Source organism: Rhinopithecus roxellana, chromosome 9, assembly GCF_007565055.1.
Source record: "Rhinopithecus roxellana isolate Shanxi Qingling chromosome 9, ASM756505v1, whole genome shotgun sequence".
Classification (NCBI taxonomy): Eukaryota; Metazoa; Chordata; class Mammalia; order Primates; family Cercopithecidae; genus Rhinopithecus; species Rhinopithecus roxellana.
In genome coordinates this window covers 32,626,312-32,754,158 of record NC_044557.1, presented here as the reverse complement: position 1 = coordinate 32,754,158, position 127,847 = coordinate 32,626,312, and the positions used below count along the sequence as shown (strand labels likewise).

The window sequence follows — 127,847 nt, the reverse complement described above, 5'->3', positions numbered from 1 at the left end:
TCTTTTTTTTTTTTTTTTGAGATAGAGTCTCACTCTGTTGCCCAGGCTAGAGTGCAGTGGCGTGATCTCAGCTCACTGCAATTTCCACCTCCCTGATTCAAGCGAGTCTCCTGCCTCAGCCTCCCAAGCAGCTGAGACTACAGGCGCACGCCACCACACCCAGCTAATTTTTGTATTTTTAGTAGAGACAGAGTTTCCCCATATTGGCCAGGCTGGTCTCAAACTCCTGACCTCAGGTGATCTGCCCACCTTGGCCTCCCAAAGTGCTGGGATTGTAGGCATGAGCCACCATGCCTGGCCTACTCCTTTATTTTCTTAATAAACTTGCTTTTACTTTACTCTGTGGACTCACCCTGAATTCTTTCTTGCACGAGATCCAAGAACCCTGTCTTGGAGTCTGGATCTGGCCCCTTTCCTATAACATTCATTCCTCCTTACCATTAGCATGCTCAGTGATCGTATTGCTGGGGTTTTGTTGTTTGTTCCCATTTGAAGTTGTTGTTTAAGGATCCTAATTCTAGTTTGTAGATGCATTCGAAAGGGTCTTCTCTATTGCTTTTTCTCCCAAATTTTTAATCTTAATTGAGTTTGTCTGTGTGCATTTGCATGAGGAACTAAACTGTTGTTTTCATATGTTAATGAGAGACTGAGGTTTCTTAGCCCTGAAGAGAAGGGGCATTTTGCTCCTCCCAGCTGAAAGGCTCCCTTGGGTAACTGGGGGCCCCATGGGAGTGTCTGGGAGGTTGACCACCCCATGATGTGCAGTGGCCCTGCAAGGGAATCCCCAACAAAAATAAATTTAAAAATGGCTCATCTGGGTAACTCATGTAAGGGCTAATCATCTGGTATTTTGAGCCCTCTCTGAGGTCACAGACCTCTGGAGGGACAAACTGAGACATGTAAAAGGGCGGAAACTACTCAGCGGTGACACACTGTGGAGTCCTGCCCACAAACAGCACATGTTGATCCACAACACAAAAACTGTAGACCATAGCTCAGTTCCTCCTTTAAAAAAAAGAAAGAAAGAAAGAAAGAAAGAAAGAAAGAAAGAAAGAAAGAAAGAAAAAAAAGTGGGAGACAATCTAAGAATGAGGAGAAAACAAGGAGAATGACCCCCTTTTGGGCAGTCCGTAGGTTTTATGGCACCTCTACTTGCCAAAGTTTATGTAAAACGGAAATAATATGGTCTTTGTGCACATTTACATTAAGGAAAAAAGAGCCCTTGGCTGGGTGAGGTGGCTCACCCCTGTAATCCAAGCACTTTAGGAGGCCAAGGTGGGGTGGATCACCTGAGGTCAGGAGTTCAAGACCACCCTGGCCAACATAGCAAAACCCCATCTCTACTAAAAATACAAAAATTATCTGAGCATGGTGGCTCATGCCTGTAATCCCGGCTACTCAGGAGGTGAGGAAAGACAATCTCTTGAACCTTGGAGGTGGAGGTTGCATTGAGCTGAGACCATGCCACTGCACTGCAGCCTGCACAAGAGTGAGATTCCATCTAAAAAAAAAAAAAAAAAAAAAAAAAGGAAGAGCCCTAAAGAGCCCTAAGTATCCGGTCTATCCCCTGTGACCTGCATGAATACATCCAGATGGCCTGAAGCAAGTGAAGAATCACAAAAGAAGTGAAAATGGCCAGTTCCTGCCTTAACTGACAACATTCCACCATTGTGATTTGTTCCTGCCCCACCTTAACTGAGCATTAACCTTGTGAAATGTTCCTTCTCCTGGCTCAGAGGCTCCCCAACTGAGCACCTTGTGACCCCTGCCCCTGCCCGCAAGAGAAAACCCCCTTTGACTGTAATTTTCCACTACCCACCCAAATCCTACAAAATGGCCCCACACCATCTCCCTTCACTGACTCTCTTTTTGGACTCAGCCCACCTGCACCCAGGTGATTAAAAAGTTTTATTGCTCACACAAAGCCTGTTTGGTGATCTCTTCACACAACTGGCAAACTAGAGAGTTTTAAGACCTCATTTTCTCAATTTGTTTCTTTTTTGCCTGCTCTAAATCTGCTTATTTTTCTTTTCCTTTTGTTTTGTGCGTACCACCGTGCACAGCTAATTTTTGTATTTTTAGTAGAGACAGGTTTTCACCATGTTGACCAGGCTAGTCTCAATCTCCTGACCTCGTGATCCACCCACCTTGGCCTCCCAAAATGCTAGGATTACAGGCATGAGCCACTGTGCCCGGCCCTATTTTTCTATTAAGATAAAAACCATTGTTTAGATCCAACAAGTTCTTTTTGCAAGCTGGTAATTTGTAATTATCTTATGGCTAAAAGTTCTGAAGTAAAAGCTATAGGATCTGTGTGTGTGTGTATTTTTTTTTTTTTTTTTTTTTTTTTTTTTTTTTTTTTTTTTTTTTTTTTTTTGAGAAGGAGTCTCGCTCTGTCACCTGGGCTGGAGTGCAGTGGCCAGATCTCAGCTCACTGCAAACTCCGCCTCCCGGGTTTACGCCATTCTCCTGCCTCAGCCTCCCGAGTAGCTGGGACTACAGGCGCCCGCCACCTCGCCCGGCTAGTTTTTTGTATTTTTTTAGTAGAGACGGGGTTTCACCGTGTTAGCCAGGATGGTCTCGATCTCCTGACCTCGTGATCCGCCCGCCTCGGCCTCCCAAAGTGCTGGGATTACAGGCTTGAGCCACCGCGCCCGGCCGTGTGTGTGTATTTTTAAAAGACCTTTAAAATTTCTATAAATTTGTGTTTAATTGGCAATTAGATCCATTTTAATTTCCCTCTAGCACAGGCAACTTTTCTCTCTGCACCTTGTAATGTAAATTTTGGTATTTGACTTTCACCTGAGTTGCTTCTTTTAATATGCAAATTTAAGGCTATATAGTTGACAACTGCCCAGGGTTGTAAAACAGGTTATCAGTAATCTGAAATTCTAAGAATGGAAGTAAAGGGTTTTTATGAATCCATCATTCTTTCAGCATGCCTATCTATTTATATGTTGTGTACACAATGTTTCACTACTAAAAATATGTAAAAGAGCTCTAATTAATTGCTTAAAAATAAAAGTGCTTAAATCAGATACTAAAAAGGAAAAGACTAGTCAAATACTTTTCCAAGTTTGTGTAACTTAAGTAAAATCTTTAACAAATAAACTAGCTTTAAAATTTATATTTTAAAATCTATATTAAAAGTAATATTAGAAATGTCTTAAGAATTGCCAGCGTACTTTTTTGTTGGCATTCATTAATCAAGCAAGCTGTCTCTCTTTGGCTGCTACCATCCATGTAAGACATGAATTGCTCCTCCTCACCTTCCACCATAATTGTGAGGCATCCCCAGTCATGTGGAACCTCTTTCTTTTGTAAATTGCCCAGTCTTGGGTATGTCTTTATCAGCAGCATGAAAATGGACTAATACATTGGTTATTTTCCAATACATATATAGTAGGAAAACATTCTTGCTAAAGCAAAACAAAACAAAACTGTGCCCTTATTAAAAAAAAGTGAACAACTTTTGTCCAATTCAAAGCTTATTTAAAGGTTATATATAAAACAAGATAAAAGGAACCAGATAATAAAAGAGGTATTTTTTCGTTGTTGTTGAGGTAAGAAAGCTTAAAGATAAATACTTTTATATGAGAAGGAATCTTGTATGGTAAATTTAGTCCTAGAATAAAATTACTGGTTGTTTAAGAAGGAGGGATGTTCAGGACAAACCAGAAAGTCTGAGCATGTCATGAACAGTCGGTGTAAGTCGCAGTAAGAGGATTTATATTAAAAAAAATCCAAAACTTTAATATGATCAAGTTATCATATTAAGTTTTGGTTTGCTTAGGAAGATAGAAACAGATAAAAAATTTAAGGTTATTCCATCCATGTATCTTCCTGTATGTGTTTTTAAAGTCCTTGTGACATTGAGTTACAGGGCTTTGACTCCTGGATCTGAAAAGGACACAAAGTCATGCTGAATCTTAAACACTAATAGCAGTTAAAGCCTCATCTTCGGGCCCCATAGAAGATGGCAAACAAAATAAACTGCATTCCTGAGACACAGGAGAAGAAATTAAAACTATTCAACTCCTCAAGTCCCAGGGACTATCATGGAAGAGGCGGGCACATATGATTGTAAGGGCCAATTTTGAAAGATAAAGTAAGTTCAGTTTCTCTATAAATTAATCATTAATATCAAAGTCTCACTGATGGAAGACCAGCATATGGGCCCCTGTGAGTGTTAAGGTTTTCTTGAAGCATTCACCAACTCCTTAATAAAGGTTAGAAATGTTATAAAAGACTTATGGAAGCTATATCTTATGGTCAAAATTAAAATTTTATAGATTGTTTATAAAATTTTGGAAAACAAATTTAATTGTCTTCATGCTGTTTTTAATACTGTTTGGAAAATGAACTCTCCTCTCTCAAAAAATAAAATTTTTCACCTTTTAAAAAAAATCTTTGAGTTATCCCTTTGGTTAAATGAATGACTTATTTTACAATGACCTGTGATCTTATTTTGTGATATTGAATGTTTGAAACCTTTGATATTTGACAAACTTTCCTAAATCAAATTATAAATTATGTTTTTGTTTCTGACCTAATTAATCCTTTAAGATATTAGGTTCCCTAAAGTCCAAAAAAAAAAAAAACAAAAACAAAAACAAACAAACAAAAAACAAACCATAATTTCTCTTATTTGGCACAAAAATTATACAGGAAGCATTGTGAAATATGAAATGGTGATGTGTTTTCTTTGGGCATATGGTATAACTATGTTGTTGGTATATGTTCCAAAATTATGGGAAACTCCTATAATTCTGATATAACTCAGTGTATGTTATCAGTAATAATCATAATTGCTATGTTAAAATTATTGTGTGCCAACAAATGTTTTTGTCAATTGTGTCTTTGACTACAGTTGCCCTAAAACTTTTTGTCATCCATGGACAATTGTTGTCTAGTTTTGGTCCTTTTTAGAAGGAGGTTTTATAATCAGCTGTACAATAGGTGCTCTTGAATGCAGGTTTCTGATAACTTTGGAGACAGTAACATCAGAATAGAGATGAAATTTTCAGGACTCGTGGAGACCTAAAAAGTTCATGAATATCAAGCAGAACAGGAATTAACTGCATGGACTAAACTAATCTTTTTGACTTTTGCTTAAAATGTTTGCTTATCCTTTGTCTTATTTTTCAGAGTCTCACAACTTTTCTTTTGAGCTATTGATGGCTTTAACAATTTACTATACTCCCATGAACAAAATTTGGAGCATATTTGTTGCTCTCTACCTGATTTCTCCAGTATTTGGAAACTATTTGTGAGTATTCTTAAATTATGGCAATACAGTTATTTGCATAAGTGCAATAAGAATCTGTTTTCTTTTGTAACAGGACACAACTGGAGAAACTGGTTATTTTGCCAAGGCTTTGACTGGAATGATGTACTTTCCTTTGAGGAATCAGACTTATGGAGCCAATAAAGCCTTTGGAAAAACTGGCCTCATATTTTGGGTACACAGTCCCTGTACAGGGTTTCTGACCTGTGGTTAGTAAAGAATGTCATTTACAGACAGGTCTAGAAGCCCCAGGTTTATCTTGGAACCTCAAGAGAAGAGGAAATTCACCCAACTCAAAGATATTTGATGGCACAAATCCATGGCTGGGTTCAGCTTTAGAAAGTCTTATCTGAGATTCCCTTTAGGGAATAAACTTCCATCAAAGCCAATTTGTCTCTCACCTACCAGTGACCTGGAAGCCCCCAGGGGTCAGGATGGAGGGGGTGGGGTGTTGTGAGGATTTCCTGTGGCTGTGTCACAGGCACGTCCTCAACCTTGGCAAAATAAACTTTCTAAATTAACTGAGACCTGTCTCAGATTTTCTGGGTTCACAGGAATTTTGTGGAGGGAATTTTTACACTTTTAAGAGGTTTGCAATAGAGCAGTGTTTTCCCATAGAAATATAATGCAAGGCATATGCAACTGTAAATTTTCTTGTAGCCAGATAAAAAAAAGTAAAAAGAAATGGAATAAATTGATTTTAGTAATACACTTTGTATAACACCATTTATCAATATGTAATCAATATAAAAAATTAATGGAATAGTTTACCTTCTTTTTTTCTGTACTAAGTTTCTGAAATCCAGTGTGTTTCTTACATTTGCCAACATGTTCCAATTTGGACTAGCCATGTTTCAAATATCCCATAAAGACATGTGGCTCCTGGTGACTGTCCTACTGGACAGCACAGATCTAGGTCCACGGTCCTAAACTTTAGCCTCCCCAGAGCTTCTGATTCCCTGGGTCTGGAATGGAGCCCAGGAATTTGCATTTCTAACAATTTCTCAGGTGATGCCTATGCTGCTCGTCCAAGGACCACAGTTAGAAAACCCCTGGTTTAGACAAACAAAATGCTTCTTTTTACAATGGATATACACTTTTGATGTTTCTTATTCATTATTGTGAAACAATGGTCTTTGTGCAGTGAAGCTGAGACTTTCTGGATAGACTCCAAATGATCCTGATTTTCTCAGTCTTCATGCAATGTTTCCTCCACATCATTATCTCATTATTGGGCTCCTAATGTTTATTTGCATTTTTCTTTTTTAGGGGAAGAAAGGGTGTGATATATTTCCTCACCCATCGTGAGGGTCACTGCCCATACTCCTGTAACAAAAGACAGACAGGTAAATGAGAGAAAAGTGTAACAAATTTATCAAAGTTTTATATGACACGTGAGCTTTCAGAATGAAGCCCCAAAGACCTGGGGAAAACTCTATTTTTATGCTTGGGTTTGATGAAGAATGGGCAATGGTGTAGAAATGTGACTGGACAAAAGGGTATGACCTAATGGGAACAGACTGATGGGGAAACCCAGCAAAGCCTGTCTGTTCCAAGTCTTCTTGGCCTCTCTATGTAGCATTTCTTTCTCCTGGGTATGGGGCAGGACCTCTCTGGAATGAGTATCTTCTAGGGAGAAGACAGAGAGAGTGCCCTTTCTAGGTTTTATGGCTTCCTTTGGGGGATAGGGGTTCTAGTTTCTATGTGCCCCCTTGGGGAAGAGGAATTCTGGTTTCTACGACCCTTTTTTTGGGGGAGAAAGAAGGACAGGAGACAAAAGGACAGGAGGTCAGAGAGAAGCATTCCTTTGGAGGCTGCTTATGAGGCCTCTCAATCTCCTTTAGTTCAATGTACTCAGCAGGCCAAAGCATCATATCTTGGGGTACTGTTTTCTGAGTCCCACTGCTTTCAACAAAGGTGCTTTTACAAATTTTACTGAGTGTATATAAATATTAATGTAAGAATAAATCAAAGGTGGTGTTTCAGATTCTTGTGTTACTATAAAGGACATTTTGTGATAGGACACAATTTCCCAATGTGTTAGATCTCAGAGGCATACATATCCTTACATTTTCCTTTTGCAGTGTATCCACTGGCTACTGAACTCATGAATGTATCTAAATCTTTCTTGAAACTATACCTTTGTCAACATGTGACGTAATTTTTCTAAACGTATTAATTGCATAAAGTAGAACTTTTCATGTTTCTTAAAATTGCATCTTTTAATCTCCAAGAGGAGCTTTCTTAATTTTATTATTCCAGGATTTGGTAAACACATCTATATCTAATGTACAGACACTGCTAATTTGCCAACTAGAATGTGCCTGGATATCTCCTTGGAAACTTTAATTAGGGTCTGATTTCATTGATGTTTATCCATTGGATTTATCTAGCTATCTCCACAAGGGATTACTTTTCCAACTTACGCCATGAAAACTCACATTTTTTTGCACAAATTGGTTTGGTCCCGTAACAATCATCTGTTAGTACCAAAGCAGTTATGAAAAGAAAAAAAAGAGGGTGGGGGTGGAATTGCATTTCAGTCTGTTGGAAAAGGAGACAGGCCTGGATATTCTTGGAAGCCAACAAGACAAAAGTTTCTTTTCAATAGATGCAAAGAAAGACAGTTCTTTATTTTTGTGTAACCAAGAAACAAAAGTTTCCCGTTGGTAAGATGTTCTGGAATGCAGCAGGGGCCATTTTCTCACAGTCATCCCCAAGGCACAAGGTTTCTATCAACCCCAAATACAGACGGGCTTGGATGTGTGTGTGAGTCAGGAACACAAGGTCTTCATCAGGCTTCCCTTACAGAGGGGAAGATTATCCAAGCTGGAGCAGTTCCCAAGGAGGACAAAATTAATGGTTTAAAAATATAACATATAAACAGTTTCAAAATGTAAATTAAAAATTTATGATGATGCTTTCCATAAAAAATAATGAATTCAGATCTTTTGTGGTTTAGAGATGGTCTGTAAGAATAGGACTTTGGACTTCAAAATGTGTAGCATATGAAACAATATATTTCAGTTATTTTTTTTGCCTGAAAACCTTTTTTTTTTTTTCTTTGAGACAGAGTCTCACTCTGTCACCCAGGCTGGAGTGCAGTGGTGCAATCTTGACTCACTGCAACCTCCACCTCATGGGTTAAAGCAATTCTCCTTCCTCAGCTTCCCAAGTAACTGAGACTACAGGTGTGCGCCACCACAACAAGATAATTTTTGTATTTTTAGTAGAGACAGGGTTTTGCCATGTTGGCCAGGCTGGTCTGAAACTCCTGACCTCAAGGGATCCGCCTGCTGCGGCCTCCAAAGTGCTGGGATCACAGGTGTGAGCCACTGTGCCCGACCCTGAAAGCTTTCTAAATGATTCTTGGTAGACCCAGAATTTTCATTTTAGAGAGTCAAACATATGGAGTTTCCCAAACATTTGTTATCAGTTATTTTTTTAAATAGTAAGATCTAGTTATGTGAATTAGTCAATAAGCATTTGCTGAGTGCCTACTATGGGCCTGACTCTTACTAGGTCTTGGGGATTTAAAGATGAATAAAGTGTAGTCGCTGTCTTTGGGGAGCGTATACTCAAGTGCCAGAGAAAGACATATAAGCAATGATTATGAAGTGAATTTTTCAAGAATACCAAATGCTTTGTAAAGTGCGGGAATCAGGGAAGGCTTCATAAGGAGAAATAATTTGAGCAGTGTTTTGTAGGCAATGAGGAATGAAGGTAAGCTGAGGAGGGGAAGAATAGGAAGAGGAGTGAAAAGTGTCCTGCATTTGGGCTGAGGGAACAACATTCTAATTCACATAATTAAAAATAAACAGTTTATCTGGGGACCAGCAAGTTTCTGGCATTGGTTATTATAAGATGTTGGTTCAATCAACTGAGGTAGATCCTGGGTAGAGGGCATGGAAGTTTTGAGAGCATGGGATCTGGGGATGAAAAGAGTCTCAAGGGAGGAAGACAGGTTGGGAGGCAATTGCAATAGTCAAGAATAGAAATGATGAGGTCGAATGAGCTAGCATCCTCATTCTCTACTCAGTATATCAGCAGGGACCTGAAACATTTTGAATGTCAAATTCATTTAAAAATATATTTTAGCTAGTCAGCAATCAACTGGCAGCTATTTATTGATTGTTCATCATGTTCCTGGAGTCACAACATTCTGTGATTGTAGTAATGGAAGTCACCCATCATTGAAGCTAGACATTTTGTGCATATTCTAATTTTACCACTTACTGTTTCTGTCATGTTGGGAAAGTTACATAGACTCTCTGAGCCTCAGTTTCCTAATCTCTAAAATGGAGATAATGACATTTACATCACAGAGTTGTTCTGAGGGTTAAGTGAGTAAATAAGCCCAGCAGTACCTGGTGCTGATGTGCTCACCCCTGCACCTGCCCTAACCCCTTGCCATGCCTGGGTGTGAAGTGTGGTTTTTCTATGACTGTTTATAGGCTTTTCATTGAATTTATTTAAATAACCTTTAAAATTCTGTGGCATCTCTGGGGAAATGGGAAACATATGTGGGATGGTTTAGTTGAGGTTTGCTCTATCTAGTTCGTTGATTTCCAGCCCAGTGACTCTTAGCCCTATTATATATTGACATCCTTTGGAAGAGCTTTTAAAAATTATGATTCTTCGCTCTCACCACCTCCCACAGTTTAGAATCACTTCTAATTCATTTAAAGAAATTCTTCTTAAGAGCACACTGATTTGGGGCCATTGTGTTAATTTTTCACAGAGACTACAGTCACTGATCTCAGAAAATCTGAGTGAGGTCCACAAGATGCCCTTTCATAATCTGTGTTAAATTTGCAGGATCATGTTGAAAATTTGGAATAGCATTTAACTTGCCATTAGACTGTTCCCTCAATAGCTTTTAGCCTAAGTCAGGTTCATTGTGAGAGGTTTCTTTTCTGGGTCATAAAATGAGCTAAATTTTTTTTTTTTTTGACAGAAATCACACACTACAATTATTTAATTTCGTTCACTTGCAATGACTTTAAGAGTTGGTATTGATTAGCTCCTGACCTCAGGTTATCCACCAGCCTCGGCCTCCCAAAGTGCTGGGATTACAGGCGTGAGCCACAACGCCCGGCTGAGATCACACCATTGCACTCCAGCATGGATGACAGAGCAAGACTCCATCTCAAAAAAAAAAAAAAAAAAAAAAAAAAGAATTAGTATAGATTAAAATACTCTGTATTTCTGGGCAAGACACAGCTCTGTAGATGTTAGTAAAACATGAGACTGTTAGAAAAACAGATAGTCAAACTACTATCGTTATTGCTGGAAGTATTTGGATTTTTCTTTATGTTATAAACATCTAGGGTAGCTCCACAAATTATAAGAGAACTCTTATGGAGTCGCAGTGAAGAGTATCCAAGAAAGTGTATTGTCAGAATAAGCCTTGGAAACCCAGAGAGCATCAATTAGAAAAGGAAAGAAAACTTTGCCAAAATTCAAGGCTGGGAATTTCTAGTTAGAGAAATACTGAATGGTTCTACAGAGAGTGGAAAAAATGTTAAGCATCAAAAAGAGACCTGAACCTGGTCTTTGTAGGGTCCAGCCCTACGGGGCTTAGCGGGTGTTCTCCCTGTGTGCGGAGATGACAGATTGTAATAAATAAAGACACAAGACAAAGAGGTAAAGAGAAAACAGCTGGGCCTGGGGGACCACTACCATCAAGAAGCAGAGACCGGTAGTGGCCCCGAACGGCTGGGCATGCTGATATTTATTGCGTACAAGACAAGGCGGGCAGGGTAAGGAGGGTGAATCTTCTAAGTGATTGATAAGGTCAAGGAAGTCACATGATCGTAGAACAGGAGGCCCTTCCCTTTGAGGTAGCCGAAGCAGAGAGAGAAGGCAGCATACGTCAGTGTTTTCTTCTATGCACTTATCAAAAAGATCAAAGACTTTAAGACTTTCACTATTTCTTCTGCCACTATCTACTAAGAACTTCAAAGAGGAACCAGGAGTACGGAAGGAACGTGAAAGTGGACAAGGAGCGTGACCACTGAAGCACAGCACCACAGGGAGAGGTTTAGGTCTCGGATGACTGCAGGCAGGCCTGGATAATATCCAGCCTCCCACAAGAAGCTGGTGGAACAGAGTGTTATCTGACTCCTCCAAGGAAGGGAGATTCCCTTTTACAGTCTGCTAAGTAACGGATGCCTTCCCAGGCACTGGCATTACCGCTTGACCAAGGAGCCCTCAAGAAGCCCTTATGCGGGCATGACAGAAGTGTCACCTCTTGCTTTCTTGGTCACGTCTCACAATGTCCCTTTAGCACCTGACCCTATACCCGCTGGTTATTCCTTGGTTATATTAGTAATGCAACAAAGAGAAATATTAAAAGCTAATGATTAATAATGTCTATACTAATGATTGAAAATGTCCATGATCATCTCTATATCTAATTTGTTTTATGATTATTCTTATTCTAACTATTTTCTTTATTATACTGAAGCAGTTTGTGCCTTCAGTCTCTTGCCTTGGCTCCTGGGTAATCCTCCACCCATAGGTCTTGGCTTTCTACCGGGGTGTAAACTTGGGAAAATCACATGACTTTACTGAGCACTGCCTTTAAAATTAAGGTATCTTCAAGACCTCTTCTGTCAGTAAAAGTCATGATAGACATTTAAAGTAGGCAAAAGAGATGCTTGGGTGTTCTTTCAATAGGAAGTTGGGCATTGTCCAAGGGACCCTCCCAAGGTACTGTGATTCTTTCGGGGCTGTGAATCACTGATTGTCTTTGATCTATTTTGCAACTCTGTAGACATAGACAGAAAGGGTGCCTTCAAGTCATTAGAGTTTATAACTTTACTGAGTATCTACTACAGGCAGGAACCTACTAGATCTTGGGAATGCAAAGATAAATGATATGGGTTTCTGATCAGCTCCTACCCTAAAAGAGACACATTAATATTGAGTCTTCCTGCACTTATTCCCCTGCCATCCCCCTTCCTATCCAGGAAAAGGGAATGGATCAAAGAAGGAACATTATGCAAAAAGGCATGGTGGGCATGAAAAGAACCTTGGATATTTTGTAGTTAATAAGTCTTGTGTGGTTGGAGTTTTGAGTTACTTATAAAGACCAAATTTGATAAGGTTAAGTGGCAAGATTTGGCTATCGTTTTTTAAGGTCCTTGTGTTCTGTACTCAGGGGAGGGGATCTTACATGCTGCATGCAGCAGGAAGTCAGCAGGGATTTTTCAGCAGGAAAGAGACATGATGTGAACTCTACCATTGATATCAAAGATGAGCAACAGAGGATGGAGTGTGGGCGCACTCATCCAGGTGAGAGTGGATAGATTTTTAACTATGGCAGTAACTGTGAGGATAACAAGAAAAGGTAGGGGTTGAGCAACATGTTTTGAAATGGAATTAACAGGGTTGAATTAGAGAGAAACACTGGAGTTGTGAGAGAAAGAAGTACAGGCTGTTTCCATGCTTTCCAGACTGGATGAATGGTAGCTTCCCTAGCTGCAACAAAGAACATAAGAAAAGTAAGGAGGGAAGGCAAGTGGGGTGAGTTGGCAATGAGTTTAGTTTTAGACATGTGATTTGAGCAGCAACTTAGTTGTGAAACTAATTTGCGTTTGCATAATTATTTACAATGTTCAGGAACCCTCATATATATTTGACAGTTGTGAGTTGATGAAAGTGCTAATGTCTTAGTGCATGAATGTGGATGAAGCAACACGTGTTCAGTTCTCAGAATAAAGGCACACAGGTTGTTTTTTGATTTACAGTCAGGGCTTCTGTATATTAGGCTTTCCTTGTTGATGGCTCTGTTTGAAACCCAAAAGCTCCCCATCTATGAGACCTTTTCCAATGGTTATATATGATTTCTAAAGCCTGTTTCTCATGGTTATAACCTTGAGGCATTTCGAGTGTGGCTATACTATTTTCAAAGTTCTATGTTCCTGGAGCACAAAGACCAATTCTATTTATCATGGTATCCCAAGCCTTTAGGACAGTGTCTTTCAGAGTACCTAATCAATAAATATCATCTGGATGAATGGATGTATGATTGAGCATGCTGAAGTCAGTAAAGCTTGGGTAGAGCAGTATAGTTGTAGTATTGACAGATTGCCCAGAAGAACCCCAGAACTTAAGTGTTTGTATTCTCATTGTGTTCTTCATTGTGCAGAAAGCTCACATCTCAAAAGATCTTCTTGCCTTCTTCCTATGACCTCAGCCCTGTGATGGACCCGCTGATTACCTCTGTCACTCTTGAAATGTAAATATCATCCCCTATTTATGTGATCATGGGTTAAGGAGGCTTATAGATAACTAGTCCTGAACGCATGTGGGTGTCTAAAACCAGACTACCTTGATGTCAAGTACCTGGAGCTACTGCTGATTACCAGCAGGTCCTGTTTTTATCTGCAGTCTCTAAGGGATATAGATATGTTACTAGGGCACTCAATATGTTTGAAATCCTTAAGTGACAAATGATTCTTGTATTGTCTTACACACTTTGAGCAATCTCACAAATGTATAAATCATCATGACATTCCTGAGTATGAATACAATAACAATATATGAACAGTACTCAAACTAATGATAATAAAAATTTTTTTTTCTTTTTTTTCTTTTTTTTTTTTTTTAAATTTATTTATTTATTTATTTATTTTTATTATACTAGGGTACATGTGCATAACGTGCAGGTTTGTTACATATGTATACTTATGCCATGTTGGTGTGCTGCACCCATCAACTCGTCAGCACCCATCAATTCATCATTTATATCATGTATAACTCCCCAATGCAATCCCTCCCTCCTCCCCCCTCCCCCCTCCCCATGATAGGCCCCAGTGCGTGATGTTCCCCTTCCCGAGTCCAAGTGATCTCATTGTTCAGTTCCCACCTATGAGTGAGAACATGCGGTGTTTGGTTTTCTCTTCTTGTGATAGTTTGCTAAGAATGATGGTTTCCAGCTGCATCCATGTTCCTACAAAGGACGCAAACTCATCCTTTTTTATGGCTGCATAGTATTCCATGGTGTATATGTGCCACATTTTCTTAATCCAGTCTGTCACAGATGGACATTTGGGTTGATTCCAAGTCTTTGCTATTGTGAATAGTGCCGCAATAAACATACGTGTACATGTGTCTTTGTAGTAGACTAATTTATAATCCTTTGGGTATATACCCAGTAGTGGGATGGCTGGGTCATATGGTACATCTAGTTCTAGATCCTTGAGGAATTGCCATACTGTTTTCCATAATGGTTGAACTAGTTTACAATCCCACCAACAGTGTAAAAGTGTTCCTATTTCTCCACATCCTCTCCAACACCTGTTGTTTCCTGACTTCTTAATGATTGCCATTCTAACTGGTGTGAGATGGTATCTCATTGTGGTTTTGATTTGCATTTCTCTGATGGCGAGTGATGATGAGCATTTTTTCATGTGTCTGTTGGCTGTATGAATATCTTCTTTTGAGAAATGTCTGTTCATATCCTTTGCCCACTTTTTGATGGGGTTGTTTGTTTTTTTCTTGTATATTTGTTTGAGTTCTTTGTAGATTCTGGATATTAGCCCTTTGTCAGATGAGTAGGTTGCAAAAATTTTCTCCCATTCTGTAGGTTGCCTGTTCACTCTGATGGTAGTTTCTTTTGCTGTGCAAAAGCTCTTTAGTTTAATTAGATCCCATTTGTCAATTTTTGCTTTTGCTGCCATTGCTTTTGGTGTTTTCGACATGAAGTCCTTGCCCATGCCTATGTCCTGAATGGTACTACCTAGATTTTCTTCTAGGGTTTTTATGGTATTAGGTCTAACATTTAAGTCTCTAATCCATCTTGAATTAATCTTCGTATAAGGGGTAAGGAAAGGATCCAGTTTCAGCTTTCTACTTATGGCTAGCCAATTTTCCCAGCACCATTTATTAAATAGGGAATCCTTTCCCCATTTCTTGTTTCTCTCAGGTTTGTCAAAGATCAGATGGCTGTAGATGTGCGGTATTATTTCTGAGGACTCTGTTCTGTTCCATTGGTCTATATCTCTGTTTTGGTACCAGTACCATGCTGTTTTGGTTACTGTAGCCTTGTAGTATAGTTTGAAGTCAGGTAGCGTGACGCCTCCAGCTTTGTCCTTTTGACTTAGGATTGTCTTGGCAATGCGGGCTCTTTTTTGGTTCCATATGAACTTTAAAGCAGTTTTTTCCAATTCTGTGAAGAAAGTCATTGGTAGCTTGATGGGGATGGCATTGAATCTATAAATAACCTTGGGCAGTAGGGCCATTTTCACGATATTGATTCTTCCTATCCATGAGCATGGTATGTTCTTCCATTTGTTTGTGTCCTCTTTGATTTCACTGAGCAGTGGTTTGTAGTTCTCCTTGAAGAGGTCCTTTACATCCCTTGTAAGCTGGATTCCTAGGTATTTTATTCTCTTTGAAGCAATTGTGAATGGAAGTTCATTCCTGATTTGGCTCTCTGCTTGTCTGTTACTGGTGTATAAGAATGCTTGTGATTTTTGCACATTAATTTTGTATCCTGAGACTTTGCTGAAGTTGCTTATCAGCTTAAGGAGATTTTGGGCTGAGACGATGGGGTTTTCTAAATATACAATCATATCATCTGCAAAAAGGGACAATTTGACTTCTTCTTTTCCTAACTGGATACGCTTGATTTCTTTCTCTTGCCTGATTGCCCTAGCCAGAACTTCCAACACTATGTTGAATAGGAGTGGTGAGAGAGGGCATCCCTGTCTTGTGCCAGTTTTCAAAGGGAATTTTTCCAGTTTTTGCCCATTCAGTATGATATTAGCTGTGGGTTTGTCATAAATAGCTCTTATTATTTTGAGGTACGTTCCATCAATACCGAATTTATTGAGCGTTTTTAGCATGAAGGGCTGTTGAATTTTGTCAAAAGCCTTTTCTGCATCTATTGAGACAATCATGTGGTTCTTGTCTTTGGTTCTGTTTATATGCTGGATTACGTTTATTGATTTGCGAATGTTGAACCAGCCTTGCATCCCAGGGATGAAGCCCACTTGATCATGGTGGATAAGCTTTTTGATGTGCTGCTGAATCCGGTTTGCCAGTGTTTTATTGAGAATTTTTGCATCAATGTTCATCAGGGATATTGGTCTAAAATTCTCTTTTTTTATTGTGTCTCTGCCAGGCTTTGGTATCAGGATGATGTTGGCCTCATAAAATGAGTTAGGGAGGATTCCCTCTTTTTCTATTGATTGGAATAGTTTCAGAAGGAATGGTACCAGCTCCTCCTTGTACCTCTGGTAGAATTCAGCTGTGAATCCATCTGGTCCTGGACTTTTTTTGGTGGGTAGGCTATTAATTGTTGCCTCAATTTCAGAGCCTGCTATTGGTCTATTCAGGGATTCAACTTCTTCCTGGTTTAGCCTTGGAAGAGTGTAAGTGTCCAGGAAATTATCCATTTCTTCTAGATTTTCTAGTTGATTTGCGTAGAGGCGTTTATAGTATTCTCTGATGGTAGTTTGTATTTCTGTGGGGTCAGTGGTGATATCCCCTTTATCATTTTTTATTGCATCTATTTGATTCCTCTCTCTTTTCTTCTTTATTAGCCTTGCTAGCGGTCTGCCAATTTTGTTGATCTTTTCAAAAAACCAACTCCTGGATTCATTGATTTTTTGGAGGGTTTTTTGTGTCTCTATCTCCTTCAGTTCGGCTCTGATCTTAGTTATTTCTTGCCTTCTGCTAGCTTTTGAATGTGTTTGCTCTTGCCTCTCTAGTTCTTTTAATTGTGATGTTAGAGTGTCCATTTTAGATCTTTCCTGCTTTCTCTTGTGGGCATTTAGTGCTATAAATTTCCCTCTACACACTGCTTTAAATGTGTCCCAGAGATTCTGGTATGTTGTATCTTTGTTCTCATTGGTTTCAAAGAACATCTTTATTTCCGCTTTCATTTCGTTATGTACCCAGTAGTCATTCAGGAGCAGGTTGTTCAGTTTCCATGTAGTTGAGCGGTTTTGATTGAGTTTCTTAGTCCTGAGTTCTAGTTTGATTGCACTGTGGTCTGAGAGACAGTTTGTTATAATTTCTGTTCTTGTACATTTGCTGAGGAGTGCTTTACTTCCAATTATGTGGTCAATTTTGGAATAAGTGCAATGTGGTGCTGAGAAGAATGTATATTCTGTTGATTTGGGGTGGAGAGTTCTATAGATGTCTATTAGGTCCGCTTGGTGCAGAGATGAGTTCAATTCCTGGATATCCTTGTTAACTTTCTGTCTCGTTGATCTGTCTAATGTTGACAGTGGAGTGTTGAAGTCTCCCATTATTATTGTATGGCAGTCTAAGTCTCTTTGTAAGTCTCTAAGGACTTGCTTTATGAATCTGGGTGCTCCTGTATTGGGTGCATATATATTTAGGAGAGTTAGCTCTTCCTGTTGAATTGATCCCTTTACCATTATGTAATGGCCTTCTTTGTCTCTTTTGATCTTTGATGGTTTAAAGTCTGTTTTATCAGAGACAAGGATTGCAACCCCTGCTTTTTTTTGTTCTCCATTTGCTTAGTAGATCTTCCTCCATCCCTTTATTTTGAGCCTATGTATGTCTCTGCATGTGAGATGGGTCTCCTGAATACAGCAGACTGATGGGTCTTGACTCTTTATCCAGTTTGCCAGTCTGTGTCTTTTAATTGGAGCATTTAGTCCATTAACATTTAAGGTTAATATTGTTATGTGTGAACTTGATCCTGCCATTATGATATTAACTGGTTATTTTGCTCGTTAGTTGATGCAGTTTCTTCCTAGCCTCGATGGTCTTTACATTTTGGCATGTTTTTGCGATGGCTGGTACCGGTTGTTCCTTTCCATGTTTAGGGCTTCCTTCAGGGTCTCTTGTAAGGCAGGCCTGGTGGTGACAAAATCTCTAAGCATTTGCTTATCTGTAAAGGATTTTATTTCTCCTTCACTGATGAAACTTAGTTTGGCTGGATATGAAATTCTGGGTTGAAAATTCTTTTCTTTAAGAACGTTGAATATTGGCCCCCACTCTCTTCTGGCTTGTAGAGTTTCTGCCGAGAGATCTGCTGTTAGTCTGATGGGCTTCCCTTTGTGGGTAACCCGACCTTTCTCTCTGGCTGCCCTTAAGATTTTTTCCTTCATTTCAACTTTGGTGAATCTGGCAATTATGTGTCTTGGAGTTGCTCTTCTGGAGGAGTATCTTTGTGGCGTTCTCTGTATTTCCTGAATTTGAATGTTGGCCTGCCCTACTAGGTTGGGGAAGTTCTCCTGGATGATATCCTGAAGAGTGTTTTCCAACTTGGTTCCATTTTCCCCCTCACTTTCAGGCACCCCAATCAGACGTAGATTTGGTCTTTTTACGTAATCCCATACTTCTTGCAGGCTTTGCTCATTTCTTTTTCTTCTTTTTTCTTTTGGTTTCTCTTCTCGCTTCATTTCATTCATTTGATCTTCAATCGCTGATACTCTTTCTTCCAGTTGATCGAGTCGGTTACTGAAGCTTGTGCATTTGTCACGTATTTCTCGTGTCATGGTTTTCATCTCTGTCATTTCGTTTATGATCTTCTCTGCATTAATTAGTCTAGCTGTCAATTCTTCCACTCTTTTTTCAAGATTTTTAGTTTCTTTGCGCTGGGTACGTAATTCCTCCTTTAGCTCTGAGAAGTTTGATGGACTGAAGCCTTCTTCTCTCCTCTCGTCCAAGTCATTCTCTGACCAGCTTTGATCCGTTGCTGGCGATGGGCTGCATTCCTTTGCAGGGGGAGATGCGCTCTTATTTTTTGAATTTCCAGCTTTTCTGCCCTGCTTCTTCCCCATCTTTGTGGTTTTATCTGTCTCTGGTCTTTGATGGTGGTGACGTACTGATGGGGTTTTGGTATAGGTGTCCTTCCTGTTTGATAGTTTTCCTTCTGACAGTCAGAAGGACTGTCTGTTGGTCTGTTGGAGATTGCTTGAGGTCCACTCCAGACCCTGTTTGCCTGGGTATCAGCAGCAGAGGTTGCCAAAGATAGAATATTGCTGAACAGTGAGTGTACCTGTCTGATTCTTCCTTTGGAAGTTTCCTCTCAGGGGTGTACTCCACCCTGTGAGGTGTGGGGTGTCAGACTGCCCCTAGTGGGGGATTTCTCCCAGCTAGGCTACTCAGGGGTCAGGGACACACCTGAGCAGGCAGTCTGTCCGTTCTCAGATCTCAGCCTCCGCGTTGGGAGATCCACGGCTCTCCCCAAAGCTGTCAGACCGAGTCGTTCGCGTCTGCACCGGCTCCCGCTACTTCCCCTGTTGGTCTTCAGCTGTGCGCTGTCCCCAGAGGTGGAGACTACAGAGACAGGCAGGCTTCCTTGAGCTGCTGTGAGCTCCACCCAGTTCGAGCTTCCCAGCGGCTTTGTTTACCTACTTAAGCCTCAGCAATGGCGGGCGCCCCTCCCCCAGCCTCGCTGCTGCCTTGCGGATAGATCGCGGCAGACTGCTGTGTTAGCAGTGAGGGAGGCTTCGTGGGCGTGGGACCCTCCCGGCCAGGTGTGGGATATGTTCTCCTGGTGTGCCTGTATGCTTACAGCGCAGTATTGGGGTGGGAGTTACCCGATTTTCCAGGTGTTGTGTGTCTCAGTTCCCCTGGCTAGGAAAACGGATCCCCTTCCCCCTTGCGCTTCCAGGTGAGGCGATGCCTCGCCCTGCTTCAGCTCTCGCTGGTCAGGCTGCAGCAGCTGACCAGCACCGATTGTCCGGCACTCCCTAGTGAGATGACCCCAGTACCTCAGTTGAAAATGCAGAAATCACTGGTCTTCTGTGTAGCTCGCGCTGGGAGTTGGAGACTGGAGCTGTTCCTATTCGGCCATCTTGCTCCGCCCCCATGATAATAAAAATTAACTCAAACATGAAATTATCTAATGTACAGATAATATACGCCAACCATTTCTTATAATAGCTATAAAAATAATAATTACATTATCTTAGTACTTATAACATGCCAGAGACAGTCAGTTTTGCTATAATGTAACACACACTCCCAAAAACTACTGCACTATGCAAAATTGGCAATAACAATCACAGGGTTTATGGGGAAAATGGGTTTAGAGGCACAGCAGTCAAAAACCTCACTAGTTACACATTAAAAACAACAACAAAAAAGGAACATAATAAAATGGCAGTAGTTTGTTACACATGTTCGATGGTTAAGAAAGGCATAAATGCTGAAATAAGTATCGATTTTAACTTGGAAAAGAACTGATGCTTGCCTGTGGAAGTGAGTATCACAAGCTGTACCTTGTGAGTTACTGTGAAGGTATAGAAGGAGGGTTAGCTAAAATGTGACGGGAAGTTGTAGCACCTGATGAGGATGGGGGATGGCTCACAGCACACAGTCAACTGAGGTAGTTGGTAGGTTTTTGAGATGTGTTCATGTGTGCATTTTGTGCATTCTCTGCATGACCCAGTTCAACTGGCTGCAGTTCACTATGTTTCCAGCAAATGAAGGTGGCATCAACAAGCATGGAAGTCTCATTGTGCTCAAATTGTTCCCTAATATATCAATCTCATTAGAACAAATTTGCATTTTCAAAACAAGCATTCCAGTAGAACTGATTGTTCTAGTTCAAGTGCTTTATCTATATTAATTCGTGTAATCCTCCCAACAGTTATTTTGGTTTGGTACTATTATGGCCCTCATTTAATTGATGAGGAAATTAAGACAAAGAGAGGTTAAATAACTTGATCAAGATAAAAACTAAGTGACAAAACCAGTGTGCTACTCTGCCTTCCAACATATTGTATTATGCTAATGACATTAATACACTTAATAAGATAAGTGTTTCTCCCAGACTTTTGAAGTTAGATTTATTTTGGAGAGGTTCACTTTAAGTAATTCTTAATATCTGATAATTATCTTGCTTAAATCTCTGATGTAGTTTTAGCACATTTTTCTATTGTTATCTCCACTGTCAAGGTGGGAAATATCAAGCTATCATGTCGTGTTAATGCCCCTTAAATAACTGAGGACCAGTTGAAAGCAGTGTAGTCAGTCTTGTTTAGTGCTCAGCATGTACTCAGCACCAAGCTTGACTGTCTCTTTCATCATTGATAATTATGCTAAAAGTTACATTCAGTGAAGTCTAATCAATGGGGTTCCAATCATAATGTAAACATGCTGTGCTCCATTAGCATTAGAAATGTTTATTGCCTTGTGTATTTCATTAGTGTCCCTGGTTCCTCCTCATTACACAAACTCTTTATGGAATAGAAATATTTAACATAAAACATCTCGAATGCTTTCTGTTTTTGAGGAGTAGCTTTTTAGATTGCTGAGTAGGCACTTAACCATTCATATCCCATGAGTTGGTTGCACATGTGAATGGATGAATAACTAATGACACTTTGAATGGGAGTTTTGGCACAATAGTGAGTAAAAACTGACTGTGAGGTGCCAGGTGGGAAATGGTTATGGATCTCTGGCTTTAGAGCTGGTTAGACCTAGGTTCAAATCTTATCTCCTCCATTTGTTAGCTGTGTGATCATGGGAAAAACACTTCTCTGGGTTTCAATTTCATCTATAAATACCTTTGTGGTATTATTGTGAATTAATTAGCTAAATTATGTTACACGCATAATATATAATAGGTAATTGGTAAATCAACCCCCTATAAGAGAGGACTCTGCAACCTATCAACAGACTCAATTCCTGGGTTGTTGGTCTGAGCGGTACAAGCCTGAGGTTGAAGGTAAGTGGTGGACAGGTGAGACTCAAGGCAGCAAAGCTAGCGAATGGGCTAAAACTGGCAGGGGCTGCAAGGACTGGCAGGGAGAGGCCAGACTTGTAGCATGCAGAGATCAACTAAGGTGTGCTGGACAGGAGGGCTAGATTAGGAACAAATCTCTCCAACATGGGATTCCAGCCACTGATTCTCTTTTCTGTACCTGTGCATAAAATGTACAACACAGGATGGTCTCAATCGCCTGACCTCGTGATTCACCTGCCTTGACCTCCCAAAGTGCTGGGATTACAGGAATGACCAACATGGTGAAACCCCATCTCTACTAAAATACAAAAAAATTAGCCAGGCGTGGTGGCGTGCACCTATAGTCTTGGGAGGTTGAGGCAGGAGAATCACTTGAACCCAGGAGGCAGAGGTTGCAGTGAGCCAAGCTTGCACCACTGCACTCCAGCCTGGCGACACAGAGTGAGACTCTGTCTCAAAAAAAAAAAAAAAAAAAAAAAAAAGGATGTACAACACAAACAGTGATCCTTAATGTAAGCTATGGACTTCGGTTAATAATAATGTATAAATATTTGTTATATCAGTTGTAACAAATGTATCACACTAATGTTAATAATAGGGGAAATGGGTGAGGTGAGGGGGTGTATGAGAACTCTACTTTCCATTCAATTTTTCTTTAATAAGAAGCTGCTCAAAAAAAAGAAAGTTGGCTGGGCACAGTGGCTCATGCCTGTAATCCCAGCACTTTGGGAGGCCGAGGCGGGTGGATTACTTGAGATCAGGAGTTCTAGACCAGTCTGGCCAACATTGTGAAACCTGTCTCTACTAAAAATATAAAAATTAGCTGGGTGTGGTGGCGGGTGCCTGTAATCCCAGCTACTCGGGAGGCTGAGACAGGAGAATCGCTTGAATCCAGGAGTCAGAGGTTACAGTGAGCCAAGATCACACCCAACGTGGGTGACAGGGCAAGACTCTGTCTAAAAAGAAAAAAAAAAAAAAAAAAAAAGAATAAGAAACTCTGCCAGTTAAAAACAAAAAGTTTTCTCTTGTAGTTTTCCAACCTAGCTTCCTTTATTCCTCCTTTCTGGACCCTTCTAACTATAGCAGCCAAGACTTGTCCAACATATCTCATGGTTTACCCAGGAAGGATGCAATTGGACTGCAGTGTGCTCGTGAGTTGGTGTTTGATTCCCAACAGCATCTGGCAGAGATGGAGCGCACTGGCTGAATTCACCCTCTCTGAAGGCAGTAGGGTTTGGTGGCCAGGAACCCAGATTCTGGAGTGAGACAGACCTCTTAGACCACTCACTGCCTCTACCTGTGGTGGTGGACACATCTAAACCCCATTTTCTCATCTGAATACAGCATGAGATTATTGAGCCTCTTATGAGAATTAAAGAGAATAATCTGTGGGAAGTGTGTGGCATAATATCTGGTTCATAGTAAGTGTTGCTTCCTTTATTTATGCTGCGTAATAAGCCACTCCAAAGCTTAGTGACTTAAAACACTGATTTATTATTTCTCATGATTCTGTGGGCCAGAAATTCAGGCAGTACTCTGATGGACATTTTATCTGATCCACATAGTGTCAGCTGCATTCAGCTAGTGGCTAAACTGGGTTGGAAGATCTGAGAGAGCTTTACTCACGTGACTGTGCCTCCACGTTCCTCCACATGTCTTCTCACTCCCTGTGGCTGGCTTAGGTTGGGTTTCCTCACAGTATAGTGATCTCAGGATTTCTTACATGTTGATTGATTTTTGCGAGCAAAGAGAAATTGTCCAGCCCTCTTAAAGGCTCAGCCCCAAACTGGCATAGTGTCACTCTACGACAGTCCAATGGAGATGAAACAAGTCATAAAACCAGCTGTGATTCCACTTCAAGGGGAAATAGTCACCCCTGTAAATGGGAGGAACAGCACATGCCTACTGAGGGCAGGAAATACGGCAGCCATCTTTGGAGGTGACCACAGCACTCAAGTTTTTATTTTCCTGTGCTTTGATTTGCTGTCTTGCCTATCAGGCATAGCAGCATCTTTGACAGCCAACAGCATGCTGTAGGGCAGAGTGAGCTGTGGGAACTAAGGTATAGATGTGACCTTGAGGCTATTCTAACTTGGCACCTTCTCTTAAAGTCAACAAGGTCCAACACATTTTCTCTTAAAGTCAACAAGGGTCCAATACATTTTCAGTATTGCCGTTCTGCCAACAACAGGCACTGACTTAAGCATTCCATCTGCTTTGTATTTTATCTCATGTCATTATTGTTTTGAAACATGTTTTAAAAAAACACTAAAACAAACATAGACATACGATTTCAATATGTTGTTTTCCCTTTTATTAATACCATGGAAAAAAGAAAATTAACTTTATCAAAAGAGTGAACCCACACTGGCTTCTATATGTGAGCTTTTGTTCTTTGTTTTTATTGGAATGCCTTTCTTTTTTTCCTTCTTTTTTCTTATCAGTCTACATCATGCTTTGAGGAATGTGTTTTTTTTACCTCCTCCCCTTCCCTTTCTGAGGGTAAAGCAGCACTTACTTATCTTCCAAGGCCCAGCTTCCATGTCACTTCCTTTATGAAGCCCCTATTGACACATCTGCCGTGAGGTAAACTTGATCACTCCCCTTTTTTGTGGCTCTACTGTGCCTTGAAAGCTTCCACCTTAGTAACCACAATTTTTATTGCACTAATATATTTATCCAGGCTAATCAGGTCACTGTATGGTTGATGGCACAGGGAAACAAATTCCTAAGTGCCTACCATGTGCTACATGGGGGCACACAAAGCAGCATCGTTGTTCACACCTGGAGTATTATTTGCTCACATACCACCCACTCAAACTCTACCCTTTCCTTTAGTTTGCCTCAAATGCCATCTTTTCCAAGAAACTTTTCTGAATCATTCCCATTAGTATGAAAATCCCATCTTCTTTAAATGTAGTGGTACCTGCATTTCTATTTAACATATTTCTTGCATTATCATTATTTACTTGTATCATAGTTATAATTATTTACTTGTATTACAGTTATAATAATTAAAATTATTTACTCCTCCTCCCACAGAGAACTGTGAATTTCTTGAGCGCAGAAGCAGTATTTTATTCTTTTTTTTTTTTTGGTTCTCGTGCAGTGTCTAGTGCCTTACTCTTTGGGAGTTCATTGTTTAGAGGAGAAGGTCATAAAATACATATTAAAATATAATCTTAATTTCAGGTTTAGAGATCTATACAGGGCATCATGAAAGCACTAAGAAGAGGTAACTTTAACCTCTGTGGCTTAAACACATAAGGGGTTTTGTTTGGCAGAAGGTGCCCTAGAGCTTTTGGTGACTTAGGAGTCACCAATGTAATAACATTGTAATAACATCTTAAACATTCCTATATCAGCATAAGTCATTTTGGTGCTGAATTGATGTAGGGCCTCAGGCATAACTGGTATGGTCTGAGAGAGGGGAAGAGAGCTGCGGTCCATGTTTCCTAGAGAAGATAGGGATTTTCTATGGATAAGGGCTTTCTCATTCTGCCATGAAGTTGTCAGGGCCCTAGGGCGTCTAAGAAATTTGCGAGGTGAAGATAAGGGCACACTCGGTACTAGACTGGTTTCTTTGCAGGCCAGAGAGGTACTTTTTTTTTTCTTTGAAGAAAAAGATAAAGGCAAACACAGCATTTGAGCAAATAAAAATTACCCTTGAACTTACCTTTACCTGATGGGCTACTATGTCTGCTTTTGATAACGCCGAAATCTTTCTTCTAGGAAATGGCGCATGCCACCTGTACTCATATTTAATTGGTCAAAGAAGTCACATGGTCAAGCAGTGAAAGGGCAGCAAATGATAGAGACAATGATGTCATCTCCAATGACTACATGGAGCCCTAGTCATTTGTTTCTGAAGATAAAAGACCAAGAAGAGGTCAAACAAAAAGGAGGCTTGTAAATGTATCTTTAAGCAGGTGAAATAAAAGATTAATCAGTTGAAAAAGGTAATTTAAAAGGAAGAATTAAATTTTTTTATCAACAAAGTTTGAAATCTTCAGAAATCAAAATATATATAATGAAGAAAATTTTGCTGTCTTTTCTGACAGAAGAAAAACTAGACATAAGGAATTAAACAACCATAGGAAAAAGTGCCTTACTTGAGACGTAAGCCTAGATAAGTCATATTTTTAGTGTACCCGAATTGGTTTTGGCAGTCACAGATGGTGTTTAAGGGAGCAAATAGATCCGCAATGAGCACTTGCATGATTTGGCATCATTATTCACACCTGGAATGTTATTTGCTCACATACTGCCCACCCAAACTCTACCCATTTCCTCTAGTTTGCCCCAAATGCCATCTTGTCCAAGAAACTTTTCTAAATCATTCCCATTAGTATGAAAATTCCATCTTCCTTAGATGTAGTGGTACCTGCATTTCTATTTAACATATTAATATTGCATATTGCCTTGTATTATAGTTATTTACTCCTCTCCTCCCCCCAGGGAACTATGAGTTCCTTGAGAGCAGAAAAGTATTTCATTTTTATTTTTGGTTCTCCCACAGTGCCTAGTGCAGAACAGGGCACATGAAGGAACCCAATTCATTGCTGTTGAAGTTTATGAATTACAGTTTGTATAGGAGCCATGTGACATGCATATGTTAGTTGTACCCTTGAGGTGATCCCAGAGCATAAGGTGCACATGAGAGGAGGTCATATTTATGACTATAGGGCCTAGACTCACTGACACAATAAGAAAGCTTTGGTGCGGTAGACAAGCAGTGAGGAAAGATAGGAGAGGGCTGTCTAGGTTCCGGACTCTGGGAAGCGACCTAGTACTTCGGTTCCTCTGACATCTAGATTAGTTTGTCCCTTTTAGATATTTCCATTTATATTCTCTTAGTATCAAATGGTAGTTAGTTATATAGGTCTTAGTTTTAATAAATTGTTCTACTAATATAATTTGGCCTTAGTTATGCAAGCACTAAAAGTGAGCAATATAAAGTTAATTTAAGGGATCAAATATAATATTAGGCTGAAAGCCTATTAAAAATCATAGAGGACTATATGGAGGACTTATATTCATAATACAGAGTATGAATATTTTTAGATTCTCTGGTATTGGATTTAGATTTGCTTGTTCTATTTTGTAAAACAAAGAATTGGCCTATGTCTTTGATCTGTGTGTCTAGATTTTTTTTTAGTGACAGACACCTTATAATAACTAGAAATAGAAATTCCATCTTTGGTGGTAATATAGTGCAGGGACCTGAGAAGAGAAGGTCTTAAGGTGCTGTTAATTAGCAAAAATCTGAACCCCATAGTCTCAAAGCAATTAAGGCTATTAATTGAATATTTGGATGCTCAGAGGATTGGCTCATATGTGGCTGGACAGGGAACCCTAGGCTTGCATACAGGAGTTACATTCTACAAATAATCCTGAACAATTCAGAAAGAGCAAATATAGGCCAGTGTATGTTTGTCTAGTAGTCAATTGCATATTTGAATAGTAATACATTGCTGTTTATATGCAAAATTGTCTTTTTACTGTAAAGTAAACACTAGCAATTCAATCGTTCAGCCTATGTTTTGTAAATATGGCACACTATTGATTCACAGAAAATTCCGTTTTTACCATGGTGATTGTACCATCCTCTGGTTTGATAAACATCTCTATGATTCACCTGAAACTTTAAACACAGTTGGTGGTCACACAATGGCTACAATGTCACACTTAGGCACATTTGGGGGACAGAGGAGAAAGGCCATTGCTGATGAGCTCAGAGTGGCAGTGCTTTTATTATCCAAGTCCTTCATAGCCTTTGTATGGTCTTCCTTAGCTGTGGCATTTGATTAACATGTGAACATACTTTTAAAAAGAAAATTAAATAGAAGATTATAAAAAAGTTTTCAAGAAAGGAAAAATAAATGTTCCTTTTAGGAGACCTGCAGTGAAAAGTAGTTAATATTTTCGATAGAGCTTATTATTTTTAATAGCTCTGGCTTTGGGGTAGGTTTCTGCTTCTGCCAGACCCAGGCTTGCAAAGATGCAAACGAGTGTCCACTAAAGAACACCCAGAATGCAGTGAGCCAAGAATGAATTTAGTTTCTCACACTGGTTCAGTCCTTTGCACAGTTAAGGAAAAGAGAAATTATATGAATGCTTAAAATCCACGGGTTATCCTCCAAGCTAATGTTGGCCAGTAGCTTTCCATCTATTTGGTTAAACCTTCCAGAAAGTGGCAGAATTGAGTGAGTTGAGGGTTCCCCCAACTTCTTTCCATCTCAGTGTACTTTCTGGAGCAGTCTGTAATAGCTTTTTTTTTAAACGCTATGAGGTGATTTTTTAAAAAGTGGAGGTGCTTAGCAGGCAGTAAAGGATATGAGCACAGAACCTAAACATTCCCAAACAGATCATTTCCATCCTTATTTGAGGAATTATGCATTCATAAGGTTGGTGTGATTTAGGAACAGGCCATTCAAACTGCAAATAGACATCTTCATGAATGACCAGAGCATATAAAAAACAAATTGTACTTAAGGTCCTAACCCGATTTTATTGTGCACATATATCTTCTAAAAATGTGGAGTTAACTTACTTAGGGGTTACTGACCAGGGCTTCCAAAAGGCGCAGGAACAGAGGGCTGAAGTCACTAGTGTGGGAAGCACGTTTAAGAGTAACAATGCCACCTCTTTGGATCAGAAGAGTTCCTGTTTGTTATGCAATGTGTGCACTTCATTATTTACACAATTTCACTAGGTGACTGGGAGCTGTGCACACAGCCAGGTGAGCCTGCAGCAGCGCCCCAGACTCTGACACCGAACACCCTCTGTCTACTGCCTTCTGCTAGCCCTGCCTTTGAAATAATACCCTTTTCTGAAAAAAAAAAAAAAAAAAAAAAAAGGAAATCCCTAAATCATATCTTACTTCTCTAGATTACAACCATTTTTTTTTTTTTTCCTTAAACGCTTTTAGGAATTAATAGAACTTTCTTGGAAAAATTTCCATACTCGTTTCCACTATGCTGAAAGGACGATTTAAAAAGTAAATACTCAGGAAATACTAAGATTCCGCTGGAGAGCCTCTTTTTACCGTGTTATGGGGTCTCCCAGCCCTCTCCTTTCTCCTACCCATGGCAGCCCATCTCTCTCCTCCAGGACCCCTTCTTTTTGGTATCCTGGAGTACGGATGAAACTCAATAGGTGAGCAGCCTCTGGGCCAGGCCAGGCACACAGGTGTCCCGAGGGCTGACCTTGGGAGACTTGCGGGCTTCTGGAAGGAAGGTGTGGGAGGCCGGGCAGGAGTCGCCGCTGCGAGGAAGCGCCAGGGGCGACCCCGGGGGAAGGGCGAACGGGGATCCGTCGACGTTTCCGTGACTAGGGACTGGTCGCCCAAGGCCCATTCTAACTGTCGGCTCCCTGGCCCCCGCGGCCACAGAGAGAAGGGGGCGGATCCTCGCGTGCCAGACACGCCCCGGCCGGGTATAAAATTCGCCAGGCACTCGCTCCCCAGGCCACCGCGGCTCCCTCGCTCCGCTGGGGCCTCCGGACGCGCTCCCAGCGCGGGTCTCTGGAACACTCGGGCCGAACGCAAGCCCGCTTGCACTCACACTGCAGTTCACACCCGCAGGCGCGCTCGCACCCACATTGCGGCTCACGCGCGCTCACACTCCCCCACGCGCGCTCCACTCCCTCTCCAGCCCCTAGCCCCGCGAAGGCGCAGGCACCGCCGCAGAGAGCGCCGAGGGGCCCCGCGGCCTTCCCATGGCGGACCTGAGCTTCATCGAAGATACGGTCGCCTTCCCCGAGAAGGAAGAGGATGAGGAGGAAGAGGAGGAGGGTGTGGAGTGGGGCTACGAGGAAGGTAAGCGGCCACGAGTCGGGGTGTCCGGAGTCCCGCGGCGGCGTCAGTGTCTCGCCGAGCGCGGGACTCGAGTCCTGCTGCTGCCGCGCGCTCCGAGCACCTCCACGTCCCCTCTTTCCCACGGGGGTCTCTGCCACTTTCCCACTCCCCTGGCGCGTTTCGGGCTTGAGGCGTTCCAGGGAGGCGTGCTCGCCGCCTGCCTTCTCCCGCCGCCTTAGCTGTGGCCCGGGAGCCTTCCGCAGGGCTGGCGTTCGCACCTGCTGCGGTCCGGAGGGCGGGCTAGCTTCCAAGCCCTGGCTGTACCTTTTATGTCTTCTGAGTAGTCAAGAAGAGCAGCGGTACATTTTACTTAACACCTGAGGAAGACAGTGTTAGTGTTAAGAATTCTTTTTTGACTTGAAGACTTTGGGGAGAAAGTGTTTCTGCCTCTGGTCTTTTCGTGAATCCTGCTAGTAACGCTCGTCTTTCTAAAATACGTCGTAAATTTCAGACTGAGTAATTGGGTTTGTCGAGAAGCGGTTGACTCTGAAAAACTAGAGTTTCCTAGATTTATTAAAGACCTAGGGCTCCTATTAGAGCCAACCAGTAGTGCTGATGTTTACTGCACATGTTGAAACCAATATAGAATACATAATTTTAATTATAAAAAATTTGGAAAGAGTATGGGAATATATATGTACATAGATATATACGTATGCACACTTTAAAATACTGCACTTGCATTTCTGATAAGGGGCGTCTATTTACTAGCATGAGAGTTAGGGTTTTTGACTGTCACAAAGTATGTGACAGCTATTTCCCAAGTACTGAATGTAATTGAACTAATGAGCAGAAGAAATTGTTCTGGTATTCTTTTTTTCTAATCACTTAAAGATGACCCACATTTCCTAGAGTCATAAATTATTATGTCTTGTTGACAAATACAAATAGAATATTTTGTTAGTCCGGGATTTTGTATATGGTATTTGATAATATCAGATCATTCAAGTAATGCATGCAAAAGCAGAATTACCATATTTCATCTGTATAGTGATGGTATCATTACTCTCTTCATAATATCAAGGATTCTAAGTGTTTAGTTTTTACATGTTAAATTTTACTGTAACTTGTTTTTTAACCTGTTTTTAATGTATTTCATTTTGTTCTTAGGTGTTGAGTGGGGTCTGGTGTTTCCTGATGCTAATGGGGAATACCAGTCACCTATTAACCTAAACTCAAGAGAGGCTAGGTATGACCCCTCACTGCTGGATGTCCGCCTTTCCCCAAATTATGTGGTCTGCCGAGACTGTGAAGTCACCAATGATGGACATACCATTCAGGTTATCCTGAAGTCAAAATCAGGTATTTTAGAAAATATGTTTGTGTGGTCTTTTAAACTAGAAGTCAGCATGGAGTTATCGAACTGTGATTTAACTTGCACAATTTAAAAAGTACAACTGACATATCTCTATTTTCAGGATACCTTTATATTATAATATAAAGCATTTTTGGGAATTACCTTCTGAAACAATTTTGAAAGGATAAAAGGGTGAAATTATGAAGATTATCAGTCGGTTGTTCTGCGTCTTACGATGTTACTGGAACAACATTGGTTTGATCACCTTATACCTTGTGAAATATGAGGACAGGTACATGCGCGTGCACTGATCTACATTTTGTCCAACATTGTTGGTTAGCTTAAATCACTTAGATAATCATAATTCTGTTTTGCTACTTTATGAAACCAAAGATTAGGATTTATTGACATAATGTGGCTTCAGGGTAGACTTCTCAGGTTAATTTTCTCTACTGTATTAATTTGCCGAAAATAATTTTAACTAGTAACAGTAAAAAAACCCTTTAAACTCAGTCAGAGATTTAAATGGTAAACAAACCTCTTGCTTTTATTTATTTATTTATTTAAGTTCCATCCCGTGAAACCTTCCCTACCCCTTGCAAACCTATTTGAGATGGATCTGAAATGTTCTGTGGAAAAGGTGTTAGGTAATTACCAAGGAAATCAGTTTTTGGCTTTATTGTAGGAAAGAGGAAATCAGATTTTTAAAAAATGTAGCATTAATAGCATGCATTTCATAGTGAGTAATAACTATATTTTTCTTTCGGGAAAAATTAAAGTATGTTGAAATATTAGGATGTGCTTGATAAATAGAGAGTGTGCTCAAACATTAATTCCAAGTCAATAAAGTTGATACCTCAAACCATAAAATCTTTAGGTTTGTTATTAATCAAGGCAGCTGTTGATTTTCAACTATGGATTTATTTTATTCATTGTAAATGTTTCTAAGCTTTAATTTAGAATCCATGAGATAGTCATAGATTCATGTCGTCTCCCTTGCTGTTGTGAATTTAGTCAGCATGTGAGCATTGCCCAAAAGAGTTTCTGGGCTTTATATGTACTTAGAGTCAGTTTAAGATGTAAATTTCAACTTTAATTACAATTTTTTGGGGGTATGCTTTTAGCTTTGATGGGACATTACGTATTTTTTTGAAAGGATATTGTAAAATTATTGAATGCTGGCTGTTCTGGCATATAGAAAGCAATTTAAAGAAGTACGTGTGTGTGGATATGTTGAGATGCTTTGAACTTCTGGAAATGAATGTTTATGTATCTACAAAACAAAAATACATTTCATGTCAGGTGCCATGATGAATATTGGTTGCATATAAATGGATGACAGTTCTTGAGGATTTGTAGCCTAGTGAAAACCCAGTTCTTTAAAGTGCTAGTGTACACATGATGTGGCAAGTGTTACAAAGGGTTGTGGGAGCAGAGAGGAATGACTAAGCACATGTACTCCACTGCATCTGTGTGTGACTAGTCTTGCTCTGAGATCAAATTCACTTCATCAAGTTGAATTTACCATTTTCTTCTGCTACCTTCTCAAACACTCACAATTTTCTTTAATCTTCTGCCTCACTCTAAAATAGAGACTGTGGACCAACATCTGGGCCCTCTCACCATGAAGTGTGTTTCTTCCTCACTTAGCATTTTGTGCTTTTCTCTTCCTCCTTTCACCCCTGCCTGCTGAAGAACTGTCTGCATTTCTGTCTAGGCCTGATTTGGACACTCATGATCCAGAGCCCTTTTTTCCTGCCTCCCTGGAGACCTTCCTCTTTCAGATTCCCCTTCTCCTCTCTGTCATGGTAATAATTTCCTCCATATTGTTCCTTCCCTTCTAATATTTCTGCAAACTCAAGAAAAGTAACCAAAATACCATGTCTTGAGTAGTTGCTTTTTCCCCTAGGATATTTAAGCTCCTCAGAGGAATCGTTTGTAAGCTCTAAATACCCTGTCATTCACTTATTTAAATAATATTTTATCTTTATTGAAATAGAATATAAATAAAATAGTTAAATAGGCCGGGTGTGATGGCTCACACCTGTAATCCTAGCACATTGGGAGGCCGAGGTGGGCAGATCACTGGAGATTAGGAGTTCAACACCACCCTGACCAACATGGTGAAACCCCACCTCTACTAAAAATACAAAAAAGAATAAAAAAATAAAAAATAATTTAAAAAAGCTGCTTCCGGGGCTGAGGCAGGAGAATCGCTTGAACCTGGGAGGCGGAGGTTGCAGTGAGCCGAGATTGCGCCATTGCACTCTAGCCTGGGTGACAAAAGCAAAACTGTGTCTCAAAAAAAAAAAAAGTTGAATAATACTCTTTCTGCCTGTGGTTATACCCTACTGTTCCTCACCTACAGTTGCTGTTCCCTAGTGACAACTACTTTGAAACTTTCTAGCTGTTTCTTTTGTGGTTACCTCCAAGAATGTAAGAATATAATAATGCTGTTATGCTTTGATACGTAAGCTATGTGTGAACTCTCTACTATGGAAGATGAGGCCAATTTTCCTTCTTTCTTTCTTTTTTTTTTTTTTGAGACAGAGTCTCGCTCTGTCACCCAGGCTGGAGTGCAATGGTGTAATCTTGACTCACTGCAATCTCCGCCTCCTGGGTTCAATTGATTCTCTTGCCTCAGCCTCCTAAGTAGCTGGAATTACAGGCGCCTGCCACCACACCCAGATAATTTTTTTTGTATTTTTAGTAGAGACGGGGTTTCACCATGTTGGTCAGGGTGGTCTCGAACTCCTGACCTCAGGTGATCCGCCCACCTCGGCCTCCCAAAGTGCTGGGATTACAGGTGTGAGCCACAGCGCTTGGACGAGGCCAGTTTTCTTATTGCCCTCTTTCTTATGATTTCACTTTCATTATCACAGTGTACTTAAATTAATTTAAAAAATCTGTTTAGATTTAAGGGGTACAAGTGCAGTTTTGTTTCTTGGATATATTGCATAGTGGTGGAGTCTGGGCTTTTAATGTAACTGTCACCCAAATAGTGTACGGTAATTTCTCATGCCTCATTCCCCTGGAGTCTACTTAAATTCATTTTCATTTAAATTAAAACTCAGTTTTAATTTAAATTTTTTATTATTTTATAATATATAATAATAAATTGTATAATATATAATAATAAATTGTATAATAAATTTTTTATTATTACAACTGCAACTATTGTTTCCAGCTGAGATTATATTTTGTCTCACTTGTTAAACAATGTTTTGTATTTTCCTGGAGTTAATGCATTTTTGTTAATTGAATTTTTTATCTGTCAGTAATTAATTTCCAAACTCTCAGACATATGACAGATCTTCTCTTAGGACATTTGCCTGCATCAGGTTGTCTTCCCTCCCTTGATCCTCCTCGTCCTTTCTTTTTCCCTGTGGAGGTTGCTTTTCCTTTCTGCTCTCCAGGCCTCTCTTACAGCCTCTTCCTGCAGCTCCATGGACCTCACACCTGGGAGGTCCCCTCATTTGTCTCCTGTGTTAGATCGGATGTTTCCTGGATGCCGTGGAAGTCCCCTCATTTGTCTCCTGTATTAGATTGAATGTTTCTGGAATGCTGTGCCATCCTCTTTTTTGAGTTGCTCCCTCATCTCAGGGAATTTCTTGGTTTATTCGCTTCTACAGTTCATGTTCCAGGAACTTCCTGTGAAAAGGAGCAAGTGAGGGCTACATGCTTGGATGCCTAGGTGTCTATAAGTGTCTTTATTATACTTCACACTTGATTGGAGTTAGGCTGGAGTAGCAGTCTGGGTTAGAAGTATTCTTGATGTCGTTTGATGTTTGACATCATGATTACATTGCTTCCAGCTTCCAGCGTTGCGGTTGAAAGATCTCGCGCCATTCTGCTTCTCAACCTCCTCTGTGTATCTTTTCTCTTTTTTCCTTTCTGGAACCTTTTACAGTGTTTTCTTTACTGCTGTTGTTTTGAAGTGTTACAACCATATGCCTTGGTGGGATTGTTTCTGCACTATATGCTGGGCACTTGGTAGGATTTTTCAGTCAAGATAATTGTGTCTTTTATTTACCAGAAATTTTCTTGTATTTCTCATATTATTTCATTGATAAATTTTGTATTTTCGTTTTTTCCTCTTCTTTCGTAACTCCCACTTTCTTCTTCCTGTTCTCTTCTACTTTCTAGTAGATTTCCGCAATTTTTAATCGTTTAGTCTTTTGATTGACTCTTACTTTTTGCTTTCTTGTTTTTAATTTCAAAACATTGAACTTATGCTGCAATTAAAAACCTTTTTTTAAAAAAAACAACATCCAGTATTTATTTCATGAATTTATGATCTTTCTTCATTCTTTTCTATATTGCTTCTTTTCTATCCCTGCCTGTCTCTGTTTACTCTGGGTTTCTTTTTCTATTTATATTGGTATCCCTCTTTTATTTCGGAGGTTCTCCTCAAATGCCAGTGATCTTTGGCTCTTTGTTCATATTTAAGAATGAGTCTAGGAAGCAGATCAGAAGCTCTGTGCACCTGGGCAGGGGTTGAGGGCTGTTGGGGTTCACAGTACCATGATCAAGAAAGGACCTGGCCGTGTTGTTGGAAGAGTCTTTGTAGCTTATATCAGTTTAACTGGAATATGCTTGTTTCCTGTTTGTGTTTTTGTTTTGGGGTTGGGAATGGCTTAAGTTGGCCACCAGCTTTCTGGTTGTTGGCACAGACAGGAGACTATCACCATTTAGCAAGTCCACATTTCCTTCATCTTCTGCCAGGGATCTCATCATCATGCCTGACCATGCATGATGAAGTTTAACTGCTCCTTTTAAAAACTTTAAATCGGTTTTTCTGTTTTCAGTTTCCTACTCTGCACTGCCACATTCAGAAGTATCTCTACTGCTCCCACCTCCTGAGTCCTTTCTGATGTCTTAGTCTGTTTGGCTACTATACTAAAATACTGTGGAGTTACGGGTAATTTATAAATAATAGAAATTTATTTCTCCTGGTTCTGGAGACTCAGAAGTCCAAGATCGAGGTGCTGACAGATTTGGTGTCTGGTGAGGGGTCTTCCTCTGCTCTGCACATGGTGCTTCGGTGCTATGTCCTCACATGGTGTGAGGCAGAAGGGTCAAACAGGCTCCCTGGAGCCCTTTTATAAGAGCCTCATCCCATTCTTAGAGCAGAGCCCTCATCCCATTTACCCGATCACCTCCTGGACATCTTATACTGTTGCATTGGGTATTCAATTTCAACATGGATTTTGGAGGGGGATGCAGGCATTCAAACCATAGCATCTGGGTTCTGTGGTAGGAATTGCCTGCCTCTTGTGGCCTTCTTCCTGTAGTTACTTAGCTTTTAGCTTTCTCTGTTTTGCTGAATCACTCATTACCTTTCAGTCTGCTTTCCAGCACCACCCCCCACCGCCACCCAATTTTTTGGGCATTCCTCTTTTGCTCTTGTTCTCCAGTCTTGTTGATGTTGCTCCGGCAAGTTGTGCCCTTTCCATGTAGTGAGAATTAAGGAGGGAGGGCGGATAAATGTTTGAGTGCAATCTTCCTTGTCTAACTGGAGGTACTCCCTGCAAATACAGCATGCTGTCTTCTTAAATTAAAAAAAAAAAAATCCACACAAGAAGCACAGTTCTTTTTAGAAATTAAAGCTGACTTCATACCACCACTGTGCTAAAACCTCAGCCCTCCCTGAGGCTGTCTTTGACCTGGGTTATTTTGTTTTATTTTTTTATTTTTGCTCTGTTTGCATTAACAAATCATAAAGAATGGCCAAAAAGGTTTAAAACAGTTGTATAATTTAAATGCTTAGACTTACCAAACATAATCGTCATGACATTGTTCCTGTATATATAATCCCATCTGGAGTTACTGCCTTAATATAAATGTAAGGCTTTTCAGGGACGTGAGCCCCTGGCCCCATCCCTCTCTGCTGGAACTTCTCAAGCCAAGGTCACTGATGAACTCATCATCCCCTAAATCCAATGGGCATTTTTTATTCTTACAGGACTTTAACTTTGCTGCATTGGAAATGGAAATTTTGGAAGTTCTCTCTCCTGTTAGTCTCTGGGCCACACAGTTGCCTGACACTTCTTCCTAATTTTGACTGCCTTTTTTCTGCTGGTGCTTCATGTTCCACTGTGCTTCAGTAACAGGGTTTCTTAAGGTTTCCTCCTGAACCATCTTCTCTTGCATGTACCCCATGAGCAGTGCGTCTGCAGAGACTGCGTGCTGCTTTGTTCGTCTTCTGTGTTCCATAAGATAGCAAAGGAGCTTAGAAAAGGGGCTGCAGCGACAGGCTCTCGGAGTGGCATGGGCCAGTGCAGCCTCCCATCTCAGACCCCCTGGCAAGTGGGTGGGCAGCTTGAATAGCTCAGGGAAGGAAATCCGTTTCTCACAAGAAAACCCATTTTGCTTTTGAGCAATTCCAAAATTCAGAAAGTTCTATTTTCTCAGCCATTGTTTCTCTTTTAGGTCTCTGGACCTACTTAGAACAAATATAATTATACTTCCACATTGACATCCTTTCAAATACTACAGTGATAACATGCAGTTGCCATTTTTCTTTTCAGACATTCTTAGTTCTTTCAGCTGTTGCTCACATGACAGTCTTTCGTTCCTCAATACTTATTTTATTGAAACTTTACTATGGGAGTTATAGACTCAGTTGTCTTTTAGACCCAGGCATATATAATACTATACATGAGAGCAACCAGGAGAGCAAGAGATTGTAAATAGCTACTGACCCTCTGCTTCATCTGCAGTGTCAGCAGACAAGACAGTAGGGGCTGGTGGGGACTGCAGGAACTGGCAAGCTGCAGAGAGCAGGCCTAGTTTGCCAGATGTTTAATCTGTTAGGAGAAGCTGGAGATGTGCACCTGTGAACTCAACGTACATGTTCACTGGTTTCATCTGGTCTGCAGGGTGCGGTTGGTAATCTTTGTTTCATCTTTTGCAAATAGTTACATGCTTTGGATAAGGTAAGTATAAATCAGATCCAAAGCCTGCCCTCAAGGAGGATACAATGGTAGGTCATAGAATATATTATAGCTATACAGGGAGAGATTATTTTTGGTGGAAATTTTTAGGGAAGGATTTGTGGAGGAAAGAGCATTTGAAATAATCCTTGAAGGATGAATAGCATTTGTATATGGGGAGCCTGGGGTGTGTGGGAAGAAGGGACAGCTTGCAAAAAGGACACAGATATAGGAAGTTCTAGAGGTTGTACAAGGAAAGGCTAATCCTTCAGTATGTCTGGAAGAGAAAATTTTGTTCATGATAAAAGTGGTTAACAGGAAGTAGAATAGAGAGGGTATTTTGGAGCAAATTCATGAGGGACCCTGCACAGAGAAGAGTAGAACCTTTCTTTTTTTTTTGTAGGATAAAGTCATAATTAGAACATTGCTTTAAGAAAATCAAGCTGGCAGCACTTAATGAGATGGGATCTGGGAGAGAGTGTGAGCCAGTTTGAAGGTTAGTACAAAAGACTCAACCAAAACCACAGGTACTGGAGTCAGTGGAAAAGAAGGGGAAGACACAGGAGTGATCTCTGCAATGCAGTCTAGAGAATGTCATGGGTTGGTTATGTGGGGCAAGGGAGTGGAGGAGATCAGTGGAGAGAGATGGCTGGGATGGAGCCCCCAGTTTCAGATCCTGTCACTATTCTTCTACCTCTACTCTGGGCAAATTTCAAGGTAGCAGAGTCCCTCCCTCCTGACACGGAGTCGAAGCAAGCATTGCATTCCAGGGTGATCTGACCAGACTATTGGTTCTGATATCTCCTGTAGTATGGAGAATTTTATTAATGCTGCCACATGTATCATTTAGCTTCTCAGCAGGACAAATGGGTCACTGTCAGGAATCTTAACATTTAAGGTACACAGGCAAATTAAAATTAAACATCTTTGCAGTGGTATAAAGAGGATTGTAAGCATAAAAATTAATTACAGATTTCAGCCCGGTGCAGTGGCTCACACCTGTAATCCCAGCACTTTGGGAGGCTGAGGCGGGCAGATCACGAGGTCAGGAGATAGAGACTATCCTTGCTAACACGGTGAAACCCCGTCTCTATAAAAATACAAAAAATTAGCCGAGCATGGTGTCAGGCGCCTATAGTCCCAGCTACTGGGGAGGCTGAGGCAGGAGAATGGCGTGAACCCGGGAGGTGGAGCCTGGAGTGAGCCGAGATCGTGCCACTGCACTCCAGCCTGGGTGACAGAGTGAGACTCTGTCTCAAAAAAAAAAATAAATAAATAAATAAAAAAAAATAAAATAAAAACAAATAAATAAAAAATAAAATAATAATAATAATAATTACAGATTTCTAGCTTGAGTGGTTTGATACTTAAGTAGTGAGAAAATGTGTGAGACTGCCTACACCACTTGTGCAGTAGTGTCACTCCAGCTGACTACAAGCAATGTCTTAAGGGTAATGACATTTTTAATGGACCATCATTATGGGAGAAATTGCTAATCAAGACAGGTCATTTGTGCCCTTCACTGTTACTTATTATAGAAACTTTAATTAGAATATTTTACTTCTGGGTCTCTTATAATTCTCAATACTAATTTTAGGATAGATGGTGATGATTATTAATCCTACTTTTCCCCCCCAAACATGACAACTTTTTACAGTGTTTCTTAGCAACCTTGCTGATTTAAAGATGAAATTGTCAAAAATATCTTAAAAATTATTTTCACTGAAGAAGAGGCTCCGTATTTTTTGTTTACATGAAATGTCAGGGCTGACTTTCTTTTTCCTTCTTTCTTTTCTTTTCTCTTTTCTTTGTTTTTTTTTTTTGACAAGGTCTCATTCTGTTGCCCAGGCTGGAGTACAATTATAGCTCACTGCAGCCTCCAAGTCCCAGGCTCAAGCAATCTGCCCATCTCAGCCTTTCTGGTAGCTGAGACTACAGGCCTGCCACCATGCCCAGATAATTTTTAAATTTTTGGTAGAGGCAGGGGTCTTGCTATGTTACCCAGGCTGGCCATGAACTCCTGGATTCAAGTGATCCTCTTGCATTGGTTTCCCTTAGAACTGGGATTACAGGTGTGAGCTACTGTACCTGGCTGGACTAACTACTCTATTTATTATTGGATAACTTCGGTTCATTTGAATTACCTGGTTAGTTGGTGTCATCTGCATCACTTTGCATGTGCTTCACTTTGCCTGGCCTGCTCTCCGTGCTATTGTTATGATCTTTACCCTTAAGAACTGAAGATATTTAATAGAGCTATAGGTTAAAAGCCAAGGACAGTTTAAAAATATTGAAAAATTTTTGCTTTTAAGGCCTCAAATGTTAAAAAAAGAGCTAAATATTACTATTTTGGGGAAGTTTTAGAGATAAAATTGGAATTTCTTAAAAGTTACTCTGAGGTTATAAAGTCTTTAAACCCATTACGAATGAACCCTTTGGGGCTGGGCATGGTGACTCATGCCTATAATCCCAGCACTTTGGGAGGCCAAGGCAGGTGGCTCACTTGAGGTCAGGAGTTCAAGACCAGTCTGGCCAACATGGTGAAACCCTGTCTCTACTAAAAATACAAAAATTAGCCAGGCGTGGTGGTACACACCTATAATCTCTGCTACTAAGGAGACTGAGGCAGGAGAATCACTTGAACCTGGGAGGCGGAGGTTGCAGTGAGCTGAGATCATACCACTGCACTCCAGCCTGGATGACAGAGCAAGACTCCATCTCAAAAATAAATAAATAAATAAATAAATAAATAAATAAATAAATAAGAATGAATCCTTTGGATCCTTCAGGTGGTGTACCAGGGACCCACTGGTGTGGGGCTTCCTCTGTGCTGGAGGTATGGCTCTGTATGCTTCTCTGTCTCCCGGCCTCACCTTCTATGATTGGGCATGATAGCAGCTTTCTAACTGGTTAGGCTTACCGTTTGTTATTCTGTCATCTGCAGATAATGCACGAATAATACTTCAAATTGCAAAAATGACCATGTTAGTCCCCTGATTAAAAGCCCTCGATGGTTCCGGACAGGAGAGACCCCCGCTTCTAAGCATAGGCTGCACGTCTCCTCCTCATGCCTGCCTTGACTGTTGCTAACTTTTGATTTTATTCCCTTGAACACACTTAAACTGCTTCATGTCTCAGACTATTTCTTAGGCTCTTTGCTCTACTCTGCATGCACTTTTCACCTGTTAGCTTATTCAAGACTCAGCTGAACTGGTATCTTCTTGGGAACATCTTCCCTGACTTTATGATTCATGCTTGTTACTGGCTTGTCCCTTGCTGGATGCCCTCCTGCTACTCTTTCCTGCTCTTAATATGTTCTATTTAGACTATTCAGTTTACTCTTTCAACCACTGAGACTGCCCAGTCAACACCAAGGCTGGATCGTCCTCGCTTTGTACACTCAGTGGTCAGCACAGGGCCAGGCGTCGAGTTGATCTCAAAACTTAGCATTGAAGTCAAATGAAAAGAGAAGGAATAAGGCTTGAGTGCTAGCCTTTGAATTATCTGGTAAATTGGTTTTCAGCAAAGGATTATAGAAGCTTAGATAGATTTAGATAAATGTATATACATCACATCTTTATAGGGTTTTCAAATCTTACAGAAACTTTCTCAGGGAGCTCTTGTTTATGTCTTATAAATGTAATTGCCAAGCATATTAAAGAGCATTAAAGAAAATGGAGGCAATGGCATCAGTTTATTTTATATTCTTTTTATAAGTTCCTTTTCTAAAAATATTCAGCATGTCATCAGTAGGAATTTCATGGTTTTTCATTGTAACTTTATTGAACCAGCTGACATCATAACTAATAAACCTGCCGTGTAGTGACCCAATATCACTCAGCAAAATTTGATTTTGATAAATGTAGGAAAAGGCTACCCCTTCTGAGATGATTTGTTTCTTTATTTAAAAAAATGTAAGCAGTAAAAAGGAAGAATAATACTGGAAGAGGATGTTACCAGATGGATAAAACAGAGCTGCTATTTATTTTTAGTCCATAAACACAATCATTCTTGGGGGATGAACAGGTAATGCTCTTACCTGGCACCTCATAATACCCTGAATTCAGAGTTTTGTCATTTTTTATGGCATTGTGTGGCTATGTGACTTTAAGGTGGTTTAACTTTGGATTATTCATCTGCAGCAACAGTGAAAAGTACCCAGAGCCTGGTTCCTGGCTGACAGCCACCTCTTTGTCACCTCTCCCTGGAGAACCAGGCTGGGGCAAAACGCTTCCCTTCTCAGTGTTCCTTTCATACCATAGAATATAACTACTTTATTGTAATTGTATTGAGTATCATGACATGACAGTTAATAAACCTGCGATGTAGTAACCAGATAGGACTCAGAAAAAATACAATCTTGAAAAATATATGAATTTACACTTCAGCATGATAGAATGTAAGATCTACAAGGCCAGGGAAGTTTGTCTGTTTTGTCAAAATCAATGTATTGTAAATACTTAATACAGTACCTGGTACAATGTAGTAGATGATCAAAAAGATACCTGTTGGAAGGATGAGTAAACTTCCCTGGATTTTGAAGTTCTCCCTATCAAAACATGGGTCTATGCAGTTTGAATTTCCACAGTGTTTCACTTAAACTGTCTCCAAGTTTAAGTGAAAGGCTTCATTGCTGTTAAGGAAGTTTTGAGCATTGGTCATGCAGGGAGTGTGTTTTTGAAGCGTGGATCTCTTTATGGTCCCCTGAAATCACTGTCAAGACTAGCTACAAGCTGTATCATTCATTTCCATATGACAGTACTAGTAGACTGCTGTTTACTAGTAGAACTAGTAAACTGCTCTGTAACAGAACAGTTTTAGAAATACCATGTGCCTTTGCGTGTGTGTGTGTGTGTGTGTGTGTTCTGAGGGTATGTGATAAAGGGGTTTTGGGGAAGGAGCTTTAAAAATCCTCTTTCCCATTTCACATGTGCTTCATTTCATGACGCTCCTCTTTCTTATTCCTTAGCCATGTGGAGCTGAGCCTTTTCTAGGACAGTTTTATCGCTTTGTTTTAGAAGTGGTGTTATAGAGCTCACCCGCTGAGGCCTTGGGTCCCACTGTTGCTGGGGGTGGCGAGGGGTGTATTTTCTCATTCTCTTTTTCCTTTTTGGTGTGAGAGCTGGGGTACACAGTGGGTAGACTCCTAGTCTCAGTCCTGGTTTTTCTTAAGACCAAATTTGGACAGCCAAGAGAAAGGAATGAGTTGTGAAGTTATTTAGAAAACATTTCATATGTTCTTAAATCCACAGAATGGATGTTTACTGGAGAGGAAGGTGAAGTGAGCTTGCACTGTGGTTCTGAGTATCTACAAACCTTTCTGATCCATGTATTAAAAGTTTTTAGATTATTCTGGGAAATAGGATGAGGTGCAGTTCTCCAAGGAGCAGCTTCAGTTTATAAATCTAGGCTTAGATAAGTCATTGTTTTTTAGTTCATGCTCACAGATACTGACATTTGGGTTTCCCTATCCCTGCCTCACCCCTGGAATGTGGGTCAGAAGATTCGAGTTCCAGGTCCTGTCCTGGAGCCTGCTAGGAGGCTGACTGTGGCAGGTTACACTTAGCCCCTCTCATCCCACTTTTCTGCCCTGTCTGTGGGGTTGATGATAACACTATCCCCTTGGATTTGTTGTGTGACGTAAGTCAGACCAGTTTTGAGGACAAACACTAAAATCTAAAATCATGCATGACAGTGTGATCCTAAAGGCCATGAATCTCACTTCCCTTCTCCTTGATGTGAAGTGTATCCACTCAAAAAATTAAAGTTAGTTCTTGCTCTGGATGTTGCTTGTCTTTGTTGTTTGAGCTGGTAGAGAGCTTGGGAGCAGATTTGTGGGGCACCTTTATCAAGGACTCCATGACCTCCATTGTGTCTGATAGCCTCATTTCTCCATCTATTTTCTGCCTCTTTCTTTGCTTCCCCTTGTTCTTTTTCCTAATTTATGCTGTCTGACTGTATTGTATGTACCTTGACATAAGCAGCCTTAAATCCTTTTTGGAACAAGTCATTAAATGAAGAACCAACCAAACAAGTAAATATTGTTGCACCAATTTGCTTTCTTCTCCTTTGAGTTTTAGGATAAGGATGAATGACAGAACTCTTTCTCAAGAGAGGTGTGGAATCTGTTATGTCCTCCTCAGAGGCAACCCAAGTGTGAAGGATGATCTGTTTCAAAAAGTCTATTTCTAGGAAAGGGAAGGTGTTGAATTTTGTTAGCTAAATAACCTAAAATTCTTAGCTGATACTGTTCAGAATTGGGAGTTGCTAGAGGAAAAATGCCCTGAGTTAAACAACTTTTATTTGTATTGAAATTGACCATTTGTTTGTAGGAAACTTTATTTCAAGTTTGTACGTATGCTGTCAGGGAGTTTTTAACTAAAGAATTTTATTGTTTTAAGACAGGTTCTCATGCAAATGTATTTTTCATTATCCTTTAGTGTGCCATTGTTGGGGACAAAGGTCTTGATCATATCCAACAATAAGAAAAAGAGACATTATCTTGTGGGACTGATGTTAACATTTTGAGTATTGTTAATATTTTGAGTATTGTTAATATTTTATTGCAGTTTTATTTTGTGTCATTTGTGGTAATGAATGTCCATCAGCTATTAAAGTGCAATTTCATTATCGATTGACTTAATGCTAATCAATCCTCTTCATGGATAATTTTGTTAGTCCACAATTGTTCTCTAAATTGGAAGCCTCCTACTACAAGTGGATGATCTGCAAATGTGGTTTAATTTATTTAGACGTCTACAGAATATTGGTCAGTCTGAGAGTTAAACCATATTTTTTGTCTCTTGATCAGTGCTAAGCTTAAATCTCTAAGAGAGGAATTTGTTTTCCTTGTCTACTTCTAGACTTAAAACACATAGGAAATTAAAATATACATATCATTACGAGTTTTTCAGAGGTTTTGAACTTCTACTATGTCTGAATGGCCAAGACAAGAATTTCAGCCAAGCCTAGATAGTTTAAATTCACCTCACAGTTGTGGTAAATTTCTCATTTTGGCTTTGTGAATTTAATCTGTAGAACCCGTGAGAGCATTTTGGTGAAAAAAAAAAAGTCTCTAATGTTTATAATGCTGAGGTAAATGTGTGATGTAATTCAGTAACATATTTTCTTTTTCAGTTCTTTCGGGAGGACCATTGCCTCAAGGGCATGAATTTGAACTGTATGAAGTGAGATTTCACTGGGGAAGAGAAAACCAGCGTGGTTCTGAGCACACGGTTAATTTCAAAGCTTTTCCCATGGAGGTAAGAGGAACGAATCATCTTGTAAAAATCTTGTTTTCTGAATAAAGTATTCAGTGATTTACTGAAAATGATTTAGTTTAAAAGTAGATGCATAGCTCTTGAATTTTATCAGTTTATACTAAAATTTTAAAAATGCTTTAATGCAACAGAAGCCTAGGGCAGCACATGAAGCTTCCCATCTACTCTTGTGGCTTGGCATGTGCCATGAGCATGTGGCCAGAAAGGCAATCTACAGTATTCAATTTGACCCTAGTGTTACTATTCTTGTAAAAATTCTGCCTCTGCAAATTCACTTTTGTGGATGCTATGAATGGGTGATGAGCTGAAGACAAACAACCATTGGAGAAACCCCAACAGTAATGGAAAGTCTAGGTTAGCTAGTTTAAAATTGGTGGATTGGTTTTATTCACCCCAAGCCACTGGGGGAGGGAGGGAGAAAAAGAGATTTTTCGAGAGTGATTCTTTTGTCCAAAGAATTCTTCCCCGACTTACATTCTTAGTTAACTCCTGCTCTTTCTTTGATAGCCGTTTGAAATCTTATGTCTTCTGTGGGACTTTTCTCTAGTTTCTTCTCTAGGCAGAATTCATCTGTCTCTCTATGCTCCCTGTATGCTTGATAGGGCACTGCCATGGCGCTGGCCCCATGGGCTGTACCATTTAGTCTTCACAGCGTCTTTCTCATTGCCTGTGAGCTCCTGAGGAACCGAGCTCCCTCTTGCCCCCCTTTTACTCCCATCGTTTGCCCACCTTCAGGCACAGTGGAGACAGACAGTCCACACTGGTGAAAGTGAGGGGATGTTGGATTCAGTGCAGGTCTTGATGATATTTCTAGAAGGAACCTCAGTTTACCCCAGAAAATAGCCCTTTGGTGTCATGTAAGAGTATGTTTTGGGGGCTGCTGGTCTTCCAGTCTTTTCTCTGACATTCCCAACTGTGCATGTGCTTAATATTAAATATAAAATTGTTCATGACCAGACATGATATCCAGTGCCACTTCAGAGGCTGGAAATCATGGCTGTATAATTTTATGTCAGTGATACATGTATGTTAGAAGATACTGTTGAAGTATTTTGCAGCATTACTTTAATTATAATAAAAAAATCTCTGGAAGCTCAGGATATCTCTTTCATTATAAATAAAAGACGTGAACTTTAGAAGTGAAATGTTCCATGTTTTAAGACTGGAGAGAAAAAACCCAAACCAGCATATTGAAGAGTGGAGGAGGTGTGCAGTGGTGTGGACAGTAAGGAGAAGCACTTTCTCAAAGGCCTTGATGGGGAAGGCCCTCAGAGCTTACCTGTCTAGGAGCTGTTTGCTCAGTGCCTATAGATATCCTCTCCTTTCTACTGCCTGTGACACTTCTGTGTCACCTCTGGCTCCTGTCCCATCCTCAGCCAACCTGACAAGGAAAAATTCACACCAGAATGCATCAAAAAGGAAAGAAGACACAAAACAATTCACAACAGTTAACCCCACTGGGTCGTGTGTCACAAAGTGAGGGGCAGGATCACCCTGGACTGTCAAGGTCTTTGCCCTGCCTCCTTTGGGCTTGAAAGGCCATTTCTTCATTTCATCTCAGCCCTCAAAGACAGACTCTAGTAACAAAAGTTCTGGGGAGAGGTAGCTGTAAATGGGGAGGCAAGAACTTCTGGTTGAGAATTCCATAGCTCTGCTCGTGACACGAAGAAGTTAAAAGCTGTGGGAAGCATAATTAGCAAGCTGCGCTCTTTGCTCTGTACTCAGCATTTCTGGACCGAATATCCAGACTGGTTCGGTTACTTGATGGCGTTTCAACAGCTCGGTCCATTAAACACAGGTAATGGTTTGTTTTGAATGAAGATTAAATCCTGGTAGTGAGGCTTTGTTTCTGCAGAAATATTTGTATTTCTGTATTTAATATCCTAAATACATTTGTATTTGTATTTAGGATAATGGAATTGCTGACTATGATTTTTCCAAAATACGTGGCGAATAATATTTATATTCTTTTTTAATCCCAGATTATCCCTGATCCAATTCCAGAGAAAACACTTGTATCAGTCATCCAGTGTTCACTTAGTGCTCTATCCTGTTGAGTGCGTAAATGCTATGGTTATGCAGAACTAGGAGGAGATCTCTGCAAGCCAGGATTGTTTATTGATTTATTTTTGTGGAGACTGTGAAAACTGAGGTGGGTTCTGAGGAGAGTGCTCTTGTGTTATGGTGAAAGAGAGGAGAGAGAGTTTCCATGTGGAAGAATGTCCTGGGAGTGGAGATGAGTTGGCTCATACAGAGTTAGGTATGAGTTGGCTCATACAGGGGACTACAGGTCCCCTGGTTCTGAACTGCCACCAAGGGCCACCTCAAGCACAGGGACGTGGCCAACCGCACAGTGTAGAGTAAGACCAGGTACACTTTTGGGAACGTGTTTTTTTTTCGTGTGTGTGTGTGTGTGTTTTTAAAGGTCACTTTCCGTATTTTACTTACATTTTAAGACTTTTTTTTTTTTTTCTCAAAATCATATATCCATGCACCTTTTTCTTTTTTGTTGATTTCATTGAAAATTAAATGGCTGGCTTGTTAAACAGACAGACACTGTAAGCAAATACTCTGTTTGTTACATGGAACACACAGGAGTGACTTTTTTTTTTTTTTTTTTTTTGAGGGGGAGTCTTGCCCTGTCACCCAGGCTAGAGTGCAATGGCACAGTCTCGGCTCACTGCAGCCTCTGCCTCCCAGTTTCAGGCCATTCTGTGCCTCAGCCTCCATCGTAGCTGGGATAATAGGTGCATGCCACCACGCATTGTCTACTAAAAATACAAACATTTTTGTATTTTTAGTAAAGAAGGGGTTTCACCATGTTGACAAGGCTGGTCTCGAACTCCTGACCTCGGGTGATCCGCCCGTCTCAGCCTCCCATAGTGCTGGGATTACTGGCGTGAGCCACCTCGCCTGGCCAGGAACAGCTTTTAATAGAAATCCATCGAGCTGTCTTCCCTCACCGTTTAGAAATTATAAATATAACAACAGCCCTAAAGAGATTTTTGATACTCCCAGTAGTCAGCACTGACACGGTTTCAAAAATTAACACAGTTTGGGACTTTAAACGGTTTAAACTGCAGCTCTACACTAAACAAGATGTATTTATGTTTTTCCTTCTTGACACCTGTAGGTTTCAGAAACACATATCTTTCCACAGCCATCTGACACTGCTTATCATGCTCTCATCTGGTAAATCTGAATTCTATTGTGAATACTCCAGGTTTATACTTAAATGACAGTGCCTTATAACAAGAGAATGATATAATCATGCTGCATTTTTCCTCCTGTTACCTGAAAGGGTCTCACTATGTTGCCCAAGGTACATTTGAGCTGGTCTCAAGGGACCCTCCTGCCTCAGCTTCCTGAGTAGCTGGGACTATCCGTGTGTGCCACTGCACCCAGCGGTGCTGGAATCCTTTTCCGTAATGTGTGCATGTTTTGCATTGTGATATTCAGTCAAGACAGTAATGTGAGTAGAAGATTATTGATTTAAGACAAGTTTGAGTTCAACTAAAATTAATTATTGTGTGTTTGTTCTGGTGGCTGTGGAAGCTCCTTATTTTCTTTGAACTTTGTTAGATGTCTTAGCTTGTGAAGTCCAACTTTAATGCTATATGATTTTCTTTTTTTTTTGCCATTTTGCTAACACACTGGTTAGCAAAATGCATTCACTCTGTGCATTCATCATTCCACTGGAACTGTTTATTCCCTTCACATTAACTTCTGTTACAGATTTAAGGCTCCTGGGTATTTAGGCTCACAGGTTCACATTCTACATTCAGGCTGTATATTCTATGTGTGTCATTTGTCTGTGGACACTGCCATCTTTGCTGCTTCAAAGTAGCCTAACTCTGTGGTCTGTGTAATTTTTGGTAAATTATGGTGAATTTTTATACATGAATAGCTACTCTCATAATTCCAGGGGAAGAGAGCTTCTCAGGCATTTAGATTTTTTCTGGATCAATACAATTTACAAAAAAGTGGGGCTGGGCGTGGTGGTTCACACCTGTAATCCCAGCACTTTGGGAGGCTGAGGCGAGCGGATCACGAGGTCGGGAGATCGAGACCATTAACATGGTGGAACCCTGTCTTTACTAAAAATGCAAAAAATTAGCCAGGCGTGGTTGTGGGCGCCTGTAGTCCCAGCTGCTTGGGAGGCTGAGGCAGGAGAATGGCGTGAACCCGAGAGGCGGAGCTTGCAGTGAGCCGAGATCGCACCACTGTGCTCCAGCCCAGGCGAAAGTGATGGGGAGACCCACAGTGTGTCAAGTTTTAATTTTTCCAATTAAGAACATTGATGTCTGCTGTCTTCATCATTTTATAAAGAGAGGATCTTTAATAGCCAAATGTAGGAAGGATGTGATCTCAAAATAAGTCATGGACCCATAAATTGAATAGATTTAGGTTTTTAAAAATGTACATTATTTCAATTTTTCTTGCATCACTACAGATGAATGATAATTTTGTCAGGGATAGGCACTGATCCTGCCCACAGACTAGCAAGAGATCGTGTATAGTGAGCCTGACTTTCTTGCCTTTCGGGCCTAAAAGCCTATGATTGAAGAGTGAATTGCCAAGAAGGAGGTCTAGCCATATTGTATGCTGGACCCTTATCTTTCTTTATATTGTATTTAAAGAGTAGCTGCTGCTCTGTGTACTCTGAAGGGACTTAGTGACGATTGTGCCACCTACCAGCTATTGATGGAAAGTTGGGTGCATTAGATAAATAGAAAAAAAAATTCATTGTACAGAGCAGGATGCTTTAATTGTGAAAGAGTCCAGGCCTTGGTTGCAAAATAGGCCAACAAAAATATTCTGAAGACTTTATCTCATAATATAGCACTAATCCTTAAACTACATTTGCCCCCTGTACCAGGTCACCAGATAGCCCACATTTCTTCTTCTCTTTCCAGGCGGCACATGGTAGCATCTAGTATTTAGTGTTCTCATAGTAAAAATGAATGGTCTTTAAGATTGCTGCTCCCCAAGTCATCTGCATGTCCACCTTACAGAAAGATTTATTTTTATTCATGTATTTTGCTATTCTAAGGAGATCCCAGGAATAGTTTGCCTGGTTAATAGTGAAATTATGACCTTTCAAGTTATTTCACTTTCAGGAACATCTCAAATAGAGCTTCATGTTTATTGAACCTTTTCTAAAATAGGGGTTTCCATTGATTTTCCAAGGAAATGTAATGGAATGACTTTAGTTTGAGAGTGAACATTCTGAAGATTGGATACAAGATGTATCACTAAAGAAATACAGATTTAAAAGGAACTTTCACGGTCATCTAGTCCAAACTCCTATCTAGCATAGAAGAAATCTAAGAATTCAAAAGATTAAATTGCACAGGATCATTTGTAGGAAACCATATGTATGGCCTGGATGAAGAAGAGTATCATCTGGTTAATGAAATATTCCATGTAAGGATTATCCTCTACTGGTGCTCTTTTTGCTTATGGTTTAGTTGCAGAGAGACAACACAATGGGCTTTGTCCTTGCACCTCCTACCAATATAAGGAGCTTTGATGTCTGTAAGCACCCCACATTCAGAGGGGAACTGCTTTCACCTTCTACAGGAGGGTGGTAGTGAGGCTGTGGCACCCTGCCCCTGTCTTACAGGCTGTGAAGTTAGAGTGGCTTTGTGACAGCAGAAGAGGGGTGTGTGTTGCAAAGGTCGAATCCCTGCCACCTCCAAGAGTGGTGTTGAGGGAGTGATGGATTTAGCCCACTCCTGCCCACTTTACAGAGGTGTTCACTGAGGTCTGTGGAGGGGGGAGGTTAGCTCAGGGCCACAACCTCAGAAATGGCCTATGAACTGACTTCTGCTCTGGGCGGTGCTTTTTTTCGCCTTCCACCGCCAGTTATTACCAGGAAAATCAACTCTAGTTTGAGATTTTATTTTGCAGCTGTAGTTAATACTTTGGATTGAGGTTGCTTTGGGAGTAAAAAGAAAGGTTTGTAATAAGAGGAGTTAGGACTGACACTAAAGGAAATAATTTGAAATTTGAATGTTCAGCTTTTCTGGCAAGTCTTATTATTTTGGTCGACCAGAAAAAAGGAACAACTTGTCTCTAAATGTAATAATTATTACGATGATGATTATTTGGTATCCTGGAATCTCCCATAGAGCTAGCAGATTGAGCCTGTGTATAAACAGATGAAGGCGTTAGAGCCTTGTGCAGTGGCCTCTCCAGAAGTCATGATTGCAGAATCTCCCTCTCACATCTTGGCAAAAAAAAAAAAAAAAAAAAGCAAACAAATTTCATGTTTCCTGAATTCTAATGAACACTTGCATTTTTACTTCATAAAAATCATGGTTTCTGCTTTGATTCAGCATATTTGTTTTTACATTTCATGGAGAAACCTCACAGTTTACTGAGTAGAAAATAAATTACAATGTTGAACAAACAGAAATGTTCTTTTAGCTGTATTCCCACTCAGAAGTGAATAAGGCCAACTTGACCTTTGAGAAGCCAGTTGAAAGCTACCTTTGATTTTATACTTGTTAGTATTTCTTTTAGTAGTTCATTCTTTGCCATTGTTTGAGGATGTACAAAAGGTTGTTTTGGCAAACTAAATTTGCTAAAAAGCATTTATGTTATAGCTGATTTTATGATAGAAGGCAACTTTGTAGAAAAACTAAAAATTAGTTCCTATAAATGAGTATAATATGTAATTAATGTATGGGTAAGGTTATAGGTACTGCAGGTAGAAAATATTTTCAATTGGGTTCTGACAGATCTAAATTCTGCAGTAAAATACATTTCCTGTCAATATGTTTTCAGATAATAAGTACCCTCTGATTTGAATATATAGTCCATAACCGGGTGGCCATCTAAATCACTCATATCCCTCCATTCATTCTTTTATTTGTCCATCCATCCATCCATCCATCCATCCATCCATCCATCCATCCATCCAAAGTATGTCATGTTCAGGCCCTGGACTAAGTGCTAAGGAGACAGCTATGAGTACAATAGACAACTCAGGGAGTTTTTCATACAGTGGGAAAGTTCGAATGCAGTTTGTGATTTTTCTCCTACTTGCTTTTTTTCTAAATGGGTGAGTCTTTAGGACAGAGGTCCTCAAGTCCTGGGCCATGGACTGGTACCTGGCCTATTAGGAACCTGACTGCGCAGCAGGAGGTGAGTAGTGGGCCAGTGAGCCTTACCTCCTGAGTCCACCTCCTGTTGGATCAGCAGTGGCATTAAATTTTCATAGGAGCACGAACCCTAATGTAAACTGTGCATGCGAGGGATCTACGTTGCACACTCCTGATGAGAATCTAATGTCTGATGATCTGTTACTGTCTCCCATCACCCCCAGATGGGACCATCTAGTTGCAGGAAAACAAGCTCAGGCTCCCACTGATTCTACGTTACGGTGAGTTGTATAATTATTTATTTATATATTACAATGTAATAATAATAGAAATAAAGTGCACAATAAATGTAATGTGCTTGAATCATCCCAAAACCATCCCCTGCCCCCAGTCTGTGGAAAAACTGTCTTCCATGAAACTGGTCCCTGGTGCCAAAATGGTTGGGCATTGCTGCTTTAGAAGATGCAGTAGTCCCTGCTTCACTGTGGAGAATACATTTCAAGACCCCCAGTAGGTGCTTGAAACTGTAGCTAGTACCAAACCTATGTATATTAATACTTCGTTTTTTCCTGTACATACATATCTGTGATAAAGTTTAATTTATATATTAGGCACAGTAGGAGATTAACAAGAACCAATAATAAAATAGAACAATTATAACAATATGCCAACATCACTACTTTTACACTTTAGTACCATTATTAAGTAAAATAAGGATTACTTGAACATGAGCACTGCAGTACCATGACAGTGAATCTGATCTCCGAGAAGACTCTTAACTGGCTGATGGGCAGGGAGCGTGCACAGTGTGGAGATGCTGGACGGAGGAAGGATTCACACCTTGGGTGAGATGTAGCTGCATGATGTGCGATTTCATCACACTACTCAGAATTTAAAACATATGAACTGTTTATTTCTGCAATTTTCCATTTAATATTTTTGGACCACAGTTAACTGAAACCACAGAAAGCAAAATTGTGTTTTTGTAACATTGAAAAGACCTCACTCCCCTAACCTGTCTCTGCAGTATGCAAATTTAGGTCATCAAAAGCTCATTAGAGGAAGATTTTGAAGACATTTCTTTGAATACAAATGTATTGTTTGAGATGTGAATACATCTGCAGTAAAATACATTTCCTGTCAATATGTTTTCAGATAATAAGTACCCTCTGATTTGAATATATAGTCCATAATTGGGTAGCCATCTGAATAACTCATATCTGTCCATTCATTCTTTTATTTGTCCATCCATCCATCCATCCATCCATCCATCCATCCATCCATCCATCCAAAGTATGTCATGTTCAGTCCCTGGACTAAGTGCTGAGGAAACAGCTATGAGTACAATAGACAACTCAGGGAGTTTTTCATACAGTGGGGGAGTTCGAATGCAGTTTGTGATTTTTCTCCTACTTGCTTTTTTTCTGAATGGGCGAGTCTTTAGAACAGGGGTCCTCAAGTCCTGGGCCATGGACTGGTACCTGGCCTGTTAGTTGGCACACAAAATATTCACCAACTACTGTGTGAAAAGCATTGTGCTAGATATAACCGGTCTTGGGTCATTATAGGCTAGGCTAACTTCTGTAACCCATCAAAATGAGAATCAGTGAGACACAGTAGGAAAATGTTCTTGATGGGGAAGAGTTAAGAAAGGTGTAGGTTCTGAAAAGTCACTAGAGAACCTGGGACCCCTGTGGCTTCCTCCCTGAGGACTCTGTGGCAGTGTGGGAGGAAGTCTGAATGATGTAGTTGGCGAATTCGGGCTCCAAAGTTGAAAAAAACCTAGATTTACATCTAACCTCTGCAATCTCAGGCCAGCTAGTAAACCTCTTCCAACCTGTCTGTAAAACTCATTTATGAAAAAGGGCTAGACATTAGTTCAGAGGTCAGCGAAGAGTAAACCCTGCTTTGTTTCTTATTTTTAGGAAGAGACGGGGAACATCAAAGGTGGGATTGTGATTGTGTTGATAAAAATCTTCTCAAAACATCTTGAGGGAGATGCAAAAAGCTTTTTGTGCTGGACGCAGTGGCTCACGCCTTTAATCCCAGCACTTTGGGAGGCTGAAGCAGGCAGATTACCTGAGGTCAGGAGTTCGAGACCAGCCTGGCCAAAATGGCAAAATCCTGTCTCTGCTAAAAATACAAAAATTAGCTGGGCATGGTGGCGGGCGCCTGTAGTCCCAGCTACTGGAGACTAAGGCATGAAAATCACTTGAACTAGGAAGTGGAGGTTGCAGTGAGCCGAGATTGCACCACTGCACTCCAGGCTGGGTGACAGAGCAAGACTCTATGTCTGAAAAAAAAAAAAAAAAAAAAAAGGGCAGAGTATGAATGGAGAAAATAATGTAAAGTCTTCTTTTTTCTTTAAAACTTCTTCCCTGTTTAGTTGAATATATTGTATTTTTTTTATAAGTCTAACCAAAGGACATTTCCAGGTCATTTTTCCTGACACACTTTTTTATTATGATGATTATGCATGCATATCCAGTAAAATTTAATATTATCACTGTATTTTGCAAGGAAAATAAATATTGCCTTGAGAAGGATAATTGGGCAACAGTATGATAAAACTTCTAGTTGAGTCAAATGATAGGAGATTTTAACTCTGTAAGTTTTTAACCTGTATAGAAACCATATGTTTTGCTTTTGTTGTTTTTTCTGGTATTTAAGATTGACAGCTTAAAATGGTGCAGGGATGTTAGTAAGATAATTGCGCCCTTGCTACTGCTTTGCTGTACTTGAATACATTTTCTCTTTTAGCTTTGTAGGGCTCCACACAACAAAAATTCATTACGGAAGCCTAGAACAACATACTGTGAGTCCTCCGAGACACTGGATCTTTTTGTGACATAGTTCCCTAGGCAGCAGCCTACTCTGGCAATGTAAATTCTTAGTCAGGGAGAGTGGCATTTTGCTTGCAGTTCACCATGACGTTTGTTTTCTGACTGTTTAACCTCAATTCCTTCATTAGTACATAAGGATAATAAAATTCTACCTACCCTTATACAACTCAGGAAGAGACTGTAAAAATTAATAGTTTAGGCCTAGTGTGGTGGCTCATGCCTGTAATCCAAGCACTTTGGGAGGCTGAGGTGGGCGGATCACCTGAGGTCAGGAGTTCAAAACCAGCCCTACCAACATGGTGAAACCCTGTCTCTACTAAAAGATGCAAAAAACTAGCCAGGTGTATAGGCACGTGCCTATAATCCCAACTACTAGGGAAGCCGAGGCAGAAGATTTGCTTGAACCTGGGAGGCAGAGGTTGCAGTCGCCCGAGATCGTGCCATTGTACTCCAGCTTGGACAACAAGAACGAAACTCTGTCTCAAAAAAACAAAACAAAACAAAAAATTAATAGTGTAATGTTGGAAGCACCTTGGACTGAATTTCTCATGTAGTGGTGAAAAATGTTTAATAAAAGCCGATATTCACTTGAAGTGCTTTCTAAAAACATTTTAAGAGCAGTATTAGGTATATTGGATGTAATGTTATACTGTAGGGGAATATAGTTTTGTTCTTTAAGAAACTGAAATGAATAGAAGAACTTGAGTTTAAGTTGTTGAAATATAAACATTAAGTATAGAAAGAAGACATTTATTCTAAGGCCTGACAAATGAAAGGTAGACCCTTTTTCATCAATTAATGTCTTCACTTGGGAACCCAAAGGCAAGTAAATTCTCTAAACTCAGCTTAATGAATCACTTAAACCTCTGGATGAGAGTTTATTCAGTGCAACCAATTTATTTGGCTCCAGAGTTAATGCATTTTCCGGGAATATTCCTTGGGAACTATAAATTGGTGAGTTCTCAGAGGAGATCCAATAGAGAGATCCCTTCTCCCTAGCCTGAGTTCTGAACAAATTGGGAAAGAAGGTATTCTTAGAGTCATCAGATGAAGAACAAAACATCACCTCTATTGTGGCCAAAACGATACTGGAGACATAGCTTAATTCCAGAGAAGAGTGTCTGCCCAGAATTAGGCAGGGGTGGGGAAGGTAGGGCGGTGGGGGGCGGGGGGTGTTCCAGGTAGGATTTATGAGTCTGCTCCCTAACAGTAGCTCAGATTTCACAACAGTTAAAACAGAAAAAAGGAGGAGGAGTTGGCTGAAGGAGCGGAGAGGAGAGCCAGCTTTGTTCAGGGAAAACTCCTCCTTATAGAAACCAGGAATAGGGAAGTAGCATTCCGGTTAGTAAGACTGACGACTCTCAAATTCTCCCACTTACCCTTTAAAGCTCATTGGCACTGGACACTAGCAAGAATCTTGGACAAAGCGCTGAGAATCAGTAAAGGAAAGGTTGTTTCCTTTCACTGCAGGTTTGTTCATTTTAGCCATCTGGGATTATGTACACCCCTTTTTGCTTGCTACATTGTATTTAAGAGTAACATAGTTGTCTGCTTTCTAAAAGGATTTAGGAGTAGAGTTTGGTAAAGAGGGATTTTGAATCATCCAGGGCTTATTCGTTTTTTTCTTTTCTAATTTACTTGGGTGGCTTTTTGTGCAATTTACCATCTTGGCCTGAGCTGATCACCGTTTGAACCATGGGTATAACTGAGGGTGGTTTATGGATGATTCACTTTTCAAAGACTGTGACCCTGGTCCAGGGCTTAACTCACTAATCCTCTTTCAAATTTGGGTTGTACAGCACTGGAAATATTTTGCAGTGATTTCTAAAAACAAGTATCACTTATCCAACTTGTTATGGAGAACAAATATTACAGATTTTTATCAGTGGGCATTGTTCCTAATCAGCTTACCAGCCCTGACGTGGTTTGTTTAACTGTGTTCCCGATCTTGCTGTTTTCTGTTCTAGCTGATCTAGAGCCTGACTGTATTAAAGGGGTCTACCTACAGGCAGTGGCATGGGTCATAGCGGAATCAAGGCTGTACCGTTGGCCATGGTCTGTCACCTTCTCCTCATCTGAGCTGCGATGGGATGTTCTGTGGTAACTCTTTGTCTTCCACGGGCTGTTTACTGAGTTTTGAGCCTGTTAGGGAGGGAGATGGTAGAGTGGCATATACCATTCAGCAAACAAGTGTTTAAGTGCCTGTATTTAAAGCCAAACCCTGTGAGAAATATAGAATGTAAAAAAACCCAGCATTTGTGTTTAATGATTCTACGGTCTGGTTTAGAGAGGTAGAAGTAAGACAGAAACATGGGAAAAGATAACGACTAAAGGTTAAGTGACAATGTAAGTCAGTTCAAAACACACTCAGGAAGCCACTGCTGTGTGTTTGCCACCGTGACTGGTGCTGAGGGTATGAGCGTGAGAGATAATCTGGGCCAGCAGTTCACATTCCCATGGTGTGGCAGGCCTATTCAAAAGCTACTGTGGCTGCTATATATGAAAAAAGCTCTAGGGAATGGGATATAAAGAACACAGATCAGAGAACAACTGATTTTTACTGGGCTCAGAGAATACTCTAGAAAGGAATGAATGTTGGAGCTGGGCCTCGGTGACTGAGTAGGAGTTCACTGGGTAAACAAGGCTGGGGAGTCCCATTTCAGAATGGGAAAGTAGCATGAGGCAGGGCAGAAATGCTGGGCTCCTCACGGTGTGTGGGAAAGGGCACTAGAGGGCTTTGATGACAGAGTAGAAGTTCGCTGGGTAAACAATTCTGGGGAGTCCATTTCAGGATGGGAAAGTAGCATGAGGCAGAGCAGAAATGCTGGGCTTCTCACGCTGTGTGGGAAAGGGCACTAGAGGTAATCCCAGAGGGTTCTGGAGTCAAGTTGAGGAGGGCCTAACTCCTTCCTGAGAGTGAGATGCTACCTTCATGAGGCAACCGAGAACTACTAGCACTTTTAAGCAGGTAGATGATGTCAGCGAGTGGACTAGGGTGGTGGAAGGCGAATAGGAAAAAAAAGATGTGGATGGCAAAAGAAGAGGGTGTGAGAGATGCCATTGAGGATAAAAGGATTCGGCTTGAGGAGAGTTCAGAAAAAGCCAAAAGGATGCTGAGAAATGAAACTTGAGAAATGGAATATTATTGGAATGAAATTATTGGAATAATCATGGTACACTTAATAGGAAAAAATGGGAGTTGGAAAGTGAGGTACCATTATGAAGGAAACTGATGAATTTTAACTATTTTAACAATAGTGTCACTTTTGTTACTATCCATATTGCTTTTATTTTTATTTATTTTTTTGAAATAGGGTCGTACTCTATCACTCAGACTGGAGTGCAGTGAAGTGATCTTGGCTCACTGCAGCCTCCACCTGTTGGGGTGAAGCCATCCTCAGACATCAGTCTCCTGAGTAGCTGGGACTATAGGTGCGTGCCACTATGCATGGCTAATTTTTTTTATTTTTGTGTAGAGATGGGATTTTGCCATGTTGCCCAGACTGGTCTCAAACTCCTGACCTCAAGTGACATGCCTCCCTCAGCCTCCCAAAGTGCTGGGATTATAGGTGTGTACCACCACCGTGGGCCATGTTGCTTTTAATTCCATCCACTTTCAAGTTAGTTAAAGAACCATATAGGTTGAGTATCCCTTATTTGCAATGCTTGGGACCAGAAGTGTTTTGGATTTTGAATGTTTTTTTTCAGAGTTTGGAATATTTGCAATATATTCATATATTCACTAGTTCAGCATCCCAAATCTGAATATCTGGACTCTAGAAAGCTTCCAAATCTGAAACTTTTTAGTACCAACATGATACTCAAAAGAAATGCTCACCGGAATATTTTGGATAGAGATTTTTGGATTGGGGATGCTCAACCTGTAGTAGTTGGGGTCACAGTTCCTTGAAAAGTTATAGAGATGTCCTTAGCTCTAGGGAGGGTGAGGAGATCACAATGTTTGAAGCTATACTATACCTTATATAATTTGAGTCCTACTCAGAACAGTGCTGATCTCCTGTCCCACAACAGAAGAGTGAGTTAAACTAAGGATTAGTAAATTTTAGCTTTTATTTATTGCTAATTGGAGTTGGTTTGTATTCTCAAGGAAAAGAATTCAGCTTTGGAATTTCTATCCCCATTTAAAGTCCGATGGTCTTAACGTATTGATTTTCACAGGGTAATATATGCCTCTGCCTGAGTTTCTTAGGCAACACCAGCAGAACTTCCCCTTTTGGGATGTCTTTTTGAGGGACTTTGTCTTGATATCTGTACTCCTTGGAATCGCTAAAGCTTGCTGTTGTCAATTGATGATCCTGAAATCTCTCCCTTTCTGTCACACCGTTCTCGTTGTTCATGCTATTTTTCAATGTAGATGTACATATCCCATCAGTGCACCTGGGGACTCTTATAACTTTCTATATCTTTATAAATTTTTAAAAATATAATATAAAGATAAGGAATATTGAGTATGAAACCCACAAATGAAGATGCATCAAATTACATGGATATTTTACATTTACCCGTATCTAAATTTGAAGAGACTTAACTTTGACATTGATGTGATAGCCAGTATTGTCTAAGCACTACATAATTCTAATTTAGACTATTAGGATTTGTCCTACTGGCATTACTGATGTGAAGGGAGCTAAAAAGCCTTGGGACAACTAGACTTTTGTTTCTTGATTCCATTTAAATTTGAGCCTTCCTTGTAGGAAGAATTATACTTGATTGCTCTAGTCTAATTTCAGAAGCATTTTGAATGCGTTTTTGAATAATTATTGAGTTTTATGGCGGGCGGGGGTATTGGGCAAAGATTTGAAAAATGGCAGATGACTTTGCCCTTCTCTTCTAACCTTCTTCTTTGGGGTATGGACAAAGATAGGAGGTATGAAATTGGGCTGACCAAATACGATATTATTTTTCAGAATAATATTCGGTGAGCATGTACACAGTGTTTAGGCAGGAACTGAGATTTTGAGCATGAGGCTCAGGAGACCCATGTGTTGTTAAATGACGTGGCAGTGCCAGGAGGGGAAGGGAATTGGGAGAAAGTTGTCCAAGTCAAATATGGTCATGCTGAATGTGTGAGTGGTTGAGGTTTTTATGTAATTAAACTCAAAGCTAAATTCTAGGAATTTTATATTTGAAAGTTTGACTTGTAATAGAATTTTAGTTCCTGGCATATAGTGGGCTATACATAAGGTGGGCAAAAGAATAAAGCTTCTAGGCATAGTGACAGGTGTTGAGGATGTAAAGAGGGCAGAGACGTCCTTCTCCCACCTAGGGAACTTTGCCTTTGCTGTGTCCTGTGTCTCGAAGATTTCCTCCTCCTACCTTGCCCCCAGATAGCCACATGGCTTGCTTCTTTAGCATCTTTATATCTCTGTTCAAATTCCAGATAATCTGTGAGGCCAACCTAAACCTTCCTTAATCTACTTGGAACCTGTGTCAGCCTTCTCTAATTTGTTTTTCTCCATAGCATTTTATAGTAATTTAATGGCATATAAATATAGATAGAGCTATTATTACATATATAATATATATGTATAAAATTAAATATAACTGTTTTATAAGTCTGTTTTGGCTGGAGTTTGGAGAATCTAGAAATTTGTTAGAGATAAATTTAGAATGGTAGGTTGGGGACAAAGAATGGAAGCTCTTGAATGAAGTTGGTCAGATGTATGATGTCCATGTGTTATTTGACCAAGAGCAGTGGAGCATCACTGTTCAACATTGCACAGTTATGAAATTTATTTTATTCACTAAATATTTATTGAGCACCTTCTGTGTATGCTCTAGGCAGTTTTAGGTATTAGGATAACACATTAGTGAAAAAATATGCAGAAACCACTTCCCTTGCAAACTTTTCCTTCTAATGAAGTGAAATGTAATCAATTACTTTGGTCATAAGAGGTTGATGCCCTTTAGGAAATCATGACTAAAAATCAGATGTGATGTTCAGATAACCTGAAATGGGATGATGGCCTTGACAAAAAGAAAAAGAACGAGTGTTAGAACCAGCTTGGGGAGAGAAGAATGTTGAGAGCTTACTGAGCTTTGATAGTTTGTTTGGAGATCAGGGAAAAGAGGAGCTTTTGGTTCCTCTAAGATTTGAGTCTTGGTAACTGAAAGGATGGCAGAGCTCCTAAGGGTTGTCAGAAGTGGGGACTGTTTTGTTGAGAAACTGTGGTATATAATTTGATATGTTTTGAATTTGACAGTTGCCATTTATCTTGTGGAAATGCCCAGGAAAGGGCTGGAAAAGTGCATCTGTAACTCAGAAGAGAGGTCAGAGAATGGGATTTATTGCAGTAGCTGATATTTACTTATTTATCTATTTAAAAATAGTCTAGCTCTAAGTAAATGAGTTAATAGAAGAACACACAGTATCTGTTCTTTGTTCAATGTCATGGGGTAACAGTTGCAATTTTAATTTGGTATCCTATCATCAATGCTTATAGGTGTCACAGGAATATGTAATATTTCTGAGCAAGTCTAATCATGCAGCACTCCACCAAAGGGAAATTATATTTCTGATGCTAGGTAATGGGTATTTTATGCCCCCACTTTGCATATTATGATTGTAGCTAAAATAGTAGCATATGTTGTACTTAGCCACATCAATAATCAATCCATTCTTGAAACTTATTAAGCTACTCACAATAATAAACTACTACTAATAAGATCTGCTGCTTGATTATTAGGAAATATTGATGTGAATATAAAAGATTTGAGATTACGTTTAGACTCTTAAAATTGCTTTAGTTGATAATACATTTTATGGTCATTCATAGCAGTTTATATTCTTCATGTCTTTATTTTTGGGGATACTATAAAATGATACAGAAAATACCTTTTAGATTTTCCTGTGTGAAAAATCTCTATATCAGAGCACAAAGCTCAATTTACTTATCCTTAGACACAATTTTATTTTTAAGAAATATTACATTTCTGTCAGAAGCCAACATTTGGATTGTAATGAAAATGCACAATGAAAATGTTATTTTATTTATTTATCTTTGCTATGCATACACCTAAAGGAATTGATATAAGTAACCAATGGAGTGTTTTTGCTCAGCATCCTATTTCTCCGTTGTATGAGTGCATTGGTTTTAGGTAAACAATGGAAGACACAACTAAGAAATAATAGGAAATATTTCCTCTCACATTACAGGAACTACTGAATGGCGGTGCCACTGTTGGTTTATGTGGCCAATCAGCCATATTTCCACGGGCCAATTTCTTTCTGTTTTTCTGCTAAGCTATTTCAGCATTTTAGCTTTTCCTCTTTGCTTTGTTTACTCATGATTGCCAGATGGCTACATTACCTCTAAGCATCAGAGTCTCACAAATTAATGGTTAAAGGTAAGGGAGGGATTTTACTCTCTTGCATTAAAAAAATAGCTTTATTGAGATATAATTTACCATAACAGTTATTCATTTAAAGTAAGCTAGTCATTGGGCCAAATCTTGAATAAACTCCCATTCACAATTGCTACAAAGAGAAAAAAATAGCTGGGAATATGGCTAACAAGGGAAGTGAAGGACCTCTTCAAGGAGAACTACAAACCACTGCTCAAGGAAATAAGAGAGGACACAAACAAATGGAAAAACACTCCATGTTCATGGATTGGAAGAATCAATATCATGAAAATGGCTATACTGCCCAAAGTAATTTATAGATTAAATGCTATTCCCATTAAACTACCATTGACATTCTTCTCAGAATTAGAAAAAACTACTTTAAATTTCATATGGAACCAAAAAAGAGCCCATATAGACAAGACAATTCTAAGCCAAAAGAAAAAAGCTGGAGACATCACGCTACCTGACTTCAAACCGTACTACAAGACTACAGTAATCAAAACAGTATGGTACTGGTACCAAAACAGACATATAGATTGATGGAGCAGAACAGAGATCTCAGAAACAACACCACACATCTACAGCCACCTTACCTTTGACACATCTGACGAAGACAAGCAATAGGGAAAGGATTCCCTGTTTAATAAATGGTGCTGGGAAAACTGGCTAGCCATATGCAGAAAACTGAAACTGGACCCCTTCCTTAAACTTTATACAAAAATTAGCTCAAGATGGATTAAAGGCTTAAATGTAAAACTGAAAACAATAAAATCCATAGAAGAAAACCTAGGCAGTACCATTCAGAACATAGGCAAGGGCAAAGATTTCATGACGAAAACACCAAAAGCAATTGCAACAAAAGCAAAAATTGACAAATGCTATCTAATTAAACTAAAGAGCTTCTGTACAGGAAAAGAAACCATCATCAGAGTGAACAGGCAGCCTACAGAAATGGGAGAACATTTGTGAAATCTACCCATCTGACAAAGGTCTAATATCCACAATCTACAAGGAACTTTGTTGGGGTCCGCGTGTTTCCTAAACAAAGGAATGAACACACAAGATAACACAAGACAAGACAAACATGGCGCCCGCCTCGAATGGCATGCTCTGCTTTATTTTATACAGTCGTTTGTGGAATGTTGCCAAGTCACAAGACACATTGTTGTTTTTCTGACCTTTCCCTGACTTTCTGGATTTTCAAGATGTTTACACATAAACAAGCCCCCAGGGTCTGCTGTTAGCAGCTGGCTCCTTTGTCCTCCCTGTTTGCAGGGAAGGAACACCCTGCTTCGTTTGCAAGAGCAGGACTTATTGGGAACGTCTCGTTTGCGAGCACGTAGTCCTCTACAAACTTAAACAAATTTACAAGATAAAAAAAATCAAAAAGTGGGCAAAGTATATGAACAGACACTTCTCAAAAGAAGACAGTTTTCTGACCAACAAACATATGAAAAAAAACTTGACAGCACTGATCATTAGAGAAAAGCAAATCAAAAACATAATGAGATACCATCTCACATCAGTCAGAATGGCAATTATTAAAAAGTCAAGAAACAATTGATGTTGGCGAGGCTGTGGAGAAACAGGAATGCTTTTATACTGTTGGTGGGAATGTAAATTAGTTCAACCACTGTGGAAGACAGTGTGGCGATTCCTCAAGGATATAGAACCAGAAATACCATTTGACATGGCAGTCCCATTACTGGGTATATACCTAAAGGAATATAAATCATTCGACTATCAAGATACATGCACATATATGTTTATTACAGCATTATTCACAATGGCAAAGACATGAAACCAACCCAAATGCCCATCAATGAAAGACTGGATAAAGAAAATGTGGTACATATACACCATGGAACACTATGCAACCATAAAAAAGAGTGAGAACATGTCCTCTGCAGGGACATGGATGAAGCTAGAAACCATTATTCTCAGCAAACTAACACAGGAACAGAAAACCAAACACCACATGTTCTCACTCATAAGTGGAAGTTGAATGATGAGAACACATGGACACAGGGAGGGGAACAACACACACTGTTGGGGGGTGGAGAGGAAGGGGAGGGAGAGCATTAGAACAGATATCTAATGCATTTGGGGCTTAAAACCTAGATTATGGGTTGATAGGTGCAGCAAACCACCATGGCATATATATACCTATGTAACAATCCTGCACATTCTGCGTATGTATCCGGTAACTTAGAAGAAAAAAGAAAATATGCCGTGAAGTGATCACTGTAAAGTGGTTATTATTTTTACACAGAAACAATGTTTTTATTGCACATTCTATCCTTTTAAAGGCTGAACAGGAAATTAATCAAAAATATCGAATAGTTTTATCTAAAAGCAAAGATAATGACTGTACCTCTGTAATAACTTTACATAGTAAAATTTTCTTCTGAGTTACACTATGTACAGCAAAGATGGTGCTTGGCATTTTTAAGAGGCATTTCTCAGTAAGTACATATACATATACAAATAAAGTTTTTAAATTGATATTATTTCTATCACAAATGTGTGGCTGGACACAGTGGCTCACATCTGCAATCCCAGCATTTTGGGAGGCCAGAGCAGGTGGATCACTTGAGGAGTTCGAGACCAGCCTGAGCAACATGGCAAAACCCATCTCTACTAAAAGTACAAAAAAAAAAAAAAAAAATTAGCCAGACATGGTGGCGCACACCTGTAATCCCAGCTACTCAGGTGCCTGAGGCACGAGAATCTCTTGAACCTGAGATGCGGAGGTTACAGTGAGCCGAGATCATGCCAGTGCATTCCGGCCTGAGCAACAGAGTAAGACTGTCTCAAAACAAAACAAAGCAAACCCAAAACCCCCCAGAAATGAGTTATTCATAATAAAAACTTTGAGAAAAAATAATTTTGTTTTTGTTATTTGAATTTACATAGGTTTTTGAGAATGCTTTGGATGGCTAGGATGATAAAGGCATTGAGCAGTACAGTGTTTGTATTTGTTAGGCACCTGTGACTGTGCAGACCAGGGGAATGAGCAGTGCTGGGAAGTCAAGTCTCTAGTCAGTCTTGGAGAAAGAGGCTCACAGTTAGGTAAGATTGGGTTTAAGGGAAGTCCTCATTGCCTAACTGGAGCTCCCATATCTGCTCTCAGCATTTAAAAGCACTTTGACCATTGAAGATTGTTCACTTTGGATTATGTTCAAAATGTAATAATCTTGTTTTAAAAATCCCACTCCCTCCTGACCCAGCCCAGTCAGTATGAGCTGTACTGAACTGAAGTGCATTTCCATGTAAACATAGGTAAAATTTCCTATCTGAATTGTTGCGCTTTTTTGGTTCACACCCATTGATGCCTTTCCTGTTCCTAATTGACCTTTTTACAAAACTCACAAGCTGTTTTGGTACAAGTTCCACCTCAGTCAAGGAAAGTGATACTTCACCTTGTTACAACATTGAAAGGGAACTTGGGCTCGGTATTTCAGGTCACTAGTGTGTTAAAAGTCAGTTTTCTAGAATGTCCTTTAAAATAAGTTGATTGCCTATAGCACTGTTATTGTATTAACAGGAGAGTCTTACACAAATCTCAGCGAAGCTTAATTCCCTTTAATTAACACTGGAAATAATGTGGTTTATGATGAGTTTGCTAAAGAATGGTTCTTTGTGCAACTCCCTTGTGCAACAAGTGAGTTGGATTAGTTTGTTATGATTTTAAAGTAAATTACAAAACTTATATAAATAAGGAAGTACTTTGGGGGAAAAGCATAGGTGTAGATTTTCACAGGGCTGTTTGTCTTTCAGATTAGGGCAGTTTCATTTAGTTGTAGAGCAAGAAAAATTCCTCCACTTCAGAGAATTTTTTTTTGTAGAATTCTGGTTATATGTGTCTCTATGTATATATTTGTTTTTTTTTAGCGTGTCAAAATTTACTTTTCTCACAGTAGTTTGAAGATATAGGGTGTTTATATTGTTGGAAAGTTTTGTGTTCTTTGCATTTTCTTATGGCCGTGGAGTTAATACAAGATGCATTGTATCATAATCCCCAGGGAATGGTGGGAATGCTTATGAAGACTCTCTGTTTGCCAGACACATGCCATATCTTATTTCATCATTAAAATATTCCTTAGAAATAGATGTTATATCTGTTTTTCAGCTGAATAATCAGGTCATGAGACATTAGTTGCTCAAGGTCACTTAGGTAATGACTGAGACTTGGACCAACTACCATTCTCTTCCCTATACACTGTATGCCTTCCCCTATTTCTAATAAACAGGTTCTGATTTTGGCTTTAGATAATTGCTTTTCAAAAAGTGAAAGACCCTGAGTAAGCAGTGTTAACAGACAAGTACCTTTCCAGGTGTAGTGGGAATTAAAATAGAGTGATTTTAAAAAACATTTTCAGATAAATGCATTTTATTGTAAATTGTAGTATTTTGAATTGTAATTGGATTTAAAAAATACTCTTTTTGAAAACTAGGTTATTAGACAATCTATTAGCTATGTAAAGTTGGAATGTGCAAATTGACAGTGGTATTTCACAGAGAAATGAAAGAGAAATGAAATAGTGCTGAATTTTAAACCCAATTAAAATTGCTGTATGTGCATGCTTATTACTAAAAAGACCTTATTACTCTAATCTCACCAACACACCTGAAATAGTTAATACATAATAAACCAAATTTGCCATACTTACCAAGATTGTAAAATGATATATTCATTTAGTGAGTGCATTGCATGTGAAGGAGGATGAACTATACCCCGTGCACAGTAAGGAGCACCTGAGGAGCAGGCTTGCAGTGTATAATTGCAGGGTAGAGAATGAATCGAAGCCAGCTTTGGAGGCATGGAGACAGTTAAGAGATGGGCATAAGTCTAGCAATAGATTATGGATCTTGAAATGAAGGCACTGGTGATGGGAATCAGCCAAGTGGATGCATTTGGGAGATTTTTCGAGAGGTGAGAATAGCAAGACATAGCGCTTGGTTGTTTGTAAGGGAAGAGGATAATGGAAGAGATTTCTGGCTTGGGTTCCATCACCAGAGGTGGGAAATGAAGACAAAGACACAGTCCGAGGGGTGGTGGAGGGAACTCAGCTGTTAAATGCTAACTTTAAAATATCCCACAGGAGATATTTCACTGGGCAGTTTAATAAAGGGATATAGTCTCAGGACAGAGATTTTGATTTAAAATGCTGATTTTGGAGTCATGAGCATTCAGGTGAGGATTGACAACATGTGAGTAGGTAAGAACAGCCATCAAGAACATGCTCAGAGAGAAGAGATGTTAGGGTGGAACCCTGTCATGGGGAGAGAACCAGTAACGGAACCTGCAATGGAACTACTGTCAAAGAAGAAGGAGACCAGGAGAGTGTGGCACTGCGAAACCCATGGGAAGAGGCAGTGTGAGAAGTACAGGCAAGGCTATCAGCTGCTGCAGAGCAGGTGATCTGGTCTCCCAGGCCAAAAACGTGATTTAGTGGGAAACGTGGTGAGCAGTTTCACTAAACTGATGGGACGCGAGACAGATTTCAGTAGATTGCAGAGGAAATGGGCAGGGAGGAGGTGGTGATGGGAGTGGAGATAAGTTTTTGAAACAGTTTGCTGTAAAGATAAAGTAAGAGGATATGTGAGGTCAAGCGATTTTTTTTTAAGAGGAGAAAAATCTATGCATATTTAACTAGTGTTAAGAAGGAGCTAAGGAGAGAGAGGATAAAGGCTCAGAAAAGAGCTGGTGGGTAAAAACCCTTGAGTGGTGGTGGCGGAAAGGAGCAGATGTTTACTCTTGGAAAAGAGGCGGCGGGAGGAAAGACTGGCAGGAGGTCCCGGCAGGAAGCAGAGACAGTTCCTTCTGACGGTTTTACCTTTTCTGGGAGGCAGGTGACCTTGGCGTTAGAATATTAATGATGTGTATGCAGGGATGCTGACTGGTGGGCCTTTGGGCTGGATTTAAGGACAGCTCCAGCTGGCACTGTGTTTCGTAAATTGTGGAGTTTAAACACGTGGAGGCATGGCCCCAATGATTCAGTTTTTCGCAGCTCTGCTGTCCTCACTTCTGGAGACATTTGAGGTTGCGTCTGTGGCGGTGATCTGGCCTTCTATAATGGAACGCATTATTAGTTTTCTTTAAACTGTAAGAAAGCAAGTGGGTGAGTTCAGGCGGCATAACGAGAAGATAGCCCTGCTGAAAGTAAGTGACCATACTTGTGTTTTCCAAAGTGGGACGCTAGACCTTTCAGCACTGCCGACCTTTCTGTCATCACCTCCTGCTTCTCTGACTCGGATTCTGCTCTGGCCAGCGCTTACTCTGTATTTTCTAAAACCTTTCCAGAGACTATTCCTTGCCCTTGTAGGAGCATCACACGATAGACAGTCTGGTCTCCCTTTTACAGAGGAGACTCAGCTCAGGTAGCTTTCCCAGGAGCTGGAGTGAGAGTGCTCACTAACACCAGGTGTGCGGCTGATGTGCCAGCAGTGTCTTGGGTTGCAGACTCTCGCTTCCTTTCCCTGGTTTTTCTTGTCTCTGCAGAGAATGTTGCCATTCTTCCATGCTTTGTGTGAATACTCACACTGTGCATTCTACCCCGCTCAGTCTTCTCCACCCCTCCCTCTTGGGATCAGAGGTGGCATAGGTGGTGGAGCCACACTCCCTGTGTCCACAGTTTGGCTGTGTCACTTGTTTGCTGTGTAATCCTGGACAGGTTACTGTGCCTCCATTTCCTTCTTGTTAAACTGGGGTGTTGATGATGGTCATAGAATCTACCATTATAAAGATGCTAATGAGGATGGAATGAAGTAATATTTGTAAAGAACAGTGCTTGGCAGAAAATGTAACATCAGTGCCTATTAAATCAACAAAAATACCCACAGCATCCTTTAACATTTTTATTGTGCACTAATTGTTTTCACTCATCCTTTTCTTCTATTGGGCTACAAATTTCATATTTTTATTTATTTACACCCTGGATTCTTTTATAACAAGATTTGAGGTCTTTGCATTTCCAGTGTCAGAAGCAGTGAACACAAACCCTAGATACTGTCGGTACTCAATAAATGTTGAGATGAATGCTGCCATTATTTCAGAACTCGTTCATTATCGTGGCTCTCATTCAGGGATGAGCAGGGAGAGGATTGCAGCCATTAGTCACTGATTCACTGTATCGAATGAACAGATCCAATCTATAAATGACTTCCATTCTATAACAAGACCCATTGACAGTCTCTTTGCTTTCTTTATTTTACAAAATAGTAAATGAAGTAGGGAAGTTATAACAATTTAATTGCAGCTATAGCCTACAATTCAGGATTTTATTTTGTTTTGTTTTGTTTTGTTTTTTAAGAAAATAAAATGTAGGATATTTCCTGGAAATGAAGAAACCAGTGTTAAAGAATCAGTTTTAATTGCTTCTGATTTTACATTAAGTATAAAACATAAAAATGATGCAGTTTTTCTTTCTTTGATGCATGACTGTGCCAACAAGCTTTTCCCAACCTTTTGTAGTGAATTTCAATAAAGGAAGCTTCATTTCTGGGAGAGGAGTCCAATGGTGTTATGATGCCCTGTTCCTAAGGCAGCAGGAAATCAGTCAGTATTTAAAGAGGCAGTCATTCTGCTTTGAAATAAGATCTTCTTTTTATAAATTACATAGCACCAGTGCCTTTTAAATGGAAGATTCTGAATCCTAAGAACACTGTAAATACCTTTTGATATTAATGTCTTCATGGGGGAAGTTGGTCTGAAGCCCTCTGTCACATTCTCCTATCTTTCTTCTACCTATCTGTGTAAGACAAGACATAGTTAGGTTTCGGCAGACATAACAAGTAGGTGATAGCTAGAGATAGAATTTCAAATAATTTATGTTCCATTCCATGCTTTACAGTATTTTGTCACTGTTATATCTGTCTATACCTTGAATGTCCTTCTCTGAATAATAGCTGCATAATATATTGACAATGATGACTTAAAGCGTAACAGCGTCTGAAAATAATACACACTAAACCTTGATTTATCTGCTGATGAATGGGCTGCTTAATGTAATTATGAGTGGATCTAGAGAGAGATGGTGCTTTCTCTGTTAACTATTTTTCAGTTATTTAATGACCTATTTTGTGACTCAAATGTTTCACTTCCCATTTCCTTTTCCCCCTTTTTCCTTTTTTTTCCAGTGCTTACTATCTTCTTTCTTTCAATTTCCAGTATCATAAGAACAGCTGAGATATAACCCTTGTTTTTTTCTTTTTCAAAATTTTATAGCCCCCTCTGAGTGCTCTGAGAAGGGCTGTTTTGAGTGTGGTAGAGTATGGGTGGATGAAATACTTGGCTTCTGAAACTCAGAATCTATTGGGACCTGCTACCGTTTTCTGTAGTTGGATTTTTTGGGGGCTGAGGAAGGCAATTAAGCAAAATCAAGATACAGAAATGAACATCTGTGCTTGATGATTTTTTCCCTCTGTGAAGCTATACTCTATAGCGTCTTAGCTCAGAGGAAAGTTCTTAACCTCTATACATTGGGTAGAAAGTGGTTTTCAGGTCCAGTTGCATCTGAGTTCATGGGCTGCATTGAATGTTTATTATTTGTCAAAACTTAACAGCAACCTGTTATTTCTCTCCAGTTTTACTTTTAACCATTAAGAAAATAGATAGGAATATTAAAAAGTCAAAGGTGAACTTTGCTCCCTCTCAAACAGTGATTTCAGCTGACTTCTAATGTTTGTTTTCTGATAATCCTGCCCACCTTATAGGCTGATTGGCCTTGCTCCACTTGTTTTATCCTGATGTCTCTGTGTTCTGCCTTTTTGCCTTTCACTGGAAACTGCCATCTCAGTAACCTAAAAAAGATTAAGTCCAAAGTCTCTTTCTGTCCTCATTTTTCCTTGTTTCTTTGCAGCTGTCATAGCTTTGCTGCTAGTATCTCATTGACACTATTGATGCCCACACTGTCTTCTAGAAAGTCTGTTCTCTTTTAATGGCACTTCGGAATTTTCTGAGTTCCCCCCTGCGTATTTGATAGTCCCTCTTTCATTATCTCACCATTTTCCAAAGCTCAGTCTTTGGCCCCCCATCAGTTTCTCTCAAGACTTGATCCATGTATTAGTCTGTTTTCATGCTGCTGATAAAGACATAGCCAACACTGGGTAATTTATAAAGAAAAAGAGGTTTAATGGACTCCCAGTTCCACGTGGCTGAGGAGGCCTCACAATCGTAGTGGAAGGTGAAAGGCACATCTTACATGGCAGCAGGCAAGAGAGAGAATGAGAGCCAAGTGAAAGGAGAAACACCTTGTAAAACCATCAGATCTTGTGAGATTTGTTCACTACTACAAGGACAGTATGGGGGGAATTGCCCCCAAGATTTGATTATCTTCCACAGAGTCCCTCCCACGACATGTGAGAATTACGGAAGCTGCAATTCGGAATGAGATTTGGGTGGGTACACAGCCAAACCATATTAGTACATGAGTGAACCAACTGTACAAGGTCACATTTCTCCAGGGCAGGCTTGTCCAACCCATGGCTCGTGGGCCACATGCAGCCCAGGATGGCTTTGAATGCGGCCCAACACAAATTTGTAAATTTTCTTAAAACTTTATGAGATTTTCTTGCAATTTGTTTTTTCTCATCAGCTATTATTAGTGTTAGTATATTTTATGTGTGGCCTAAGAAATTCTTCTTCTTCCATTGTGGCCCAGGGAAGCCAAAAGATTGAACACTCCTGCTCTAGGGGTATCTGCTCCCTCTACCTTTAGCCCTTTCTCAAGGCAGCAGGAGTTCTGCATCTCTCACTAATGGGGCACTAGTTTGATGGTTCTGAAGTGGTTGTACACTCATATCTAAAACTGAATTCAGTTGTGGCTCACACCTATAATGCCAGCTCCTCTGGAGGCTGAGGTGGATCGTCTGAGCCCAGGAGTTCATGGCTGCGGTGAGCTGTGATTTTATCACTGCACTGTAGCCTGGATGAGAGCAAGACCCCATCTCTTGCAAAAACCAAACCCTCAAAACACCCCTGAATTTATCTCCCTTTCGATAAAATGATTCTGGTGAAAATCCCGGTTTTCTCCCCTCTTTCTCTTCCTTTTTCTTCCTGTCTGTTGGTTGAAGTTATCCGTCTCTGTCTCCCTTCCCACTGTCCCCCCTCCTCCCTGCACCCTTTATTTCTGCATCTCCAGCCTCCATCTTTCTGTCAAATGCCCATCTGTGCCTAGGAGGACAGGTAGGATTCTGGTGGGTATCAGGGCAGATTGGGGAAAGGCATTCCAGGTGAGAGGGCATAAGCAGAATGGGGAGGCTGTTGTGAGGAGTCAGTGTCATGCTTGGTTTGAGCGTGTGGGGAGAGTTAGGGTGGGGAAGGATGTGGTTTGAGAAATGTAAGCCTGATATGGATAGGAAATAAAGGAAATCAGAGATTTTCAACAGAGGAAATGTGGTGAAAGTTGTGTTAAAAGAGATTAGTTGGGCTTTGTAATGTAAATACCAGGGCCCAGGAGAGGTCTAGATGAGCTCTGGAGATAAAGGCTCAGGGGTCCCAGGTCTCAAACCTGGCAAGCGGGGTGGGAGGGGGACTTCTATGAAGAGTGTGTGGGTGGGAAGCTCCTTTGAAGAAAGTCAATGTCAGTTGTAGAAATGTTCATGTTGAGGTGGCAAGAAGACATCTGAAAGGAAAGGTCCCTGCATTTGCAGTTAGGAGATGTCACAGAATTTGTATGAGCGCCCAGGGCTGGGGAAAAGGAAATTTGTGAGTCATAATTGCCTTTTCAGTGTTTACTACTTTTTCCATTCCTCATGATTCATTCTTTGGTACTTTACTGCCATCGTGTTATTTATGCTAATAATAAATCTCATTTATCGTGAAGATAGCTTTCTGTTAAGCCGCCATGAAATCTTCAAACTTATTTTTCTCAGTGACAAATGATGATAAGGCTGTGGCATGTCACAGTTTCATAACTTTGGACAAATTTATCTATTCTGTGAGTTAAGTACATTAAGATGAACGTTTTGAACATTTCACAGGTGCTAATGGTAAGGCAGCATAATCAGTTGGGGGAATATGAAGTTTTGAGTCCTGTAGCAAAAGCTTGGTCCAAGATTTTCCCTGAAGCTGTAAAAGGATGCTTTATGGTTGTTTTCCTGTGGTCTGATTTTTTAACAGAAGACATAGTGGTCATCATGCTGCCAGAGTAATAATGGATCTTGGCTGTTTTATGTCTTTGTAATCCTGCCTCCTTTTGATGGGGTGGGGGGAAGAGTTATAAGGAGTGAGGAAGGACTCAGCTTTGATTGTTACAGAAAACCACTTTCTTCTACCCTGATGTGCCCAAGCATAGGAGGAGGCCAAACCTTTTGCCTTTTGAGGGAGAATGGCTAAAGGGAGCCTCGAGGCAGATTCTTTCGGTAGGAGGAATTCTGCTATTGTTGTTGGTAGCCATAGTAGGCTTTGGGTTCAGGCTGCAAGAGGCAGCCCCTCAGCCACCTGCTGTGCAGTGTGTTTACCAGGCAGAGCAGGTCCAGGTTCTTGCAGGCCTATGGGGCAGGGTACTGTCTGGGGTCATCTTTAGTCCAGTGGACCCTTGAGGAGTAAGTGACCCTATGCAGTAGCCCATCTATCTCTAAACAACAGATGCAGTGCTAATGCCGCCAACCCTTGCTCTCCTTAGAAATGGTAAGTGGCATTTACATACTTGGTTTATACTATAATCCAGTTGGCTGCTCTTCATTGTCAAAATCCATCATCCTGCTTCCCTTCCTTTGCTGGCTATATATAACTAATGCTAATAACAGTAAAACATGATAAGAATATAGGAAAAATAGTACTATGGGAAGATAAAGGCGTGAATAATCCAAGCTTTTAAGATACAGTCTACTGTGTTACAGAGAGACTGATGCTGAAAGAAGTTAGTGACTAGTGAAGTTCACAGAGCTAAAGTTGTAGAACTGAAACAAGAATCTTAAGACGAGATTCCTAGCTGAGGTCTTTTATGAGAGCACATTGCCTCTCAGAATTTATCAATGGAGTTGGAGAAGTGCACAGGGTTGCTGCCTCTGTATCCTGCCCTCTCCATAGACCAGACACACCCCAGAGCATATCCGGGCTCTTAGGCTTTGAAGTGAGTCTTGTGAGTCCTCTCTGCTGATAATAGCTGTCTACTTGGACTTTAATAAGACAGTTCATAAGATGTACTGCGGGCTGTTTCATTATTTCCTGAGCCATATCTGTAGTATCATATGCTTTTCCATTCAAACCTGTTTGTCTCCAGATGTCTTTAGCCACTGCATTAGAACAAACTTTGGAGCATGTATCCATAATATGTGTATATTTGTTAATAAATTATATTCATGTACTGATATGTATTTATATTATATATTTTATGAAGCATAGAAAAAGTTGAAATAAAAAACCATTCAATAAAAATAAATATAAGTAGAAGTTATAATATGTTATTTCTGATCATCAGAGGATTGTTTAGTCACTTCATCCCCCTTCCCCAAGGGGACCATGTTTTGTCTTAGAAGAATAAATCCCAAATGTTGTCATGGCTAAATGTTAGGGTCATTTTTCTTTATTCCCATTGGCATTAGTCATCATCAGATTTAAACTTCTATTGGTTACCATACTTTTTTTTTTTGTTTGCATGATCCGTATTAGGGTTCTCCAGAGAAACAGGGAGAGGGAGAAAGAGAGAGAAACAGAGGGAGAAAGAAGCGATTGGGATTTAATTTAAGGGATTGGTTCATGTGGTTGTGGGGGCTGGCAAATCTGAAATCTGCAAGGTAGGCTGAAAGCTGGAAATTCATCTAAGAGTTGATGTTGCAGCTTGAGTTTGAAGGCTGGAAACTCAGGCCAATTTTTATCCAGAGCTCTGGAGGCAGAATTTCTTCTCCCTTGGGGGACCTCAGTCTGTGCTCTTAAGCGCTTTAACTGATTGTATGGCAGAGGCCTGCTCATATAGTGGAGGGCATTCAGCTTTACTCAAAGTCTGTTGATTTAAATGTCAATCACATCTAAAGAGCACCTTCACTGCAACATCTCTACTGGTGTTTGATCAAACAGTTGGGCACCGTAGCCTAGCCAGGTTGACACATAAAATTAACTGTCCTGCATTCCTGTCATCATTTTTTAGCTGGGACTTTTGTGGTATCCTCCTAGCTTATATTCCAGCTTTCAATGTCTGCTACTTCCAATCCAGCCCCTGTACTATCAAAAAGACCTTTGAAAGAAAGAGGTTATTATGGGGGAGTTTGATTCCAGACTGCATACATAATATTCATTGAAATAATATATTGGTTTAGTGTTTTCCAGAATACAGCTATGATAACATTTAAAACTCTGTGCAGTCTGACCCCTCTAGCTCTCTAGCCTCAACTGTTGTCATTGCCAGACTTATGTACCCTCTAGCTACCCACCAAGGTACCGTTAGTCCTTTAAATGCACTTATAATTTTCCTGCCTCTGTGGCTTTGCTTTGTGAAACAGAACCAGCACTAATTAATATAAGGTACAATATGATAATATTATTGGAATAAAGAAGGGGGCAGTGGCAGAACAGATGTCGATGTGAATAATTCAAGCTTTTCAGATTTGAAAAGACTTTCTTAAGGTGAGCAGAAAGCAAAGGGTGAGATAGCTGGTATCATGGGCAGAATTGTGGCCCTGCCAAATTCATGTTGAAATGCCAATTCCTAGCACATCAGACTGGCCATATTTGGACATACGGTCACTGCAGAAATAAATAGGTTAAAAGGAAGTCATTAGGCAGGCCCTTATCCACTATGACTGGTGTCCTTACAAGAAGAGGAAATTTGGACAAGACTCCTAGAGAGGCAAGACCATGTGAAGACAAAGGGAAAAGGTGGCCATCTATAAGCCAAGGAGACAGTGCTCAAAAGGAACCAGCCCTGCCCACACCTTGATCTCAGACTTCCACCCTCCAGAAATGTGAGAACATAAATATTTAAGCCACCCAGTCAGTGCCACCTTGTGATGACAACCTTAGCAGACTCATACAGATGGAAAGGAAAGGCGTGTGGGGAGCAGAGTGAGCTAACTTGAGAGGCAACGCAGGTGCAGAGTGCTTGCCTGTGGGCCACGCATCTAGGTTACCACTACTAGGTTACAGCCGAAGGTTGGCTGAGTTCCAGAACGGGGTGGACATTTGCCTGGTACTTGAGTTAGCTGACCTCTACTGGTGTAGAAAGGGCGTCTGTCGTGATTTGTTTGGTCTGAAAATGAGAGAAAGGACCTTTAAGAGAAGGTTTATCAGAAGCAGGACAGAGCTTTGTTTTTTAAAGCTTGGGTCCCTTGTTATTGTGAAGGGAGAATCTCTCCTGCCCTGGAACCGCCAAGACTCAGGTGATTATTGAAGACACAGAAGGTAGAGTGAAGGATGCGTGGGAGAGCTGCTGTTGCTGCTTTCATTTTGTGTTATTTTGCTAGACATGCGGGGGTCATAGCAACCTTCTGTTATCCTTGTTAGCTTGGGTTGACTGAAGTGCCAACATTTCTCTTAATTTTTGTCTTTTGTTAAAAAGAATATTTTTTAGAGCAGTTTAACATTTATAGGAAAATTATAAAGACAGTACAGAAATTCCCATGTACTCCAACCCAGTTTCTTCTATTAGTAACATTTTACATTAGCATGGTTACATTTGTTACAATTAATGGACCAATACTGATATGTTACTAATCCATATTTTATTTAGGTTTCCTTAGTGTTTACCTAATGTCCTTCTTCTGTTCTGGGATCTCACCTATGACACCATATTGCATTTAGTTCTCATGTCTTCTTAGACTTCTTTTGGCTGTGACATTTTTCTCAGGCTTTCCTTATTTCTGATGACCTTGACAGTTCTGAGGAGTACTTACTGGTGAGGTATTTTGTGGAGTGTCTGTCACTGAGATTTGTCTGATGTTTTTCTTGTGGCTAGATTGGGTTATGGGTCATTGAGAGAAAACATAGCAGTAAAGTGCCATTTTCTTCACATATAAGGATACATACACCCTATCAACATGACTAATCACTGTTGATGTTGACTTTGATCATATAGTGTTTATTAGGTTTATCTACTGTAAAGTCACTATTTTTATCCCCGTTCCATACTTTACTGTTTGAAACAAAGTCATCACCCACGGTGCACACTTAAGGAGTGGGGACCCTTAGCTTTTTAAACACACAAAAAATGTGCAGCAACTTTTGAAGGGCAGGTGTGAGTGATGATGTTGCTGAATTGTGGGGAGTAGGGAAAAAGAAAAACCCATGCTTTTGTGGTTTATTAATGTTTTGTTTAAAAAAAGTCCCAAAATATTGCTGTGAGAAGTAAGAAAAATGTCAGTTGGAATTTTGCAATTTGTGGAATAAAAATTTATTTTAACCTTGGGCCTAGACCTGCTTTGTTGGTGGTTTAATTAAGGCAATCAGTTCTTACCTCTACCACTAGGACTCCTATGCTGTTGTTGCAGCCAGAGAAGGGAAAATTAAAATTGTCTTTTATTATTGAGAGATTATAGAACATGGTTTTCTTAAAAGCAGTGCCTTTCAGTTGCATTTACTGGATAGTCACAGTCTCTGTGGGTTTTTCACAGCCTCACAGCCTGACCTGGCTGAGTGAGCCATGGGGCAGTCTTTTCCTAGTTACCTGTTCTATTATTGATAGAGGATTTCATTACCTCCCTCTAGTGGTCAGTTTTATAATATCAGATTCTACTTGGATTAATTCAGCAGTGGTCCAATTTGTGGCCATCTTTATGATAGTTTTCTTGAATATATATATATTTTTTTTCTGAGACGGAGTCTTGCTCTGCCGCCCAGGCTGGAGTGCAGTGGCTGGTTCTCAGCTCACTGCAAGCTCCGCCTCCCGGGTTTACGCCATTCTCCTGCCTCAGCCTCCCGAGTAGCTGGGACTACAGGCGCCCACCACCTCGCCCGGCTAGTTTTTTTGTATTTTTTAGTAGAGACGGGGTTTCACCGTATTAGCCAGGATGGTCTCGATCTCCTGACCTCGTGATCCGCCCGTCTCGGCCTCCCAAAGTGCTGGGATTACAGGCTTGAGCCACCGCGCCCGGCCTCTTGAATATTTTAATATAAATGCTAAAATAAATAGTGGTTGAATTTTAAGTATGTCTTTTGGTATTAGAACTAATTTTAAAATGAGGCAATGTTGTAAGGCGGTAATTATAACTTGATGAAAAGCTGTAGTGATGAAGGTAACATTTACCTACCTACTATTATACTAAGCAGTATTTAGTATACTAAATACTTCGTATACTAAAGGTTTACCTACCTACTATTAGACTAAGAGCCTCAGTGGACATTTGGTTTTTAATCAGGAATTGACTTTGGCTTCTTGCAAGTGTTTTATCAGTGCTGTAGGAGCAAGTGCTTATTCTAGATAAGCTTGAAAGCTGCAAAGCTTTATGAGGCTAGGAGTGAGGGAGGCCTCTGAGCATTGTTTGTCATTTCTTCACAGATAAAATTTTATCTCCAGTGCAGGAAATAGCCTTCTTTTAGAGATTTACATCAGCATTTATTATTTTACCATGGCTTTAAATATGCAGCTTTTTTGTTTTTTTTTTTTTTTCCAGGATGCTATCTCTGGATATTCTTAGAAAGTTAAAATAATTTACTAGAACTACAGACTGGCTTTGTACATTTCCTGATGGAAATACTGGGTGATGTAGGATTTGATGATGCAGGTATTCATCCTTTGAATCAGTTCTAGTGTTTGTGCCCAGACTAGGAGTTTTGTTCCATGGAGATTCAAAAGGATGACATCCCAGGAAAGGTAACTGAATCCATGTGAAGTCTGTGAGTCCCTTTAGTCATCTTCCTCCTCATCAGGACGAAAACTGGACTTAAGAGGCAGCGATCCACTAAGCACTGCTTCTGCTCAGAAATAAGGAAGGAATTCATACAGAGAACTCGTATTAAGCCAGTAGTTTATTTGTGTCTACTTGTGATCCTCTTGCTGTGTGTGATACCATATAGAAATCGTAAAGAAATGGCTATATCTTTGCTTTTATGACTAGAAGTAGCACATTAAATGATGTGGTCTGTCTGTTGCCACTCACCCAGCTCCATCTGATCCACTGGAACTCCACTCTCTTTGGCAGCATTGACGAGGCTGTGGGGAAGCCGCACGGGATCGCCATCATTGCTCTGTTTGTTCAGGTAAACTCTCTGCTGTGATTATCGTATTGTTTAGAGATGCTAATCTCTAAATCATTTTGTAAAATACTTTTTATTCTCAATTTTATTGCTTAGAGATGAAATTACACACCTACAGAGAACACTTGATAAAAATAGAAAACTTGATCCTTGTGGTTCATCAGAATTCAGCCATATTCGTTGGTAGAAAATAGTTCCTTTATTTAAAGTTAGAAATTTTCTTCAGAGAAGCATTCAGGATCTTTGGAGAAATGATTGAGAAAATGACTCCTGAAGGTAGATTTTATTTTATGAAAAAGGTTTTCAGAAAATGTCTTTAGACCTTGGTTTACAGAAAAATCTTAAAAAAAAAAAAAAAAAACCTTTGCAGATATAGTCAATATAACGTTTAGATTTGAGCACTGTGGTAGGCAAAGGATAGTATATAAATTTACCTAAACATATGAAAGCAGGTCTTGTGCTTTCAGAGGTGAAAACTTAATTCAGTTTTTAAGGTGAATCTTCTAAATTTTGTCTTAATACCTATTTGACATCGTAAAAGATTTAGAGGTGAAAGATTACTTGGAAATTTTAGCTTTAAAGCTGCCATTAGGACCAGAAACCAGAGTTCCCGCTCTGCGTGGCTCTGGGCTGCCTGTTGGATAACCTGGGATTAGAGCATGTTAGCACAGTGTTCTTCAAAAACTTAATTTTCCAAAGAGAGTTCGATAATGGGCCCTTTTAAACTTGTTTTTTTATGGCATGTATATCACAAATTAATTACAAATATTTTTAATACATATCTCCTAGATGTTTCTTTATTGATGTTTGAAGGTAGCCATCCAGTTTAGGCTCTTAATATTTTAAAATCAGCATCTTGCAAATATGACACATCGTAGAAATTTAAAGGAAATCCTTACATTTTTCAGTGAGTCCTCTTACTATTTATTTCACAGCTTTGTCACAGGTGGGACCTACATTCCTTGTGTTTTATAACTGCATTATATAACTAGAAAGAAATCATAAAATATTAATAAAAAAGTTTTCATTATAGAAATATATTTTGATAATTTTTAGTATATTGAAGTAATAATTATGAAAGACTACTCTTATAACCCAAAAAAGTTAAAGTATCCAAATCTGAGAAATTCAGACAGTAGAAGGTACTAAAAGTGAGAATAAAAAATGGTAAAATAAAAATAAGAATGCAAATAACCATATAGTCATACATAGAAGGGAAAGGAACATTTCAGTTTCATCTTTGGAATTGGTACTCAAATTTTTGTGGATGGAATTAGGTGTGATAACTTAGTATTTTCACTTCCTGATTCTTACCATGTAACAGGTGACCTGGATTTGTAGAGCCCTGGACTGAAAACCCAGCCCCTTAGAACTAATGCGAAAATTTCCAAGAACAAGCTGCATTATTGCAGGCAAGGGAAAGCCTGGAGAGCAAGCACACTTTTTCTAACTTTTCATAAGTTTCTGTGAGGAAAAATTCAGGTTATCTGTGTGCAAATTCTCAGGAGAGAGTAAAATTGCAAAACTGAGAGCAAAATTTCAGGAAGGAGGGAAGGAGAGGGGAAGGGAAGGATGGGCTGAAATCCATCCAGGGAGTCTGGCCCTCGGGCTGGAGGAAAGAAATTTGGTGGGAGGGAAGTCGGAGGCATTGAGTAGACTTTCCTTCCAAGAAGTTTGGCCAAAGAAAGGAAGGAAGGACAGATGGGGCAATAACTAGCTCTGATGTCCAGTGAATCTTTTGAGATTTGAGATCTGCCTATAGTTTTTGTTTTTGTTTTTTTTTCCCTGAGCAATAAGAGCTATTGCAGAGATAGAGATTAAAAATGCTGGAAAGAGAGGGTGTCACTGATGTGGAAAAGTCCTGGAGGAGGCAAGAGGGCATGGGATGGAGAGCTTATGCAGTGGACTAATCTCAGATAGGAGCAGACCCACCCCTTCTCCAAAATAGAGGGCCAGGAGGAAAGGGTGGGCACACATGGGGCCGATTTGTAGGTGGAGAAAGGCAGGACATTAAGGGAGTTCATGCCTGATGACCTTCATTATCTCTGAGACACACAAAGCATAACTATTTATAGAACAAAGAAAACGTGGGTGTGGGATTGAGTCTTGAAATAGACCAGAAGGGGATGATAATAGACTTGGCAGTCACTGAGGGATTGGACACCTTTGGGATTGGACACTCCAGATCATACAGGACAGGGTATGATGGGTTGTTCTTTATCCAGGTAAAGGAGTAGAGAGTTCTAGTAAGTTGTTGTGTTGATCCATCACAGAGCAGATGATTTAGGAGGTAAAAGGATCAAAGAATGGAGAGTGGTTGGAGAGACATCATTCTGTCTAACCAGTCCCACACCATGTCTAGGCAGGACGGGGAAGGAGAAGAAGCCACAGGGACCTCCCAGCCTTGGCTCCTGGTGATCAGTGAAGGGGAGAAAGGAAAGAGCAGGAGAGCTGGATGACCCAGGGCATCTGGTCAGAGAGGCTAGTCTTTCAGGATTGAAGTTTTCGGAATGAGAGCACGGGGTTGGTTTGCTGAGGTGGAATGGGGCAGAAGGCCACAGACTGAAGGGTGAAGAGACTTAGGCCAGGGAGGGGCCTCCACCCCTGGATGCTGAAGCTGTCCAGGGTGGTAGCAGGAAGTGATGCCTGGGAGAGATTGTCTAGTGGGTCAGTAAGGGAGAAAGAAGGAGGCCTTGATAGCCTTAGAGGGTGGTTCCCTCGGGAGGATGACTTGAGCACGTGGGTCAGAGAGTTCCACAGTGAAGGGAGCAAGAGTGACTGGATCCCAGTCTGTCTCCCTGGGGGACTGCATGGCGTCTACTCAAAGGGCCTGCAAAAGAGCCATGCCCTTGGGCAGACCCAAGGGGTACAGGTAGATCAGGAAGTGGTGGGAGATGTTGGCAGAAATGCAGAGTTGTTCTGTTCTAGAGAGTGCAGTGGAAGATAAGGAGAGATTGAGTTAGAAGTGAAAAAATCAGGTGGTTCAGGGCTGAGATGCCAGGCAAAGAGAACGGACCAAGGTGGTTTGCATTTCCAGTGGTGGTGAAAGAAGGCAAAGGTGAGAGCTGAGATATGAGTTGTTCTCAAGGTTCCTAGTGGGCTCTTCGTACCAGGTTGTGTTATCTGAACAGTTGCTTACACGGTTTTAGCAGTTGGGGTGTGGAGATTATCATCAGTACTTGCTTTTTGCTGGTCATCATTTCTTCATACAAAAATTTGGCAAGGAAGGAAAAGAAAGAGATAGCATAATAACAGAGTTTATAGAATTTGCAAGATATAAAGTTTTGCCCATAAAGTAGAGTCTTTATGGGCAAATAGTAGAGTCTATAGACAGAAGGAGTTAGTAATAGTTCTTAAGTGCTACTGTATGGAAAAACTATATTTGATGCTCTAGGGCATCCAGATTAAGAATAATAATGGACATTAAGTGAATTATGATGACCCAAACCTGTTCTACAGTTTTTGTTTGATTTAATCTTATCTACAAACCTATCATTTTTATCCTCCTCAGCAAATAGCTGAAGAAGTGGAATGATGTAGAGGTTAAGTACACTTGCTTAAGGCCACACAGCTAAGAGGTGGCAGAGTCAGGATTGGAATCCAGGCAGTCCATTGCAAAGTGAGCCTGCTCCTGAGCTGCCACATTGAGTGGCCTTAGTGTTCATATGTGGACTCTTCAAAGAGTTTACACCCCGACAGGAGATGCCTGAGATGAAAGCAGACACCAAGTGCAGATGTAGGCCTCCCAGTGCTATAGCAAGGTTAAACCAGTAAGACAAAGAGAGGTCCGTTTCTCCTGAAGAATGGATAATGATTTCTGCCTAAAAATTCAGGCTGCTGTACCCACAGGTACATATGCATTAGGTTTTAATTTTTTGTTTGTTTGTTTTTAACTTTAGAAAATTTACTTTCTGTTTTTAGAGCCTATCTCAGGAATAATTGTAGACTCTTGGAAAGTAGTTCACGTCTTGATTGTTTAGAGCTGACTGGCCTACCTTAGGTGGAGCATTTCTTGTATCTCTCCTGTCCCTTTGGATGCTCTTTCATCTGCATGTTTTGCAGTTGGTTAACATTGGGAGAAACAGAGAATGTGAACATATCGACAGCTACTCTTGCTTCTCTTAGGTCATTCTCCAAATATCTATGTAGAAGGAGAAAAGCTGACAAAAGCAGTGATTGTTTATTTGAGGTTCTAAATGACCTCCATTACTCTCCTCCATTATCATGGACCATTGGAAATTGGTCAGATTTCACTTAAAGGTTTTAAAGCCAAAGTCAAGAATATTAAGTGTTAGAATTTTTTTGTCTCAATTTTTTTGGGAGCATTTTATACACTAATAATATATGGTGATATGTTTTTAAAAATAAGGCTATAAAAAGCACATTCTTATTTATTTAAAAATAGGTAGTTATAAAATTGTGTCTAGTAGTAATCAAAAAGGGTCTTGATTTTGGTGAATTTAACATACAAAATCACATACCTGCTTTTCTAAGTTAATATAATTTTTCAGTATTGTTAAAATCTTTATAGCAATGATCTATAGATGCCAGAGTTAAACATGGAAGGGTTTGAACATGTACTGAGTAGTTTTAATTCAAAAATATCCTTGATATTTTTATGTAACAGTATTTTATAATTTGATATATTATATGTAGCAAAATGAGTGATTCCTATACACAGTAAGAAGAATTTAGAATGATAGAATGAGTTCTTGGACATTTACGTATCTAATACTTTATTATACTAGCTTCATTACAACTTTTTTTTTTTATTTTTTTTATTTTTTGAGACGGAGTCTCGCTCTGTCGCCCAGGCTGGAGTGCAGTGGCCGGATCTCAGCTCACTGCAAGCTCCGCCTCCCGGGTTTACGCCATTCTCCTGCCTCAGCCTCCCGAGTAGCTGGGACTACAGGCACCAGCCACCTCGCCCGGCTAGCTTTTTGTATTTTTTAGTAGAGACGGGGTTTCACCGTATTAGCCAGGATGGTCTCGAACTCCTGACCTCGTGATCCGCCCGTCTCGGCCTCCCAAAGTGCTGGGATTACAGGCTTGAGCCACCGCGCCCGGCCTATTACAACTTTAGTTACCTTTAGTAGACATTGACCTAGTTATTAATAAAAGGCCATTTAAGTGTTCCTCCAAAAGGACATTCAGATGGACTGGAACCGAGTTCTGTTAGTTTTTTTTTTTTTTTTTTTTTTTTGGATGTAGAGTCTCATGCTGTCACCCAGGCTGGAGTGCAGTGGCATGATCTTGGCTCACTGCAACCTCTCTGCCTTCTGGGATCAAGCGATTCTTGTTCCTCAGCCTCCCAAGTAGCTGGGACTATAGGTGCGTGCCACCACACCCAGCTAATTTTTTGTATTTTTAGTAAAGACAGGGTTTCACCGTGTTAACCAGAATGGCCTCGATCTCCTAACCTCATGATCCACCCAACTCGGCATCCCAAAGTGCTGGGATTAGAGGCATGAGCCAGTACTCTCGGCCCCGTTAGTTTTTTTTTGAGTTAAAGCTAAACACTGAAAAATGTTGTGGTTGTGGTTTATGCTTTATATTTTTCAGATAGGAAAGGAACATGTTGGCTTAAAGGCTGTGACTGAAATCCTCCAGGATATTCAATATAAGGTAAGTCATTATTTAAAATAATACAGAAATACTGGTTGTGTAGGAGGTCCCTGTGACCACCTGCAGGCTTGATGCTTTGTTAGAAGGACTCACAGACCTCAGAAAAGCTGTTATCCTTGTGGTTATGGTTTATTACAGTGAAAAGAAACAGATCAAAAAGCAGAGGGAAAAGGTGCACGGAATGAAGTCCAGGGGAAACCAGGCACAAGCTTCCAGGTTTCCCCTCCCAGTGGAGTCATGTGAGGAGGCCCCTAATTCTCCTAGCAATGATGTGTCATAACATGTGTGAAGTGTTGACAACTACAGAAGCTCACTCTAGCCTTAGTGTCCAAAGATTTATTAGGGGTCAGTCATTGAAGCACAAAATGCCTGCAACATAACTGTCCTCAGCTACTCACTCTCTAGCAGCAACCCTCTCCCTGCCCTCTTCACCATAAGTCACATTGTTAGCATCAGCTTATCTGTTGCAATTGGTACAGTATGTCTGAAGGCCTCAGACATAACAACAGGAGTTCACCATAAATACAGCATGGCCCAAGGCTGCAGGCACACAGAAACACTCTTATCAGGTAGAATATTCCAAGCTCAGAGTTTATATCCCAGGAGCCAAGAGTTAGTCCTAAAGGCAGGCGTTTATATGGGATGTGCAGGATTTGAGCAACTCAGACCTGCTGAGTTAACCCTTTCCTACCTGCATGCTATTGGAAAGTTGTATAAATGAAGCAAATAAAAACTTGGGGAATCATATTTCAAAGTATTTACGTTAAATAAATTTAAAGAAAGAAAACAAATACACATATGCGGTAAGATAACATCCAAGAGAAGGTGGTCAACATGACCCTGCAATGATACGGCCTAGCATTGCTAGGAAGCCAATGCCACCACCAGGCTCAGCTAATTTTTGTATTTTTAGTAGAGACAGGGTTTCACCATGTTGGCCAGGGTGGTCTTGATCTCTTGACCTCGTGATCCACCTGCCTCTGCCTCCCAAAGTGCTGGGACTACAGGCGTGAGCCACCGCGCCCGGCCCAATGCCAGTCTCTCTTATAAGCAGTGCCTTCTTGGCTCACTCTTAGTCAGTTGAATATGAGTGGCCTGGGGGAGGGGAAGTAGTCCAGTCTTGTAGGGCTGCTGGAGATACAGAACAAGAGTTGAACTTGTTTAATTACAGGAGATCCAGAGACCCAAAGCCAGTTTTAAGAAAGATCAATTTGGGAATCAAGTTTGATTCGGTTTATACTAGCACAGCCCAGGGTATCCTGAACCAGGCAGAATCTCCACTGAAGATCTCCTGAGTAGGTTTGGAATGAACCCAGCTTCCAAGGGAAACCCAGTCCAGACAAAAGAAGCTGATAAAAAGACGGTGAGGGCACATTTTTGACTTATATTTGTACAACTGCAACGGGCTGTGGGCTGCGAAAGTTTCCTTTATTTCATCACCTAATAGGACACCAATCATTATGGAATTCAGGAGGATTGGGGAGGCAAGTAAGCTAGATTCTTTAATGTATAAAATAGTCCCAGGAAGTCAGGAAGGGACTTGGAGGTTATGCAATAACTTTCCCTATTGCATCTGTATCGATAGAGAAAAATCTTTTAAGAAACATCTGATTCACATGACAGGATTATTTGCCTCTAAAGTCTAAATAATTTAAATGACATGATTTAAAATGATGATCTTAAATGTGAATTGCTGAATAAGGGCACAAATGATTCCCTTGAAATTTAAATCTAGCTTTGATAAACACTGATTGGAACAGAATATTTCCATCTGTTTCAGATCTCCCTTTCCAGATGAGGAGAGCATCTAATATAGATCCCAGAGCTGAATTACCAAATCCAAATAGGACAAAACAAGAAGTTGCAAGCCAGGTTGTAGTGCCGAAAAGGTTAGGAGCTGAAATGAAAGCAAGCAGGAGGAAAGGCATTTTGAAAATTCCCCCATCCAGGGTTCAGGCATTTTACAATGAGAATTTAGCCCAAGTCTCTGGTATGAATGTTCTCAGAGCAGAAAAGGTAACTGACATGGGGCAGATGGGACCCCATGTGTAGGTTTCACACCAGGACTTACAGGGAGAATTAAACTGTGGTAGCAAAGAAAATAGCCATAGAATTAAAGCAGGAACCAGACAATGTTACTCCAGTGAGAAGGTGGAAGGAGATACCCACAAGTCTGTGGGACCTGATGAGGCCATTCAGAAAAGACTTCATTCTAATTTTTTAGTTCTAATAGATATTTATTCTAAAATCTAGAAATATTACATTAACATTGGGTAAACATTTTTTCTTTTCAGGGGAAGTCCAAAACAATACCTTGCTTTAATCCTAACACTTTATTACCAGGTGAGTATTTATCTGATTGCATAAAATGAATTTTAACAGTGGCTATAGTCACATTGTTTTCTTCAGACTATGTAAAACTATATGTTTGTTAATTAATAAAATTTATTTGCAATTTATATTCTCTTTAGCAGATATAATTTCCATGGAATATGGAAGTAAACCTTTTGAAATAATAAAGAGACACTTTGCCACTAGTTCCATTGATCCACGAAGAGCTTTCATAGGATTGTCATTTGTAAAAGTTGCTACCTCTGTGTAAAGCACCAGTATAATAAAATAACTTTGGCCGGGTGTGGTGGCTCACGCCTGTAATTCCAGCTACTCAGGAGACTGAAGCAGGAGAATCGCTTGAACTCAGGAGATGGAGGTTGCAGTGAGCCGAGATCATGTGACTGCACTCAGCCTGGGTGACAGAGTGAAACTGTCTCAAACAAACAAACAAACAAACAAACAGAAAAATCCTTGATGTACCTCTAAGACTGATCAGTGGAGTTCTTAATCCTTAGAGTAGAATAGACTTTGTATCTAATTTTATAAGGTTACCTCTCTGCAGTAATACTATTATTATATATTACTCTAATTGTATTTGTGTAGAGGTAACAATTATACATCAAATACTCAGAATATGATTTAAAGGTTGTTGTATATAAAATTTTGATCTTCACATTTCTCTGCCCAAATTATGTGCTGTCTCTTAGTGTTTTAAACAAAACCAAACAGTTGGTGCATTGTATCTTCTGTTTTCTACATTTAATTAATCTACAACAAACCAATTTCTATCATATGTTAAACATTTATCCATCATATTAATCATAAATTCCTCTAATGCAGAGCTAAAGGATTTCATAAGAATGACCCATTTTGTTCTATTGTAATATTTTAATATTTTGCTGTTGCAGAAGCAGTATAGTAGTAGCTAGAACTGAATGGTTAAAAATACAGGCTTTCAGACAGACGTGGTGGCTCACACCTATGTAATCCCAACACTTTGGGAGGCAGATGTGAGAGGATTGCTTGTGACCAAGAGTTTGAGACTAGCCATAGCCAGACCTCGCTCTCAAAAAAAGAAGAAATAATTGCTGGCTGTGGTGGTGTGCACCCATAGTCCTAGCCACTTGGGAGGCTGAGGTGAGATGATTGCTTGAGCCCAGGAGTTTGAGGCTGCAGTGATTCGTGATCACATCACCACACTCCAGCAGCCTGGGTGATAGAGCCAGACCCTGTCTCTTAAAAACGGTAATACGGGTTATGAAGCCAGACTGCCCGAATTCGAATCCTGGCTCTGCCAGTGATGATCAGCTGAGTGACCTTCGGCAAACTACTACTCTTTTGAGATTCAGTTTCCCCATCTGAAAAATAGTGTTAATATTACTAACTATCTCACCGGTTTGTTGTGAAGGTTAAATGAATTAAAGTAAATTGCTGGCATGTCATAAGCATTCAATAAATATTAGATATGAAATAGTCAGGTAAGTCCTTTAGTAAAGTGAAAAAACCCAAAATATAGATACACTTCTAAAGTGATTAAACTTAACAGGTATGTATAGTAATCCATTGATAGAAATCACTGTAAATAATAGAGAATTCATCATGTTTTTTATCAATTATTTTTTCCACAATGAGTACTGTAAGAATGTGGAGCTCTAGTTTAAAAATGACATCCATCTTAGAAGCATCATTTGGACAGTTTGTAATTTTGAAAATTGTTGTTGGAGTCATCAGGATTGTTATTAATTCACTTGCCTTTTCCATGACATATCCATGTGGCTGTGCAGACCCTCTACTGCGGGATTACTGGGTGTATGAAGGCTCTCTCACCATCCCACCTTGCAGTGAAGGTGTCACCTGGATATTATTCCGATACCCTTTAACTATATCCCAGCTACAGGTGAGTGTGCTGCTTTGAATCTTTCAGAGTAAAGATACGAGTTAAACATTGTTTCTGAGAAAGGAAAGCGTCTGTTTTATGTATTAGCTCCTTTTAGATCAGTCATACCTCTCAAGATGAAAGTTAAGTGGCTTGAACTAGTGAAAGTGATTGAAAGGTCAAGGATGGACAGAACCCAACACTCATTTATGGTCTGTATTTTAAATGTAAGTTTTTAGAGAGTTAATCGAGATCACTGAAAGGCAAAACTTTTTATTAGTTATTTCCTTATGTGAATTTCCCCAGGTGTGGAGAATAGAAAGTCTGGAAGTAAAGTGGGGATGCTGGTTATTTCTGTAAGTCACTCATAGGCTTTGAAATCATTTTGCCTTGGTGTGTACAGGAAAATTCTGCATGTGTAGGGTGAAGGACCCAGAAGGAGTGCCCTAGAAAATTCTGGATTGTTTGCTAGCTCCACTTTTGGTCACCCACCCCCGGCCTTGGGCTCTTCATAGGTGCCCTAAATGCTACTGCACAGTGGGTGGGAGCACCCAAGTGAATTGTCACTGGGATGTTAGCTGGTGGAACATGAGGCAGCATCACTCGAATCTATTTAAACCATGATTTTGATATTACAAAAGGGGCTTTAAATATCTCCTGTCTTTCAGGGATCTGTCTAAGGGATGGATATGTTCTGGAAAGCTGTATTGTTTCTTCATGATCAACCTCAAAAGACTTGGGAAATACTCTCAGCAAACCAAGTTTTCTTTGGTAGCTTTTAAATATTTGCCATTATTTCTCGAAGTTAAAAAGCTCAAGTTCACTAACTTCTCAGTAAAGCTTTCTTTAGTTTGTCCTTAAATCTTAAAAAAATCCTTCTTCCAACATTTAATAATTTTATTTATTTATGTTTTGCTAGGGATTAATTTAATAATTTCCCCACTCAGCCTCTCCTCCCCATACCCTTCGTTATTTTATGAACTTTGATCATATCACTTTTGAACCTTATATTTTTATGGCAAATTCTAATTCCTATATTTAGTCATTCATGTATTTGTTTTTATAAGAGACTATTCTGCACATGATTAGACTAGGGGTATGGGTTTGAGAAAAACAACGGTGGAGGTGAAGCGCTCTTCTCATCACACTGAACAGGGGTATAAGTATATGCCAGCACTCACTTATCACTGGTGATGTGTTCTTGTTTTTTAGTACCACTAAATGCACTTTGCTTTTAATTTAAAAATGAAGAACAAAAAGAAACCGTTCCTGAATGCCAACTGGACACAGAGGATGATGAGATTAAAACAGTTTTTACTCTCAAAAAGTTCACCAAAGAGTTGGGGAGGCAGATGACTAAACAATTAATGTGATAATAAGTAAGGTGCTCTGGAAACACATGTGGAAGAAACCCAACCCAGTCCAAGAGGTTTAGGGAATAATTTCTGCAAAATATTAGAAATTAGTCCAGTGAAGGACAGGAAAGAAGTTAGAAATTTGGGTCCAATGTTAAGCCTAGAGTTTTGGACTCACGATATCTAGATTTGGTACTTAACAGCGAAGATGACGGCTGCTACAACAGATAGACCTCAAATGTCAGTGGCTTAACACAGTAGAAATTTATTTCATACTCACATAAAATCCAACATATGTGTTTCTGATTCGCAGTGAAGGCTTTTCTCTGTGTAGTCATTCAGGGAACCAGGTTGAAAGAAACACTTCCATCTTCTCTGCCCTCCTCCCACAGTCGCCCTCAATGAGAATAGGGTGAAGGATCTCAACAGAGGTCTTTTGAGGGCCAGTGGTATAAACAGGGAGCTCCACTTGTACTTACTTTCTGTTAGCTAGAACTGGTCACATAACTACCCTAACTGCAGGGGAAGCTGGGAAGTGCATTCTAGCTTTATGCCCAAGAAGAAGAAAAAAACAGATTCGGTGATCAGATGAGCAAGAATTCCTGGCACCGTAGCTCAAGCTGAGTAGGAAGACAAGAAGATAGCTCCCACTCTATGCAACCCCGCAGTGCAGATGGGGGAGATGATGCCTCCTTAGGAACTAAGGACCAGGGGTCTTGAGAAGAACAGGGAGGGAGAGTTGCCAAGATGTGGAGGAGGAGGGGATTAATACTGACAAATGCTGTGGAGAAGTGCTGCCAACCCTAGCATCAAATAACTACAGCACCTTTTAAAAATGGGCCCGGGCCAGGCACGGTGGCTCATGCCTGTAATCGCAGCACTTTGGGAGGCCGAGGCGGGCGGATCACAAGGTCAGGAGATCAAGACCTTCCTGGCTAACACAGTGATACCCCGTCTCTACTAAAAATACAAAAAATTAGCCGGGTGTGGTGGCGGGGGCCTGTAGTCCCAGCTACTTGGGAGGCTGAGGCAGGAGAATGGCGTGAACCCGGGAGGTGGAGCTTGCAGTGAGCCGAGACCGCCCACTGCACTCCAGCCTGGGTGACAGAGCAAGACTGCGTCTCGAAAAAAAAAAAAAAAATTGGCCCAGGTGCTTGGAGTTCTGAACTTCTGGCTTCCATCTGGCTTACATTCTGGATCTCAACTTGTTCTTGTCCTTTGATACGTAACTCTTTCCCTGGCCAGGCATGCTCACTGCTTGATTCTGGTTTTAGTATCCTCCTTTGTTGCTGAGTTTTGGCTTCCCTTCTCCAATATGATTCCTCCTCCATCCCTTCCACTGCGCTATTTCTGGTTCCTCTAGGTAAGGAAACACCTTAGCCCATCTAAGCAGTTTGCTGTGAGGCCCCTACCGTGATGAAAGCCTTCTTTTCTTTTCTGATTTGCCTCATCATTGCAAACAAGATGCATGAACAGGAGCTATAACCACCAGTTAGGCCATTATTAACCCAAAGGAGATGTTTCTGTAGAATGTTGAGCTGAATGTAGAGGGACCAAGCATAAATATGGACCATATATAGACCATCTTTCCAGAAGTTTTATGGGAAAGGCAAGGAGGGATTTAGGGACAATGTTTAGAGAATAGTCAAGTATTTTTTGTTTTGTTTTGTTTTTTTAAGTTAAGATTTAGGAACCACTAGAGGTTTTGTAGGCATAGTGAAAATAATCTGTGAATAGAACAGTTGATTCCTTGATGTGGTGACTGCCGTTATCATTCCCAGGTTTCAGATGAGGTGATTGAGGCCTGTGGAGATTAAGAAACCTTTGCCTAATTGACACAGGTAGTACGGGTAGATTTGGGGATCCAGCCAGTCATGTGTGATGTCAGTGCTCGGTGCTTAACTACTGCCCCTTTTGGTGTGCCCTCTTCAACACTGCAGTTCGTTTGAGACCTTCCTTCTGCATGAGGCCTTGTCAGGAAGCCCACAGCAGTGTTAGAGGAGGTTTCTGCCTTTTCTGTGTTATGCTCTGTATCCCCAGTTGGAGGAGTTTTGTTTCTCTCAGGCAGTTGGAAACACATAACAAGAACTTCGGAGGCTGAGGCCTAACGTGCATATTTAGGGATCTTTAGCATCAAAAAAAGAGCAGAATAGGCCGGGCGCGGTGGCTCACGCCTGTAATCCCAGCACTTTGGGAGGCCCAGGCGGGCAGATCATGAGGTTGGGAGTTCGAGACCAGGCTGGCCAATATGGTGAAGCCTCATCTCTACTAAAAATACAAAAATTAGCCGGGTGTGGTGGTGGGCGCCTATAATCCAAGCTACTCAGGAGGCTGAGGCAGGAGAATTGCTTGAACCTGGAAGGTGGAGGTTGCAGTGAGCCAAGATTGTGCCACTGTACTCCAGGCTGGGCAGTGGAGCAAGACTCCATCTCAAAAAAAAAAAAAAAAAAGAATAACAAAACAAATGAGACACCCAAGAAAAGAATATGAACAGAGGAGAATCAAGTAGTGAGGATGGGAGGAGATAGTCCCCTGAGGTCCTGAGGTACTTTCCTGAGGCGGATACTTCCTGGGGTATCCTTCCTAAGACTCTTCTAAACTGGGAGGACCCTGTGCGATTCACTCTTTTCCGTTTGCCATCTGGTTGCTCCAGGTCCCTTCTCTTGCTGACTTTGTATTTCTGAAGCAGAGAAGGGGTCTGGGGTTAGCAGGTGTGTGAGGGCCATGCTCACTGCCGGTTGCCCTATCCAGGTCAAACTCAGGGACTGCAACCCGAGCAGGGGCCATGGGTCATGCAGTCACTGTTGTTCTATGAATGGCACATGTAAAACATCAAACTTGCCTCTGCATTTACTTTTCTTACAATTTGACTCGAGGATACATACGCATTTCTTTGTTGTTGTTGCAGATAGCCCAAAATCTTAGATGCCCAAATTTCAAAGCCCCAAGACTTAACATACAGCTTGTTTTATGATACTGGGATGCATTCATTTGCTTTTACTTGTCATTGACCCTGTTAATACAAGCAGTGTATTGATATGGTAAGGTAATTATTGCATAGTCCTAGCTTCCTTTTCTTTATCTTTCTCATAGGCAGTTTTTAGCATGCAAAATTGCTCCTTTGAGGCTGATGTGGAGTCTGAAGGAATGCATGCATTCATTCCTTCATTTATTTGGCAGTTATTTGACATTTGCTATGCGCCAGTTACTGTAATCAGCACTGACAAGGGGAGAGCCAGTAAGACACTCTCAAAGAATTCACTATCTAGGAGGAAAGGCCAACTGATACATAGGTGTACATTTAAAAACAAACAAACAAACAAAAACCCAGTCATTTGCTGTGTCCGGCACTATGGGATGGTATGGACATAGTCTTGAGGTAGCACATAGGAAAGGTGCCTGGATGAGAGTTAGTTATCTAGAAGGCCTTCCCCAAACCAGGTCAAGAGGTGTTGCCTGAGTATTTGTGAGAATTGCCAACGGGAAAAGTGTATGTATGCTTGTGTCTGGCAGGGAGGCCAGAGAACAGGGTGCATTTGGGGAAAGCTTGTGGTAATGTGGAGAGCCTATGATATGAGGGGGTTGGAGAGGGGAGCAGGAGACTTCCTCAGTGAGCCTCAGGGCTGTGCCATGGAGATTGGTTTTTCTCCTGAAGGTGGCAAAGAATCACGGAAATGTTGTAAGGAGGAGGGAGATATGACCAAGTTTGAATTCGAGAAGCGTACTCTGTAGCTGCAGTATGAAGATGTAGGTCACATGCAATGAGATGGAGGGAAGGGAGTAACTTTAGAAATAATAAAGAAGCAGAAGCAGAACCTGGTGGCTGATGACATAGGAAGGATTTTGGGAAGGAAAGACCCCCTTGTCACTGGACCTCCCCTGGATTTGGCTTGGTTGACTGGCAAGTGTAAGGTGTTGCTTTCTACCATGACAGGGAATCAAGGAGGAAGAGCAGCCTTCATGGAGAAGATGCCAAGTTTATGGTTACATATTGACAGTTTGAGATGCCTTTAAACACCCAAGAAAGGGGTATGGTGGGTGAAGCTGTTAGTGTAGAAGAGGAGATCATTCAGGGAGAGAAAAGAAGTGATTCAGAGAACAAGGGAAGTGTAACCAGGGGTGTGTACTGTAAGAGTGTCCCCAGGGAATGGCTTGAGAAGTGGAAAAAGTCAGGAGACTCATGTGATGGTTAGAGAAGCCATGGGAGAGGCAAGTTTCAAGAAGAAGTAGAGAGATCATGAGTATCAGATTCTGTACACACATTCAGTTAAGGACTAAAAAGTGTTAACAGGATTTAGCCACAAGGAGAGTTTATAGACTAGAGAACAAAGTAGATGAGCTGAGTGTCTATAGTCACATTTGTTCAGCATTACTTTATCGAGGGTAATTTCCTAAAAGTAGATCAGATCTTTTAGTGAAACTTTTTTTTCTCGGCCAGATGGGGTGGTTCACGCCTGTAATCCAAGCACTTCGGGAGGCTGAGGTGGACGGATCACCTGAGGTCAGGAGTTTGAGACCAGCCTGGCCAACATGGTGAAACCCTGTCTCTACTAAAGATACAAAAATTAGCCAGGTGTGGTGGCAGGTGCCTGTAGTTCCAGCTACTTGGGAGGCTGAGGCAGGAGAATCACTTGAACCCAGGAGGCGGAGATTGCAGTGAGCCGAGGTTGCACCACTCCACTCCAGCCTGGGCAGCAAGAACGAAACTCCATCTCAAAAAAAAAAAAAAAAAAAAAATGTTCTTTATAATCACAACAAATCTTAATTTATTGAAAGGTTTATTGGGCCTTGTTGAGTGCCCAATATTCCCATTTCCACCTAGAATTCCTTTAAGGATTCCCTTGCCAGCATTCACAATATTAATGCTGAACTATATTGAGAATGTTAACTGATCCTGTAGATAAGATACAATATTTTACTACTATACTGGCCAGTGTGTTATGCTAAAATCCAGAGACAGACCATTGTGCCTTAGGCTCTCTGGCTTCAAAGGGAACCTAGCTTTGTATTTTTCCTTGAAATAGGCCAGTGACAAAGTCTAACCCTAAGCTACTAAAGTCATGCTCCCTGATTATTGGGAGATAAACCATCTCTTACCACAGGGGAGCCGAAGCTGAATGAATGCATATTGGAAGGAATAATCTCGGCTGCCCTTGAAAATAAATGACTTTTCAATTAGCTGTACTTCTCAAGGAGAAGATTTAGGTGCTATTAGCACAGAGCTCCATCACAGCATCTGTTCATAGGGCAGCAGAGTTAAAATGTAGACACACACAGACACACATTTACATATATTACAATGCTATTTAGAGTGATTTAGAAAAAAATTATAATCTTAGGGGAATATAAATCAGTCTGAATGTTTTACTTGGTGCTGCTCATAGAATTTCACGGGAAGCAGAGCAAAAATGGAAAAGGTCCAAAGAAGGCAGCAAAAGTGAGAGGAATCAAAGGAAGAGGATGTGATTCTAGGAGTTAGACCAAGAAAAATTGAGAAGCCTCAAAAATTGAAAAGGGGAGGAGAGAGATGCTTGACATATAAAATAGCAGAAGGAACAAAGAATGGCAGGTGGAGTTTCCACATAGCTGATTATATTGAGAAATTTAAAAATTTGCATTAAATTAAAGAACAATGTTTTCTTCTATATCATAAGGTTTATGTATGCAATTAAGCTGCTGAATATTATTATGCAAAGAATTGGTATCTTGACATGCATCACCTGCCATAGGATAATAGTATCGGCACTAGCAACATTGAAGAAGTTCTAAATCATAATGGTTTCCTATTAAATGCATAGTAGCTATGATTCAGGGAGGTGTAGACTTCAGCTGAAGTGTAGTGTGGGCTGTTAAGCCCATCATACATTGTCCTGAGTACTATTAATTGGAATTCTAGAATATGGGTCTGGAAGCCCTTTCTTAGTTGAATTTTTCGTATTATTCCTGGTTAGCATGCCTTATGTAGGGAGAAAAAAAACAATTGGATGGATCTGAATGAGTATATATTTCCTTTTAAAAACGATCTCTATCTCTAACCATTAAAAAACTCTATTAAATTTTTTTTATTTCCATAGGTTTTTAGGGAACAGGTGGTATTTGGTTACACGAGTAAGTCCTTTAGTGGTGATTTGTGAGATTTTGGTGCACCGATCACCCTGGCAGTATACACTGAACCCAATTTGTAGTCTTTTATCCCTCACCCCCTTCCCACCCTTTCCCCCTGGGTCCCCAAAGTGGGGACTCAGTGTGTGTGCGTGTGTGTGTATACACATATATACATATATAAATATATAACACACATATATACACACACACACATATATATACACACACACACACGCACACACATACCACAGTTTCTTTATCCACTCATTGATTATGGGCATTTTAACCATTAAATAACTTTAATATAAATGATGGTCTAAGCATTCGGAAGCCAAAGTAAAAGAAAAATTTTTTTTTTCAGCTGGATTGTCATGTTTGGAAATGAGATTCCAAGAACAGAATACAAACACCAAAACATTACCAAATCTAACAATAGAAATTTTAAGACATATTCTGATTTCACAGAGTCATTAAAATGTGAATACATATTAATCTTAGAACTGATAAAACAGGGCATTATGGTATAGTGGCATCTGTGCAAATATGTATGTACACATACAGAAATGGGTTGATAATTAAGTTTTACTGTCCTTTTCCTGCCCTTTTCTTCCTCCTTTTTCTGCATTCCCTCCCTACTTATCTATTTCTTAGCTTATCTACATTTTCATATTAAATGTCTTTGTTTTTTCCTTTCTCTTTCAACTTAAAGTAACACCAGTGAAATGAAAGAATATGAACGTGTTTATTGTTTTTTCACCCTGTGGATACATGACATGTCTTCTAGAATATTGAAAACTGCTTTAAACATTCTTTTCTTCAGTCTTTCCTCCTCTTCATTCCTTCTGCATTCCATGTTTCCTATGGGTTGGAAAGTAGGACTCTTTACATCCTGACAGCCCGAGTTAGTGCCTGGCATGTGCTCAGCCTGTGGGATCTGGAAGCACATCTGGCCCTGGACAATCAAGGAAGTCTGACCCCATTCACGAAGCAGCAAGCCTTTCTCAGGGGTCTTCATGCTCCCTATGGAATCAAAGGGGCTGTTTCCCTAAAGTCCAGGTTGCCATAGGGCCACAGCATGGTTATGTTTGAAAATAACTTCAAATGATTGGGGACATTTGTTGTAGGTTTTCAGTGATTGGGAACATTTGTTGTAGATTTTCTTCTATCCCCATCGCTGTGGTTTCAATGTGTCCCCTCCAAAATTCAGGTGCTGCCAATGTGATGTATTAAGAGGTAGGACCTTTAAGAGGTGTTTAGGCCATGAGGGGCCTTCCCTTGTTAATGGATTAAGACCCTTAAGAAAGAGGCTTCACACAGCATTTTTTCTTGTTGGCTCGCTTGTCCTTCTGCCTTCTGCTACATGAGGACGTATCAAGAATGCCTTCACCAAATACCAAATGTCTTGATTCTGGGCTTCCAGCCTCCAGAACTGTGAGAAAATACATTTCTGTTCTTTATGTATTATCCAGTCTCAGGTATCCTGTTATAGCAGCACAAAACAGATGAAGACATCCATGGTTCTCAGACTTGAGCATGTGTCAGATCTCCTGGAAGGCTTGTTAAAGCACACCTTGCTGGGTTCCACCCCTATGTTGCTGATTCAGTAGATCTGGGGTAGTTGCTGACAACGTACACTTTTATTCTGGGAGGATACTTTGAGAACCACTGTTTCATATGTACCTGCATTCGTCTCTACATGTAACTGACATCAGCGCTCTAACTGGAGAAGCCTGAGGTCCTGAAGGTTAGTGTGAAGGGCAGCACTAGGCGAGCCCTGTCCAGTGGGAACATGATGTGAGCTACATATTAAACTTTCTAGTAGCCATTGTAAAAAAAAAAAAAGAAAAAAAAGTCAAAAGAAACAGGTGAAATTAAGGAATTAATTCAAATAGTGTATGTAACCCAATACTTGCAAAATACTATCATTTTAGTGTGTAGTCAAGGTAAGAAGTCATTGATGAGATTTCTCCCATTCTTATTTTCATACTGAGTCTTTGGCTTGCAGTGTATATTCTGCACTTCTGGCACGTCTCAGATTGGACAAACCACATTTCAAGTGCTTGGTGGCCATGTGGGGCAGGTGGCTGCCATCCTGGACAGTGCAAATCAAGGATCTTCTCTCTGGGGAGACACTTTCTTCACTTTCTTAAAATGTGTCATTTTTAATTGCTTGTAGATATTTTTATATGTATTTTCTCAGTGTCTTAAGTGATAGGCAGCACTTTCCCTGTGGTTGTGAGCTCTCTAATCTTTAATTCTTGAGTATGTTTAAATCTGCGTGGCTCAGAAGCTCTCTCGACAGTGGTCGAGGCTGGGGCTCCTTTAGGCTGGGGATGGCATCAGGATGGTTGACGTTGGTGTTACCAGGGAGTGAATGTTCTTCCTATTCTCTTACTCAAAAAAATTGAAAAGATCGATTAAGGAGTCATGACAGAGTGAGAGATGGTTTATGAATGAGAGGTTGGTAAGGAGGAGGGAGCATTGATTTTAGATGGAACATTTTATAATGGGGTAGAAGAGAAACGAGGCAAAAACAAGGCTGCAGTACGTGAAAGGTGGAAAGTCGTCTCTCTATGTTTGTCTATATCTGTCTTTGTATACATATATGGACTGTTTAAGTACAATTTGCTTTTAATTTTTTAATTTGATTAGTACCATGTGGAATTATGTTATTCTGACTCTTGTATTGTTATTGATAATAAAAGAAAATGAGAGCACTAACTTTGATAAAGAACCATTTTATCAAGGTTGTAAAATATCTGTCACCTCCCAAAGTTTCCTCCCATGTCCTTTGTTGTTATAATATTTTGCTGGGTCAGAACACTTAACATAAGATCTACCATCTTAGCAATTTGAAGTATACAATTCAGTATTGTTAACTATAAGCACTGTGCTGTATAGGAGACCTCGAGGACTTATTTATCTTGCATAACTGAGACTTTGTACCCTGTAACTATTATATCCCCATTTCTGCTTCCTGCCAGCTGCCATTGGCCAATGGCAGCTGCCATTCTTCTCTCTGCTTCTAAGAGTTTGATCGTTTTAGATTCCACATATAAGTGAGTTCATATAATACTTGTGTTTCCATGTCTGGTTGATTTCCACTTGTGGATACAGATTGAAAGGAATTGAAGTCAGTATCTTGAAGAGATATCTGCACTCCCGTGTTCATGACAGCCAAGACAGGGAAACCACATGAATGTCCATAGATGGGTTAATGGATAGAGCATACTGACTTTTACGTGTTGTATTTCTGTTTTAACATGATGACACATGAAATGCAAGTCAAAATAAATCTATTAGAATTTAGTAACTCCTGAAAGTTAGCTAGCACTAAACCACAAACCCTGGAAATTAGCTCTTTGAATCCATTAATAAAGAAGCAATTTTAAAGCTGAACTTTTAGTGGATAATTTGGTTTGTGAGGCAGTGAAGATTGGAATAAACGTCTTAGACCAATTGGAGTGCATATGTAGTTCAAAGAACAGTGGCTGTTGAATCTAATACCTTCAGAAGATGGAGACTTCTCCATGAAATGTTCAATGTTGGTGCCCCACATTCAGTTTTCTCTTAAATTGGTTAAAAACAAATACCATGTTTAAGTAGAGTAGCATTAAAAATACATGCAGTCATACATTCAGATATATGTGATGATAATGGTCCTGGAAGGCCCTGACATTTGAGTTTCATTAAAGATTTCTATCCCGAAATATTATTCTATTATTCTGTTCATTTATCACAATCTCTTATTTCAGTGTGGCTGATTCAGTATGCACTTGAAACCATTTGAAGTGACTAAAGGGTTTGGGGGTGGTTGCTTTAGAAAATTGGCGTTTCAGTAAGACACATTTTCCCCTCCATCTCTGTTGATGTTTGAAGTCTTCAGAGTGTTGCTGTGATCAGAGAAAAACATTTCTTGTGAAATAATTTTCTCTGAGAGTACAGTGATTTGAGACTGGCTGGCTGTTGATTCAGATCATCTCTTCTGGAAGAAGTTGTTTTCACAGAATGTGCTTCAGGGTGAGGCCTGGGGCTTGAAAGATTTTTCTCCAGTTCAGAATACATAAATATAAAATTAAACCAGCTTTAAAATAATCTTCAAAGTCAATAAAAAATGGAGTCTTTCATATGTTGAGGCAGTAAAGTTCCTAGCCCACATTGCTCCTCAGTGACCTGTGCATGCTTCATAGGTTCAGGTTGCAGGTATTAAGTATGATTACATGGAAAGTGAGTGCTAGGAGAGACGACTTTAGATTTTCTCAGTGAATGATTGGTTTATTATAAATACTTTCTGCATATAAAACTACAGCTAAATATTTATCTCAAAATGCTAAAGGTTTCACTTCAAAAGAAGTTGTGCAATAGAAGTGCTAGTATTTGTCAGACACTTCCTATGTGCTTGGAACTATGCTGATTGATTTTCATGAATGTTCTTTCTTATTTCGTAGGCTATCCTTGTGAATACTGTTATTATCTATGTTATACACGTGTGGAAACTGAGGCTTGAGGAGGTGCAGTCATTTGATCATTTGGGTCTTAGGTGGCAGAGCAGTACAAGAATTGGCCTTTGGGTGCAGAGTTCACTGCCCTCACTGTCATATTCTTCTTTTTGAAAAAGCATAAGATTCTCTCACTGACCAGGTTCCTTTTCACTCTCTACTTAGGGAAAACTTCAAGGTGAAAGCAAATATTAAGGGATTATCATGCAGCTTCGTCTCTAGAAGTTTTTCAGATGCAACAAGCAATAGATGCTACTCATATTTTCATTCTAATACCTGAAGAAGATCTAGTGAAAAACCATCAAGTAGATTAAACAGCTGATTGCTTATCTGACTGGCTCCTCTATGTAAATACAACATATAGGTATAATAAAAAACTAAACAGGACAATCCCGGTTGGGTCAGACTTAATCTCATTAAGGGAAATCAGTCATACATTCAGCGACATGGAAAAATAAGACATTCGAAGTGCATATAAGTACAGAGAAAAGAAAAGAACAAAAACCCACAGAAAAGAAGCTGGATTTCTGACCTGGATTCTAATCGAACTAGCCATTTAATTTTTTCTACAACTCTGTGTATGAGTTATTGAGTTAAAATGTTGTGTGATTCAACTCTTGGAGTCAGGGAGCCTCTCCTGAGGAAAATGCACATGTAACAATTTGCATATCATCCAGGGCTTTCGTGGGCCCCCTAAAGTCTCTAGGTGTCTCTTGACTTTTGTTGAAACCCCTGAATTAGTTGCTCTCTTGCGTTTCATTTCTCTTCGTGAATGACAGAATTCTATAGCTATGTAATGTTAAGGATCTTCGTAGATACAATCCCTTGATACACAGATGGTGAACTTTTGGTGTATTGATGCTGCCCAGATCACATATGCTCAATACCTTGGGGTGTATGAAGGAGATAGACTATACTGAATTGACTAGAATTCCTAAAGAGATGGCTGTGGAGCTGAGAAAAGAGCAGGTAGACTTGGAATTGTCAGACTTACCCACTAGCTAATCTGGTAATTTTCAAAACTGTTCCAGCCTCAATTTCCCCTTCTGTGTATGGAATGAAGAATGTGTCATGACTGTCTGGCACTTAAGTGAATTAACAGTGAACCCTGTAGTTAAATAGATAAATGGAAATAAGTCTGGGGAATGCTCATCACTTTTGCTTGTTGCTTAAACATTAATATTTCCCAGAGAGTCATGTCTGGCAGGCTCTGGGTTCTTAGAGAAACTGTAGGGCGGCTGATGGGCAAGGTCCCTGAGGACTCTGAGAACCTCTTCACTTACAGTGGGGAAGCCATGGGACCTGGAGAGCCCACCCAAGAAAGGCAAATGAACTTGAAAATCAATATTGTGAAGACAGGAAGTTGGGCTCAGGCTTTTAGAAAATCATTTCTTGGACCTATGCTCTCCAGAGGGCTAGAAAAGTGGCAAAAGTCTTTTGATGAAAGGAAATCTCGAATCCATCTGATAAATCTAAGATCTAATCAGTGTTTGCATACAGTAACATAATAATTCATTAATTAAAATGTACTTGGAAAGCATTTAAGAGCACATTCATTTGTTCACTCTTTCTTATTATGGTATGGATAGGCATAAAACCTTTTTGGGAGAGGTATGTATCATTGTTTTTTTGAGATGGAGTCTGGCTCTGTTGCTCAGGCTGGAGTGCAATGGTGTGTTCTCGGCTTACTGCAACCTCTCCCTCATGGGTCAAAGTGATTCTCCTGCCTCAACCTCCTGAGTAGCTGGGATTACAGGCGCACACCACCTTGTCCGGCTAAGTTTTGTATTTTTAGTAGAGACAGGGTTTCACCATGTTGGTCAGGCTGGTCTTGAACTCTTGACTTCATGACCCGCCCACCTCAGCCACCCAAAGTGATGGGATTACAGGTGTGAGCCACTGCGCCCAGCCTGTATCATTTTTACATTAACAAATGGAGCAGATTTCTGTGTCTATTTGAGATGTTCAGAGACCTTGATATGTCTACTTCTGTTGCCATCTCTTGAAGGGGTCCTGTCTAATGTCTTAGGTCTGGAAGAATTAAGTCTGTTTTTTTTCTTTTGGAAGCTTAATTTTAATTTTCTCTTTAATAATTGTTGTAATTTATGCATATGTTATGCATGCCATTTATGAAACTCCAATCTTGTTCATGTCTGATAATTGATTAATCTATTCTGCTTTTATTTTCAGATAGAAGAATTTCGAAGGCTGAGGACGCATGTTAAGGGGGCAGAACTTGTAGAAGGCTGTGATGGGATTTTGGGAGACAACTTTCGGCCCACTCAGCCTCTTAGTGACAGAGTCATTAGAGCTGCATTTCAGTAGCCAAAGAGGACAGGAACAAGTCTGTCTTCATGAGGGTATGTCCAGATTAAGTAAGGAAAATGAGGTGCACAGCTACTTAAACCTAGCATGCCAAAGGTACACTTATGGTGATACTGGTAATTTAGTAATAAAAGCATATGTACTTCATCTTTATAAAATTTATGACACATTCTTGAGCTCTGTTAATTACAGGTCAAGTAGTTATTTTAATCTTATGCAGTATTGAAGAAAAACTATGATTTTCCTATCAGAGTAGCCTTTAATTCCAAGTTTTGGTGGCTTTCATAAGGAAAGACACCCTGAGGCCCAGAAAAGGTGACATGCATACCTCTTTAGTAACTTACCATGTTGTCACCTTGAAGCAGCACGAGTCATGTCCCAGTGACCAAGGAGCACACAGGAGGGGGCTTGGGGAACATGTGAGCCTCAGTGTGGATCCTACTTGTCTCCTGCACAATTGATCCTCTTGTTTCTCAGGGTAGGGAGCATATCTGGCATGCATTGAAATACTTCTTCTATGGAAGTGCTTTTTATTTGATAAATTGAGAAGCAGTTGTTAATTATCTGAATATGGTACACTGTTGGTTGAAACATTATGTATTTTAATATACTGAATTCAATGTATGTATTCCTTACTCTTAAGGAACTAACAAAATAAAATATCGCAAACGTGTAAGAGATAAAATACAAAAAAAAGACTATATATTGGATTATTTCTTTACCTTGTAAATTAACTAAGAGTGTATAGGTCATTGTACATCACTGGCAAACCACAGCTTCCCAAGGGGAAAGCATCTGTTGGAATGGAACCTAGGGAAGCAGCGAAATCTCATCTCTATAAACAATTTAAAAATTAGCTGGGTGTGGTAGCATACACCTGTAGTCCCAGCTACTCAGGAGGCTGAGGTGAGAGGATCACTTGAGCCTGGCAAGTGGAGGCTGCAGTCAGCTGAGATCGCACCACTGCACCCTAGCCTGTGTGACAGAGTGAGACCGTGTCTCAAACAAGATAAAACAAAACAAAAAAACAAAGAAGTCTGCCAGGTAGCCAAGGTGACAGACGCGGAGGCTTGGACACTAGAATAGAAACAGTGGAGGTGGAGAGAAGTTGATGTATGTGAAATAGAAATTACAGGTTCTAGCTCATGATGAGTTGGATGAGGGGTGGAAGGAGATGGAAGTGTCAAAGATAACTTCTGGGGTTTTACACTTTGGAAACCCTGGATGGAGTGTCACTGAGTGGCAGTGGGAAAGCTGCGGGGAGGCCCTGTTTGGTTGAAGATTAAGAGTTGAGTTGCAGCACAGTGAGTGAGAGATGCCTGTCAACCACAGACTGCAATGGTGGACTCTGGTCGTGAAGGTCATTAGAATTTCCAGAGTAGAGAACAGAAAACAAGTCTGGGTTGAAATAGGGAAGTATTGGGCATAGACATTGTATATGTTCATATAATGCTCTGATGGATCTAATGGAGTTACTTAATTAAGTGTGTATAAAATCTTGTGGGAGGCTTTACAGGCAAGTTAGCCAAGACACAGAGAAGTTAGGCTATGGCCCAAAGTAATACAGTTATTAAGCAGTGGAGCCAAAGCAGATCCAGGTAGCTTGACTGGCAGACCCCTTTTTCTTCACCACGACATGGGCAGAGGTTAGAGTTCTGCCACACTGGCGTTCGAGTGGCACATCAAGGAGGGATTCTGTTGCAGCAGGGTGAAGGACATAGGAAGGGAGGAGCTGGAGACTCCAGGTCGCAGCCACCTTGGTAGGCTGGGGTGGGGTGGGGCAGGAGGCCACAGCAGCAAAGAGGGGGTGGGATTGAGGAAATCTTTTTTTTTTCTTCTTTTTTAAACAAAAGAAATGGAACTTGTCTATATGCTGGGGGATGGAAAAGGAACAAGTCGATGGAAAGAGGCTGAAGGTGCTGCTTCTGGGAGGAGCTGGAGCAGTGAAGTCTGAAAAGTGGAAAGGGATGAAATCCTAAGCACACAGGGAGCCTGGCTTTTGCTGAGAGGATGGGCACTCTCTGTGCTGCAATGGGAAGGAAGAAAGAAGGAGGTGGAACTTTAGAGCTGCTGTGTACCCATGACTTGCTCTTATCATTTAATGATGAATGCGGCAGGAGCTAGGAGCAAGAGAACAGCAGGGAATATAGGATAGGAGCAGAGGAAAAGGGAAGGATGTGTTCATAGGAGAGGCCAAGAGGCAGCGGGGGTGGGATGAGCGTTGCAAAGCGTGAATGTGTGCATTTATCCAGTCTAGGTTTAGTTAGTATACTCCCTGTGAATGTGAATAACTGTAAATGATACTTTTAATGAGGGGAGATTATTCCCTTGAATGTTTGGTTTGTATCTGGTCCTAGACCAGAGTTGCCATTCTCTAAATATCTACATGACTATTATTGTTTTCTGTCTGTCTTTTACACACACACATACACACACACACACACAGAGACAGAGAGAGAGAGAGAGAAATGTTGTTTATGAGATTTTGTATATTTCACATCGTATTCTTTATATGATAGATGAAGAATGTGTAGTTTTTCAAAGTTTTGAGTTAATTACAATTTAGGTACTATATCTAATAGGAAGATGGATTTGTATTCTTATCTTGGTGGCTGAGATTACTTAAAGGGCATAATTTGCTCCCAAATTCCTAAGAATGGTACAGGAATTCTAAGGTGACTCTAATTCTGATTTCATTTTTTTATGAATACATTTTTTATCCTTTTATCTTGAAATGTGTAATACAAATCTAGTCAGAGTTCTATATAAAAATTATATTGGGAATCAGACTTATGTGTGTGTACTTTTTATTTGATATTTAATAATGCCCTAAGGCAGGTAATTCAAATTTTTATTAAAGTGAAATGATTTGACAGTCACACTTTGAATTTAATGCATGAATGTTTCATTTAAGCTCTTGGAACTGAAAAGGAAAAGACATTTCTCTGGTAGTTGTTCTCTAAAAAATGTTTAAAATAATTCAGATTTATTTTAGCTATGTTTTACTGAAATAACTTTAGTTTTTAGACTTAAAATGACAGATTTCTTAAAAAAATGGCATGTCTGGGCACCTGGAAGACTTTGATAATGAAGCTTTATTATTCCCATGAGTAATCTGTGACTTTTTATATTACCATTTAAGAAGTATGAACTATGATTTTGTATTATACTTGTTTAAAGAATTAGTATGTAATTTATCCAGGTGCTGGAAAATCTTTGGTTCAGCGGTGCTAGTTCAGATTTATGGGGGCCTATTGACATTAAATGATCCTTTACCCATTGAATTTTCTATATGATGCAGGAGAACTAAATGTATTTTAATAACAATGAACAAATGATATAACAAGTTTAAGGTCCAGTTTACTTGTTACTTTTGCTATCATGACATTGGTACAAATCTTCCAACAAAATGATTATTTGATTATTTGCCTTTTTATTTCATTAAGTGTTCACCCATTTTTAAAAGACTATTCTGACTGCTCAAAGACTGCCTCGCTTGTGACCTAAATATTGTTAAGCTGTATACATGTTTATAGTAACTATAATGAATTATAATTATTTTCTGTGAAAAGCAATGCCACACGGCTCTTTAAATAGTTTCTCTTTTTTTCCCCCCTTAAAGGTGAAAAAATAAGAATGCCCTAAATAGGTTAAAAAAGAAACAAAGCCAGAAAAATGGGGTTATTCAGCAAGCATCTCCAAATAGTCCCATTGTCAAACTTGCCCTTATTTTTCTTTTGGGATCTTTGAAGTTATCCTTGACTGTTGAACTCTTCCCTACTTGTACTTTTGCAGTTAATAATATTGTCTTCTTAGCTTTAGTAAAGCTATAGCAAGCATCAATTTCATATCAGTCTTCTTTGATAACCTAAAAGAGTTATAGGTTAGAAAAGGATAAGGTATTATAGAGAAGGGTGTGCCTGTATGGGGAAAGTGAGAATGTTCACTTTGAATGACCAAGTAGGTGAAAGCTATCATCCTTCAAGATTAAATGGAAAGCTCAAAGCCATATTTTCAGTCAGTGGAACTTGAACTGTCCTCACTCTGATAATTTAACATGGTACACAGCATTAGGGTGAGAATTGAAGGCTCTGTAGATATAGCTGTTTTCTATTTATTATATCTCATAGAATTTCCTGCAACTGGAATGGATTTCCTACCTGATCTCAAAATGATTTCAGTAAAATGCCAAAACACCAAGGATGCTCAAAATACCTATTATATTTTGATTATGTGATATAAAAATTATTAACCCACCAATGAAAAATTAAAGAGCTGTAAGAGCTGCCTTCAAGATTACTAAACAAAGAGAATAATTCCTGCTTTAAAATATGTCTCTTCCTTTTTATGTTTTAGAAATGTTAATAATTTATCATGGATAAAAATTTCAGAATGATTTTTTTTCCTCCCACTATGAATTAAAACAAAATTGTGTTTGGGAGGAAGAATGTTTTGCATTCGTGGGCCAACTTGTATGTTGAATGTTAATATGTTCTGACACCCTCAATATAGTAGATTTCATGATTTTAAACCTAAAGAATATATTTTTCCACAAGGAAATCACTGTGACCATTTCGTCATCTAAACATGTTCTTTCATGCCTTTTACCTCATGGATGCTCAAAAGGTAGAAGCGGACATAAAAAAAATTGTTTTTATGTCTCAGCAAATGGCTTTGAATTAGCTAAGGAAAGAATTTATTTCTAGAGGCTATAAGAAAGACCTTTCCTGTAAGTAGATGGTCTAAATCTTGGAGTGGGTTTTCAAGGAAGACTAAGGCATTAAATACTTGAGGTTCCTCAGTGGTTTAGGTGGGACCCTGCCTGGACGGGGCTTGGGGAAATGTTCCAACAGACCTCACAAGGGCCGTTCGAGCACCGGATATTATAGTTCCCTGGTTTATGATGAATATGGTTTCCTATGTCTCTATTAAATTTGTCATGGAAAAGAGAAACCAGAGGGAACAGGAAGCAGGTAAATGAGGAGGAAAACGAAATGAATGCTTCTTTATGAATGAGGTTTTGTTAATAAGTCTCCAACTGGAAACATAAAGCTTAAAAATTCATCTGAAGAAATTACTAAAAATACTAAAAAAACAAGTGCAGAAATCATTGGAAATCACCTATACTTTAATCAGGAGTATAAGGAGATACTTTTTTTAAAAAGCATTGAATAAATTTGATTTTATATTTTCTGTACCTCTTAAAAGAGGGTATTATAGAAGCAATAGTATCAAATAAAACTTTTATGTCAGCATTTCATTATGATTAAAAATCTTAAAAATAGAGGGAAAATAGAATCAAAATAGGATTTATACTGAGATTACCATTTTTTCAATTGGAAAAACTGAGAGCATTGCCTAAAAATCTACCTCAGTCAGATTAAAATAAGGGGTAAAGGAATTGAGCCTCTATTAAAAACTAGATTGTTACTAGGTAGATACAAAGTGTACATATTAGACTGTGTAAGAGTAGTGACAGGCCGGGCGCGGTGGCTCAAGCCTGTAATCCCAGCACTTTGGGAGGCCGAGACGGGCGGATCACGAGGTCAGGAGTTCGAGACCATCCTGGCTAACACTGTGAAACCCCGTCTCTACTAAAAAATACAAAAAACTAGCCGGGCGAGGTGGCGGGCGTCTGTAGTCCCAGCTACTCAGGAGGCTGAGGCAGGAGAATGGCGTAAACCCGGGAGGCAGAGCTTGCAGTGAGCTGAGATCCGGCCACTGCACTCCAGCCTGGGCAACAGAGCGAGACTACGTCTCAAAAAAAAAAAAAAAAAAAAAAAAAGAGTAGTGACAATCAGGGAAGTTATCCTTTTTCTTTCAGTACAATTTTACCTGACCTTCAGCTTTCTGGTTGTAAGTATCCCATTTTTCTTTTTTGTATCTCTAATCTTAGCACCTTGACAATTTGTTTTAGCTGTCTGCCTTTTTTGGGTCACTCCTAGGAATCTACCAACCTAAAGTCTAGAATATTCTCCTCTCTGTTCTCTATTTAAATGCTGTTGATATTTGAAGGACCAGGTTTTATTTCCATGAAGTCTTTTTCCCTCGTAAACTGGCCTTACTAATCTTTCTTTGCTTTCTAAATTTAGTACCATGTTAGTTTAGTTTTTAATTATTGTTTTTTATTTTCTAATGCACTTAGCAGTGTTTGTTTCACTTACTCCACCAGACTATAAATGTCTATGTAGTAGCGTCAAACAAGTTTGTAACATACTGCATTAAGCAGGTTTTCTTCATGCAAGACTTCTGAGAACCTTTAATATGCCAGGGACGTATGTGAATCTCCAAGAGGGTATGGTATAGTATACAGCATTTCACAAATTTATTTAACCGGAGAACAATACGAGACTGCAGAGTATGTTTTGGTAAGTGCTTTGGAATGATCCAAAGCATTCGTTGTGATCTGGGAGGACCTGAAATAGGGACTATGGTAGAGTCTACAGGTAGGGGCCAGAGCCCATAGATGCCCCAGCCTCTCCTCCACATGCCCTTTACGGATGGCAGGTTGAATCCTGGATGTGTCCTGAGATCTTATTAAGCTATGTTAGTTAGACACAGCATGAAGTAAGAATAAATTTAAAAATATTTTTTAAATTTTATACTTAAGTTAAAGGCTAACAAACCCTTCATGGAAACCCTCCAGTAGTAATAATAATTTGTTTGTAATAAATTGTAGTGGTCTGTGCCAAGCACTATGAGAGGTGTTTCATGTATGTCTCATTTCACCTCAGAACAATTCTTCAAGATGGACATTGCTTTTTGAAAATTTTATCAACAAAGAAACGGAGTCCTGGCCAGGTACAGTGGCTCATGCGTGTAATCCCAGCACTTTGGGAGGCCACGGCGGGTGGATCATGAGGTCAGGAGGTCGAGGCCATCCTGGCTAACACGGTGAAACACCGTCTCTCCTAAAAATAAAAATAAAAATAAAAATAAAAATAAAAATAAATTAGCTGGACATGGTGGTGGGCGCCTTTAGTCCCAGCTACTTGGGAGGCTGAGGCAGGAGAATAGCATGAACCCGGGAGGCGGAGCTTGCAGTGATCCGAGATCGTGCCACTGCACTCCAACCTGGGTAACAGAGCGAGACTCCGTCTCAAAAAAATAAAAAATAAAAAAAAAAGAAATACAACCAATGAAACTGATGGAAACAGTCATTTAAAAATAATGCCCTTAAAATTCAGATATTTATTTTGTTATGTTGGTCAATTCTGATTCTGAACAGCTTTCAGCTTTCAAGGAGATGATTATACTTGCATTAAAGTACAACATGAAATTTAAAACTTCTAGGTTAGGAAATAATGAAGTAAACTTAGTTGACCAATCTAGAACCTCATCTAGTACCTTACAAATAAATACTTGTCAATTAAATAAAAGTGAACTTCATATTGAGCTTGGAATTATTTGGAAATTATGAAAGTGTGACTGTATGTTGTCTTTTACATATTTTAGATATTTTATTGTTATATAATGACATGACAAAAGGAATGTTCATTTTTTTCCTCACCAAAAAATGATAAATTTTTTAAGGGCAGTAACTTTTAAGGGGCATTTTTAGACCTCATTTTACTGGATCTCTTAGCAGCTTCTGAAACTGCCTGCCTTCTTGCCACACTCTTATTCTGGTGTCCATACACCCAGTTTTCTTTCTATCTGCACCACCTTTCATCCTCTGCATGCTGCACAAATGTTCTTTTAGGAGGCTACTTAATGTTGGAGTCCCAAGGTTCAGCCCTTGGGACTGTCTTTGTAGGTGAACTCATCCATACTCACAGCTTGTCACCACTAACTGCATGTGACTCATTTACATTCCTAGACTAGGTCTCTTAATTAACTTCCAGAATTGAATGCCCAACTCTCTGTAGAACTTTTCTTTTGGATGTGTCAAAGACATCTCAAACTCAACATATACAATATTGAATTTCTGGTCTTCCTTCACAGACCTGCCTCTCTTCCAGTTTTCTTTGAAACCTGAGTCGTGCAGGACACCTCTCTTCTTTACCTTACCCCATATTTCCAATTTATCATCAAGTTCTGCAGATTTGCCTTCTGATAGCTATCAAAGCCATATATGTGTTTCCATGTTTGTCATCACAACCCATAAAGTTAGCATCATCTCCTCTTGACTGTTGCAAGAGCATCTCCCCTCTCTTCTAAATAGGACTGTTATGGCAAGATTAAATACAAGATAATAAATACAAGATTAAGTACAAGATAAAATAAAAAATATAAAATAGTAATAAAATAAAAGATAAGATGACATATAGCACTCAAACTTGCATGCCAGCTCTGGTTGATTGGTACCAGCTGTCTGGAGAGTGTTGAGAAGGATTCTGAATCCACATCTGAGCACAGTGGGAGTGATGAAATTGATGGGGAGGAGTGTGGTGGTCTGTTATTGACATCCACAAAATAAGGTGGTATTATTGGCATTTGATTTAAATATCTGAGCTAGTTAGTATGAAGTATTTTAAAAATGGGCCCTGGAAAACTGATTTACGTTAGATCTACTGATATGTAGCTAGGTGTTACCAATTATCGAGGAAACACAGAAACATGATAAAATTACTGACATCTCCTGATGTACTTTCTTGTTAATATTTTTATCTCATTTATATATAGGTTATGGTTCTGATGCTTATTATGGCAAATTGCTTACATACAGCAAAAACTAGAGAATCTAAAATCTCAGCATGGAAATGAAATTACATAAGGGTGAGGAAAGGATTATGGTAGTGTGGAGTAGTTTACCCAGACACTCTTATTGGGGGTAGAAGCCATCTCCCAAAGAAGGAAAAGGGTTACATGTTTTCCATTTGGGCTTCTATAGCAAAATACCATGAACTAGCATCTAAGCAACAGACATTTATTTCTCACAGTTCTAGAGGCTAGGAAGCCCAAGATCGAGGCCCCAGCAGGTTTGGTATCTGGTGAGGGCCCTTTTCTTGTTTTGTAGAATGCTGCCTTCTCACTGTGTCCTCACATGGTGGAAGAGGCCCACTGGTTTCCTGGGTCTCTTTTATAAGGGCAGTAATTCCAGTCATGAAGGCTCTGCCCACATGATTGATATAATCACCTCTCTCAGGCTCACCCCATCACCTTAGTAGTTAAGATTTCAACATGGGAGTTCTGGTTAGAGAAGAAACCATGTAAGAGAAAGGCAAACACTGACAACCCTCAGAAGGGTGAGAAACATGCTATTTAAAAATATTTTTAACAAGAATATACTAGAAACAAAAATTTTCGTTTTAACTAAAGGTCTTTGAGGTATTTTTATTTGGTACATATAGATTGGCCTCATCCTTTGGGCCACTTCAGTTTTACTTAAACATTGCAGTTAAAACTTGTTTTCATTACATACAAAGCTAAAATAATCTAGATAAAGCCCAGTAATAGATAATGCCCAGATTATCTAAAATAGTCTAGATAATGCCCAGAATCTGAAATATGTGTTGGATAATGTGGAGATTTCTCCAATCAAGAAGTTTGCCACCAGGTAACACCAGGTAATAAATTAATTGTTAAAACTATAAAACCACATTGGTTTCAGATGGGTCTGTTCTCCATTTCAGTACTGCTTTTTACCCTTCAGAATCTCTGAGTTCTTACTGCTTTTATTGCTCTGAATTCTTAATGGTCATTCTTTTATGAGTTTTATTAGGAACTCATAAATGTCTTTAGGGCTTGTCCAGAGAATGTATTTTCAGAGACATCTTAGGAGCATGGAGTGGAATTGTATCTCAAGAAGTTCCTTAATCTAGTTTTTGCCTGAAGAGGTCTTCAACTAAATTATTCCAGATGGTTGCTCCGCATACCTAGAAAAAAAAAAGAAAACTGAAGCAATAAACCTTTGTTGTCTGATAATATCTCCTTCAGCATTTACTCCTTCAGCATTTACTCCTGCCTAATGCCCAAAGGGGAAAAAAATCTTTTATGAGATATTCTACCTGTAAAGTGTTAACTGAGTTGGAATACTATTTTGTTGGTAATATTTTTAGTTTTTTGTAAATAAACATTTTTTCATGAATATAACTGGATTTATTTGAAGCATTCCAAGATTTTTGTTTTCCTTCTGTTAGCAGCCTGTGAAAATTCCTATAACCTTTATGTTGCAGAGAAACTTAGGCAGTTTTTTGCAGATATGAATGTTCATTCAGGTTTTAGTATGGGTACAACCAATGGTTCTCTAATGGCATCTTTTCTTTAAACAATAATTATATTTAGTGGATCTTAGCAATAAAATCACTGTAATGAGGAATAAAGGATGACAAATAAGAATAACAGTGTTATTAATCATCTAAATTAGTTGTGTATGGAACATTCCTGTACCTGAAATATTTCCATAGGAAATAAGGCTAAAACACACATTTACTTATAATTAGATATAATACAAACCTTCTCTCATTATAATAGTTGCCCAAATCCCAATTCAACTTAATTTCATTGACTTTGATTTCTGGACTAAAAACATTAAGCTTGAACTAGTGAAAAATGTATAATATGTGCATTCAATTAAGAAGTAATTAGATAGTCAATCACCCTTACAACTCACCAGGGATTAGAGAAGAGGGAAGAAAAATGTGACTCACTGTAGTGTGTAAAACAGTTTTGCTAATTAGTTTAGTGCTAATTGAGATTGAGAAAGTGTCAAAGTATCCTAACACAGAGTTACTTCTGAATAACTTTAAAAGCTAAGTTTAGTGTTTTAAAATATTACCGACTTCTATGATTTATCCTTGAGTTTTGATCAAAGCTTATTTATTCATTCTAAGTTACACATATTAGTGAGTGATGAAAACAAAAAGAACAAATGCTTTTTTATATTTCAGACATGATGCTGTATTTTGTCTCATTTAATCCTCACAACAATCCTGTGAGGCCCGTATTTTTATTTTCATTTTAGAGATAAAGAAACTGAGGCTGAGAGGTGTTGAGTAACTTGCTGAAGGTCACAGCCAGTAAAGTACAGAGAGAATTCAGACCCAAGTGGGCCCCACTCCCAACGCTGAGCTCTTCACTGTGACACATTTCACAACAGCAAAGTGCAGAACATTATGCACTGTGTTTGTCTTTGCCTTTTAATCTCTTGTGGATAAGTTCCTAGGAATTACATTCCTGGGAAGAAAGAACACATCTGTTTTCATTTTTTCATAACATATTGCTGAAGTACCCTCTACAAAGGTTATGCTAATTTGTGCTTGCACTGTTGATTGGGTATTTTATAGAAGGCATTTTTGCCATTTTTTTAACCAGTCATTCAATATACCCTACATCTCTTTCTCATCTTTTTATTCTTCAGTTTACATCTCCTTCTACCTATTGAAATTGCTGTGGCAAGGTCACCTTTGATTTCTGTTTGCTTTTTGTTTCCTTGTCTCTGCATATAGCACATGTTCATAGTAGAATATTCAAACAGTACAGAATAAAATGGAGCAGCAGCAAACGTCTCTCAAACTCTCCTCTTAGCGATAGCATCCCCAGCACTGCGGGTTGTAATGGATATGAAGGCCGTGGAGCACAGTGGGGATGGCTCGAGTTCCACTGTGATTCCACCAGTAATTAGTTGTGTGACCTTAAAAACCTTAGCTGATAAGTGTCTCTTGTTTCATCACTTAAAAGAAGGCTATAATGGTATTTACCTCATAGAGTGGTTGTGAAGATAACAATGAGATAATGCAATTAAAGTGCTTAACTTTTTTTTTTTTTGTCCACAGTGTAAGGATTCAAAAATGTTACCTTTATCATCATGATTGTCCGTTGACCTCTCTTTATATATGTATCTCATATGGTTATGTAGATATGAAATACTCCTTATGAGATTATACTGTGCATGCTATTTTTCAATCAGCTTGATGATATATCTTTTCATGTCATTGAAGTTATTTTTTAAATGGTTTTACATACATTGCTTTTAAGTATATGCCAAAATTTGATGAGTTGTAATCAATAATACTGTGGTTAACTTACCTATTTCCTTTAAAAAAATTCTTAGAAATGATATAACTGGGTCAAAGAGTTTTATTGTAATACATATGCAGATTGCTTTTCCCAAGAGTTCTATGTTTATGTTCCCAGTAACTATGTGTCAGACTATACTTTTCACCTTCATCAGTGTTGAATATTTTAAATTTTTCATCCTTGCCAATCTCATTAAAAATGGCTCCTTACATTATATCATGTCCTGTAAATACTTGGTTCTATTCTTGATTTCCCTATTCTGTTCCATTTATCTGTCTATTCATGTGCATTGACCACAATGTATGTGGCATTAGTGTATATTTCAGTGTATGGCCAGACAAGACCCTCTTTACTAGTATCTTCTGCAGGATTTTTCTGGCTATTTTTGCATGTTTAATTTTTTCAGATAAACCATAAAATCGTTTTTTCAGAAGGATAGAAATAAAGAGCAAAAGAAAGAGAGGTTGAGAAAAAGACAATAAAAGACAAAAATAAAAGAGAAAAAGGAATCCTATTAGGATTTTTAATTTGTATTATATGTATAGAGTGATTAAGGAGAATTAATACCTTACAATATTGAATCTTTATATCAAGGAAAAATGCATGGGTCTATGCTTATTAAAGTTTTTTATGTCTGTCATACATTTTATAATTCTCTGTTCTCACAATATTTATACCAACTTGCATATTTGGGCTCTGGAGTCAGCTGGAATATGCCTTGATGGGGAACACAACACCTCTATTTGCTATTCCACAACTTGGGCAAACTATTGATTCTCTTTCAGCCCTAGTTTCCTCATCTATGAAGTGGATATACTAAGAGTTACAACTTCCCAGGGATGTTGTGAGGATTTCATGAGCTATGGTAAAATGCACATCACAGTGCTTTGTAGAGGATTAGCATTAAATATGAGCAATTACTATTATCATTATAGATTTTGACTAACAATAGATTTTTCCATTAGTTAATTTTTTTATTGAGAAAACATTGGATTAGATTTGTCCCTGGCTTGCTTATTAACCTTTATATAGTTTTCAGTAAGATTTCTGCTGATTATTTTGAATTTTCCAGATAGACACTGATAACACCCAATGACGATGAAAGTTTTATCTCCTTCTTTCTGATTTTATTTCATTTCATTATCTAGTACTCCAGAATAACATTAAATAATTAACAGTGATATCTGGCACTCTTTTAAAAATGTCTGATGTGCTTGGATTTCTATTTCCAAATCCAGTGGCATGTTTCCCTCTCTCTTTTGAATCTTCAAAAGTGTTTGACACTCCTGACCTCTTCCTGTTTCTCCTTTCTCTATTTCCTTCTCATGACCTGATGCTGTCTTGAGTGAGAATGCTGAAAAAGAAGGTGTCTATACGCCCTTGCTTGTAATGGAAGGGCATTTATTTTAAACCTTCTATTTGGTGTATGGCAGTATTCTAGGGGCTGAGTGAAAATAACCAGAGATCAGCTTTCCCCTGAAATAGCTCACAGCCTAGTGTCAGGGGTAAATCAGACACACAGCTAACTCCGGGTCAGAGCAGCGTATGCAAACTGCCTGACGAAGTGTTCCACTAGTGTACAGGAGAAAGAGCCCCTTCTGAAGAGGAAAGTTCTTATTTCTAGCATATTGCTATTTCTTAAACGACTCTATTTTGGAGATTTTACACTGAAAACTGTACTTAAAGAGGGATACTTTAGTTAGTTATCAATGAGCTGAGCCAAAATTACTGGAACTTACATTAGTACTGTGACCTGCAGCAGCCTCTGAGGAGTACGGTGTGTGTGTACACGTGATTTTTTTTCTTTTTGGTAGCGTTTCAGGAAATTCTCCAGTAGTGATTTGCTTTGCACTCATTCCCTTGGGCCTCTTCATAAAAGATAATTCAAGATTAAGAAAAAGTCATGTGAAAGATGGCATCTGCTATAATTTTATTGAAATAGCTGATGGTTTAGAAGACTCCTTAGGATGTAGGCATACTTTGAGGTCATCATTATGAACAATGATCATAATATAATAGAAAATTTCTCTTTATGAGTAAGCTTCCTTGTTATTTAGACGTAAATAAATGAATATTTGGAGAAAATCTCAAAGGGAGAAGGCCAGCTTTACCTTTATATATACAAAGTATTACTTCTTTAGGTTGTTTTATCAAATAAATTTGTATTCTGATTACTAAGTAATGTGGTTATTGTACGAACCTTAGAAAGTACACAAAGGCATAAAAATGAACTTCTGTTTCAAATAACGACCATCAATTGAAGATAGGCAATTAATTTTGTTTCCACCACAGACTGCATTAAAATAACAGGAAAGATTTTTTTTTTTAAGTGCATTGACTCAGAAGGATACGGAAAACACGAGAGGAGACAACAGCAACAATACTTTGGAAGCTGGAAGCAGATGGTCTTGTAACAGATTTAGTAGATGTGAGGAACAAACCCGTTAGCTTGATAGAATCTCTCAAATTCCCAGGAATTGGTGGCAACAGATATCATCTGGAAGCTGGAGTAAAAGGAGGCTAAAGTCATCTGTATCGGTTGAAAGCTATTTAAGAAGCACTTACATCTCTCAGTCCCCTCCAAAGCCTTGGCAGACCAGAGATACTTGTCTTCTGGAGATGATGAAGAGAGAGACTCTATACCAGGGGACACAGACACAATTGAGTGAGTAAATAACATCCTCAGACCTCATGTCATCCTCCCATACACTGGCAGAAAGGCCCCTACTCTCCAGATGAAGCTGGAAGTATCTTCTGGGGAGGGTCTGACCAGCCCAGGTGACTTCTCTGCAGAAGTGGACCAACAGGCTCATCCGGTGGTGACTGTGTAATAAAGAGGCCTCCACTGTGCCCGCAGCCTCCACTCTGGTTTTGTTGTAGTGGTTGTTTGCCAGTCCCAGATATGAACAGTTATAGATATTTGAAGAAGAACTATAAATGAAAGAACCCAAATCAGACAATAAAGTGAGTTAAAAGACATAAATACTTTGTAAGAAGAGAAAAACTGTCAAGAAATTGTCACTCATATATTTGGAGACGTAAGGAAAGAAATTGCATCCATAAAAAAAAAAAAAAAAAAAAAAAAAAAAACACCAACAACAGGATACCATTAAGAAAAGGAATATTTAGAAAATAGAACTTTTGGAAACTGAAATTGAAAATATGAAAACAGAAATGAGAACTTCTACGGAAGAATCAGAAGGCAGAATTGAAAATTCTCAGAAATTAGAGCAAAAGGCAAAAAGATGAAAAATACAGTAATGTAAGCAAATTAGAGGACCAGTCTAAGAGGTCCATCATCCACATAATAAGCTAGAGAGAGAACAGAGAAAGTGAAGGAGAGGGATCAGGCAACAAAATTATCCAAAGCATTTCCCCAGAACTCATGAGCATAAAGTTACAAATTGAAAGAATCCACTGAATTCCCAGCACAGTAGATCAAAACACACTCACACCAAGACACCATCATTGTGAAAGTTCAGCACATGGAGGGAGAAATTCCAGAATGGCAAAAACCAAAGCAACAAACATGTCAAAATCAAGGAATCTGGAATTTGAATACCAGACTTCTCAAAAGCAACGCTGGAAGCTAAGGCAATGAGCATGACCTTCAGAATTCTGAGAGAAAATTACAGTCCACCAAATTCCTTACCTAGTCAAACTTTTAACCCAGTGTGTGGTTACAGTAGTCATTTTTAGATATCAAAGCCATCACAAATTTATTTCCCGGAAGCTACTTGATAATGCCACACCAAAATGGAGTAAGCCAAGGAAAAAAGATGTGGGATCCAGGAAACAGGAGAGCCAGCAAAGGAGAAAAACCAAGGGGATGAATAAATGCCCAGAATGGCAGTGGAATGAGATCGTAGGCAAACCAGGCAGTCAGTCCAGATGTGAGCAGGTGAGAAAGTTCTAGATGAGCTTTCTTCAGGAATGGTGAAGTTGATACAATACATGATATATCTTCACTTCTTGAGAGGAGAGTTAGGTAATGGGTAGGTATTTGTGCATTGAATTAGTTATGAGTACATAGAATACGTAGGTGGAAAAACCCAAGGTATTTATCACTCCAGAGAAGACAAAATGTGCAGAAAAGAAAAATTAACACATGTAGTTCACCTCTGAATATTTTAACATCATTACAACAATAGAAGTTTTTCTGTATAGCCATATTTGGAGGATGGGGTGATGGGAAGATGGGAAAAAAATGGGGTTGGGTGTGTGTGTGCATGATGTTGACAGGAGGAAAGAGGGTCAAATCTTCATTCTCCATAGGAAAAATTATACTGAAACAGAAAATTGAAAGGTAGCGATACAATCATGCCATTTAGCTCTCTAGTGTTAATCAACTGAAAGAGTTAAGGAGAAGGAAATTGGTGACACATAGGAGAAGTGACTGATATCTTCATAATAAACATTTAAAAACTTTAAGTCTTTATATGCATGCATAATTTTGATACAAATTAGCAATTGCTACTGTTATTTTGTTGCACTTTATGCATGTACGCACACGTTTTCTGAGTGGTTTGGGTCAGGTGTTCGGCTGGAGCTTCGGAATACAGAACAGATGAGACCAAGCATTACTTTATCCTGTGCAAACTTTCTCTAAAACACTGAAAAGTAAATCTCCAACACATGGCATAAAAATGATGGGCCATACTTCACATTTATGTTGGGGTACAGTGTTGTAGTTTAATTTTTAGTTAGTGAGATGGTTTTAAAATCAACCAAAATTATTACTCATAGTACTATGCTCAGCACATGATATCTGCTGTCATTACAGTCTCACACATTCCCTAAGAAGTAGATATTATCGTGAGTCTCAGAAGGGGCAAGTAAATTGCCTAAAATCTTACAGCAATTGGATAGAAGAGCTGGGATTTGGATTTGGTTCTACTTTATTCCACATCCATACCCCAGATTGTGATTGATTGAAACAGTTTTTCAGTTAATCTGATATTTGCAGTAAACAAGATCGAGTGTACATTTTTGAGGAAGGTAAAGCTAATATAAAGACCATCTTCAGAGAGCCTTGGCATAGGGAGGTGTCATTTCTTTGAAAAATATATAAGTAAGAAAAACTCAATAGCATAGGGTATTGAGTTTCCCCTGTGAGGGAAATTTCAGCTGAGTGAGTGTGCAAATTCACCAGCAGATTCTACATGTAGGTAAATTAGAATTCATTCAGCATTTACCAAGAACCCCCTGAATCATGCTCTGAGAGCTTCAAAAATGAATAGGACACCAACATGTATGTGCATCTGTTGCACTGTTGATGTATATGAAATGTTAAATTCTGCTTTGGCTTGAGACCTGACCTCATATGATTAGAATGACTGTGTATTTACCTACCCATCTTTTATTCGTGTTTTGGGCCATGGTAGCTTAATATTTAGAAGGCTGGATATATTCTTTATAATGAAATTTCATAAACTTAGGATACATGCTTCTAGACCAGCCTCTCCCAGATGAGTTCTGCAGTGCACTGGGCCTCCAAAATGTGTGTTAAATCAAGAGGTGACTGTTCATGTATATCTGGAGAATCCTGGATGTACTAATATCCTCCTTTTGGAGATTTGCAATTCACATCAGCATATTAGAACCTCTGAGATGGCTTTGAATTAAAGAACCATATTTTAACAGAGTTGATACAATATTTTTTAACATGGATTCATTGTAGTTTTTTATGGAACACAGTTTGGGAAACACTGGACCCCAGGTTGTTTCCTTTTGCAGAAAACTCATCTATTGTGACCTTTAGGCCCCATTGACTCTGAATTGCTGTGATTTTGTGGTTTGATAATCAGTTTCATGTCACTTTCTTGAAAAGTGCTAGAAGAGTAGATTTTTAACTATGTGAGGTAATATGCATGCTAATTAGCTTGATGTAGCCATTTCACAATGTGTATATATTTTAAAACATTTTGTTGACATGATAAATATCTACAATTTTATTTGTCAATTTAAAAAGATTAAAAAATTTAAAAAGATTTTATTGTGACTATCATATTTGAAATGTAGTTTGGTCCTGGTAGAGTGGGAGCAGAAATAAAATAGATGGTTTGGAAATACATAACCCAGCATTATAAATAATTTCTAATAAATTGTTCCAGACATTCTATATATTTATATGTATCTGTTTATAGATGTATGCATATGTAGAAATGTGTGTGTGTATATATATATGTTGTGTGTGTGCAGGTGTGTCCAGAGATACATATATACTATATATGCATAATCCTGAAATATTGCATAGTAATATATTTTATTAAGGAAAGGAGGCTATTTATTTTGTTGTATTATTTTGTTCTTTTTTTCCAAAGGACATTGCCCAGAAGGAGATCATTTAGATTGTTTCCAGTTTCTTTTTGCAGTGAGTATCCTTACACATAGACTCTTTGTATCCTGACTGGATAATTATATGTCTATTATAAGTTCCTAGAATTCCAAGTCCAAAAGTATATGCATTCTAAATTTTAATAGAGATTTATTACCTACCTTAGGCAACTAATAAGACTGCAAGTTTCCCACTGCCATTGCTAGCAATGCTAGTTCAACATCAAAAAGTTCAGTATCATTGAACTAAAGTCTTAGCTGATGTTGTTTTCCTATATGAGAAGCACGTTAGTTGTTATCTCAAACAAGTACTATTGTCATATATATATATATTCTGCATTTCTTATTTATTTAATAGAATTGTAAGTCACTTGGAAATTAGGAATGAAGGGGTCTGTGTGCTCTTGAGTTACCATCCATCTGTGATTATTATATGCGAAATGAATGACAGAATTTAAAGCTTTATTTTTATTATTTGACATGATATGCAAATTTTTTGTTTGTAAAATAGTTCAAGCATTATTTATTTTGTATGAAAGTATTTGTTTCTATGAAATTCTGCATTAATAGGTCTGCCATAGAAATAAAATTGTGGTAAATTTTGTGGAAAAATTGCAGAGATAACAAACGAGCATGAAGATATGTTTGAAATTTCCACATTTTCGTATGAAATTTTTAGTTTTTACTGTCTTGTACTGTAAAAAGACTTTCAGTCTGCTGTGGAAGAATATCAGTAACATAATTGATTCTTTTTTTTTTTTGCTTAAAGGAGGAAGACAGTGGTCCTATAGTGCCCTTGGATGAGAAAAGAAAACTTTTGAGCTGCATCTTCAGTTTATCCTCAAAGCCTGCGTTGTCTTCATCTAATCCAGCTTTGATGGACGTCTGTGATGGTTGCCTATACACTTGCTGAAATGAAATATTAGAAATGGCTGTATATTCCAAAGAAACCCTATATTATATATCCACGTTACTGCTGCTATACTGTTTATTGCTTATGTGTAGAGAGAATGAAACTAGTTTCCAGAGTTGTTATTAATCTGAATATATATCATGTGTTAATATTGAGAAAGGAAAAATACATTCCCAGTGTTAGTAGTTCTTCATTTCCTGTCTCCAACAGAAAATTAACTCATTTTAAAACTAGTATAATTCTTGATAATAAATTAAGAGTTTTGATTAAGAACAGCAGAGAGCTTCAAAATGCAAAGTGAATGATTAGTAAAATTATATCTCATTTTATTTTTTCAGCACCCATACCACAATTAACGTTAGGCTGGATTGCCATGGGAAACATTTTTTTGGTGTTAATGCAGCAACATAATACTCACTTTATGTATTACTACATAGTTAAAGGATTTAACTGAATGTATGAATCAAATTATATTTATTTGACCTATTCGAAGCTGTGGTTTATAGGAATTTGAGAAAGGTATAAGAAATAGGATAAAAAGAAGGTCACCACCATGTACCAGGAATAGCTTTACTTTCCATAAATAGAAATATAAATTTAATGGTATCATATATTACTTTAGTGTTGTATACTTTGTAAGACTTAAAAATATTTTCTTCTATTGATTCCACTTCTTTGGTATGTTAAGACGTTTCTTTAAAGATGACCAACAATATCCTTATTTTAGGTGCTACTAGCAAATGTAAGCATATACTTAGTTGCAGTTAGATGTGACAGAATGAGATGATTTATGTAAAGTAGTAGAGTGCCTGGCACAAAGCAAACAATAAATGTTATTGTTGTTATAATTGTAAAATGAATGACTTCAAAAACATAGTACTAGTTTAGAGGGATTTTGTGATGAAGAATATCTAAGTTATAGAAATAGAAGACAGGTGGAATAAGTATATGTTCAGAGTTTTTAGATATGTTGAGTAGAGATGGTAATAATGGAAGCATTAATTACAAATGAAAATCACACCAGATATCCCTGAAATGGAAGCAAAGAAGGTTCATCGTCTAGTCTTGGGCAGCAAGAGAAAGGACTAAGGCTATGGCAGTGTGAGGAAAAGTCGGGGCTTGGTAAGGGTTGAGATCTGTTGGTAGCCCTGGATCACATGGGGGCAGCACCAGGCAATGCCTCTGAAAGCAAAGCGAGGTCCTGGACTTCCCTTGTGTATAACAGTTCCTAGTGTCCGACAATGAGGAAATGGCGAAGCATGGTTACAAAACTGTGACAAAAATTTTTACATCTGGCACTGTTACCACTCACTTGCCAAACATTGGCTGCACCGGTGTAGCCTTATTTGTAATTAACATCAAAAGACTAGATCTGAAGCCTTCCGTGAATGAGAGGCCATTCATAGGGCATTTCTGAAACAAAACACTGTACAGGTATCAGCCTCTCCACTCCTGATCGGGTTGGTGCTGAACAGTCAGGGATTGTTCTTGGACTAGCCTTCTGATGCTTCTTGCAGTCTCCTTTCATCTTTCCCTGAAATACACAAAATAAACAAATATAATAACAAATAGTAATTAAATGAATTTCAGGATAACGTCTAGTTCGGATTTCACCCTTCACAGGTGTGTGTGTGTGTGTGTGTGTGTATTTGTGTCTGTGTATTGAAGCAATTTGAATTTATTTACTGTATGTTTTCTGAGTAAAAGACTGAAATTAACTACTTGGTTCAGATCATGGTGTCCATTGGTGAGACTGTTTGGAGGCTTAATATTGTTTTATGGAAAATCCTTTAATTCCACAGTTACCTCAGATTCAGAATATGAATACTGTTTATAAAATGCTTTTGCAGGAATGAATTTGAAATGTAGTTTGTCAGTAAACAAAAGTACAACAACTAATCTCAAATCTGTTTTGATGGTGTGATAGGAAAGAAAAGTAAAACCTATGTGATGGACCCTGTAACCGGGGAAGGAATCTCCCAAAGAAAAAGTAGGGGAGAATTAATGACAAACGCCATAGATCTTGAAATTTAATTTAGGGTATGTTTTGTTTACGAAACAATTTAATAAGGCAACAAACTGAAATGATTTTTCCTGTAGCCTATACACATGTAAGTGCCTCTGATTCATGGTAACTAATGTACCTGATGGTGTGTAAAGTAATAGTGTTGTCAGAAGGTTTGCAATTAAGATAATTTGAGTTTACTCTTTTTTTGTTTGTCAGTTTAGCTAAAGGCTTATCAATTTTATTGACATTTTCGAGGAACCAAAGTGGATTTTGGGGTTTTCTCTATTGTGTTTCTATTCTCTATGTCATCAGTCTCTGCTCTAATCTTATTATTTTCTAACTTCTGCTTGCTTTGTACTTAGTTTGTGTCTTTTCCAGTATCTTAAGGTGGAAGGTTAGGTTATTGATTTGAATTCTTTTTTGAATAAAGGCATTAACAGTTATAAATTTTCCTCTGAGCATTGCTTTAGCTGCATCCAATAAGTTTTGGTATGCTATGTTTTGTTTTCATTCATCTCAAGGTCTTAGAAGATACTTTGCCTTTTAATTTCTTTGTGATGCAATAGTTACTTGGGAGTGCATTGTTTGATTTCCACATATTTATGAATTCCCAAATTTGTTGTTGACTTACTTTTTTTTCTGTTGTTGTCAGAAAACTTAAGAGTATCTATTGTACTGTTGTTGGATGATGTGTTCTGTAGATGGCTGTTAGGTCTATAGTATTGGCCTGTTGTGTTGTTCAAGTCTTCTATTTCCTTGTTGATCTGCCTATTTCTGTCTATTATGAAAGCAGCTTATTGGATTTTCTGACTGTTGTTGAATTATCTCTTCCTTCAATTCTGTCAGTTTTTTTCTACATTCATTTTGGGACACTTGTCCTTCTTTATCTCTAGTAACATTTTTAAATTTTAGTATATACCTTGTCAGATGTTAATATAGCTACTCCAGCTTTCTTATAGTTGCTGTTTGTATGATGTATCCTTTTTCATCTTTTCACTTTCAACTGATTTATATTTTTGAATCTAAAATGTGTCTCTTGTAGACAGCTGGATCTTGTTTTTGTGTTTTTGAAATCCAGTCTGACAGTCTCTCTGCCTTTTACTTGGATTATTTAACCCATTTGCATTTAACGTTATTGTTGATATAGTTGGATTTGTGTCTGCCATTTTACTTTTTCCCTACATGTCTTGTGTCTTTTTGTTGTTGTTTGTCTGTTCCTCCTCTAATTTTTTTTTTTAGTTAAGTGAATATTTTCTAGTATAATATTTCAATTTCTTTAATGATTTTTTCACTTTTTTGAGTTTATTTTCTCAGTGGTTGCTAAAGGGCACATAATATACTTGTTAATTTATCAGAATCTACTTCGGATTTATAATATATTACAGTGAGTTATTTAGTTACTACTAAATAGCTGTGAACTCTCTTCTCCCTTTTTGTGCTATTATTGTTATACATATTACATGTATATATGCTGTAAGCCCAACAATACTTGTAAAATTTTTATTTTATATACTTGTATGTATATTAAAGAAGCAAAGAAAGGAGAACAAATTATATTTATGGTCTTCTAGTAAGCTTTTAATTTACCATTTCTGGTTATATTCATTTTGTCTTGTAAATTTGAGTTACCACCTCGTGTCATTTCTTACTCCACTACTTCTTTGTTCTTATTTACCTCCTTGTGTTGTCATTGTCAAATACGTCACATTTGTATATGTTCTGGCTCTAAAGTGCTGTTACATGATATTTTATACAGTTGCTCTTTGAATAAGAGAAGGAAGAAATATGCATTTATACTGTCTTTTATAATTACATAATGACATTTACCAGTGCCCTTTGTTTTTATGGGATGGATTCAAATTATATCTGGGGTCACTTCGTTCCAGGCAGAAGTCCTTTTTTTAAGTATATTTTTATATAAGGCAAATCTGATATGGACAAATCTTTAGTTTTTGTTTATATGGACTATCTTTATTTTACCTTATTTGAGATAGTTTTGCTAAATATAAAACTCCTGGTGAAAAGTTTCTGTTTTTGGTTTTGCTTTCCTAGCATTTGCTGAGATGCCAGCTATTGAAAGCTTAATGAGGTTTCCTTCTACAAGACAAATCCTTTTTCTGTTTCTGCTTTCCAAAAAACAAAAAAAATGTTTCCCCCTCCAGAATTCGTACTATGATGTATCTGGGTGTGAGTGTGTGTTTATTCTGCTTGGAATTTGTTGAGCTTCTTGGGTATGTAGATGAGTGATTTTTTTTTTAGAAAAAAATTAAATTTGGGATGTTTGAACCATTATTTCCTTGAATATTCATTTCCACTTCTTTCTCCTTTTCTTCTGGTACTCCCATTGTGCATGTATTAATGCACTTAATAGAGTCTCATATTTCTCCGATCTGCTGTTCATTTTTGCCCCATCTTACATCACCCCTCTGGGGCTTTTGTTGTTTTTGATTATTTGTTCAGTGACTTGTCTGTACTGTTATTTTATTTTATTTTATTTTATTTATTTTTGAGACGGAGTCTCACTTTGTTGCCCAGGCTGAAGTGCAGCGGCGTGATCTCGGCTCACTGCAACCTCCTCTACCTGGGTTCAAGCAATTTCTCCTGCCTCAGACCCCCGAGTAGCTGGGATTACAGGTGCATGTCATCGCACCCAGCTACTTTTTTTGTATTTTTACTAGAGATGGGGTTTCGCCATATTGGCCGGGCTAGTCT

The 127,847-nt window shown here is 39.4% G+C and overlaps 1 protein-coding gene across 3 annotated transcripts; it reads left to right on the top strand.

Moving 5' to 3' along the window:
• The first annotated feature begins 29,355 nt into the window (after nt 1-29,355).
• On the top strand, nt 29,356-123,975 carry CA8 (carbonic anhydrase 8). Of its 3 annotated transcripts, XR_004059346.1 has the most exons (10): nt 29,356-29,793; nt 30,943-31,134; nt 45,202-45,326; nt 79,706-79,801; nt 85,361-85,423; nt 87,718-87,766; nt 89,542-89,654; nt 103,783-103,952; nt 122,202-122,251; nt 122,984-123,975. XR_004059346.1 is itself a non-coding variant. In XM_030938213.1 (9 exons), the coding sequence occupies exons 1-8, from the start codon at nt 29,694-29,696 to the stop codon at nt 122,226-122,228; spliced, it is 765 nt and encodes a 254-aa protein (XP_030794073.1). In that variant the 5' UTR covers nt 29,356-29,693; the 3' UTR covers nt 122,229-122,251; nt 122,984-123,975. The 3 variants fall into 3 exon arrangements, 2 of the variants coding, with proteins under 2 accessions (XP_030794073.1, XP_030794071.1); XM_030938213.1 differs by lacking the exon at nt 103,783-103,952; XM_030938211.1 differs by lacking the exons at nt 122,202-122,251; nt 122,984-123,975 and adding an exon at nt 89,940-89,989.
• The last annotated feature ends 3,872 nt before the right edge of the window (nt 123,976-127,847 follow it).

What these genes read in the sequence shown, in the direction of transcription:
- CA8 (XM_030938211.1), top strand. Translation starts at nt 29,694, where the DNA reads ATGGCGGACCTGAGCTTCATCGAAGATACGGTCGCCTTCCCCGAGAAG. An exon ending in TCATTGCTCTGTTTGTTCAG is followed by an intron (nt 79,802 to 85,360) that starts GTAAACTCTCTG and finishes TATATTTTTCAG; the next exon opens with ATAGGAAAGGAACATGTTGG. An exon ending in TCCAGGATATTCAATATAAG is followed by an intron (nt 85,424 to 87,717) that starts GTAAGTCATTAT and finishes TTTTCTTTTCAG; the next exon opens with GGGAAGTCCAAAACAATACC.